Source organism: Cervus elaphus, chromosome 16 (genome assembly GCF_910594005.1).
Source record: "Cervus elaphus chromosome 16, mCerEla1.1, whole genome shotgun sequence".
Lineage (NCBI taxonomy): Eukaryota > Metazoa > Chordata > Mammalia > Artiodactyla > Cervidae > Cervus > Cervus elaphus.
The window spans coordinates 27,581,650-27,703,545 of record NC_057830.1 but is presented as its reverse complement, the minus strand read 5'-3'; the positions used below and the strand labels follow the sequence as shown (position 1 = coordinate 27,703,545).

At 39.0% G+C, this 121,896-nt stretch overlaps 2 protein-coding genes and 1 pseudogene across 8 annotated transcripts; 1 reads left to right on the top strand and 2 right to left on the bottom strand.

Annotated features, from left to right (window-relative positions):
* Positions 1–597: 597 nt before the first annotated feature.
* ZNF782 (zinc finger protein 782) lies at positions 598–74,195 on the bottom strand. 5 transcript variants are annotated; one of them, XM_043927446.1, is made up of 6 exons: positions 74,114–74,188; positions 72,557–72,654; positions 71,840–71,890; positions 50,031–50,157; positions 9,698–9,793; positions 598–3,658 (listed from the first exon to the last, which is right to left on the bottom strand). In XM_043927446.1, exons 2-6 carry the CDS (start codon positions 72,581–72,583, stop codon positions 1,788–1,790), a joined length of 2,172 nt encoding a protein of 723 aa, XP_043783381.1. In that variant the 5' UTR covers positions 72,584–72,654; positions 74,114–74,188; the 3' UTR covers positions 598–1,787. The 5 variants fall into 5 exon arrangements, with proteins under 5 accessions (XP_043783381.1, XP_043783380.1, XP_043783383.1 ...); XM_043927445.1 differs by having other exon boundaries at positions 74,101–74,182; XM_043927448.1 differs by lacking the exon at positions 72,557–72,654 and having other exon boundaries at positions 74,114–74,195.
* LOC122710005 lies at positions 13,727–14,065 on the top strand (annotated as a pseudogene).
* Positions 74,196–104,464: 30,269 nt separating the features above from the next.
* CTSV (cathepsin V) lies at positions 104,465–109,868 on the bottom strand. 3 transcript variants are annotated; one of them, XM_043927842.1, is made up of 8 exons: positions 109,721–109,868; positions 108,212–108,348; positions 107,798–107,920; positions 107,549–107,695; positions 107,220–107,444; positions 106,377–106,542; positions 105,592–105,709; positions 104,465–104,860 (listed from the first exon to the last, which is right to left on the bottom strand). In XM_043927842.1, exons 2-8 carry the CDS (start codon positions 108,335–108,337, stop codon positions 104,761–104,763), a joined length of 1,005 nt encoding a protein of 334 aa, XP_043783777.1. In that variant the 5' UTR covers positions 108,338–108,348; positions 109,721–109,868; the 3' UTR covers positions 104,465–104,760. The 3 variants fall into 3 exon arrangements, with proteins under 3 accessions (XP_043783777.1, XP_043783778.1, XP_043783779.1); XM_043927843.1 differs by lacking the exon at positions 109,721–109,868 and adding an exon at positions 109,554–109,712; XM_043927844.1 differs by lacking the exon at positions 105,592–105,709.
* Between the last annotated feature and the right edge of the window lie 12,028 nt (positions 109,869–121,896).

The window sequence follows — 121,896 nt, the reverse complement described above, 5'->3', positions numbered from 1 at the left end:
ATAATACAAAAGTACACAGAAAACAGGGTTTGCCTTTGTTGAAAAAAGGCAGCTTAGTAAAAATGGCAACAAGAGAAAAGAAATGTGGTATAGGATTCCAAATTTTCAGATACTTCCTGTGAAAGGTTTATTTGTTATTAATATACATGTAGATGATGTATTAATATACATAGCTGATCAGAATAGTTACTAAATAAGGGGTACATAATTCTATTACAATGCTGTAGAGTTCTAGGATACATACAAAACAAACACTGAAGTGGCATGCACATACAAACTGATGTAGACAACAGAAAACTCAGAAGATATTCACATATATTCAACACTGTGTAGCTTATACCATTTATTTCTTATTTTTAAAAATCTTCTTATTCTAGTAAATGTCCATGAACCAATACTGTTATAGTTCATTAAATGTCTCAATATTATGCAAGGAACAACAGTTTTGATTAACATAAAGGCTATTAACTTTCTCAAACTGATAAATTTTTCCCTCATAACAAACTCTGAGTGATATTAAACTTTGACAACTCATTAAAAGCTTTGACACATTCACAGCTCAATTATCAGATATTCAATGAGATTTCATTTTTTGGGTAATGGATTACCTATATATGCAGTAATATTAGGTATCTTCCCCTGATACTCACCTGATTGACGAGGAAGAGTTATGGACAAAAGCTACGGTCATTCAGGATTTGCCAGGTGTTTTTCCTGTGTGATATTTCTGATATACTACACTGAGTTCACATGTCCACAGAAATCATATTCATAGGTTTGATGAGTATATGTCAGTATTAAGTATACTCAAACCTGCAGAAGCTCAGCAAAGAACAAGTCTATTTCCTCATAGCAAAAAGTCTGTGTACACGCAGGAGAAAATTCCATTCAATATTTATTCTTTGGCCCTGTTTCTTTCTATTTTGTACTCTTTCATCTTCTGTGCATAAGCCCCTTAGTTTTTCTGGGGGTAATAATCACTGCATTCTGACAAGGGACAGGAGAAAACATTAAGAATTTGAGAGATGTATTTAGTAAGACCTGTCATTGACCCCTACATTTCACTATCCAGAGGTTAAAAATATGATTTCAAGTTGGATGACAGTAGTTGAGAAATTTAAGCTAGGTGTGGCATTAGAAAAAGAGGAAATGGTTATTGGTGAACAATGAATATGTCATTATGTCATATATCATATGACATATGTCATATAGTTATTACTCTTGTGTTAGTCAAATTGAGGTTTGACATAGCAGGATTCCCCACATCCATTACCTTGTTTTCTTGTCTGCTTTAATATACTGTAAGGTCTCTACCCTTTATGTTATTTTCTGCTTATTGAAAAAACTGGTGTTTGACTAACATTTACTATCACACACTTACTCCATTCCCAATTTTCTCACTGTTAGATTTCTCTGATGATGAATGAATTTTGATTTGCTGGGACAAAGTTTTGACATATTCATTACATTCCCAGAGTTCTTCTGCAGTGTGAGTTTTCTAAGGATTGAATGCCTAGAGTATTTCTTGTATTATTTTAGTTTCTTTACTGGATTGCATTCTCTGATCTACAATGAGGACTACACTCAAGATGAAACTGCCCATATAAAATATATTCTAAGAGATTTGCTCATGTTAAGTTCTCTGATGTTGAGTGAAGCTAGTATCTTGCATAAGAACTTCCAAGTTTTTATTATATTCATAGGAGTTCTCTCATATGTGTTTTATTTTGTATTATGAGACTTTATTTTCAGCTCAGAGTTTTTCCATCTTAATTATATTTATATTTTTATTTCCCTGTATGGGCTTTCTGATGTTCTCTAAGGCTTGATTTTTGACTGAAAGTTTTTCCACATTGATCACATTTGTAGGGTTTCTCTCCAGTGTGAGTTCTCTGATGTACTCTGAGGTTTGACTTCTGGCTGAAAGCTTCACCACAGTGATTACAATTATACGGTTTCTCTCCTGTATGAGTTCTCTGATGTTTCCTTAGGATTGACCTCTCACTGAAAGATTTGGCACATTCGTTACATTCATAGGGTTTCTCCCCAGTGTGAGTTCTCTGATGTCCTCTAAGATTTGATTTCTGCCTGAAAGTTTTTCCACACTCATCACATCTATAGGGTCTTTCCCCAGTGTGAGTTCTGTGATGTACTCTGAGGTTTGACTTCTGGCTAAATGCTTCCCCACAATGATTACATGTATAGGGTTTTTCCCCTGTGTGAATTCTATGATGTCCTCTGAGTTGTGATTTCTGACCAAATGCTTTCCCACATTGATTACATTTATAGGGCTTCTCCCCTGTATGAGTTCTATGATGTTTCTTTAGGCCTGACTTCAGTTTGAAAGCCTTCCCACATTCATCACATTTATATGGTCTTTCACCTGTGTGAGTTCTCCAATGATTTCTCAGCCCTGACATATGGCTGAAAGATTTTCCACATTCATTACATTCAAAGGGTCTCTCCCCTGTGTGAGTTCTTTGATGTACTATGAGGATTGATTTATAGTTGAAAGATTTCCCACATTCATTACATTCAAAAGGTTTCTCTCCTGTGTGAGTTCTCTGATGTATTCTTAGTCCTGACTTTGCACTGAAAGCTTTCTCACATCCATCGCATTTATAGGGTTTCTCTCCTGTGTGAGTTCTCTCATGTTTTCTTAGACGTGACTTCTCACTGAAAGCTTTCCCACATTGAGGACATTCAAAAGGTTTCTCCTCCACGTGACTTTTCTGAGGCTGAATCAGGCATGAAGTTTTAGCGCAGGATTTTCCACATTCATTACACTCACAGGGTTTCAACATTATTTGAGTTTTCTTATGCACATTGCAAGTTGACTGGTAACCCAATGTTTCTGTACATGTGCCATAGTCAGAGGATTGGTCTACTGTGTGAATTCTCTGATGCACTGGGAGGGTTGAATTATGGCTGAAATTCTTTTCATATTTAAAGGATTTCACCCCTATATAAAATTTTTCCTGTTCTTTAATGTGTAATTTTTGGCTGAAAGATTTCCCTTCTATGTCAGTTTTTTGAGTGATCCTACTAAAGTTATTTCCATTTTTAGTACATTCATATTTATTAAACTCATAGTGACTCTTCTCTGGATGACTGCTCTGAGAAACTATCAAGGTTGATTTCTCATGTTGGTTTTCCCCAAATTTATTGAATTTATAAGGTTTCATTTTTGGATGGGTACTCTTAGACATAACAAGGGCAGTCTTTTCAAGAAAATGTTTTCTACATTCATTATATTCAAAAGCTTGCTGCAAAGTCTGAATTGTCTGATGCTGGATAACTTTGTCTTTATGTCCAAAGGTTTTCACATTTTTACTATAAACCAAAGAATTCTCTCCAGTATTAGTTCTGCCATCCTTAATGCTGAAGAGCCAATTCTCACAAACATTAGGCACATAAGTCTTCTTTCTTGAATACTGACAGTGTGGGGCCAGTGAGCTAAGAAGCAAGTAAGTAGACCCTGTAGTGTCAAATTTACAGGGGATTGTTTCTGCAGGAAAAATGTTTATGTCCAGAGTACATGGTTTTCCTGATATTTCTTGCTCCACAGTCAATGATTTGTTGATGAATAAAACTTGCCTCAAACGTTTGCCTTGGTTTTCTAGGCTCTCCTCTAAGAGTTCATCAGGTTGGGATTCTTCTAAAAATGAGAAAATTAAAAATATTTTATGATATTTAACACACTTATGAAATGAGATTTATATACCTATGCCCCATTATGTGTTTACTCCTTGGTGTCTGGCTCAGTTTCCCCAAAGTAATGTAATTTCAAGTTTATAGTCTCTCTTCTTTTGTTGTTAAAAACTTTTTCTACTGGAAAAAGAGAGAGCAATCTAGAAATGAAATTACACATATCTTTGGTAACTTAAAGCATAATTTTCAAAACGGGGAAAAGAAGAGGATATAAAGGAAAGCAACAATTAAGAAAGGAGGATATGTTTAAGAGAACTGAATCCTAGGAACAGAGAAACAAAGACTGGAATGAATTCAGCAAGAATTTTGCTCTAAGTAGACAACAAAAAGTATCAATGGAGAATTGCTTTTAGTGGCTTTACTGAGATAGAGTTTGCATTAGGGAAGCACACCAGTGACTATATTCACAGTGAAACAGAGTACAATGGTAAGAAAACCACTAGTCTGTATGTTTCCAACTGGAGCCCCACCCTGGTCTGGGAACTAAGATTCTGCAAGCTACATGGTAGGGCAAACAAACAAACAAGAATCGTGACACCAACTTTCTTACATTGAAAAAGAGAATCAGAAACATAAACGTATAGGTGGAAGTGAGAAAACTGATGAGAGAGTAATTTTTCTGCCTCTGTTGGAGTTACCCCTCTTTCCTGGTTCTAGTGCCTTGGTATTATATCAGGGTTGTTCAGTAGTGAATCCCTCTTAATCATCAAATCTTTACTTTTCTTTTTTTCAATTTGTTCACTTATATCCCCCAAACCAGTCTTGCTCCTGTCCAGTCCTTAATTTCCATCTATTTTCCCACATATCTAGTTTTTATTCACTGCAAGATCTTAAGGATTGTGTTTCAAGTTGGCCCTAGAAACCTTATAAGTATCCTTTTTTTATATTTATTTACCACAAATTTCCTGTGCATATTTGACTGCTACTGTCCTCTTGCTACCCACACTCCATGTAAAAATGTCATGCCCATGCTAAAAATATTTGAAGGCTTTGGCTATACTACCTTAGGTAGCAACAGATGAAAGATTAAAGTGATATAATTCAGAAAAAGAAAGTTTTACACTAACTATATGCTCATTATGTGTTCTTGCTACCAATCCTCTTAGCATGAGCATGCATGCATACTCAGCTGTGTTTGATTTTTTGCAAGCCCATGGACTACAGCCCACCAGGATCCTCTGTCCATGGAATTTCCCAGTTAAGAATACTGGAGTGGGTTGCCATTTCCTCCTCCAGGGGATCTTCCTGACCCAGGGATTGAACCCACGTCTCCTGTCTAGTACACATTATTTTCTGCTCTAATTCTTGATAGAGTATCAGTCCTCATTAAGTGGTTCATTTCCAACAATAACTTCATACTCACATTCTTTCCCTAAATTATCCTCCATTCTAGCCTTAGGACTATTGAGAACCTAGGTACCCTTCAGGCAGGGCACACTATTTTCCCAAATCTTAACAACAAAAAACAAACTTTGTAACATCCTTCTCACAAATTTAAACAACATTTTAAAATCTTAAAGAAGCTACTACCTATATATCATTCACTTTATAAAGGGATAAAAGCATCCATATCTGTGACTTTATAGTAAATACCCATCACCAAAATCAAGAGGCATCTTAAAATTGAAGGAAAATCCATAGTTAAATGAGAAGTATTTTCTCTTTCTTGGTTGTACCGAAAATAATAGCTCACCTTTTAATCTATAGCACCATATATAAGCTTTATGAAGCTTTGCTCACTTTTTCAAAATAAAACCTTCACTGTGATATTCTTTGCATCCCTCTATAATATAAATTTAGAGGTACATAAAAAGCTTCATGTCTAAAATTTACCTAGAGTTCTTTCACATATAAGGGCTCAGATGCAATAACAACCCATACCTGATGATTCCAAAGTCACAGAAATTTACATTTGTGGACAGTGTTTTCTGAGTGAATCAATGTGAAATACCTCTCCCCACCTGACTTTGGAATCAGCCTACAATATTATTATATAATATTTATTATGTGACAAGTGCCCAGGCAGGAAAAGTGAAACAGAGACCATTCTTCTTGGGAGATTGTAATCCAGGTGAGGAAAGGAACTCTCAGTAACTTATACTATCTGGCACAGAATCTCATTTTCTTTAGACACATCCATCACATGGGTTAAGAGTTTACAAAAGTAAGAGATTACGTATAGACTAAAATATTCTGAGATTATATGATATAAGTAGGACTCTGAGCCAAAATTTAAAATGAGTAATAGTACTTTCTTCTCTTTTTCTAGCTGAGGTTAGCTATTTTATTTGCTTTTATTCCAAGAACCACCAGCTTTATAATTATAATGACTTATAACTATAATATTTTATCTTTATTGCATCTTTTGGTTTGCTTAGTTTTCTTCTAAAACTTTATTGCTTTTAAAAACAAGTACATGAGGTGAAAATAGTTTCCTCTAAGCATTGCTTCATGTACAGCTGAAAGGGTCTAATAATCATGCTTTTCATTAAAAAAAAAATTTCTGCATATCGTACAATTTTAATTTTGAAGAATAGGTTTTTTTTTTTTTTTATTTTTTTAAATTTTTTTATTAGTTGGAGGCTAATTACTTCACAACATTTCAGTGGGTTTTGTCATACATTGATATGAATCAGCCATAGATTTACACTTATTCCCCATCCCGATCCCCCCTCCCACCTCCCTCTTCACCCGACTCCTCTGGGTCTTCCCAGTGCACCAGGCCCGAGCACTTGTCTCATGCATCCCACCTGGGCTGGTGATCTGTTTCACCATAGATAGTATACATGCTGTTCTTTTGAAACATCCCACCCTCACATTCTCCCACAGAGTTCAAAAGTCTGTTCTGTATTTCTGTGTCTCTTTTTCTGTTTTGCATATAGGGTTATCATTACCATCTTTCTAAATTCCATATATATGTGTTAGTATGCTGTAATGTTCTTTATCTTTCTGGCTTACTTCACTCTGTATAATGGGCTCCAGTTTCATCCATCTCATTAGGACTGATTCAAATGAATTCTTTTTGACAGCTGAGTAATATTCCATGGTGTATATGTACCACAGCTTCCTTATCCATTCATCTGCTGATGGGCATCTAGGTTGCTTCCATGTCCTGGCTATTATAAACAGTGCTGCAATGAACATTGGGGTGCACGTGTCTCTTTCAGATCTGGTTTCCTCAGTGTGTATGCCCAAAAGTGGGATTTTTAAAGAGAGATATATATATATTCATTATTAGTTTTAAGATAGAAGAATTTAAAATTTTCTCTTATTGTGTGCAATTTTTAGTGTTATATAATAATATCTTTACTTTGTAGAATTTGCCTAAAATAACTTTGCTAAGTTACTTCAGTTGTGTCCAACTCTTTGCGACCCTAGGGACTGTAGCCCACCAAGCTCCTATGTCCCTGGTATTCTTCCAGCAAGAATACTGGAATGGGTTGTCATGCCCTCCTCCAAGGGATCTTACACACCCAGGGATGAAACTACGTCTCTTATGCGTCCCGCATTGGCAGGCTGGTTCTTTACTGTTAGCGCCACCTGGTGCCACCTTTACATTTTATCAATGTTCTAAGGTCATTTAAAAGGAAGTTTATTCTTTAAGAATAGTTATGTAGTGTGTTTGCATAGCTTTGTTTTCAGAACATATTAGATTCATCTTTATAAAATATGCTATTTATATTTCTAGATAAGATGTTGGTAAACTTTTTCTGTGAAAGGCCATAAAGTTAATGATTTAGGCTTTACTGGTTATTCAGTCTCTATTGTAGCTATTCAAGTCTGCCTTGTAGCTTGAATACGTAAACAAATGAATGTTGCTGTGTTCCGATAAATGTTTCTTTGCCAAAACAATCAGTAGGCAGGATTTGGCATGTGGGCCACAGTTTGCCAAGCACTATTCTAAAGTCCTGGAGAAGGAAATGGCAACCCACTCCAGTACTCTTGCCTGGAAAATTCCATGGATGGAGGAGCCTGGTAGGCTACAGTCCATGGGGTTGCAAAGAGTCAGACATGACTGAGCGACTTCACTTTCTTTCTTTCTATAGCTCCTTTTGGAGAAGGAAATGGCAACCCACTCCAGTACTCTTGCCTGGAAAATTCCATGGATGGAGGAGCCTGGTAGGCTACAGTCCATGGGGTTGCAAAGAGTCAGACATGACTGAGCGACTTCACTTTCTTTCTTTCTATAGCTCCTTTTGGAGAAGGAAATGGCAACCCTCTCCAGTGTTCTTGCCTGGAGAATCGCATGGATGGAGGGGCCTGGTGGGCTGCAGTCTATGGGGTTGCAGAGGGTCGGACACGACTGAGTAACTAACACACACACACACACACACACACACACATTCTAGAGTCCACAGGCTGTGAAACAAAATTAGAGAGGCATATTAAGGTTGACTATATCTAATGGGTTCTTGTTTCTCCTTATAACTCTTGCAGTTTTTTGTTTTATGAATCGTGATGACAATTTATTTGGTGTACTAATATTTTGAACTTTTTTGTATCCTTTAAAAATTATCTTCTTTAGCATTATCAAAATGTCCTTTTTCCACCTGTTTTTGACCTGAACTGAACTTTGAAATAAATAAACACTGAGTTGCTTTTATGTTTGCTGGCTTAATAATTCATGACTGCATTTTCAAACTTCCTATTTTGTAGATGTACTCTTTGATGGGCTTCCCTAGTGGCTCAGTGGTTAAGAATCTGCCTGCCAAGCAGGAGATGCAGATTCGATCCCTACAGTGGGAAGATCCCTTGGAGAAGGAAATGGCAACCCACTCCAGTATTCTTGCCTGGGAAATCCCATGGACAGAGGAGCCTGGAGGGCTACAGTCCATGGGGTCGTCAAAGAGTCACATATGACTTAGTGACTAAGCAAGAACAATATCTTTGATACAATATGATAGCCTTTTCTCTTAATAGGTGCATTTCCATTTACATTGAGAGTTGATATGTCAGATATGTGTGTCTTCCTCTGTTGTATGTTGTGTGTCTGCATAGCTTTTGTGGTGAAAACTTTTAACACAGCAGGCCTAACTTTACCCTTAGAAAGGCCTGCTTACAAGATGAGCCCTTAACTAGCATTTGGGAACTCAGATTTCAAGATGGTTACCAAGATTCCCAGAACTGCTAAGAGGGGCTCAATGTGCTTAAACTGTTTGTACAAACAATATATTTATGCTGAATAATTAGTTTCTATCTGAAAGCCTAGAATTTGATACACGGGTGCCTATAGTAAAAACTCTGGGTAACTCATTGCAAATGAACTTTCCAGGTAGGTATCTCACACAAGTTGTCGTAACTGGTTTTCTACTGACTTTGCCCCATACACCTGTTCTTTTTGCTGATTTTGCTCTGTATGATTTCACTGTATAAATCTTAGTTATGAGTATGCCTGTGCGCTGAGTCCTCCAGGTGAATTAATAAACCTGATGATGATCCTGAGGACCCTGATACAGTATTTATAAGAAAGTTCTCTAGTAACAGGTCTGTTTCCTTTGGTTTGTCAAATGTAAATAACTTTTAACAGTTAGGAAGGTTGCACTTTGCTCTAGTCTTTATCCTTTCTAACTATACAATTCCTTAATCATTTATTAATTTAGATGATTATTTAGATTAATTATCTAATAATTTATTATATAATGATAAAATTAATTTCTTTCTTTCTTCTGATCTGTTACGCCCAATTTCAGTTTTTTATTAACTTTTCTTAGTTTTTATCTTTTTACTGTTAAATAGGCATCCATTTCAAATGGCATACTTAGCTCCCATCTTTTAAAGATAAGAATATCAACATGCTTACATTCCATTCCTTTTTTTTAGTTGTCCCCTTCTCACATTTTATTAGATTTATTATTTCTAAAATTTCAAATGTAAAGACCTCTAATAGGAGAGTGCTAAAAAACATTTCAAACTGCTCACTTCTATCTAGGTGATCACTTCAGATCTAATTTTCTTGGCTGCCTTGTGCCAGTATTCAATAACTCACCTGGGGAACTTCTGTTTATAAATTCTTTCTCTAATAACCATGGATCTTCTCCTTGTTCCAACATGAAGATCAGTTCTGGCTTTGTAAAGCAGTACCCTGTAAATGGGAAATACTTTAGCACTTGAGTTAGCTGCATAGGTTTCATTGTTTCTGAATGTGAAGAAAGGTACAGCTTCAGAAATGGCACATTGAGGGTGCTTGCTAGAATTTTTTTTTTGGTGGAGGGAATGACAGCAAAAACCATTTTCTTATAAAGGATCACTCTTCTTAAACCTATAAATCACAAGCCTAAATAACATTAAGTTCTAAAATTGTCAATGTCTGTTCTTTAAACAAGATTTCATAAGGACCGACTCTATATCTGGCCGTAATGGAGTAAAAGAACCAATTTACCTCTCCATGAGGGCTTCTCAGGTGGTGCTAGTGGTAAAGAACCTGGCTGCTAATGTAGGCAACGCGGGTTACATCCCTAGGTGGGCATGGTAATCCACTCTACTATTCTTGCCGGGAGAATCCCACGGACTGAAGAGCCTGGTGGGCTACAGTCCATGGGATCACAGAGCTAGACACAACTGAAGTGACCACACACACACACACCCCTCCATACGACCACACACACACACACACACACACACACCCCTCCATACGACCACACACACACACACACACACACACACACACACACCCCTCCATACAACCACACACACACACACCCCCCTCCATACGAACACACACACACACACACACACACACACCCCTCCATACCAGACATCTGAACAAATCATACAAAGTATATGAAATGGGTTTTAGACTTTAGAAAACTGGCAGTACAGACAGTGATACTTGAGAACAGAGAAACAAATGAGGTGAGCCCTGTGATTACCACAGCTTATTGCTTAGAGAGTTTTCAACCCTAAACAAAAAGAGACCACCAAAACAGAGCCTCGCGGACTCACTAAGTTAAGGCAATAGAGTTAGACTTCAAGAGAGTCATGACAAATAGGATTTGTAAGATAAAATACAAGAGAAAAAGGATACAGAGCCTTTGTCTGATCTGCAGGAGGGTCTCCTGAGTACTAACTTTTGAAAATGTAAGGAAAACACTTGAGGTTGGGGGAAAACCAGAGAAAAAAAGTAGGCTGAAATATCCCCAAAGCACACAGAGAGGTATAAAACTTCCTAACCCACGGCCAATGGGATAGAATAACCAGAAGGGCATTTATTGCCTTGGTAGAGGAGCCAAATGAGTCTGAGAGTAAAATGAGTTCTGAATCCAATACAACAAAACTTAAAGCAAACCTTAAAAGGATTAAAGTAATTCCAAGTAATTTAAATTCATCCCAGGGAAGGGCCCAGAAGATTTCAGACAATACAACAAAACTACCACTTAACAACATAAAATCTGTAACATCTAGCCGTCAATAAAAAATTACTTGATATGAATAAAAGGGATGTATTATTGTAATCAAGAAGAAAAATCAATCAGTAAGCCACAGAGAAAGAAACGACACATAAAATTAATAATCAAGGCCATTAAAACCGTAAAAATACTCTATATGTTCAAGAATATGATAAGAGAAAGAGAATTTATTTTAAAAAGTTCCTAACTGGAATTCTCAATATGAAAAACATCTGAAATGAGTAAACAAATCAACCAAACAAGAAACAAAAAAAATGGATAAGATTAATATCCACCACATATGGAAGGTTAAACGACAAAAGGCACAATGGATAACTTTAAGGTTAAAAACTATGAAAGAAGAAACCCACAATGAATAAAGACTAGAAAATAATAAACAGAGTTATCTCTGACCTGTGGGATAAAGTTGTCTAATATGGGTAACTAGCATTTCAGAAGGAACAAAGAGAGACTGAAAAGAGCAATAATGGGCAAAAGTTAGATTTTTAAAAGTGAAGTGAAAGTGAAAGTCGCTCAGTTGTGTCTGACTCTTTGCAACCCCATGGACTATATAGTCCATGGAATTCTCTAGGCCCAGAATACTGAAGTGGGTAGCCTTTCCCTTCTCCAAACGATCTTGCCAACCCAGGGATTGAACCAAGGTCTTCTGCATTAGAGGCAGATTCTTTACCAGCTGAGCCACAAGGGAAACCCAAGAAGTGTATAAATCCATGGACCTAAGAAGCTAAATGAATGCCAAGGAAAAGAAACATGAAGAAAACCACACCAAGAAACATTATAATTAAATTGCTAAAGTCACAGATAAAAAGAAAATGTTGAATAGATAGAAAAAGACATAATATGCATGGAGGAAGAAAAAAGAATGGATGCCTACTTTTTGTCAGAAATTATACATTTGAAGACTATGAAGTAACAATTTTAAAGTACTGAAAGAAAAAAAGCCCACCTAGAATTTTACACTTGACTAATATAAGGCATTTTCAAACAAATAAAAATTGAAAGACTTTATAACCAACTGCCATGTATTACAGGCAAGTTAATTCTCTGAAAGAAATTCTTCAGCTAGAAGAAAAATGAGATCAGGTGGAAACTTGGATTAATACATAGGAAAAAAGAGCAACATAATCTGGACACAAGTGGATAAAAATAAAATAAACTTTTATCATTTTCAGGACTCTTAAAAATAGTAAATTGTGTTTTAAAACAACAGTAATGTACTGTAGGAGATGGGAAATAGTGAGAGTTAGGAATATTGGGGATTTTAAACTTATGTAGATCAGGCATGCAGAGCTGCTGATAAATTGACCAATATTTATTATGAGTTCAGTTCAGTCATTCACTCAGTTGTGTCCAACTCTGTGACCCCATGGACTGCAGCATGCCAGGCTTCCCTGTCCATCACCAACACCTGGAGCTTGCTCAAACTCATGTCCATTGAGTTGGTGATGCCATCCAACCATCTTACCCTCTGTCATCCCCTTCTCCTCCCGCCTTCAATCTTTCCCAGCACAAGGGTCTTTTCCAATGAGTCAGTTCTTAGCATCAGGTGGCCAAAGTATTGGAGTTTCAGCTTCAACATCAGTCCTTCCAATGAATATTCAGGACTGATTTCCTTTAGGGTTGATTGGTTTGATCTCCTTGCAGTCCAAGGGACTCTCAAGAGTTTTTTCCAACACCACAGTTCAAGAGCATCAGTTCTTCGGCACTCAGCTAGTCCAACTCTCACATCCATACATGACCACTGGAAAAACCATAGTTTTGATTAGATGGACCTTTGTTGGCAATAGTAATGTCTCTACTTTTTAATATGCTGTCTAGGTTGGCCATAGCTTTTCTTCCAAGGAGCAAGTGTCTTTTCATTTCAAGGCTGCAGTCACCATCTGCAGTGATTTTGGAGCCCCCCAAAATAAAGTCTCTCACTGTTTCCATTGTTTCCTCATCTATTTGCCATGAAGTGATGGGACCAGATGCCATGATCTTAGTTTTCTGAATGTTGAGCTTTAAGCCAACTTTTTCACTGTCCTCTTTCACTTTCATCAAGAGGCCCTTTAGTTCTTCACTTTCTGCCATAAGGGTGGTGTCATCTGCATATCTGAGGTTATTGATATCTCTCCTGGCAATCTTGATTCCAGTTTGTGCTTCATCCAGCTCGGCATTTCTCATGATGTACTTTGCATATAAATTAAATAAGCAGGGTGACAATATATAGCCTTGATGAAGTCCTTTTCTGATTTGGAACCAGTCTGTTGTTCCATGTCCAGTTCTAACTGTTGCTTCTGGATCTGCATACAGATTTCTCAGGAGTCAGGTAAGGTGGTCTGGTATTCCCATCTCTTGAAGAATTTTTCAGTTTGTTGTGATCTACACAATTAGAGGCTTAGTCAATAAAGCAGAAGCAGATGTTTTTCTGGTATTCCTTTGCTTTCTCAATGATCCAACAGATGTTGGCAATTTGATCCCTGGTTCCTCTGCCTTTTCTAAATCCAGCTTGAACATTTGGAAGTTCACGGTTCACATACTGTTGAAGCCTGGCTTGGAGAATTTTGAGCATTACTTTGCTAGTGTGTGAGATGACTGCAGTTGTGTGGTAGTTCATTTATTATAAAACAATGGACAAAAGAAGATGGGCACTAACCAGGCTGAATCTGGACAAGGCCATTTTGATATGGAATGGAATTTGTTACTATAGGGCTGGAAGCCCTAATTTTTTTTGAGATGTTGCCTTCTAGTGAGTCCCAGGCCAATCTGTTAAATTGCTGGCCAGTTTGTGAGCAAGCTACTCAGGCCTAGACTACAGTTCCTTCTGTGACCAGTGGAACTGTGAAGTTTGATGGAAACACCCCGACTTCAACCAGAACTTCCTGCTGACCGTTCAGTCTACTCCTAACAATGCCATGTGGAAGACTACAAGTGACTGCTTCTGTTTTCAAGACTGGACTAGTAGTTAAAGGGGGCAAAATTCATACTCTTTTGGTCCATTAGTTCCAGCAACAGAAATTTATGTGAATTAGTTCATTACATTGGGGAAGCACTAAAAACTAGTATGTGCTAAATCTATTTAATTTTTTTATTTCTAGAAGCACCTTTTCTAGCAGCTGCCAGTTTGAACCGCTGCCCTTAAGAGATTTAATGCTAGTTTTCTACATGTCTTATACATGTTTCACTAATGACATTCTTACCGTAACATTAAACCCAGGATGTCTGTACTAACATACTCATTGTGAGCCTGGCATATCACAATAATGAAATCCTTTTATAGTGTTATCTATGGATATCAGCACAATGTAGCTCTCTGGGAGGAAGTGGAGTATTTTTTGTTATTAGGTTAATTTTGCAGTATAACATGTACCTGTTTTTTGGTAAACACTGGTAATGCAGTTCTAATATGTCTTTTTCAAACTACTTCAATGAACACATTACTAATTTAGGTTTACATAACCACTCTGACATACTAGAATCACATGTAGGTATGTTCAGTAGTCTTTTTATGTTAAGAAATGTGTTTTTTTTTTTAAACTGTTGGCATGTTTTCTTCTGAATTAATATACTGGAGAGGTGTAAAATGTTCTGGAGTGGTACCTTTGAGTATTGGATACATTCAGTGGCTTAAAAGCAAAACTTCTTAAAAACATTTTTCTTGGTAGCTCCAGATCTAAAACTTTAGATAGTGAACCATAGTAGGATTAATACCTTTAAGGGGAGAATGAGGAATGAAAAATGTAGAGATCTGAGGTTGGTCAAAAGTAAGGAGGAGTGGTCAAACGGTACACTTTTGGTACTTGTTTTCTACCTCCTAAATATGTAACCTAATTTTATGATTTAGGTCATTAAAGTAATAAAGTATACTTACCAAATGATCATGAATGTCACTTTTGTTCCAAGAATTATCCTCAAAGGTTTTTCCAATTCACCTCAAACTTATCACAATTGAATGTATCAATTATATTCAACAACTTATGGGGGTAAAATGTCAGCAATAAGCCTGACCCTGCAGCAGGGTCTGAAAGGCAAGCTGGAAACAAAACCATCCCTCTCTATTTGGGAGTCTTAACTTCTAAGCCTTCCATGTGAACTTCAGACCAGAAGTCTCTTGAGAGTCACTCAGTCATGTGCGACCCCATGGACTGCAGCCCACCAGGCTCCTATGTCCATGGAGTTCTGCAGTCAAGAATATGGGAGTGGGTAGCCATTCCCTTCTTCAAAAGACTCTTCAGTTCAGTCGCTTGGTCATGTTCGACTCTTTGCCACCCCATGAACTGCAGCATCCCAGGCCTCCCTGTCCATTACCAACTCCTGGAGTCCACCCAAACCCATGTCCATTGAGCCGGTGATGCCATCCAACCATCTTATCCTCTGTCATCCTCTTCTCCTCCTGCCCTCAATCTTTCCCAGCATCAGGGTCTTTTCAAATGAGTCAGCTCTTCGCATCAGGTGGCCAAAGTATTGGAGTTTCAGCTTCAATATCAGTCCTTCCAATGAACACCCAGGACTGATCTCCTTTAGGATGGACTGGTTGGATCTCCTTGCAGTCCAAGGGACTCTCAAGAGTCTTCTCCAACATCACAGTTCAAAAGCATCATCTTTGACAATCAGCTTTCTTTATAGTCCAACTCTCACATCCATACATGACCACTGGAAAAACCATAGCCTTGACTAGATGGACCTCTGTTGACAAAATAATGTCTCTGCTTTTCAACATGCTGTCTAGGTTGGTCATAACTTTCCTTCCAAGGAGTAAGCGTCTTAATTTCAAAGCTGCAATCACCATCTGCAGTGATTTTGGAGCCCAGAAAAACAAAGTCAGCCATTGTTTCCACTGTTTCCCCATCTATTTGCCATGAAGTGATGGGACCAGATGCCATGATCTTAGTTTTCTGAATGTTGAGCTTTAAGCCAACTTTTTCACTCTCCTCTTTCACTTTCATCAAGAGGCTTTTTAGTTCTTCTTCATTTTCTGCCATTAAGGGTGGTGTCATCTGCATATCTGAGGTTATTGATATTTCTCCTGGCAATCTTGATTCCAGCTTGTGCTTCTTCCAGGCCAGTGTTTCTCATGATGTACTCTGCATATAAATTAAATAAGCAGGGTGACAATATATAGCCTTGACATATTCCTTTTCCTATTTGGAACGAGTCTGTTGTTCCATGTCCAGTTCTAAATGTTGCTTCCTGGCTTGCATACAGATTTCTCAAGAGGCAGGTCAGGTGGTCTGGTATTCTCATCTCTTTCAGAATTTTCCACAGTTTATTGTGATCCACAGAGCCAAAGGCTTTGGCATAGTCAATAAAGCAGAAATAGATGTTTTTCTGGATCTCTCTTGCTTTTTCGATGATCCAGCGGATGTTGGCAATTTGATCCCTGGTTCCTCTGCCTTTTTTAAAACCAGCTTGAACATCTGAAAGTTCACGGTTCACATATCACTGAAGCCTGGCTTGGAGAATTTTGAGCATTACTTTACTAGCGTGTGAGATGAGTGCAATTGTGTGGTAGTTTGAGCATTCTTTGGCTTACCCACCCACAAATGAGTGATTTGTTCCCTGTGTTTACACTGTCAACTGCATGATCTTTTTTTACTAAAGTTAAAATTATTTATATTTTGAAGATTGACCCTTTGTCAGTTGTTTTGTTTGCAAATATTTTTCCCCATTCTGAGGGTTGTCTTTATGTCTTGTTTGTGGTTTCCTTTGTTCTGCAAAAGCTTTTAACTAGGTCCCACTTGTTTATTTCATTACTCTGGGAAATGGGTCAAAAAAATCTTGTTCTGATTTATGTGAAGTAGGTAAGTAAGTGTTAGTCGCTCAGTTGTGCCCGACTCTTTGCGACCCCAAGGACTGAAGCCCACCAGGCTCCTCTGTCCATCATATTTTCCAGGCAAGGATACTGGAGTGGGTTGCCATTTCCTTCAAGGAGTGTTCTTATGTTTTCCTCTAAGAGTTTTATAGGGTCCAGTCTTACATTTAGGTCCTTAATCCATTCTGATTTTATTTTTGTAGATGGTGTTAGTGAATGTCCTAATTTCATTCTTTTACATGCAACTGTCCAGTCTTCCCAGTACCACTTATGGAAGAGACTGCCTTTTTGCCATTGTATATTCTTGCCTCACTGTCATAGATTAGGTGACCAGAGGTGCATGGGTTTATCTCTGGGCTTTCTGTCCTGTTCCATTGATCTATATTTGTTTTTGTGTCAGTACCAAATTGTCTTTTTTTTCTCTTAAAATGAAACAAAGATGAATATTTTATTAATAAGAGGTACAACTCACAAAGAAGATAGACATCATAAACTGTTAGACACCTAACAACCAAGAAACAAAGATACATAAAGCAAAAAGAAGAAATATAAGGGAAAACAAAAAATATATAATCATAGTGAGACATAATAACATTTCTTTGAGAATATTTTATCAAGTGCAGAAAAAAATAAGAATAGGAGCACCTTGATTGAGGTCATTAGTAATTTAAATATAGTAGATTTCTATTTATAGTACTCATATCCTATACAAATATATTTAAAATTTTGTATCTCATACATTGTTATTAGACATCCATAGGACATTTAGAAAAACTGGCAAAAAGATAAACATTACTAAATTTCAAAAAGTAGAATTCTTTTTTTGTGTGATTCAGTTATACATATACATATATATTATTTTTGAAATTATTATCCATTATAGGTTATTTTAAGATATTGACTATAGTTTCCTATGCTATACAGTAAACTTTTGTTGTTTGTTGCATATCTATTTATTTAAGTTAGAAATCTAACATTCTATTTATACTAAGTCAAACAAGTGCAATAAAAATGCCATAAATTTTTTAGTTAGGCAAAAATTCATAAGTTTTCTAAAACATATATATTATATGTATTATTTATATATGTGTATACAAGAGCATTTCTACTATGCTTGATAAAGACTTGAGAAAGAACATCAAAAAAAAAAAGAAGAGATGGAGAAATTGGAAATATAAATGAAATGGGAGCACTAAATATGAAATAGAAAAAGTGAAACAAACTAGATAAAAGTAAAAGATCTTCATATAGTCCAGTAGTCTTTAAACATGGCTACTCATTAGAAACATATCTGGAGCTCTGGTGGAAAAAAAAAAAAGCAAAACCTGGGCATTTGTATTTTTCAAAAAATTCCAAGATAATTCTTATATGCATCTGGATTTTAAAAAGTGGTTACAGGTTTTTCTATTAAATGGTAGTTTTCGTGATATAAAATTCTATCACTTTTCTGTTGACCAATGATGATACAATGGTATTAAGTTAGAGTTACATAATCACAATAGAGAAAGATGTTTATCAGTTTTCATAATCAACAGACAAAAATAAAAGATAATTACAATTGCAAGTCATAATGGGAACATGATTAACCTAACAATATAAAATAAGTATATACAATCTGGGGGGATTAAGTAGAGTGATATGGTAAGTGGAATTGGATACATGCACATGTTTTCATCTGTTCAGTCAGTCTATATGTCTTTTGGTTGGTGCACTTAATCCATTTACATTTAAGGTAATTATTGATATGTATGATCCTATTACTGTTTTCTTAATTGTTTTGGGTTTATATTCTGTAGGTAGGTCTTTTCCTTTTCTTGTTTCCTGCCTAGAGAAGTTCCTTTAGCATTTGTTGTAAAGCTGGTTTAGTGGTGCTGAATTCTCTTAACTTTTGCTTATCTGGAAAGCTTTTGATTTCTTCAACAAATCTGAAGAAGAGTCTTTCTGGGTAGAGTATCCTTAGTTGTAGGTTCTCCCATTTCATCACTTTAAATATATCATGTCATTCCCTTCTGGTATGTAGAGTTTCCGTTGAGAACTCAGCTGATAGCCTGATGGGAGTTCCCTTTTATGTTGCTGTTTTTCCCTTGTTGGTTTTAATATTTTATCTCTGCCTTTTATCTAGTTTTTGTCAGTTTGATTACTATGTGTCTCAGTGTGTTCCCCCTTGGGTTTATCCTGCCTGGGGCTCTCGATGCTTCCTGGACTTGGTTGACTATTTTCCTTTCCCATTAGGGATGTTTTCAGCTATTATCTCTTCAAATATTTTTTCAGGTCCTTTTCCTCTCCCTCTTCTTCTTCTGGGACCCCTATAATGCAAGTGTTGGTGCGTTTAATGTTGTCCCAGAGGTCTCTTGGGCTGTCTTCATTTCTTTTCATTCTTTTTTTTCCTATATTTTGTTCTGCGGCAGTGATTTCCACCATTCTGTCCTCCAGGCCACTTACCTGTTCTTTTGCCTCAGTTATTCTCCTATTGATTTCTTCTAGTGTATTATTCATCCCTGTTTGTTCTTTAGTCCTCCTAGGTCTTTGGTAAATATTTCTTGCATCTTCTCAATCTTTGCCTCCATTCTTTTTCCAAGCCCCTCAATCATCTTCAGTATCATTATTTGGAATTATTTTTCTGGAATGTTGCCTATCTCCACTTCATTTAGTTGTTTTTTTCTGGGGTTTTATCTTGTCCCTTCATCTAGGATATAACTTTCTGCTTTTCCAAGGTGACTAAGTTTCTGTAATGTGGCTTTCGTTTTAGTCACTGTTGGACTGTGGTTATTTTTGCTTCTTCTGTCTGCCCTCTGATGGAGGTTAAAAAGCCTGTGTAAGCTTCCTGATAGGAGGGGACTGACAGTGGGAAAAAACTGGGTCTTGCTCTCTTGGGCAGGGCCATGCTCAGTAAAGCTTTAATTCAATTATCTGCTGATGAGTGGGGTTGTGCTCCCTCCCTGGTAGTTTTTTGGCCTAAGGCAACCCAGGCCTTGGGTATACGGGCTCTTTAGTAGGGTTAATGGCAACTCCTAAGAGGGTTTACACCAAGGGGGACTTTCCCAGACTTCTGCTGTCCGTGCCCCCATCCCTGTGGTGAGCCCCTGCCAATCCATGCCCACACAGGAGACCTTCCAAAACTAGCAGGTCGTTTTGGTTCAGTCTCCTGTGGGGTCACAGATCCTTTCCTCTGAGTCTGGGTGTATGCAAGATTTTGCTTGTGCCCTCCAAGACTGGAGTCTGTTTCCCCCAGTTCTGTGGAAGTCTTATAATCAAATCCCACTGGCCTTCAAGGTCAGATTCCCTGGGGATTCCCAGTCCCTTTGTTGGATCCCCAGGCTGGGAAGCCTGACAGAAGATCTTCATAAGCCCAAACTTCAAAAGAACCAACAGATGCATTTTATGTCTCAATATCTAAAGAGAAAGAAATCTAGCTTTAGGTTTTGGTTAAACTTTAAATGTCTTTCCACTTTTGAATTTACTGTTTTCATGTTTTTACAACAGATATGCCAGCTTTGTTTCTTACACTGCAACTCAGTTAATGCTTCTTGTCACTTAATTTGGAAATCTTTATTTACCCTTGTACCAAACCCCAGATTACCTTTCTGATATATTAACAAAACAGAATTAAGTGATGGGGATGGAACTGAAATTAGACCACACTTTTTTATTATTGTTAATGTTCAGTTGTTAAGATTTGTCTGAATCTTTGTGACCCCATGAACTGCAGCACATCAGGCTTCCCTGTCCTTCACTATTTCCTGAAGTTTGCCCAAACTCATGTCCACTGAGTTGGTGATACCATCCAACCATCTCATCCTCTGTTGCCCCCTTCTCCTCCTGCTCTCAGTATTTCCCAGCATCATGGTCATTTCCAGTGAGTCAGCTCTTCATATCAGGTGGCCAAAGTCCTGGAGCTTCAGTTTCAGCATCAGTCCTTCCAACGAATATTTAGGGTCAATTTCCTTTAGATTGACTGGTTTTATCTTGCTGTCCAAGAGACTTTCAAGAGTTTTCTCCAGAATCAAAATTTGAAAGCATCAATTCTTCAGCACTCAGCCTTCTTTATGGTCTGACACTCTCATCCATACAAAACTGCTGGAAAAACCATAACTTATATGGACTTTTGCCGGCAAAGTGACGTCTCTGCTTTATTATACGATGTCCAGTTTTGTCCTAGTTTTTCTTCTAAGGAGCAATGGCTGCAGTCATTCTCCGCAGAGATTTTGGAGCCCAAGAAAATAAAATCTGTCACTAGTTTCCACTTTTTCTCTACCTATTTACCACGAAGTGATGGCACCAGATGCCATGATCTTAGTTTTTGAATGTGGAGTTTCAAGCCAGCTTTTTCATCACCCTCAGCTCTTTAGTTCTTCATTGCTCTCTGCCATTAGAATGGTATCATCTGCATACCTGAGGTTGTTTTCTTCCAACTACCTTGATTCCAGCTTGTGAGTCATCCAGCCCAGCATTTTGCATGATGTACTCTGTATGTAAATTAAAAACTTACATATTAAATTTGATTCAAAGTGAGCTTATTCTAATTTTGGTTTGACTTTTTAAAACCACAGTGTTAGCAGCAACAATCAGATTGCCCAAATAATGCACCTTCCCTTAGAGATGTTCTGCTTATCTGTATTCTACTTTTTCTCTTTGTGATGACTGAGCCATTTACATTGTTCTGTCATACAGTGATTCCCCTCTCCCTTTCCCCTCCATTCTGCTGTACTCATGCCTTGAGGAGGTTCCCCCCACCCCAAATAAATGTCTTATTTAAGAAAACTTCTAAATTCACAGAAAAATGGCAGAGAGAGAAAGGAGAATTCTTGTATAACTTGTATCCAACTTACCCTACTGTTAACATTGTTTATTACTAGCATGTTTGTCATACCTGTTAATATAATAATGATACACTATTATTAAGTAAAATCTATACTTTATTCAGATTTCCTTGTTTTTTTTAACCTAATCATTTTTCTTTTCCTGTTCCACAATTCCATCCAGGATACCACATTATATTTGGTTATCCTGTCTCTTTAGCCTCCTCTAGACTATAAGTAATCTTTTTTTTTTTTTTTAATATAATCTTGACAGTTTAGAGGACATTGTAAGAAGGTTCTCCAGTTTTGGTTTATCTGATGTTTTTCTCATAGTTAAAAACGGTGTTGTGTTTCTGGGAGAAGGACCCCAGAGGTAAAATGACTGGCATTCCTACCCCACCAAATCAAGGGTACATGCTATCAATATGATTAATCATTGATGACAACCTGGTTAAAAGTATACCAGGATTCTCCAATGTAGTTACTTCCCAACCTCACCCCCATACATATTGTATTCTTTATTATCATTATTATTATTAACTTTTAGCATGCAGAGTGGCATGCAGCATCTTTTTTCTGACCAGGGATTGAACCTGTGCCCTCTTCAGTGGAAGTGGGGAGTCTTAAACATTGGACTGTCAGCTAAGTCCCTATATTGTACTCTGAGAAGGAAGTCACTAGGCAAAGCCCGCTAAAGTGAAAGTCACTCAACCATGTCCGACTCTTTGCAGCCCCATGGACTTTACAGTCCATGGAATTCTCCAGGCCAGAATACTAGAGTGGGTAGCCGTTCCCTTCTCCAGGGGATCTTCCCAACCCAGGGATCGAACCCTGGTCTCCTACATTGCAAGCAGATTCTTTACCAACTGAACCACAAGGGAAGCAAGCGGTGGGAAATTTTGCTCCACCTCCTTGAAGGTACAGTAACTATGTTGTTAGTAATTCTGTTTGGAGATTTTTCGGTTCTCTCCCATTTACTTACTTAATCATACTTATCTGTATGATTAATTGTATTAATCAACCACACTTACTAGTATGGACTCATAAGTAATTTATACTTTGAGTTATAAACCAACACTATTTTATTATTTATCATTTTATTGTTCAAATTGTTGCAGCTTTAGCTATTGCGAGCTCTTTCAGTTAGACTCCTGTGGTCTTTGACATGCCCCCATCATTCTGTTTTTTGAGTATTTCCTTATGTTCTTACATACTCATCTTGCATGTTCCATGTTCCAGCTCTAGAACCAGCCATTTCTCCAAGGAACTTTGGTTCCTCTTAATTGGAGAATTATACTAGAAACTACATATAGATCTAGGCTATTTTCTATTTCTTTATAATTTTGTTTTGGAAGACAAAGGGTTTCTAGGAATTTGACCATTTCGTCTAGGTTGTCCAATCTGCTGTCCTACACTCATAGTATTTTCATAGATATTTTATTTCTGTGGAATTGGTAATATTGCCCCAATTTTATATCTGATTTTGGTAATTTGAGCCTTCTTCTTCTTTTTTTTTTTTCTTATTCATCTAGCTAAGGTTTGTGAATTTTGCTTCTTTGTCAAAGAACTTTTGGTTTCACTGATTTCTTGTTTATCCGTTTACTTATCTCTTTTCTAATCTGTATTATAATATCTTCTTCTTTCTGCTAACTTTAGGTTTAGTTTGTTCTTTGGTCTCTACTTCCTTAAGGTGTAAAGTTAGGTCATTGATTTGAGATCTTTTTTCTTGTTTGATATATGTGTTTACAGGTATAAATTCCCACCTTAGTGTTATGTTCACCACATCCCATGAGTTTTGGTATACTGTATTTATATTTTTACTGTCTCAAGGTATTTTCTAATTTCCTTCGTGATTTCTTCACTCACTGGTTGTTTAACAGCATGCTATTTTCTACATGCTTCCCTGGTGGCTCAGACAGTCAAGCGTCTGCCTGCAATGAGCGAAACCCAGGTTCAATCCCTGGATCGGGAAGATCCCCTGGAGAAGGAAATAGCAATCCACTCCAGTATTCTTGCCTGGAAAATCCCATGGACAGAGGAGCCTGGTAGGCTACAGTCCATGAGTTTGCAAAGAGTCGGACACAACTGAGTGACTTCACTTTCTATTTTCTATATATTTATGACATTCCATTTTCTGTTAATGATTTCTTACTTTTATTAATTGTGTTTGGAATAGATACTACATTTGATTTCAGTCTTTTAGAATGTGTTAAAACTTGTTTTGTGGTCTATCTTAGAGAATGATCCACGTGCACATCAGAAAAAAATGTGTAGTTTACTGAACTTGGATGGAGTCTTCTCTGTCAGGTTCAGTTGTTTTATGATGTTCAAGTCCTTTATTTAATCTTTCTCTGGTTGTTTAATCCATTATTGAAAGTGGAATACAGAAGTGTTCATTATTGTAGAATCATATGCTTCTCCCTTCAATTGTCAGTGTTTGCTTCATATATTTTGAGACTCTGATGTTTGATACATATATGCTTATGCATTTCTTTTTCTGGTGGATTGACCCTTTTGTCAATAAATGATGTCCTTTTTTTCCCTCTTGTAACAGTTTCTGACTCCAAGTCTATTTTGTCTATTAATAGAATAGCCTCCTCTACTGTCTTTTGGTTACTATTTGCATAGAATATCTTTTCCCATCTTTCATTTTCAACCTAAGTGTGTTTTTAGATCTAAGTTAAGTCTCTTATAAGACAGCATAAAGTTGGTTAATTTTTTAAATTCTGACAATCTCTACATTTTGATACAGTTTAATCCATTTAAAGTATTTACTGACAAGGAATGACTTACTTCAGTCACTTTGCTACCAGCTTTTGGTATATATTATAGTTTTTTTTGCCCTCATTTTCTCCATGACTAGCACCATTTGTGTTTAGCTGATTGTTTTGTTCTGATAAATTTTGATTCATCTCATTTGTTTATGTATATTCTGTAGAATTTTTTTTGTGGTTATCACGGGGGTTATATACATAGTTATAAGAATTTAATTTAAATTGATGTCAACTTGACATCAATCATATGAAAGCTCTACAGTTCTATCCTCTATGTTTATGCTACTGATCTCACAAATTACATCTGTATACAATGTGAGCCCAATAATATAGATTCATAATCATTTTTATTTATTTGTTAGTTTTGCAGAATATAAACAGTGAAGCAACACACCAAAGTTAAAACTAAAACTGGCTTTTTTATTTGTCCATGACTTTGCCTTTACTGGAGATTCTAGATGACAGTCACCATCTAACATCCTTTCATTTCAACCTGAAGGACTTCCTTTAACATTCCTTAAGGGCAACTCCAGTGGTAATGAACTCCCTCTAATTTTCTTACAATTTCTTAATTTCTCCCTCAATTTTAAAGGACTATCTTGCTGCTGCTGCTGCTAAGTCGCTTCAGTCATGTCTGACTCTGTGCAACCCCACAGACGGCAGCCCACCAGGCTCCGCTGTCCCTGGGATTCTCCATGCAAGAACACTAGAGTGGGTTGCCATTTCCTATGGATATAGAATTCTCACTTGACAGTTCATTTCTTTTACCACTTTATACATTATTCCACTGCCTTCTGGTCTCCAAAGTTTCTGGGGGGAATAGGGAGATAATTGTGTTCAGGGTCCCTTGCATGTGATGAGTCACTTTACTCATTGCTTTCTAGATTCTCTGTATATATTTGGACAGAGTATGTTTCTCAGTTTGGGTCTTTTGGGGCTTACACTTGGAGTTCATCAAACTTGTTGGATTTATAGATTCATGTATTTCATCAAGTTTGGAGTTTTTAGCCATTATTTTTTCAAATAACTTTTTGTTCCTTTTTCTTTCTTCTCTTTTGGGACTCACATTATGCAGTCATCGTTCCTCTTGATGGTACCCCGAAAGTCTTTTGGTCTGTTCACTTTTCCTCATTCTTGTTACTTTGTGATTCGCAGATTAGGTAATTTCAATTGTCCTATCTTCTAGCTCTTTTTCTGTCTTTCTGTTTCTTGTTGAAGTCCTATAGTGAATTTTTCATTTCAGAAAAATTTTCAACTGCAGAATTTGTTTTGTTCCTATTAATTTTCCCTTTTTTTTTTGCTGTTCCAATTGTATCCATATGTTGTTTTCCTAATGTCCTTTAGTTCTTTACTATGTTACCTTTTCGCTTTTTGGTCATATTTAAGACAGTTATCTTAAAATACTCATCCAGAAAATTTGATGTCTGGGTTCCTCAAGGGTGGTTCTTCCTGTCAAAGAATTTTGTTCCCTTCAATGAGGCATGTTTTCCCATTTCTCTGTATACTCTGTGATGTTTCATTGAAAATAGGGCATTTGATTATTAAAATATGTCAACTCTGGAAATCAGATTCTCCTCTTTTCCAGGGTTTGCTAATATTATTATTATTATTATTTTGACTGTTGGAGGCTGTAGTAGTCCAAGTGTCTTGAGACTTAACCAAACTACTTTTTTGTAAAGTCAATTGCTTGTAGTGTGTGGATCACCAACTCTCTGTTCCTCTGGTTCACATTTAGGTATTATTTTGATGGAATTCCTTGACAGAAGCTAAAAAAAAAACTGCCAAAAACAAAGAACACAAAAATGAGAACCACCTCTCCCTAACTTTGCAAACTGGATCTATTCTGTGGCACTCCTTCACACTTACCTAGGTTTGTCTTATGCCACAAGTCAGACTGTGGTGGAAGCTTAAGGTCTTCTCCAGTCTTAGATTCTGAGTATGTGTCTTGCCCAGGCAAGTCAATGGCTTTTTAAATTTACCTATCTTTTTGGCTACTTTTGAATGTCCTAATTATCAAGACTCTCTCCCCAGCTTACCCTCTTTGTCTCAGATGGCCTATGATGTGTGTCCACTTATAGTCTCTTGCCCCAGGCATCTGTGGACTTGTAGCCTGCTTTGTCTTTTATGAGCATGTCTTGTCACTTTTCCTGCCTGTACTCTGTATTATGTGAAACAGATGAACATCTTGAGTTAACCCTTTAGGTAATCCCCTGATAGGTCAGAACAGACATACAAAATAATTTGCAAATTTTGCAAATTAATTTGTAAATTTTCTGGTTATAGGAAGGACCTGGAAACTGGGAAGCCATCTGCTCAAGACCAAGACCATCACTGTACTCAGCAATCTGAGGGACAAGGATGAGTAAAAACACTAAAGAATTTTCTACCATTTTGTAGATGACCTTTTCTTGATCGTGTATTTGTTTAGTTGCTTAACTGTAAAACTTCACTCTTCGGAGTTCTGACAAACTTTTAAAAAACTGTTTCTATGGGGGAATGAGAGCTTCAAGTTTTCTAGCTCACTATTTTACTGACATCATTATCTCTTACTATTGAATTTTAAGAGCTCTTTGTATATTCTGTACAATTCCTGAGTACAAGTACAATTAACAAATTTTCTTCCAGTCTGTGGTTTTTGTTTTCATTCTCTTAACAGTGTCTCTTAGAGCACCATTTAAAAATTATAATGAAGTCCAATATATCAATTTTTTTCTTTCATAAATCTTCTTTTGGTGTTGTATGTAAAAACGTATTGACAACCCTAGTTCACAGATATTCTCCTATGTTTTTGGCTTCTAGATGGTTCTGTTTTGCAATTTACACTTATGCCTGTGATCCACACTAAGCTGATTTTTGGGTAAGATATGAGGCCTGAATTTGAGGTTGTTGTTTCTATAATATATGGACATTCAATTGTTCTGGCACTACTTGATGAAAGGTTATACATTCTCCATTGAATTGCCTTTGAACTTTGTCAAAATTCACTTTATTATGTTTGTGTGTATCTACCTAAGTTTCCATTCTGTTCCATTCAATAACAAGAGTATTCTTTCACCAATATCATAAACCTTGAAATCAGGAAATATCATTCTCTGTTCTTCATCAGATTTATTTTGGCTATTGTAGATCCCTTGATTTTTCCATATAAATCTTAGAATCAGTTTATTGATAAAAATTTCCTATAATCATGATTGACACTGCCTTGAATCTATAGATCAAGATAGCAGAGAGAACTGATATCTTAAATTGTCCAATCCATAAATAAAAAACATCTCTCCATCATTTGGATATTGTTCAATTTCTTTCATCTGCATCTTATTGTTTTCTGCAAACACATTTTGTAGATTTATCCTTAAGTACTTCCTCTTTTTAACACAATTATTATTATATTTTGTACTTAAGTTTCAATTGTTCATTTTTAATATACAGGACAGAAATAACTTTTACAAATAGACCATGGATCCTGTAAAGTTGTTATATTTGCTTATTATTTCCAGGAATGTTTTGGTATATTTTGGGGGGTTTTCTATATAGGAAATGTCATGTGTGAATAAAGGCAGTTTTTTTTGTTCCTTTTCAATCTATATACTTTCTTCCCCCTTTTCTTAACCTTACTTTACTAGTAAGGAGTTCCAGTAAAACACTAAATAATAGTGATGAGAAATTAATCCTTACCTTATTTTCTAACTTAGAGGGAAAGTGTTCTGTCTCCCACAACAAGTATGTTGTTAGCATTAGATCTTTCACATATATATCCTTTATTGGGTCATATTCTCATATTCCTAATTTTCTGAGAGTGATTATTTTTTTCTCAATGAATGGTGTCTTAGTATGTTCAGGCTGCTGTAACAACAATTCCATAGACTGTGTGGTCTATAAACAACAAACACTTATTTCTTATAGTTCTGGAGGCTGGGAAGTCCAAGATCCAGGTGTCAGTAGATTCGCTGTGTGATGAGGACCCATTTCCTGGTTCATAGATGGTTGATTTCTTGAGGTATCCTCATATGATAGAAAGGTGAGTAAGCTCTCTGGGGTTCCTATTCTAAGGACACTGATCCCATTTATGATAGTTTTGGCCTCATGACCAAATAACTGCCTAGTGGCTCCACCTTTAAATACTTTGAAGGCTGGGATTTCAACATGATATTGTGGGGGATGCAAATATACAAATGCCTTGGAAATTTAGTGAAATTTTAAAAATTTTCCATTGCTATGATCACACAGTATTTCTTACTGTCTGTTACTGTGACTTACATTTATTGGTTTATACATGTAGAACCAGTCTTGCCTTTCTGGAGTGAAACAAATTTGAATATAACACCCTTTAATAAATTGCTAGATTTGGTTTTTTTAATATTTATAAAAGATTTTAGATCTAAGGCCATGAGAAATATTAGTCTGTAGCTTTCTTCTAGTTTTCCCATTGTATATTAATACTGGACTAATGAAATGGTGGGGAATTCTTTCCTGCTGCTTACTTTTCTGGAAGAGTTTGTACAGAATTTGTATTATTCCTTAAAAGTTTAATAGAATTTACTGGTGAAATCATTTAGGTCTGGCGCTTTCTTTTTTAGATGGTTTTAAACTCTAAATAAAAATTCTTTCACAGGTATAGAACTATCCAAGTTAGGTATTTCATCACAAGTACATATGGACATTTGTGTTTCAAGAAACCAGTCTATTTCATTCAAATAATCCACTTTATGGGCACAGAACTGTTTGCAGTATTCCCTTATTATATATTTTTAGTGTCTAAGGGATCAGTAGTGCTGACTGTTCTTTTATAACTCATATTGGTAATTTGTCTTTCCTCTTTTCTCTATTAGCCTAGGGATTAATCAATTTAATGATCTTTTTAAAGAACTTATCTTATTCTTCTTCATTTTTTCCTATTTTCAATTTCACTGATTTCTGCCTTGTTATTATTTCCTTTTTCTGCTTGCTTCAGGTTTAACTTCCTTTTTCCAGTTTCCTAAGATGGAAACTTTGGTTACTGACCTTAGATCTTCTTTCCTACTATGTATAGCACTTAGTACTATAAACTAACCTCTGAGTGCTGCTTTAGCTGCATCTCACAAGTTTTGTTTTGTTTTTGTTTTTTTCATTTAAAAAAATTCTCAAGATTTCTTTTATGATTTCTTTTTCTGACTCATGCACAATTTAGAAATGTCTTGGCTAATTTGCAAATATTTTGGAGTATTCCAGCTATCTTTCTATATGTGATTTCTTGTTTACTTTTGGTGTAATCTGAGAATATATTTTTAATTTCTATACTTTTAAATTTGTTGAAGTGTGTTTTTGGCCTAGAATGTGTTCTATTTTGGTTAACACTTTATGTATCTGTTGTTTTCATTGTTTTTCAGTTGCTAAATCATGTGTGACTCTTTGCAACCCCATGGACTGCAGCATGTCATGCTTCCCTGTCCTTTGCTATATCCCAGAGTTGGCTCAAACTCATGTCCATTGGGTTGATGATGCTTTCCAACCATCTCATCCTGTTGCCCCCTTTTTCTCCTGTCCTCAATCTTTCCCAGCATCAGGATCTTTTCCAATGAGTTGGTTCTTTACAATAGGTGGCCAAAGTATTGGAATACATATTTCATGTATACTTGCAAATAAAGTGTATTCTCTTGTAGTTGGAATAGTCTGTGTGTGTGTGTGTACACACATATATGTACGTGTGTATGTATCAGTAGATCCAAATTAGTTGACAGCACTGTTCAGGTCATCTATATCCTTACTAAATTTATGCCTTCTTGATCTATTAATAGTGACAGAATAGAGTTTAAGGCTCCAACTCTAATAGTGGATTTAACTATTTCTCTTTCCAGTTCTATCAGTTTTTTCCTCCTGTATTTTGAATTTGAATTTCCTCCTGTATTTGAATTTATGTTAGGTGCATAAATATTTAGGACTGTAATGTCTTCTTAGAGAACTGACTTCAGTATATAATTTTCTCTATTCTTGCTATTTTTCCATGTTTTAAAGTATACTTTGTCTAAAATTAATATATTCAGTTCCTTTTCTTTTGGTTAGTGTTAGCATGGTGTATTACTCTTGTAGTCACTCTATTTATATGAATCCATTTCATTTCTTCTCTTAGTGTATCATTTACACTTCTTTTAAAATCTTTCTAGTGGTTGCCCAGTGTTTACAATATACGTTTTAAAGTAATCTGTGTCTGTATTACAGTAACACTCTAACAATTCACTTCAAATTTAGTGCAGGCACCTGTTAATAGCTTATTCCCTATGATCTTTGCCATCCCTTGTGCTACTGCAGTCATTAACGTATCCATACGCTTTAATTCACCTTATGCCTTATTACTGTTAATATTTTCAAATGCATCCTGATCACTCTAAGCATTATGTTATGTGACTGTGAATCTTCTTTATCTTCTATTATAGTAGGCTGCCTCTGACACCGTGGAAGCAAAAGAGATCCTGTTTTTTACTGCCAGATGAGGTTTGAAGTGCAGGTTCTCCACTTGGCCTTTCACCAGACACCCCGAGGGAGGGATTGGGGCTACGTTTTGCTGCTAATCAGTGCTGAAAGTCTTGGTCCTCATCAGGCTTTCTCGGTCAACACACTATTGGAAAGGTGGAGTGGTACTTGTTAGAGCAGAATGAGGGAAGTCAGTCTTTACTAATGGAGGTGGGCTTCAGTTTTTCCACAGTGTTTTAGCTGAGGTAGGGCAGCTATCTAAAATTTTCTATTTTTCTACACTGCCTCTATCCTTTTCCCTGTCTAGAGGAAGCAGGTTTTACTTGGGTTGTTTTTTTTTTTTTCCTGTCCCGTTGGTGTTTCTGGGTTGTTTTTTTAACCAACTGTTCAAAGTATTATGTTTGTTTTATATATAATGTCTAGGGTTTTAGCTGTACTAAAGAGAAGGAACAAGGTGAAGTATGTCTAATCAAAATTGTATGAAATAGTCTCCAAATTTTCACACTTACAAAAACTGCTTTAAAAATTTTCTGTAGTTTTTCAAATATGTAAAATATTTATGTAGTTAAAAAATTCAAATTGTATAAAAGGTATAATTAAAGTCACATCTATTCCTGTCCCCTCGAGTCATTCCCATCCCCTCCAGTCATTCCCCTCCCTCCCATTTTTATTATTTTCTGATTTTCTTCCAGTATTTTCATTTTTGCAGATATAAGCAATTGCATATATTCCTCTCTCCCTTTCTTTACTCAAAAGATAACTTTTAATACACACTGTTCTGCTTCTTTTTGATATAATATATACTGAATATTACTCCTTATCTGTGTATAAACTCTTCTTATATTATGGCTGCATAATATAAGACTGCATAACAGTCACTTGTGGGTAGATATAATCTAAGTTTAAGTCAATCAATCAATGATGAACATTTGGGTTGTTATTGTTTTATTCCTATTATCAACTATGTTGTGATGAATGACCTTGCATATGTATTATATTATATCTGTGCAGATATAGCTTTAGGATAGATTCCTGGAGATGAACTTGCAATGTAAAATCTAATACATCCGGAATGTTTTTTAGTGCCCAAAACATACATTTATTAAAGGAACAATCTGATTGAGTTACTATTTTATTTAAAACCCTTAATGACTACCTATTGCTTAAAAACTTCAGAATATTGCCTCAATATATTCTCTTGGTCCTTTTCCATATGTTATACCATATGCCTTCTTGCTTTCTTGTTGCCATTTCCTTCTCCAGGGGATCTTCCTGACCCAGGGATCAAACCCATGTCTTCTGTATTGCAGGCAAGTTCTTTACTGCTGAGTCACCATATACTTCTTGGAATATTTATATTTCCTTATTTCATTTCTTCCTATACTTTCTTTAGAGATGTGTTCAAGCAACACTTTACTTAATAATTCTTTTTCAATTTGAAAAACTTAATAAAATAGTACATAGTTCACTGAACACCTCTCTTGATGTATTCTTCATCCAGTATCAACAAATATCATACATTTTTCTTTTTATTAAAAAAATGTTTTCAGGTTGCACTATGAAGCACACAGAATCTTATTTCCTTAACCAGAGATAGAAACCATGTCCCATTGGGAGCATGAAGTCTTAACCACTGGAATGCCAAGGAAGTTTCATATCATCCTTTTTTTATAGAAAGATTTCATGGCACTCCCTAAAGTACGGTTACTAGAGAAACTGCATTATATATTTTTGCTTCCTGATGCCTATCAAATTTACTTACATTTGTTTATATAATTTATTTCCCTCTCAAAATGTCACACTCCCTGAAAGCAGAGAAATTATTAATACTTCTTTACTAGTTAGTTCAATGACTGGACTAAGTATTCAGACCATGCTACGAAAATTGAGGATATATCTTCAAGACTGTAAAGGGGTCTACCAAATAGTAGGTACTAAGTAAAGACCCAGATGCTGGGAAAAATTGAGGGCAGGAGGAGAAGGGGAAGGCAGAGGGTAAGTAAGATGGTTGGATGGCAACACCAACTCAATGGACATGAGTTTGAGCAAACTCTGGGAGACAGTGAAGGACAGGAAGCCTGGTGTGCTGCAGTCCATGGGGTCGCAAAGAGTCGGACATGACTTTGTGACCGAACAATAGCAAACAGTTATTACACTTTTATTTCATTTCTTCAAGATCATGTATCATGTGATGATTCTATCAGAGAAGGAGATATAAATTAAAAATTAGTGACTTTACATACAATTTGTATAATGCAGCTAGAACAGTGAAGAGAGAGAGATTTATATCATTAAGTTATTACATTAGAAAAGAAACATCTAAAACAGTCTAAAAGACCACAACCCAACTTAAGCAGAAGGAAAAAAATAAAGAGCAGAAATCAGTGAAATTAAAAACAGAAAAACTACAGAGAAGAGTCTGTAGTTGACAGACAGAAGCTGGTTGAAAAAAGCAATGAAACTGACAAGTTTTATTTGAGAGGGAACAAATTATCAACATGATGAATAAAACAAGGATATAAATACAGATCCTACAGACATTAAAATGAAAATAAGAGAATATGAGAAACTCTACACTTTAAATCTAATAGACTCAATTTAAATAGTACTCTAACTATTAAGGAAACTGAGTTTGTAAGTTAAAACATCCAAAAAGGAAATTTCCTGGCTCTGGTGCTTTTGCTAGGGAATTCCTCCAAATATTTAAAGAAGAATAAACAAAACTTCTATATGGTCTCTTCCAGAAAACAGAAGAGATGGAAAAAGTTTCCAACAAATTGAATGAGGCCAGCATTATATAAATAATATAAATTTATGTTATAAATTTATAAATCCTAGATAACACAGTATACATCCTTGGGAACCAGGTTCCTCTAGAGTGGGCCTTATTGCACTAAAGTTAGGCATGATGCCTTTATGGACCAAAGATGGTAAGAAGCATGTGGTCACATTACTTCAGGTACAAGACTGTCATGTCCTAAAATATACTCCAAAGGAAAATCATAATGGAAAAATGGCAGCCCTGACTGTAGGAGGAAAAACTGTGTCACATTTCCATAAATCTATATCTATATTGGAATTTTACCAAGAACTTGGACTGCCACCAAAGGAGAAAGTTAAAATGTTTAACGTAACAGATAATGCTGTTATTAAGCCAGGCACTCCTCTTTATGCTGCTCACTTTCGCCCAGGACAATATGTGGATGTCACAGCCAAAACTATTGGTAAAGGTTTTCAAAGTGTCATGAAAAGATGGGGATTTAAAGGCCAGCTGGCTACTCATGGTCAACCAAAAACCCACAGGAGGCCTGGAGCTATTTCAACTGGTGATGTTGCCAGAGTCTGGCCTGGAACTAAAAAGCCTTCTTTTTTAAAAAGAAAAACAAAATTGATAAACCTTCACTCAGACATATCAAGAAAAAAGAGAGGGCCAAAAATCAATAAAATTAGAATTGTAATAGTAGAAGTTACAACCCACACCACAGAAATAAAGGATCATAAATGACTACTACAGGCCAACAAAATCAACAATAAAATGGACACGCAAGAAGAAACAGTTAAATTCTTAAAAGGTAAAATCTCCCAAGATTGAACCAGGAAGATACAGAAAATATAAACAGACTAATTACAAGTATTGAAATTGAATCTGTGTTTAAAAAAACTCCCAACAAAGAGAAGTCCGGGACCAGATAGCTTCACAGGTGAATTCTAGCAAACATTTAGAGAAGAGCTAACACTTATCCTTCTGCAATTATTTCAAAAAATCGCAGAGGAAGGAATATTTCCAGACTCATTCTATGAGGCCACCACCATCCTGACACCCAAACTGTACAAGGACACCACAAAAAAGAAAGCCAGTATCAATAATGAACATAGATACAAACTTCCTAAACAAAGTACTATCAAATCAAGTCCAACAATACATTAAAAGGATCATACACCATAATCAAGTGGGATTTATCCCAGGGATGCAAGGATTTTTCAATAACCACAAATCAGTGTAATACATATCAACAAACTGAATAATAAAAACCATGTGATCCTAAACAGATGCAGAAAAAGCTTTTGATAAAATTCACCTTCCATTTACAATAAAAACTCTCTAGAAAGCAGGCACAGAGGGAACCTACCTCAATAAAGGCCACATATGACAAGTCCACAGCTAACATCATACACAATGCTGTAATCTGAAAGGATTTCCTCTAAGATCAGGAACAAGACAAGAGTGTGCACTCTTGATACTTCTATTCAACATAGTTTTGAAACTCTTAAACACAGCAATCAGATGAAGAAGAAAAAAAAAAAGATCCAAATTTAAAAAGAAAAAGTAAGACTATCACTGTTTGCAGATGATATGATACTATAAACAGAAAATCCTAAAAGTACTACCAGAATACTCCTTTATTGTTGTTGTTTAGTCACTAAGTCACGTCCAACTCTTTGTGATCCCATGGACTGCAGCACACCAGGCTTCCCTGTCCTTCACTATCTCCCAGAGTTTGCTCAAACTCATGTCCATTGAGTCGGTGATGCCATCCAACCATATCATCCTTTGTTGCCTCCCTTTCCTCCTGCCCTCAATCATTTCCAGCATCAGGGTCTTTTCCAATGAGTTGGCTCTTTGCATCAGGAAGCCAAAGTACTGAAGCTTCAGCTTCAGCATCAGTCCTTCCAATGAATATTCAGGGTTGATTTCCCTTAGGAGTGATTGGTTTGATCTCCTTGCTGTCCAAGGAACTCCCAAGAGTCTTCTCCAACACACAGTTCTAAAGCATCAATTCTTCAGTGTTCAGCCTTCTTTACAACCCAACTCTCATGTCTGTACATGATCAAAGGAAACACCATAGCTCTGCCTATATAGATCTTTGTTGGCGAAGTGATGTCTCTACTTTTTAATACACTGTCTAGGTTTGTCATAGTTTTTCTTCCAAGGAGCAAGCATCTTTTAATTTCATGGCTGTAGTCACCATCTGCAGTGATTTTAGAGCCCAAGAAAAGAAAATCTGCCATTGTTTCCATTTTTTTCTGCATCAATTTGCCATGAAGTGATGGTACTGGACACCATGACCTTAGTTTATTGAACGCTGAGTTTTAAGCCAGCTTTTTCATTCTCCTCTTTCACCTTCATCAAGAGGCTCTTTAGTTCCTCTTGGCTTTCTGCCACTTGGATGGTGTCATCTGCATAACTGAGGTTTTTGATATTTCTCCCAGCCATCTTGATTCCAGCTTGTAATTCATCAAGCCCAGAATTTCACATAAAGTATCCTGCATAGACGTTAACTAAGCAGGGTGAAAATACAGAACCTTGGCATACTCCTTTCCCAATTTTAAAGTAGTCCATTGTACCATGTTGCTTCTTGACTTGCATACAGGTTTCTCAGGAGAGAGGTAAGGTGGTCTGGTATTCCCATCTCTTTAAGAATTTTCCACAGTTTGTTGTGATCCACACAGTCAAAGGCTTTAGCATAGTCAATGAAGTAGAAGTAGATGGTTTTTTTGGAACTCTCTTGCTTTTTCTATGACCCAACAGATTTCGGCAATTTGATCTCTGGTTCCTCTGCTTTCAAAATCCAGCATGTACATCTGGAAGTTCTTGATTCATGTACTATTGAAGTCTAGCTTGAAGGATTTTGAGCATGACCTTGCTAGCATGTGAGATGAGTGCAACTGTACAGTAGTTTGAACATTCTTTGGTATTGCCCTTCTTTGGGATTGGAAAGAAATCTGACCTTTTCCAGTCCTGTGGCCACTGCTGACATCCAAATCTGCTGGCAGACTTGAGTGTAGCATTGTAACAACATCATCTTTTAGGATGTGAAATATCTAAGCTGGAATTCCATCATCTCCACTAGTTTTCTTCATAGTAAAGCTTCCTAAGGCCCACTTGACTTCAACTACAGTATGACTTAACTCTAGGTGAGTGACTACATAATCATGGCTATCTGGGTCATTATGACCTTTTTAATATAGTTCTTCTGTGTAGGAAATGGCAATCTACTTCAGTATTCTTGCCACGAGAACCCCATGAACAGCATGAAACAGCAAAAAGATATGACACCAGAAGATGAGCCCCCAGGTTGGTAGGTTCCAATACGCTACTGGGGAAGAGCAGAGAAATGGCTCCAGAAGGAATAAAGAGGCTGAACCAAAGCAGAAATGATGCTCATGTGTGGATGTGTCTGGTGGTGGAAGCAAAGTCCGATGCTGTAAAGAACAATAATGAGTAGCAACCTGGAATGTTAGGTTCATGAATCAAGGTAAAGTGGATGTGGTCAAACAGGAGATGGCAACAGTGAACATCAACATTTTAGGAATCACTGAACTAAAATGGACAGGAATGAGAGAATTTAATTCAGGTGACCATTATATCTACTAATGTAGGCAAGAATCCCTTAGAAGGATTGGAGTAGCCCTCATAGTGAACAAGAATTTGACAGAATGATCTCTGTTCATTTCCAACACAAACCATTCAACATCACAGTAATCCAAGTCTATGCTTCAACCACTAATGCCGAAGAAGCTGAAGTCAAATGTTCTATGAAGACCTACAAGACCTTCCAGAACTAACATCCAAAAAAGATATCCTTCTCATCGTAGGGGATTTGAATACAAAAGTAGGAAGTCAAGAGATACCTGGAGTAACAGGCAAGTTTGGCCTTAAGAGTACAAAATGAAGCAAGGCAAAGACAAACAAGAGTTTTGCCAAGAGAACACACTGATCATAGCAAACACCCTCTTCCAACAAACAAGAGATGACTCTACACATGGACATCACTGGATGGTCAATACTGAAATCAGATTGATTATACTCCTTGCAGCCAAAGATAGAGAAGCTCTACACAGTCAGCAAAAACAAGACCTGGAGCTGACTGTGGCTCAGGTCATGAGCTCCTTATTGCCAAATTCAGACTTAAAGAAAGTAGGGAAAACCATGAGACCATTCAGGTATGATCTAAATCAAGTCTGTTACGATTATGTCACACTGGAAGTGACAAATAGGTTAGACAATGGATTAGATCTGATAGACAAAGTCCCTGAGGAACTATGGGTGGAGATTTGTAATTAGATCTACTAGACAAAGTGCCTGAGGAACTATGAATGGAGGTTCTCAATAAGGCATAGAAGGCAATGACCAAAACCATCCCAAAGAAAAGAAATGCAAGAAGGCAAAATGGTTGTCTGAGGAGGCCTTACAAAAAGCTGAGAAAAGAAAAGAAGTAAAAGGCAAAGGAGAAAGGGAAAGATATACCCAAGTGAATGTAGATTCCAAAGAATAGGAAGGAGAGATACAAAAGAATAGAATGGGAAAGACGAGAGATCTCTTTAAGAAAATTAGATACCAAAGGAACATTTCATGCAAAGATGGGCATAATAAAGGACAGAAACAGCAAGGACCTAACAGAAGCAGAAGAGATTAAGAGGTGGCAAGAATACACAGAAGAAAACTACTAGAGCTTACATATAAACTCAATAAAGTTGCAGGATACAAGATTAATACACAGAAATCTATGAATCTCTATACACCAGCAAGGAAAGATCAGAAGAGGAAATTAAGGAAACAATCCTTTTAACACTGCGTCAAAAAGAATAAAGTACCTAGCAATAAAACTACCTCAGGAGGCAAAAGACCTGTATTCTGATAACTGTTGATACAAGATGCTGATGAAAGAAAGAGAAGATGACATAAACAAATGGAAAGATATATCATGTTCTTGGATTGAAAGAATCAGTATTTTCAAAATGATCATATTGCCAAAGGCAATCTACAGATTCAATGCAATTTGTATCAAATTACTAATGGCTTTTTTCACATAACTAGAACCCAGTCTTTTTTATTTGAATGGGAACACAAAAGATCCTGGAACTTGACAAAGCAATCTTGAGAAAGAAAATCAGAGCTGGGGGAATCAGGGCCCCTGACTTCAGACCTGACTACAAAGCTGCAGTCATTAAAGCAGCATGGTGCTGGCACAAAAACACACAGAGATCAATGGAAGAGGATAGAAACCCAGACATAAACTCACACACTTATGGTCACTTAATCTATGACAAAGGGGGCAAGACTATACAATGGAGAAAACAGTCTCTTCCCCAACAAATGGTACTGGGAAAACTGAACAACTACATGAAAACAATGAAATTATGGACATTCTCTAACTCAATAAACTCAATAAAAATAAACTCAAAATGGATTAAAGACCTAAGTGTAAGACTGGGTACTATAAAAATCCTAGAAGAAAATACAGGCAGAACACTCTTTGACATAAATTGCAGCAATATTTTTTTGGATCTGTCTCCTACAGTAATGGAAATAAAAACAAAAATAAACAAATGGGGCCTAACGACACTTTTGCTTTTGCACAGCAAAGGAAACCATAATAAAAATGAAAGACAACCTACAAACTGGGAGAAAATATCTGCAAATGATGCTACCAACAAGGAGTTAATTTCCAAAACACATAACAGTTCATGAAACTCAGTAACAAAAGAAACCAAGCAACTCAATCAAAAAACAGGCAGACCTAAATGGACATTTCTCCAAAGAAGATGTACAGATGGCTAACAAGCATATGAAAAGATGCTGAATATCACTGATTATCAGAGAAATGCAAATCAAAAGTACAATGAGGTTATTACCTCACACTAGTCAGGATGGCCATCATCAAAACATCTATCAGTACCAAATGCTAGAGAAGCTGCTGGAGAAAAAAATCCTCCCACACTGCTGGTGGGAATGTAAATTGGTGTAGCCACTATGGAGTACAATATGGAGGTTCCTTAAAAAACTAAAAATGATAGGGCTATCACATGACCCATGGAAGCACATTCTAGGCATGTGCTCAGTTGCTAAGTTGTAACCCCATGGACTGTAGCCTTGCCAGGCTCCTCTGTCCACAGGATTCTCTAGGCAAGAATACTGGAGTGGGCTGCCACTTCCTTCTCCAAATCCTAGGCATATATTTGGTGAAAACCATGCTTTGAAGATACATATACTCCAATGTTACCACACCTCTATTTAAGATAGCTAGGACATGGAAGCAACCTAATGTCCATACACAGATGAGTGGATAAATAAGTTGTGGTAAGATAGATACATATAATCTCATACACAGAATGAAATATTATTCAGCCATAAGAAGAATAAAATCATGCCTTTTGCAGATACATGGTTGACCTATAAATTATCATGCTAAGTGAAGTAAACCAGATAGAAAAAGAAAAATATCATGAAATATGCTTTTGTGCAGAATAAAAAGAAAAAGATACAAATGAACTTAATTCAAAATAGAAACAGACTCAAACACAGAAAATAAACTTATGGTTACCAGAGGGGAAAGGAGAAGAAAGGGATACATTAGGAGTTTGGGATTAACCTATAAACACCGCTATGTATTGGGGTGGCTAAGAAGTTCCTTTGATTTAAAAAAGAAGACACATTTTCCATTTTCACCAAGAATTTTTTTGTGCCATGAATTCACTGTTTTGTTCCATTACCTTCTGCCATTTTTCAGGCAACTTCATAATTCCATTTCCCCAAAACTTTTTATCTTTTTGAGCAAAGAATTGTTCCAGGTTCCTTTTACAGTCTTCCAGGGAGTTGAAATTTCTTCCATTACGAGAATTTTGTAAAGACGAAAATAAAAGGAAATCTGAAGGTACAATGGCTGGTGAATATGGTGGGTGAATCAGAACTTCCAGCCAAAGTGTAACCGTTTTTGCCTAGTCATCAAAGAAATATGTGGTCTTACATTATCTGATAGAGACTAGGCATTTTCTGTTGACTAATTCTGGACACTCTTCATCAAGTGCTGCTGTCAGTTGGTCTAACGAGGAGCAATACTTGTTGGAATTTAATTGTTTGGTTCACCAGAAGGAGCTCATAACAGAGGATTCCCTTACAGTACCACCATATACACAACACCATCTTCCTTAGAAGAAGATACCTTTGGTGTGATTGGTGGTGGTTCATTTCACTTGCCCCCACAGTCTCTTCCATTCCACATTATTGTACAGTATCTACTTTTCAACACCCATCACAATTTGTTTTAAAAATGGAACATTTTTATTACGTTTCAGTAGAGAAACACATGTGAAATATGGTCAAGAAGGTTTTTTCACTTAGCCTAGGTGGAACCTAAACATCAAGGTGATTAACATAACCAAGCTGGTGCAAATGACTTTCAAATCTTTATTTGAATATTTTGAGTATGCCAGCTATCTCCTGCATGGTATAACATTGATTCTTCTCAATTATGTCTCTATTCGATCATTATCAACTTCAACTGGTCTACCTGACCATGGAGAACCGTCCAGCAAGAAATCTCCAGCACGAAACTTCACAAACCACTTTTGTCATGTTTGATCAGTCACAATACCTTCTCCATACACTGCACAAATCTATTTTTGTGTTTTAGTTACATTTTTACCTTTGTTGAAATAATAAGGCATAATATGTCAAAACTGTTGCTTTTTTCTTCCATCTTCAATATTAAAATGGCTACACAAAAATTCACCAATTTTGGTAAGTTTTTTTTAAAATAGATGCTGGTATGACAGCTGTCACAATAAAATTTAACAAACTGGTTTAGAACGACATTAAAGACAACTAAAGCACTCCTAGAGCCATCTTATGGGAAAAAACCAAATGAACCTTTTGGCCAACCCAATATAAAACAGATAACGATTGGAGGAGCCAAGATGGCAGAGGAATAGGACGGGGAGACCACTTTCTCTCCTACAAATTCATCAAAAGAATAACTGAACGCAGAGCAAACTTCACAAAACAACTTCTGATCACTAGCTGAGGTCATCAGGCGCCCAGAAAAGCAACCCATTGTCTTTGAAAGGAGGTAGGACAAAATATAAAAGATAAAAAGAGAGACAAAAGAGCTAAGGACGGAGATCCATCCTGGGAAGGGAGTCTTAATAGAGGAAGTTTCCAAACACCAGGAAACCTTCACACTGGCGGGTCTGGGGGAAGTTTTTGAATCTCGGAGGGCAACCTGACTGGGAGGGGAACAATAAATAAAACCCACAGATTACGTGCCTAAAAGCAACTCCCAGCAGAAGAGTACCCCAGACACCCGCATCCGCCACCAGCAAGTGGGGGCAGAACGGAGAGGAGCGGGTGGCATTGCTTAGGGTAAGGACCGGGCCTGAGTGCCCTGAGGACAATCAGAGGGAGCTTTTGTGAGTTACCAACTTAAACTGTGGGATAGCAAAAGAGAGAGAGAAAATTAACCGGCCCGAACACACTGCCGGCCCTTCGCAGAACAAAGGGACCGAGCAAGTCCAGAGAAGAGCTCGCAGGCTGCGGACTGGCCCAGCCCCGCCGGAGGCTGGAGGCAGGGGGGAGGGGAAAGGGGCAGGTTCGGCCCCAAGGACCTACCACACTGCAAACAGGCCTCCAGTTTCCAATCAAAGACCTCCTGAGATTCTGGATGGTCGACATCCGCCGAGGGTCGTGGTGAGACACAGGGAGCAGGCATCCCACTGGCGCGGGCAGGGACTGGGGCTGGGGACGCGGAGGGCAGAAGGCGCGCCACACCTGGGGAGAGTGCGCCCGTCAAGCCCCTGGCTGCCTGAGCCGCTCTGACGGGGAAGGCACAAAAAGCAGGAGCAGCTTTTTGTTCCGTGCTTTTGTGGAACACCCGAGGGCTGGAACCTCGCGCAGCGCGGGGCGCGCTCCATATAGAACAGCCGGGAGCCTGAGCAGCGCAGACGGAGAAAGCAGCGTCAGCCCCTCCCGGCAGCGTCAGCCTGTCTCCGCGGCGCAAGCCCGTCTCCGCGGCGCCAGCCCCTCCCCGCCGCCAGCCCCTCCCCGCGGCGCCAGCCCCTCCCCGCGGCGCCAGCCCCTCCCCGCAGCGCCAGCCCCTCCCTGCAGCGCCAGCCCCTCCCCGCAGAGCGACGGAACTAGCTACCTGAATAAGAGTCCACCTCCGCCCGCCTGTGTCAGGGCAGAAATGAGGAACTGAAGAGACCGGCAAACAGAAGCCATATAAACAAAGGGAACCGCTTCAGAAGGGACCGATGCAACAGATTAAAATCCCTATAGATAACACCGACTACACCGGAAGGGGCCTGTAGATATCGAGAAGTGTAAGCTGGAACGAGGAGCTATCTGAAACTGAACCGAACCCATACTGACCGCAACAGCTCCAGAGAAATTCCTAGATATATTTTTACTTTTTTTTTTTCTTTTTTTTAAGTTAAAAAAAATTTTTTTTTCTTTCTTATTTTTTCTCTTTTATTTTCTTTTAAAATTCCCTATTACTCCCCCATTACTCCTTAACTTCCATTTTCATAGATTTTTACGATTTTTTTAATTAGGAAAATTTTTTTTCTTTTTTTTCTTTTCTTTCCTTTTTCTCTTCTATTTTCTATTTTTCTTTTTCTCTTATTTCCTTTTAAAGTCCTCTATTACTCCTCTACTACTCCTTAATTTTCATTTTCATTACACTATAACCTTACCAAAAAAAAAAGAGAGAGAAGCCCTATTTTTAAACCAAACTTCATATATATTTCTAAAATTTTTTTGTGTGTTTTTGTTTTTAATATAGTATTTTTAAGAGTCTAACCTCTACTCTAGATTTTTAATCTTTGTTTTTCAGTATATGATATAAATTGTGGACATTTAAGAATCCAATATTTAGTTCCCATTTTTATTCAGGAGTGTGTTGATTATTCTCTCCCAATCTTGACTCTCCGTTTTCTACCTCAGAACACCTCTATTTCCTCCTTTCCCCTTCTCTTCCAAATCCAATTCTGTGAATCTTTGTGGGTGTCTGGGCTACAGAGAACACTCTGGGAACAGACAACTGCGTAGATCTGTCTCTCTCCTCTTGAGTCCCCCTTTTTCTCCTCCTGCTCATCTCTATCTCCCTCCTCCCTCTCCTCTTCTTCATGTAACTCTGTGAACCTCTCTGGGTGTCCCTCACGGTGGAGAATCTTTTCGCCATTAACCTAGAAGTTTTATTATCAGTGCTGCATAGTTGAAGAAGTCGAGACTACTGGAAGAATAAAACTGAAATCCAGAGGCAGGAGACTTAAGCCCAAAACCTGAGAACACCAGAAAACTCCTGACGACATGGAACTTTAAGTAATAAGAGACCGTCCAAAAGCCTCCATACCTACACTGAAACCAGCCACCACCCAAGAGCCAATAAGTTTTAGAGCAAGACATACCACGCAAATTCTCCAGCAACGCAGGAACATAGCCCTGAACGTCAACATACAGGCTGCCCAAGGTCACACCTAACACATAGACCCATCTCAAAACTCATTACTTGCACTCCAGAGAGAAGAAATCAAGTTCCACGCACCAGAACACCGACGCAAGCTTCCCTAACCAGGAAACCTTGACAAGCCAATCATCCAATCCCAGTCACTGGGTAAAACCTCCACAATGAAAAGGAACCACAGACATCCAGAATACAGAAAGCCCACTCCAGACACAGCAATCTAAACAAGATGAAAAGGCAGAAAAATACCCAACAGGTAAAGGAACATGAAAAATGCCCACCAAGCCAAACAAAAGAGGAGGAGATAGGGAATCTACCTGAAAAAGAATTTAGAATAATGATAATAAAAATGATTCAAAATATTGAAAACAAAATGGAGTTACAGATGAATAGCCTGGAGACAAAGATTGAAAAGATGCAAGAAATGTTTAATAAAGACCTAGAAGAAATAAAAAAGAGTCAATTAAAAATGAATAATGCAATAAATGAGATAAAAAACACTCTGGAGGGAACCAAGAGTAGAATAACCGAGGCAGAAGATAGTATAAGTGAGGTAGAAGATAAAATGGTGGAAATAAATGAAGCAGAGAGGAAAAAAAGAAAAAAGAATCAAAAGAAATGAGGACAACCTCAGGGACCTCTGGGACAATGTGAAATGCCCCAACATTCCAATCATAGGAGTCCCAGAAGAAGAAGACAAAAAGAAAGGCCATGAGAAAATACTCAAGGAGATAATAGCTGAAAAGTTCCCTAAAATGGGGAAGGAAATAGCCACCCAAGTCCAAGAAACCCAGAGAGTCCCAAACAGGATAAACCCAAGGCGAAACACCCCAAGACACACATTAATCAAATTAACAAAGATCAAACACAAAGAACAAATATTAAAAGCAGCAAGGGAGAAACAACAAATAACACACAAAGGGATTCCCATAAGGATAACTGCTGATCTATCAATAGAAGCCCTCCAGGCCAGAAGGGAATGGCAGGACGTACTGAAAGTAATGAAAGAGAATAACCTACAACCTAGATTACTGTACCCAGCAGGATCTCATTCAGATGTGAAGGAGAATTCAAAAGCTTTACAGACAAGCAAAAGCTGAGAGAATTCAGCACCACCAAACCAGCTCTTCAACAAATGCTAAAGGATCTTCTCTAGATAGGAAATGCAGAAAGGTTGTATAAACGTGAACCCAAAACAACAAAGTAAATGGCAATGGGACCACACCTATCAATAATTACCTTAGATGTAAATGGGTTGAATGCTCCAACCAAAAGACAAAGATTGGCTGAATGGATACAAAAACAAGACCCCTATATATGTCTACAAGAGACCCACCTCAAAACAAGAGACACAAACAGACTAAAAGTGAAGGGCTGGAAAAAAATATTTCATGCAAACGGAGACCAAAAGAAAGCAGGAGTCGCAATACTCATATCAGATAAAATAGACTTTCGAATAAAGGATGTGAAAAGAGACAAAGAAGGACACTACAAAATGATCAAAGGATCAATCCAAGAAGATATAACAATTATAAATATATATGCACCCAACATAGGAGCACCGCAATATGTATGGCAAACGCTAACGAGTATGAAAGAGGAAATTAATAGTAACACAATAATAGTGGGAGACTTTAATACCCCACTCACAACTATGGATAGATCAACTAAACAGAAAATTAACAAGGAAACACAAACCTTAAATGACACAATGGACCAGCTTAGACCTAATTGATATCTGTAGGACATTTCCCCCCAAAACAATCAACTTCACCTTTTTCTCAAGTGCACACGGAACCTTCTCTAGAATAGATCACATCCTGGGCCATAAATCTGGTCTTGGAAGATTCAAAAAAATTGAAATCATTCCAGTCATCTTTTCTGACCACAGTGCAGTAAGATTAGATCTCAATTACAGGAAAAAAAACTGTTAAAAATTCAAACATGTGGAGGCTAAATAACACGCTTCTGAATAACCAACAAATCATAGAAGAAATCAAAAAAGAAATCAAAATATGCATAGAAATGAATGAAAATGAAAACACAACAACCCAAAACCTATGGGACACTGTAAAAGCAGTGCTAAGGGGAAGGTTCATAGCATTACAGGCTTACATCAAGAAACAAGAAAAAAGCCAAATAAATAACCTAACTCTACATCTAAAGCAATTAGAGAAGGAAGAAATGAAGAACCCCAGGGTTAGTAGAAGGAAAGAAATCTTAAAAATTAGGGCAGAAATAAATGCAAAAGAAACTAAAGAGACCATAGCAAAAATCAACAAAGCTAAAAGCTGGTTTTTTGAAAAAATAAACAAAATTGACAAACCATTAGCAAGACTCATTAAGAAACAAAGAGAGAAGAACCAAATTAACAAAATTAGAAATGAAAATGGAGAGATCACAACAGACAACACTGAAATACAAAGGATCATAAGAGACTACTACCAGCAGCTCTATGACAATAAAATGGACAACTTGGATGAAATGGACAAATTCTTAGATAAGTATAACTTTCCAAAACTGAACCAGGAAGAAATAGATCTTAACAGACTTAACAAGCAAGGAAATCGAAACTGTAATCAAAAATCTTCCAGCAAACAAAAGCCCAGGACCAGATGGCTTCACAGCTGAATTCTACCAAAAATTTAGAGAAGAGCTAACACCTATCTTACTCAAACTCTTCCAGAAAATTGCAGAAGAAGGTAAACTTCCAAACTCATTCTATGAGGCCACCATCACCCTAATTCCAAAACCAGACAAAGATGCCACAAAAAAAGAAAACTACAGGCCAATATCACTGATGAACATAGATGGAAAAATCCTTAACAAAATTCTAGCAAACAGAATCCAACAACATATTAAAAAAATCATATATCATGACCAAGTGGGCTTTATCCCAGGAATGCAAGGATTCTTTAATATACGCAAATCAATCAATGTAATACACCACATTAACAAATTGAAAGATAAAAACCATATGATTATCTCAATAGATGCAGAGAAAGCCTTTGACAAAATTCAACACTCATTTATGATTAAAACTCTCCAGAAAGCAGGAATAGAAGGAACATACCTCAACATAATAAAAGCTATATATGACAAACCCACAGCAAGCATCACCCTCAATGGAGAAAAATTGAAAGCATTTCCCCTGAAATCAGGAACAAGACAAGGGTGCCCACTCTCACCACTACTATTCAACATAGTGTTGGAAGTTTTGGCTACAGCAATCAGAGCAGAAAAAGAAGTAAAAGGAATCCAGATAGGAAAAGAAGAAGTGAAACTCTCGCTGTTTGCAGATGACATGATCCTCTACATAGAAAACCCTAAAGACTCTACCAGAAAATTACTAGAGCTAATCAATGAATACAGTAAAGTGGCAGGATATAAAATTAACACACAGAAATCCCTTGCATTCCTATACACTAACAATGAAAAAACAGAAAGAGAAATTAAGGAAACAATACCATTCACCATTGCAACAAAAAGAATAAAATACTTAGGAGTATTATCTACCTAAAGAAACAAAAGACCTATACATAGAAAACTATAAAACACTGATGAAAGAAATCAAAGAGGACACAAACAGATGGAGAAACATACCGTGTTCATGGATTGGAAGAATCAATATTGTCAAAATGGCTATACTACCCAAAGCAATCTATAGATTCAATGCAATCCCTATGAAGCTACCAACGGTATTTTTCACAGAACTAGAACAAATAATTTCACAATTTGTATGGAAATACAAAAAACCTCGAATAGCCAAAGTAATCTTGAGAAAGAAGAATGGAACTGGAGGAATCAACCTGCCTGACTTCAGACTCTACTACAAAGCTACAGTCATCAAGACAGTATGGTACTGGCACAAAGACAGAAATATAGATCAATGGAACAGAATAGAAAGCCCTGAGATAAATCCACGAACCTATGGACACCTTATCTTTGACAAAGGAGGCAAGGATATACAATGGAAAAAAGACAACCTCTTTAACAAGTGGTGCTGGGAAAACTGGTCAACCACTTGTAAAAGAAGAAACTAGAACACTTTCTAACACCATACACAAAAATAAACTCAAAATGGATTAAAGATCTAAATGTAAGACCAGAAACTACAAAACTCCTAGAGGAGAACATAGGCAAAACACTCTCCGACATAAATCACAGCAGGATCCTCTATGACCCACCTCCCAGAATATTGGAAATAAAAGCAAAAATAAAAGCAAAAAAAAAAAAAAAGGGTGAAACAGATCACCAGCTCAGGTGGGATGCATGAGACAAGTGCTCGGGCCTGGTGCACTGGGAAGACTCAGAGGAATCGGGTGGAGAGGGAGGTGGGAGGGGGGATCGGGATGGGGAATACAGGTAACTCCATGGCTGATTCATATCAATGTATGACAAAACCCACTGAAATGTTGTGAAGTAATTAGCCTCCAACTAATAAAAATAAATGAAAAAAAAAAAAAAAAACAGATAACAACAAGGATGTACTCTGTAGCACGGAGAACTACACTCAGTATTTTGTAATAACCTATCAGGGAAAAGAATCTGGAAAAGAATATATAACTGAATCACTCTGCTGTACACCTGAAACCAACATGATATTATAAATCAACCACGCTTCAATAAAAAATTATAAAGTAAAAAAATGATACAGAGCTATTCACATTCCTTATACCAATGCCTATTTCCTTGTGTTAAGACTATACTATAGTTATGTAAGATATAACTATTAGGGGAAACATGAAGAATGTAATTGTTCTAAATCCCTGAATCTTAATCATGTCATACAAAAATTTTTTAAGTATATATACAAACCAAAACCATCTGTAAACATTTTCTTCTAAAAATACAAGCCAGACCTGGAGAAGAAACATTTTCAAAACATGTATCTGGTAAGATCTGATCTCCTTCTACTCAACAATAAGACCCAAACTAAAAACCAAAATGAAAAAAATGGGCAAAAAATTTGATGAAACACTTCATTAAAGGAGATTATGAATGGTTAAAAAGCACATGAAAAGAAGTTCAACATTGTTAATTACCAGAGAAATGCAAATTAAAATCCAATAAGATGCAACTAGACATCAACTACAATGGTTGAAAATAGTAAGACTTAACAAACCAAATGCTGGTAACCAAACAGCAACGAGAACTCTTAGGCATTGCTTACAGGCATGAAAAACAGCAGACTCCATGGGGAAACATCTGGAACTTTCTGAATAAGTTACATACAAACTTACCAGAAGACTAGTAAGCCCACTCCTAGGTATTTACATAAGAAATGAAAACATATTGACACAAAGACTTATATGTGAATGTTAACAGAAGCTTTATTCATAACAGCTCCAAACTGGAAAAACACCCATGTATCCATGAGCTGAAAGAATAACAAACTGTGGTATATGCACACAAAAGAATTCTACTCAGGATAAAAAGAATAAATTGGGGACCCACACACAGGAGTCTCAAAAGCATCATGCTAAATGTGGAAGTCAGACACAAGATACTATATATAAATTCATTTATATAAGATTCAAAACAAGGAAAAAGCATTGAAATAGAAAATAGATCAGTGATTGCCTGGCATCTAAGAAGAGGTATGAGAGGAAGGGACTCACTGCAAAGGGGTACAAGGAATTTTGGGGGGATGATGAAAATATTCCAAACCATGACTCTGATGATGGTAATCTACTGCATAACTTTTTTTTTTGCATAACTTTTTAAACTTATTGATTTGTACAATGAAGTGCTGAATTTTATTTTTCATTTAATATTCCTCTATAAAAGTGGTTAATATTTTTAAAAAGAATAAACTGAATCTGCATTCTTGAGGAGGTTGCATGGGAAGGTCTGCTCACCCACTGAGACGAGGTGGCTGTAGATCTCCAGCATCACATCTCTGTACAGCGTCCTCTGAGCAGAGTCCATCTGATGCCACTCTTCCCGGGTGAATTCCACGGTCACATCCTTGAATGACACTGACGCCTGTAACGACATATTTCTACTCAATCTGAGGGTTCAGAATGTGGATGTGGAAAATATTTTTGAAAACTAACTCTTACTATGTTTTCTGTTTATGTTTTAATTATTATTTTATATTGGTCTCTAGGTGATTTACAATATTCTCTAAGTTTCAAGTGTACAGCAAAGAGATTTATATATATATATGTATATATATATTTCTTTTTCAAATTCCTTTCTCATTTAGGTTATGACAGAATACTGAGCAGAGTTCCTTGTGCTATACAGTAGGTCTTTGTTTATTATCATTTTAAATATAGCAGTGTGTATATGTCAATTCCAAACTCCCAATTTATCCCTCCCTCCCCACCTTTCCATCCATGATGCTGCAAATGGCATTATTTCATTTTTTAATGGCTGAGTAACATTCCATTGCATATATGCCCCACACCTATATAGATTCTTTGATTTATGCTGCTTCCAGGCTGTGGCTACTGTAAATAGCACTGCAGTGAACACTGGGGTGAGTGTATACTTTCAAACCATGGTTTTCTCCTAACATATGTTTAACTGTTGAGTTTAAAACAAAATGCTATAAAAGATGAGCAACTCTGCCTTTGCTCTAGAACAGGGTTTCTTCAATTTGTCACTACTGACACTCTGGACCAGATAAAGCTATTTCTGTAGAAGACTGTCCTGTGTATTCCAGGATGTTTACCAGTATCCCTACTTCTACTAATCAGGTATCAATAGCATCAATTAAAAATATCTTCCAATACTTGCAAATGTCTCCTAGGAAGAAAAATCTCTCCTCATTAGGAACTACCACTCTATATGAATAGTGGACAATATCTTCAGCAACAAAACAAACTACCCAGTTTTAGGGATGATCTATCCTAAGGCAAAGCAACAGAGATAAAGAATGGGAATTAATCCTTAGAGGAAAAAAATCTGGTCACTATGTTTTTTTGTATAGCTATACAAAGAAATACTCTGCAACCAACTGATAGATGCTGATGCCATACACAGAGACTGGAAAAATAAATAAGAATCAGAGGTTGGGTCACAGAGAGTAGATGTTCAATTGTACTCAAAAAACCTGCAGAATTTACAAATGGAATTATTTCATCATTGGCTGCATGATCCTGGAATGGAGAAGGGAGGTCTAAAATGAAAAAAAGGATTTAGGAGACATTAGTCCTTAAGATGGTAATTGAAGTCATTAGAGAAAAAGGGCTGGTTCAGAAAGGATATAGAAATTTTAGGAAAGAAAACAACCAAGGAATAAATTCAAGAGAATAGCAAAATTTAAAAGTAAGGTATAAAGATAAGCCAGGAAGGCTGAGAAATAAATTCTCAGTGGTGAAAAGAGAAAACAAAAATATTAAAGAGTACTGAAAACTAAAAGTAGAGAGAATTACAACCAAAAATTGTTTCTCTAGTCTTAAGGGAATAGACTAAACACATATACTTATATCTCCTGTCTCCAAAAACACATTCAGGTACAATACAAAGCTTTTAAAGTAATAAAAATATGACAAAAGAGGAATGCAGAAAAACATCGCAGCACAAGGCCTGAATTTTGAAAAAATTCTGGAAGATAGAGGGTAAGGTAATACTAGATAAAAAAAATTACAACACTATTGCCCACAGTCTAATGTAAATGTAGAAGTGGGCAAAAGGAGCAGTGCCCTAGTGAGAGCCCAGACAGATGTCTAAGCTTGAACTAGAGAAAGTGGATAGCAGGAGGAACGATAAACAGAATCACTTTCCTATTTGAATACAGATAACATCATTTAATGAGTGAGAAAAGGCTGGATACAAATGTCATTTGGATAAACAGATGGCCATCTGGAAAAGAGAGGTCTATATATCGCACCACAGAACAGGGAAAATTAAAATATATTCAAGATTTAAATGTAAAAAAATAAACCACATTCTAAAAGACTACACAGAACAATTCTTTTATATCATTATAGTGGGTAAGGCCCAACAATGACTAAAAATCAACAAAGCATAAAAGAAAAAAAATGCTAAATTCAACAATATAAAGATCAAATATCTTCAAAAGACCCTGAATAGACAAAGTAATTTTGAATAAGAAAATAGAACTAGGGGGATGGGGAGAGGGGATCAGGCTACCTGACTAGAGATCATACTACAAAGCTATAGTCATCAAAACAGTATGGTACTACCCCAAAAAAAGACAACTCAAAACTTATGGGATGCAATAAAAGAAGTGTTAAGATGAAAGTTTACAGAAATACAAGTCAACCTCAAGAAACAAGAAACATCAAATAAACAATCTAACCTTAGAATATAAAGAAACTAGAAAAAGAACAAAAAATCTGATGAAGTTAGTAGAAGGAAAGAAATCATAGAGATCAGAGCAGAAATAAATGAAAAAATAAGAAAGAAGAGCAAAGTTCAATAAAACTAAAAGCTGGTTCTTTGAGACAATAAACCAAATTGACAATTAGCCAGACCCATCAAAGAAGCACAGAGAAGACTCAAATCAATGCAATTAGAAATGAAAAAGAAGAAGCTACAACAGACAATGCAGAAATACAAAGGATCATAAGAGACTACTACTATGAGCAACTATATGCCAAAAAAAATGGACGACCTGGAACAAACGGACACATTCTTACAAAAGCATAACCTTCCAAGACTGAATCAGGAAGAAACAGAAAATATGAACAGACCAATCACAAGCACTGAAGTCAAAACCATGATCAAAAATCTTTCAACAAACAAAAGCCCAGTGCCACATGGCTTCACAGGCAAATTCTATCAAACATTTAGAGAATAGTTAACACCTATCCTACTCAAACTTTTCCAAAAAGTTGCAGAAGGAAGAATACTCCTAAACTTATTCTATGAGGCCACTATCACCCTGATACCAAAACGAGACAAAGATACCACAAAAAAAGAAAATCACAGGCCAATATCACTGATGAATATAGATGCAAAAATCCTCAAAAAAATTACAGCAAACAGAATCCAACAACACATTAAAAGGATCCTACACCATGATCAACTGGGGTTTATCCCAGGGCTGCAAGGATTCTTGAATACACATAAGTCAATAAATGTGATACACCATATTAACAAATTGAGAAATAAAACCATATGATCATCTCAATAGATGCAGAGAAAGCTTTTGACAAAATTCAACACCCATTTATGATAAAGATTCTCCAGAAAACTGGAATAGAAAGAACCTACCTGAATATAAAGAAGGCCACATACAACAAACCCACACCAAAAAACATTCTCAATGGGGAAAAATTAAAAGCATTTCCTCTAAGATCAGGAACATGACATGGGCGCCCACTCCTGCCACTGATAGCTTACAGTGAATGATGTCAGATTTGTGATCTCTGAAGAAGATTTAGCTTTGAGACCAAGGACCAGGCTTGATCACTCAAAAGAGTTTTTGTGTAGCAGTTTTATTAAAGTAGGAAAAGGGACAGAGAAAGCTTCTGACATAGACATCAGAAGGGGGATGCAGAATGCTCCCCTTGCTAGTGTTAGCAAGCGAGTTACATACTTTTTAAATTAGTTATTCAGTCAGTTCAGTTCAGTCTCTCAGTCGTGTCTGACTCTCTGCGACCCCATGAATTGCAGCACGCCAGGCCTCCCTGTCCATCACCAACTCCCGGAGTTTACTCAAACTCATGTCCATCGAGTCAGTGATGCCATCCAGCCATTTCATCCTCTGTCATCCCCTTCTCCTCCTGCCCCCAATCCCTCCCAGCATCAGGGTCTTTTCCAATGAGTCAGTTCTTCGCATGAGGTGGCCAAAGTATTGGAGTTTCAGCTTCAGCATCAGTCCTTCCAATGAACACCCAAGACTGATCTCCTTTAGGATGGACTGGTTGGATCTCCTTGCAGTCCAAGGGACTCTCAAGGGTCTTCTCCAACACTGTAGTTCAAAAGCATCAATTTTTCGGCGCTCAGCTTTCTTCACAGTCCAACTCTCACATCCATACATGACCACTAGAAAAACCATAGCCTGGACTAGATGGATCTTTGTTGGCAAAGTAATGTCTTTGCTTTTTAATATGCTATGTAGGTTGGTCATAACTTTCCTTCCAAGGAGCAAGTGTCTTTTAATTTCATGGCTGCAGTCACCATCTGCAGTGATTTTGGAGCCCAAAAAAATAAAGTCTGACACTGTTTCCACTGTACCCCCATCTATTTCCCATGAAGTAATGAGACCAGATGCCATGATCTTAGTTTTCTGAATGTTGAGCTTTAAACCAACTTTTTCACTCTCCTCTTTCATTTTCATCAGGAAGCTTTTTAGTTCATCTTCACTTTCTGCCATAAGGGTGGTGTCATCTGCATATAATTAGTTATTACAATACATCAAAAGAATGTCTCAAGGTTGTAAAGATCTTACTAGACCCACTCCCACAATTTACATTTTAAGATAACAGGATTAGCCAGAAGGTTTTCAGGAAGGAGAAACTGTCCTCAAGCGGGATACATTATTGTTATACAATCCTTCAGTTCAGTTCAGTTCAGTTACTCAGTCCTGTCCCATGAACCACAGCACGCCAGGCCTCTCTATCCATCACCAACTCCTGGAGTTTGCTCAAACTCATGTCCATTGAGTCGGTGATGCCATCCAACCATCTCATCCTCTGTCATCCCCTTCTCCTCCTGCCCTCAATCTTTCCCAGCATCAGGGCCTTTTCAAATGAGTCAGCTCTTCACATCAGGTGGTCAAAGTACTGGCGTTTCAGCTTCAACATCAGCCCTTAGTACAGAGTTTAAACTGAGTTGTTTGTTATGTAATCATCAGACTAAGGAATGTAGAGGAAAAAAAAGATGTCCTTTCCTCCTCCTTGAGAATTCCAGACCCCTATCTCTGCTTTGAGAGCCCAAGACCCCTTTCTCCTCCTCAGGGACCCCAGACTTCTTATCAACCTGCCTAGGAATTGACTCTCTCATCGCTATTATTCAATATAGATTTGGAAGTCCTAGCCATGGCAATCAGAAAGGAAAAAGAAATAAAAGGAATCCAGACTGAAAAACAAGAAGCAAAGCTTTCACTATCTGCAGATGACATGATACTAAACATAGAATACCCTAAAGATGCCACCAGAAAATTGCTAGAGCTAATCAATGCATTCAGTAATGTTGTAGGACCAGAACGATACAGAGAAATCCCCTGTATCCTATACTAACAATAAAAAATAAAAAACGGAAATCAGAAAGTAAACAATCCCCTTCATCCCTGAAACAACAAGAATAAAATATCTAGGAATAAACCTACCTAAAGAGATAAAAGACATGTATGCAAAAAACTATAAGATATTGATGAAAGAGATCAAACAGATGGAGAAATATACCACGTTCTTAGGTTAGGAGAATCAATATTGTGAAAATTTAAGAATACTACCCAAAGTCATCTACATATTCAATGCAATTCCTATCCAATTACCAATGGAATTTTCCCAGAACTAGAACAAAAAATTTTACACATTGTTTGTAAACCCAAAAGACCCCAAATAGGCAAAGCAATTGTGAGAAAGAAAAATGGAGATAGATAAATCAATCTTACCGACTTCAAACTATATTACAAAGCTACAAAGACAAAGACTATATTATACTAAGTCTATATATATACAAAGACTATATTACAAAGCTATTACAAAGACAATATGGTACTGGCACAAAAAACAAAAATACAGCTAAACAGAATAGACAGAAATCCCAGAAATAAACCCGTGTACCCATGAGTACCTTATTTTTTTAAAAGGAGGCAGGAATATACAATGGAGAAAAGATAGCCTGTTAGCTGGAAAAACTGGACAGCTACATGTAAGCGAATGAAATTAGAACACTTCCTAACAATGAACTCAAGTTGAATTAAAGACTTAAAGGTGAGGCCAGAAAATATATAGCTCTTAGAGGAAAACACAGACAGTACACTCCTTAACATAAATCACAACAAGATCCTCTTTGACCCCCTCCTAGAGGAAGGGAAATAAAAACAAAAATAAACAAATAGAACTTTATTAAACTTAAAAGTTTTTGCACAGCAAAGGAAACTGTAAAGATGCAAAGACAACCCTCAGAATGGGAGACAATAATTACAAACAAAGTAACTGACAATTAATCTACAAAATACATAAACAGCTCAATATAAGAAAAACAAAGCCCAATAAAAAAAAGTGAGAAGACCTAAACAGACATTTCTCCAAAGAAGACATACAGATGGACAATAAACACGTGAAAAGATGCTTAAAGTCACTCATTACCAGAGAAATGCAAATCAAAACTACAATGAGGTATCACCTCACACCAATTAGAATTGTCATCAAAAAATCTACCAACAATAAACAGTGGAGAGGATGTGGAGAAAGGGAACCCTCCTGTACTACTGATGAGAATGTAAATTGGTACAGCCACTGCGGAGAACATCATGAAGATTCCTTAACCAACTAGGAATAAACTCACTATATGACTTAGCAACCCCATTACTGAGCATATAGCATGAAAACATGACAATTCAAAAAGACACACACCCCAATGTTCATACAACAGTATTTACAATAGCCAGGGCATGGCCGAGTACAAGGATGTGCACCCTTCTCCTCCAGTGAGAACATCAAAATCACAACTAGCAGCTGAACAACCACCAACAGAAGGATGTTGGAACCCACCAAAAAAAAGATAACCCACGTCCAAGGACAAAGGAGAAGTCGCAACGAGATGGCAGGAGGGGCACGATCATGTTAAAACCAAACCCTATACCTGCCAGAGACTCATGGAGGGCATAAATAAAATCTTGTGCACACCAGGACCCAGGGGAAAGGAGCAATGACCTCCACAAGAGACTGAGCCAGACCTGCCTGTGAGTGTCTCAGGGTCTCCTGAAGAGGTGTGGGTCAGCAGCGGCCTGCTGTGGGGACAGGAGCACTAGCAGCAGCAGTCTTGGGAGGTGCAATTTGTTGACATTAGCCCTAGCATAGAGCCTGGAGCCCTACCATAGAGCCACCAGGTGGGTGATGCACAAACTGGAGAACAACTATAACAAAAAAGTTCTCAATGTGATTCGAAGGTTCTAGGCCCCTCATCAGACTTCCCAATCTGGGGATCTGACAAAGGGACCAGGAATCCCCAGATTTGAAGGTCAGTGCAATTTGACTACAGAACAATTTCCAGAGGACTAGGGAAACAGAGACTCTTGGAAGGCATCAGGACTCAGGGGAAAGGAGCAGTGACCCAACAAGAGACTGAGCCAGACTTGCCTGTGAGTGTGCGGGAGTCTCCTGCAGAGGTGGAGGTTGACAGTGGCCTGCCGCAGGGTCAAGGGCACTGGCAGCAGCAGTCCTGCTAGGTGCGGTGTGTCGGCATAAGTCCTCTTGGAGGAGGTCAACATTAGCACTACATAGAGAATGCAGACTCCAGGATGGGTCCATCTCAGGCCAAACTACAGGGAGGGCACTCAATCCCACCCATGAACAGAAAATTGGATTAAAGATTTACTGAGCAGGGTCCTGCCCACCAGAGCAAGACCCAGTTATCCTCACAGCCATTCCCTCCCATCAGGAAGCTTGCACAGGCCTCTTATCCTCATCCGTCAGAGGGTAGACACAAGAAGCAGGAACTGCAATCCCATGGCCTCCAGAATGAAAACCACAATCACAGAAAGCTAACCAAAATGATAACATCAATTACAGCCTTGCAATTCAATGTAACTCAATGAAACTATGAGCTGTGCCATTCAGGGCCACCCAAGACAGATGGGTCATGGTAGAGGGTTCTGACAAAATGAGGTCCACTGGAGAAAGGAATGTCAAACTACTTCATTTTTCTTGGTTTGAGAACACCATGAACACTATGAAATGGCAAAAAGACATGAAACTGGAAGATAAGCCCCCCAGGTTGGTAGATGTCCAATATACTCCTAGAGAAGAGTGAAGAAATAGCTCCAGAAAGAATGAAGAGGCTGAGCCAAAGTGGAAACAATGCTCAGTTGTGGATGTATCTGGTGGTGAAAGTAAAGTGCAATGCTATCAAGAACAGTATTGCATAGGAACCTGAATGTTAGGTCCATGAATCAAGGTAAAGTGGATGTGGTCAAACAGGAGATGGCAAGAGTGAACATCAACATTTTAGGAAGGGAATGGGCGAATTTAATTCAGATGACAATTAAATCTACTATTGTGGACAATAATCCCTTAGAAGGAATGGAGTAGCACTCATAGTCAACAAGAGTCTGAAATGCAGTACTTGGGTGCAATCCCAAAGATGACAGAATGATCTAGGTTCAATTCCAAGGCAAACCATTCAACATCACAGTAATACAAGTCTATGCCCCAGAAAATAATGCCAAAGAAGTTGAAGCCAAACAGTTCTATATGAAGACCTACAAGATATTTTAGAACTAACACCAAAAAAAGATGTCCTTTTCATCATAGGGGATTGGAATGCAGAAGTAGGAAGTCAAGAAACACCTGGAGTAACAGGCAAGTTTGGCCTTGGAGTACAGAATGAAGCAGGGCAAAGACTAACAAGAGTTTTGCCAAGATAACACACTGATAAAAGCAAACACCCTCTTCCAACAACACAAGAGACGGCTCTACATATGGACATCAATGGATGGTCAATACCTAAATCAGATTAATTATATTTCTTGCAGACAAAGATGGAGCTCTACACAGTCAAGAAAAACAAGACTGGAAGTTGACTATGCCTCAGATCATGAGCTCATTATTGCAAAATTCAGACTTAAATTTAGGGGAGTAGTGAAACCACTAGGCCATTCAGGTATGAACTAAATGAAATCCCTTGATTATACAGTGGAAGTGACAAATAGATTCAAGGGATTAGATCTGATGGACAAAGTGCCTGACAAACTACGGATGGAGGTTCATAACACTGCATAGGAAGTGGTGACCAAAACCATCCCAAAGAAAAGAAATGCAAGAAGGCAAATGGCTGTCTGAGGAGGCCTTACAAATAGCTGAGAAAAGAAGAAAAGCAAAAAGTAAAGGAGAAAGGGAAAGATAGACCCAAGTGAATGCAAAGTTTCAAAAAATAGCAAGGAGAGATAAGAAAGCCTTCTTAAGTGAACAATGCAAAGAAAGAGAGGGAAACAATAAAATGGGAAAGACTAGAGATCTCTTCAACAAAATTAGAGATACCAAGGGAACATTTCATGCAAAGATGGGCACAATAAGGGACAGAAAAAAGTATCGAACAGAAGCAGAAGAGATTAAGAAGAGATATCAAGAACAAAGAAGAACTATACAAAAAAGGTCTTAATGATCCAGATAACCATGAAGGTGTCGTCACAAACCTAAAGCCAGACTAGGTTTAGAGTTGAAGTCAAGTGGACCTTAGGAAGCATTACTACAAAAAAAACTAGTGGCGATGATATTATTCCAGCTGAGATATTTAAAATCCTAAAAGATGATGCAGTTAAAGTGCCACACTCAATATGCCATCAAATTTGGAAAAGTCAGCAGTGGCCACAGGACTAGAAAAGGTCAGTATTCATTCCAATCCCAAAGAAGAGCTATGCCAAAGAATGTTCAAACTACTTGAATGAGTCAAACAATTGCACTCATCTCACATGCTACCAAGGTCATGCTCAACATCCTTCAAGCTAGGCTTCAACAATATGTGAACTGAGAACTCCCAGATGTACAAGCTAGATTTAGAAAAGGCAGAGGAACCAGAGATCAAATTGTCAACATCCACTGGATCAGAGAAAAAGCAAGAGAATTCCAGGAAAACATCTACTTCTGCTTCATTGACTATGCTACAGCCTTTGACTGTGTGGATCACAACAAACTGTGGAAATTTCTTAAAGAGAGATGGGAATACCAGACCACCTTATCTGTCTCCTGAGAAACCTGTATGCAGGTCAAGAAGCAACAGGTAGAACTGGCCATGGAACAATGGACTGATTCAAAACTGGGAAAGGAGTATGTCAAGGCTGCATACTGTCACCCTGCTTATTTAAGTTTTACGCAGAGTACATCATGTAAAATGCCAGGCTGGATGAATCACAAGCTGGAATCAAGATGGCTGGGAGAAATATCAACAACCTCAGATATGAAGGTGATACCACTCTAATGACAGAAAGCAAAGATGTACTAAAGAGCCACTTGATGAAAGTGAAATAGGACATTGAAAAAACTGGCTTAAACTTAACATTAAAAAAACTAAGATCATGGCATCTGGTCCCATCACTTTATGGCAAATAGATGGGGGGAAAAATGGAAATAGTGATGGACTTTATTTTCTTGGACTCCAATATCACTGCAGACGGTTGACAGCAGCCATGAAATTAAAAGATGCTTACTTCTTGGAAAAAAAGCTATGACAAACTTAGTGTATTAAAAAGCAGAGACATCAATTTGCCAACAAATGTCTGTATAGCCAAAGCTATGGTTTTTTCCAGTAGTCAGGTTTGGATGTGAGAGTTGGACCATAAAGAACACTGAGCATCAAAGAACTGATGCTTTCAAACTGTGGTGCTGGAGAAGACTCTTAAGAGTCCCTTTGACAGTAAGGAGATCAAACCAGTCAACCCTAAAGGAAATCAACCCTGAATATTTACTGGAAGGACTGATGCTGAAGCTGAGGTTCCAATAATTTGGCCACCTGATGCAAAGAGCCAACACACTGGAAAAGACTGTGATGCTGGGAAAGACTGCAGAAAGGTGGAGAAGGGGGCAAAAGAGGATGAGATTGTTGGATGACATCACTGACTCAATGGACATGAGTTTGAGCAAAACTCCAGGAGATAGTAAAGCACAGAGGAGGCTGGCATGCTGCAGTCCATGGGCTCACAAACAGTCAGACACAACTTAGTGACTGAACAACGACACCAACAGGACATGGAAGCAACCTAGATATCCATCACCAGATGAATCAAGAAAGATGATGTGATATATATACAAAGGAACATTAGTCAGCATAAAGAGGAACAAATTTTATACAGTTGTAGTGAGGTGAATGAACCTAGAGCCTGTTATACAGAATGAAATACATCTGAAACATAAAAACAAAGAATGAATCTATATGGTTTCTAGAAAAATAGTACAGTTCTACTACACAGAAGTAGAGAAGAGACTTGTGGACACAGTGGGGGAAGGAGAGAGAAGGTCAAAATGAGGAAGTAATACTGACATCTGTACACTATGAGGTGTAAAATATGTAGCTAATGTGAAACTTCTATTTAACACAGGAAGCCCAGCCTGGCACCCTGTGACAAACTAGAGGTGTGAGATGGGAGTGAGGAGGGAGGCTCGAGAGGAAGAGGACATATATACACACACATATGTATATAATTATAGCTGATTCATGTTGTTGTACAGCAGAAATCAACACTACATTGTAAACCAAGTTGCTGTTGTGCTGTTCAGTTGCTGAGTTGTGTCCAACTCTTTGCAACCTCATGGACTGTAGAACGTCAGACTCCTCTGTCCTCCACCATCTCCCAGAGTTTGCTCAAATTCACGTCCATTGAGGCGGGGATGCTGTCTCATCTCCAACCATCTCATCCTCTGATGCCTCCTTCTCCTTTTCCCTTCAGTCGTTCCGAGCATCAGCGTCTCTTCCAACGAGTTGGCTCTTCACATCGGGTGGCCAAATTATTGGAGCTTCAGCAACAGTACTTCCAATGAATATTCTGAGTTGATTTCCTTTAACACTGACTAATTTGATCTCCTTGCACTCCAAGGGACTCTGAAGAGTCTTCTCCAGCACCACAATCCTAAAATCAATTCTTCAGTGCTCAGCCTTCTTATACAGCCCAACTCTCACATTCGTACATGACTGGTGGAAAAACCATAGCTTTGAGTATAAAGGCCTTTTTCAGCAAATTGATGTTTCTGTTTTTTAATACTCTGTCTAGGTTTGTCATAGGTTTCTTTCCAAGGAGCAAGCGTCTTTTAATTTCATGGCTGCAGTCACCATCTGCACTGATTTTGGAGCCCACGAAAAGAAAATCTGTCACTGCTTCCCCTGTTTCCCCTTCCATTTGCCATGAAGTGATGGGACTGGATGCTGTGATCTTAGTTTTTTGAATGTTGAGTTTCAAGCCAGCTTTTTCACCCTCCACTTTCACCCTCATCATGAGTGTCTTTAGTTCCTCTTCACATTCTGCCGTTAGAGTGGGATCATCTGCATATCTGAGGTTGTTGATATTTCTCCTGGCAATGTTGATTTCAGCGTGGGATTCATCCAGCCTGGAGTTCTTAATGGCTTGGATAACCACAATGGTGCGGTCACTAACCTAGAGCCGGACATCCTGGACTATGAAGTCAAGTGGGCCTTTGGAAGCATTACTACGAACAAAGCTAGTGGAGGTGACAGAATTCCAGCTGAGCTATTTCAAATCCTAAAAAATGATGCTGTTAAAGTACTGCACCTAGTATATCAGCAAATTTGGAAATCTCAGCAGTGGCCACAGGACTGGAAAAGGTGTTGTCACTCCAATCCCAAAGAAGACCAGTGCCAAAGAATGCTCAAACTAACATACAGCTGCACTCATTTCATATGGTAACAAGGTCATGTTCAAAATCCTTCAAGCTAGGCTTCAGCAAGATGTGATGCTAAATCCAGCCTGTACATCTGTATTTTCCCGGTTCACGTATTGCTGAAGCCTAGCTTGGAGAATAACTGCTTTACAATATTGTGTTGGCTTCTGCCATACAACAACATGAAAGCAGCTATATGTATACAAATGTCCTCGCCCTCTTGAACCTCCCCTCCACGCCCCCACCCCCTCCAACCTCTTTAGGTTATCACAGACTACCGCACTGAGCTCCCAGTGTTATATAGCAACTCCCATTAGCTTTCTATTTTACATATGGTGACGTATATGTTTCAAAGCTATTCTCTTTGATTAGTCCCTTCCTCCCGTTCCCTCACTGTGTCCAAAATCTGTTCTCTAAGTCTACATTTCAATTCCTGCCTCGCAAATAGGTTCATTAGTACCAGTTTTCTAGATTTCATATATATGTGTTAAGGTATATTTTTTACTTTCTCACTTATTTCACTCTGTATATCAGGCTCCAGGTCCATCCACCTCACAAGAACTCACTTAAATGTGTTCCTTTTTACGGTTGACTAATATCCCATTGTATACATGTATCACAATTTCTTTACGCATTCATTTGTCAATGGACATCTAGGCTGCTTCAGTGTCCTAGCTATTGTAAATAGTGCTGTAATGAACACCGGGATGGGCAGAAGACCTAAGCAGACATTTCTCCAAAGAAGACATACAGATGGCCAACAACACCATGAAAAGATGCTCAAGATGGCTCATTACTAGAGAAATGAAAATCAAAACTAAAATGAGTATCACTTCACACCAGTCAGAATGGCCATCATCGAAAAATCCCCAAACAATAAATGCAGGAGAGGGTGTGGAGAAAAAGTAACCCTCTTGCACTGCTGGTGGGAATGCAAACTGCTACAGCCACGATGGAGAACAGTATGGAGATTCCCTAAAAAAACTAGGAATAAAATTACCATATATCTAGCAATCCCACTACTGGGCACATATTCTGAGAAAATCATGACTGAAAAGACCTTTATTGTGTGGTTCTGAATAATCTTCTTTCTTAATCTCTTCTACTTCTCTTAGGTCCTTACCGTCCTTTATCATGCCCATTCTTGCATGAAATGTTCCTTTGATATCTCCAATTTTCTTTAGAGACCTCTAGTCCTCCCCATTTTATAGTTTTCCTCTATTTCTTTGCATTGTTCACTTAAGAAGACCTTCTTATCTCTCCTTGCTATTCTCTGGAACTCTAAATTCAACTGGGTATATCTTTCCCTTTTTCCCTTGCCTTTTGCTTCTCTTTCCTCGGCTATTTGTAAAGCCTCCTCAAATACCACCTTGTCTTCTTATATTTCTTTTTCTTTGGGATAGTTTTGGTCACTGTAACACTGTACAATTTTATGAACCTCTGTCCACAGTTCTTCAAGTAGTCTGTCTACCAAATCTAATCCCCTGAATCTATTCATCACCTCCATCATAAGGGATTTGATTTAGGTCATACCTGAATGGCCTAGTGGTTTTTCTCTAATTCCTTCAGTTTGAGCCTGAACTTTGAAATAAGCTGAAGATCTGAGCCACAGTCAGCTCCAGGTCTTATTTTAACTGCCTTCACAGAGCTTCTCCATCTTTTGCTGCAAAGGACATAATCAATCTGAAACTGGTACTGACCATCTGGTGATGCCCATGTATAGAGTTATCTCTTGCTCTTCCCCAGTAGCATACCCCAGTAGGACACCTTCTGACCTGGGAGGCTCATTTTTCTTTTTGCCCTTTCGTACTTTCCATGGCTTCTCCAGGCAAGAATACTGGTGTGTGTTGCCATTTCCTTCCCCAGTAGAACACATTTTGTCAGAATTTGTTAATATGACCCATCCGTCTTGGGTGGCCACCCATAGCTTCACTGAGGTATGCAAGTCCCTTCTCCATGATAAGGCTGTGATCTATGATGGGATTATTAAAACAGTTATCCTCTGATTTAAAAATATGTTAAAAAAATAAATAGGAAAAAATCCAATATGGTATTGACACAAAAACAGACATACAGATTAATGAAACAGAATAGAAAACCCAGAAGTAAAGCCAATCACTTATGGTCAATTAATCTACAACAAAGGAGGCAAGATTATACAAGGGGGAAAAGAGAGTCTCTTCTTCAACCAGTGGTACTGGGAAAACTGAACAGCTACATGTAAAATAATGAACTAATGCTATATAGAAAAATAAATGGATTAAAGTCCTAATGTAAGGCTGGTTAATATAAAAATCCTAGAGGAAAATACAGGCAGAACACTCTTTGACATAAGTCGCAGCAACATTTTTCTGGATCTATCTCCTGCAATAATTTAAATAAAAACAAAACTAAACAAATGGGACCTAAATTGAATGGAACAGCTTCTGCACAGCAAAGGAAACCATAAACAAAATGGAAGACAACCTACAGATGGGGAGAAAATATCTGCAAATGATGCTACCAACAAAGGATTACTCCCTAAAATATACAAACAGCTCATATAACTCAGTAACAAAAGAAATCAAGTAACCCAATCAAAAAATGGGCAGAAGACTTAAATGGATATTTCTCCAAAGAAGACAAAAGATGGCTAACAGGCATATGAAAAGATGCTCAGTACCACTAATTATTAGATAAATGCAAATCACAAGTACAATGAGGTATCACCTCACACCAGTCAGAATGGCCATCATCAAAACATTTACAGTAACAAATGCTGGAGAGTGTATGGAGAAAAGAAAACCCTCCTACACAGTTAGTGGGAATGTAAATTGGTGCAGTCACTATGGAGAACATTATGGAAGGTCCTTAAAATAACTAAGAATAGAGTTACCATATGATTCAGCAATCCAACTCCTAAGTATATATCTGGAGAAAACCATACTTTGAAAATACATGCACCCCAATACTTACCACAGCACTGTTTATAATAACCATTCAATATCACAGTAATCTGAGTTTATGCCCCGACCAGTAACGCTGAAGAAGATGAAGTTGAACAGTTTTATGAAGACCTACAAGACATTTTAGAACTAACACCCCAAAAAGATGTCCTTTTCATTATAGGGGACTGGAATGCAAAAGTAGGAAGTCAAGAAACACCTGGAGTAACAGGCATATTTGGCCTTGGAATACAGAATGAAGCAGGGCAAAGTTTAATAGAGTTTTGCCAAAAGAACACACTGGTTATAGCAAACACCCTCTTCCAACTTCACAACAGACAACTCTACACATGGACATCACCAGATGGCCAACACCAAAATCAGATTGATTATATTCTTTGCAGCCAAAGATGGAGAAGCTCTATACAGTCAGCAAAAACAAGACTGGGAGCTGACTGTGGCTCAGATCCTGAACTCCTTATTGCAAGATTTAGACTTAAATTGAAGAAAGTGGGGAAAACCACTAGACCATTCAGGTATGACCTAAATCAAATCCCTTATGATTATACAGTGGAAGTGAGAAATAGATTTAAGGGACTAGATCTGGTAGACAGAGTGCCTGATGAACTATGGACGGAGGTTCATGACATTGTACAGGAGACAGGAATCAAGACCATCCCCAAGAAAAAGAAATGCAAAAAAGCAAAATGGCTGTCTGAGGAGGCCTTACAAATAGTTGTGAAAAGAAGAGAAGAGAAAAGCAAAGGAGAAAAGGAAAGATATACCCATTTGAATGCAGAGTTCCAAAGAATAGCAAGGAGAGATAAGAAAGCCTTCCCCAGTGATCAATGCAAAGAAATAGAGGAAAACAATAGAATGGGAAAGACTAGACATCTCTTCACGAAAATTAGAGATACCAAGGGAACATTTCATGCAAAGATGGGCTCAATAAAGGACAGGAATGGTATGGACCTAACAGAAGCAGAAGATATTAAGAAGAGGTGGCAAGACAGAAGAACTGTACAAAAAAGATCTTCATGACCCAGATAATCACGATGGTGTAATCACTCACCTAGAGCCAGACATCCTGGAATGTGAAGTCAAGTGGGCCTAGGAAGCATCACTACAAACAAAGCTAGTGGAGGTGATAGAATTCCAGTTGAGCTCTTTCAAATCCTAAAAGATGATGTTGTGAAAGTGCTGCACTCAACATATCACCAAATTTGGAAAACTCAGCAGTGGTCACAGGACTGGAAAAGGTCAGTTTTCATTCCAATCCCAAAGAAAGGCAATGTCAAAGAATGCTCAAACTACCACACAATTGCACCCATCTCACACACTAGCAAAGTAATGTTCAAAATTCTCCAAGCCAGGCTTCAGTAATATGTGAATCATGAACTTCCAGATGTTCAAGCTGGTTTTAGAAAAGGCAGAGGAACCAGGGATCAAATTGCCAACATCCGCTGGATCATCGAAAAAGCAAGAGAGATCCAGAAAAACATCTATTTCTGCTTTATTGACTATGCCAAAGCCTTTCGACTGTGTGGATCACAATAAAGTGTGGAAAATTCTGAAAGAGATGGGAATACCAGACCACCTGACCTGCCTCTTGAGAAACCTGTATGCAGGTCAGGAAGCAACAGTTAGAACTGGACATGGAACAACAGACTGGTTCCAAATAGGAAAAGGAGTCTGTCAAGGCTGTATATTGTCACCCTGATTATTTAACTTATGTGCCGAGTACATCATGAGAAATACTGGGCTGGAGGAAGCCAAAGCTGGAATAAGATTGCCAGGAGAAATATCAATAACCTCAGATATGCAGATGACACCACCCTTATGGCAGAAAGTGAAGAAGAACTAAAGAGCCTCTTGATGAAAGTGAAAAAGGAGAGTGAAAAAGTTGGCTTAAAAGTCAACATTCCGAAAACTAAGATCATGGCATCCCGTCCTGTCATTCATGGCAAATAGATGGGGAAACAGTGGAAACAGTGGCTGTCTTTACTTTTTTCAGCTCCAAAATCACTGCAGATGGTGACTGCAGCCATGAAATTAAAAGACGCTTACCCCTTGGAAGGAAAGTTATGACTAATCTAGGCAGCATATTAAAAAGCAGAGACATTACTTTGTCAACAGAGGTCCATCTAGTCAAGGCTATGGTTTTTCTAGTAGTCATGTATGGATATGAGAGTTGGACTATAAAGAAAGTTGAGTGCAGAGGAATTGATGCTTTTGAACTGTGGTGTTGGAGAAGACTCTTGAGAGTCCCTTGGTTTGCGAGGAGATCCAACCAGTCCATCCTAAAGGAGATCAGCCCTGGGTGTTCATTGGAAGGACTGATGTTGAAGCTGAAACTCCAATACTTTGGACACCTGATGCGAAGGGCAGACTCATTTGAAAAGACCCTGATGCTGGGAAACATTGAGGGCAGGAGGAGAAGGGGACGACAGAGGATGAGATGGTTGGATGGCATCACTGACTCAACGGACATGAGTTTAGGTAGGCTCCGGGAGTTGGTGATGGACAGGGAGGCCTGGTGTACTGTGGTTCGTGGGATCACAAAGTGTCAGACATGACTGAGCGACTGAACTGAACCGATTTATAATAGCTAAGACATGGAAACAACCTAAATGTTCTTCCACAATAAAATGGATAAAGAAGATATACATATACACAAAAGCAGACATACATACATACATACAATGGAATACAGTTCAGCCACAAAAAAGGAAATTATGCCATTTGCAAAAACATGGATGAATCCAGAGATTATCATATTAAGTGAAGTAAGTCCTAAAGAGAAAAGGATAAATACAGGATATCATTTATATGTAAAATCTAAAAAGATACCAAAACTTATCTGCAAAAGAGAAATAAACTTAAAGACATAGAAAACAACTTATGGGTACCAAACAGAAAAAGCGTGGAGGGATAAAATAGGAGTTTGGGATTAACATATGGACATCACTATATATAAAATAGAGAACCAACAAGAACCGACTGTATAGCACAGGAAACTATACTCATTATCTTGTATTAACCTTTAATGGGAAAGAATCTCAAAAAGAATATATACACTGTATATATATACATGTATGTGTGTGTGTTTGTGTACAAATATGTGTGTGTGTATTTGTATAACTGAATCATTTTGCTATATACCTGAAACTAACACAACATTGTAAATCAACTATACTTCAATAAATATTTTTCAAATGCCAAAACAATTCACCACAGTTAAAAACAAAAATAAAAATAAAAAGCATGGGCAGAGAAAAAATACAAAAAACTAGGAAAATTGTGCAATTTATACTGCCAAAAAATGGCTATAAAGACATGCTAGATATGGTAATTAAAAATTAGCACATCAATGGGAAAATGGATAAGAAAAAAGTTGAATAAAAAAAGAAATATATATTAATTACAAACAAAAAAGATGTTCCACTTCACTGATGAGAAGAGGAAAGCTTGTAAAACTAAATTTTAGTTATCATTTTTTAATTACATTTGTAAAAATGCAAAAAGTTTGATGACATACTCTATTTGTAAAGTTGTGGAGAAGAAACACACACTCTTAAACTGTTGGCTCTTACCTAAGGTACCTCCAGAATCCGACTACTTCTTGTAAATAACTCTCTTACGATCATCATCCCTTGCTAGGATTTTACAGAAATAGCTTCCTATATTGTTCCTGCTTTCACTACTACACCACTAGAGTCTTATGTTCAAAACACAGACTTCTTTTAAACTGTAAAAACTGTAAGTCAGAACTATGATTTTGACTCAATAGAATAAAAATGAAAACCTTGGGACTTCCCTGGAGACTCAGTGGTTAAGATTTCACCTTTCAATGCAGGGGGTATGGGTTCCATCTCTGGTCAGGGAGCAAAGACCCCACATGCCTCACGGCCAAAAAGCCAAAACACAAAACAGAAGCAATACTATAAGAAATTTAATAAAGACTTGAAAAAAGTGGTCCACATCAACAACAACAAAAACTTAAAAAAAACAACGAAAACCCTCTGAAACCCCCAGTGAGAGAGATAATGTGCTCATGAATTGGAAGACTCATTTTAAGCAAGATGCCAATTCTCCTCAAATTGAGCTATATTACAGATTCTATAGAGTCAGTGCAGTCAAAATCAAAATCTCAGCAGGTTTTCCTGAGATCAACAAGCTGATTTTCAAAACTTTCTACAGAGAAGCAAAGAACTTTGAATCTCCAAAACACTCTTTAAAAAAGTTGGAAGACACATGTTATTTGATTTCAAGAGTTACTGTAAAGAGACACTCATCAAGAAAATGTGGTATTAGCAAAAGGATTTAAGATCATCAGAAATGAACAGAGTCCACAAAGATATAAAAAATAGACTTGTGGTTGCCAAGTGGGAGCGGAGGCACGGGAGGGAAGGACTGGGAGTTTGGGAGTAGCAGATGCAAACTACTATGCATATGATGGATAAACAACAAGGTCTTACTATGTAGGACAGGGAACTATATTCTATATCCTGTGATAAACTATAATGGAACAGAATATAAAAAAGAATGTACTGAATATATATACACACACACATATATATATTCAACTTATTCAATTTGTTATGCAACAGAAATTAACATTGTAAATCAACTATACTTCAATAAAAATATTTAGAAAATAAAAAAAGAAGTAAACAGAATCCAGAAACAGATCCATACATAGGATGCTAGTTGATTTCCCTCAGAAGTGCTAATGCAATTCAATGGAGAAAGCATATTCTTGTCAACGAATGGTGCTGACAGGTACGTACCCAAAGGTAAAAATCACAAACAAGGCAAGTGTATGCTCTTCTACTCACTATTTAGATTCCACTGCTAGCACAGAATACTAAGACCCTCAGACACAGAAATTCTTAGCTTTAGATTAGGCCTAATAGAACATACTGTGTCCTATCCTGAATGGCAACAATTATACTGAAATAAAATTTTAAAGCTGATCAAAAAGGAAATTACTGATATGAGAAACAAATACTTTGAAATCCTAAGAGAATACTATAAACAAGCTCATAAAAATACATTTAAATAAAAATGAACAATTTTCCATGAAAATGTAATGATGAAAGAAAAAAATACAAATCCAGCATAGACTTATGACCAATAAATACTAAAAATCTTCATGCAAAAAGTCTTCATAAGGCCATAATTCATAGGTGAGCTTCACAAAACCTACACGTAACACAGTTTTCTCATCTAAAACATTATTGAAGGGGCAGGAAAATGTCCCATTTCCTTTCATGAGACTATGACCATGCCATGATACCATAATTGGACACAGAAACAAAAGGGTATGTGTAATACAAAAATAAAAATCCTAAATACAGTACTAGCAAAAAGTCCTAGGAAAACATGTAAGAAGTAACTTACTAAACTTATTAGCAATTAAGGTCTACACAGGGATTTTAGCATGCTGCTGCTGCTGCTGCTGCTAAGTCGCTTCAGTCGTGTCCGACTCTGTGCGACCCCATAGACGGCAGCCCACCAGGCTTCCCCATCCCTGGGATTCTCCAGGCAAGAACACTGGAGTGGGTTGCCATTTCCTTCTCCAATGCATGAATGGGAAAAGTGAAAGTGAAGTCGATCAGTCATGTCCGACTCTTAGTGACCCCATGGACTGCAGCCCACCAGGCTCCTCCACCCATGGGGTTGTCCAGGCAAGAGTACTGGAGTGGGTTGCCATTGCCTTCTGCATTTAGTACACTAGAAAATCTATTATACTGTTTACAGTATTTATAAAGGAAATAAGCTATAGTTTTGCTCCAATAGATAAACAAAATGTGTGTGTGTGTGTATGTGTGCGTTAGTTATTCAGTCATGTCCAACTCTTTGCAATCCCATGGACTATAGCCTGCCAGGATACTCTGTCCGTGGAATTCTCCAGGGAACAATACTGGAGTGGGTAGCCATTCCCTTCTCCAGGGGATCTTCTCAACCCAGGGATCAAACCTGGGTCTCCTGCATTTCAGGCAGGTTCTTTAATCCACATAATTTAATACACATTCATGACTAATGTAAAATCTTAACAAACTGGTTCCTGGAAGTAACCTACTTACCCTGACAAAGGTTACCTATCAAAGGCTGACAGCAAACATCACAGTGAATAGTAAGACAGTGTATATATTATCCCTCAAGATTGACTTGATCTATTTTTCCTTTTCCATTAATACATGGATGCTTCTTAGACGTATAAATCCAGTACAATGCAGAATGGGGAAAGAATAAAGAGCTCACCTGAATTATGTTCATTTTCTGCTTTCGGGAGAGTAGAGAATTGTGGTTCAGCTGAGAGGACAGAAAGAAGATGGATGTCATGAGATTTAACCTATCATGTAGCTCCCAGATTCACCCCCCCAAATCTCAGCACCCCAATTGGGGATCATCTTCCTTATTTTCCTCATCTTCCTCTGGGCCTTGAAAAGGCATGAGAGGGATCATGTCCAGGTGGCATCACCTCTCTTTGTGTGACTCTGAGATGAACGTGAGGATTACATCTGTGGTTTTTTACTAAGTGAATGTAAACTTTTCTCAACTGTTTAAAAATACTGCATTTGTCCTTATAACATAAATAAATAAAAACAACAGATTAGTTGAATTAAATACACCAAAGAATAAGACACTATTCTTTCATGAAAACTAACTTAGCAGAAAAATACTCAGTATATATCATTTATCTATTTTTCTTACTAGTAATATTATTATTTACCCACTGGTATAAAGAATCCACAAAAAGCCTAGATAGGATGCTATAAGGCAAGAAATTTTAGTTGTTTTAGCTGTGATGTATTTGTTAAAAGGCCTTTTTGATAAGATGCTTTTGGTGACAAACCTATGACAGCATCAAGTGCACTCTTCTCCTCCTAATTCTGTCACAAACTGAGTTTCCCTGGACAAATTACTGAACCTTTCAGGTTCGTCTTTAAAGTTTTCAAGACAGTTAAAATAGCTGACCTTGGAAAGCCCTTCACATATCATCATTCTGGGATGCTGTGAGGTCAGGATGTCACAAGTGTCACATGTGATGGACACGTATGACAGCAGCACAGCACCTGTAATAAGTGGGGGCCGTTTAAGGGGAGCAGAGACAGCATTTCCTCCCTCTGCTGGTTATTACCCCCAGCCCTTGCCCTCACAAGCTCTCCAACAAAATGTCTCTTCCTGAGTAGCCTGCCCCTGGACCACCTTAGCTCACTTTGCTCTTCTCAGCAATGGCCCAAACTCCCCACTGTCAAGAGTCTGGTGGCTTCTGGAGGTGGCATCATCACGAAGACTGGCTCATTCTGAGCAGGGGGATTAAGAACAGCTTCTGATCTTGCAAATTTAGGATCTACTCCTTTCTAGGCCCGGTCTGTCTCTGCGGTGAGATTCTGGAGTGAGGTCTACAGTCTTATGCATGCTCTCTTCCAGGTAAGACTCCCTTTTATAGAGACTCCCTGCTTCCAACCTCACAAGGATCGCTTTATTTCAAGGTAAGTGGGATGTGGATCTAAGAAACAAATTCATTTTAGGAGCAAACGCCTAATTCTTGGAATTCATTATTATATTACATGTAAAAGAGAGACATCCTGACAATGCAGAAGGGGCCAGGGAACTCTGTCTGCCCCAAGTGACATGAAAAGACACTAGAATTCCCAGAACACATCTGACACATGGTAGGATTCCATCTACATTCACGTTCCTTATATTCTGGAAACTGGGGGCAGGCCACTTTGCTAAGGGCTGTGAAGGCTACAATGGCGGTTTTAGGCTGGTGTGATATTTAGATAAAGCCTGAGGCTGTAAGTAAAGCACACCTGCCATTGAATCTGAATTCCCTTACCCCTAACTTATGACCTGAGCACATCGTTCCACCATCCTGAGCCTCCCATTTTTGTTAAACTGGTTGTGAGCTTACATAAAGCCGTCCAATGAAAAAGAATAAAGTGTCTTCCAACTATAATAGCACTGTAACTTACTCAGTGCTCATTATCTGGCACTTGTCTAAATACTTTGCAAGGGATGACTTAGGTCTAAGTTTCAAAGCAACACCATGAAACAGTCATCATTAGTCATTTTCATATGAGAAACTGGATTCTTATCCAGGTTCCTTCTGTAACCCTGCTTACAGGTGACAGACCTGGCATTTACCCAGGCCCTTCTGGCTCCAGAGCTAGGGTTCTCATTGCAGACCCATGGCCATCATCAGCGGTATAAATTCACTTTCTCTCCTGTCGCCGACATGGGTTTTTTCCCCTGTCAGGCTGCAGGCGGGGCCAAGTCCAAGGTCCCACACAACCAGGCCTAGATTGAACACGTGCTGTTAACCGGACCAACCCGACCTGCACCCTGGGATCCCGAGGGCCCGGGTCACCCCTTACTGGCCTTCCCCAGGCTGAGGGCCCGCTCCGGCATGTACACCAGCGTTGGTGGGAGTGCGTTTCAAAGATTTTCCGCTCTCATCCCTAGGCACAAAGGCACCCCCTCCCAGCTGACCCCCCGCCCCCTCGCACTCTCACCCCAGGTGCGCACCCTTCACTTTCCGAGCAGAACCCACGTTACGACACCGCTCCCCTAGAGTTCAGAGAAGACGAGTGAGGAGGCGGGGCTACGGCTGCACACGCGCGGAAGAAGCCCAGAATGCTCTTCCCAGAGTGCCGCGCGGTGAAACAGACGGAATCAAGACTACATTTCCCATAGACCTCCGCGACCACAGTTGTGGTCTCTCTGGAGGCTTTTATGCATTTCAGAAAGCACTAGAGCAGTGTCTTTAAAGTAACCTGTCCAGAATCTCAAGGATCTTGAAGAGAACAGGTTAAATTTTAACTTAACTGCCAAATGCAACGGGTGGTCCTCTATTGGCTCCCGACTGAAATAGCAGTTTTTTCATAAATCATTTGGAGACTGTTTGGGAAACTTGAATATGTGTTCAGTTCAGTCGCTCAGTTGTGTCCTGACTCTTTGCGACCCCCATGGACTGCAGCACTCCAGGCTTCCCTGCCCATCACCAACTCCAGGAGCTTGCTCAAACTCATGTCCCTTGAGTCAGTGATACATCCAACCATCTCATCCTCTGTCTTCCCTTTCTCCTCCTGCCTTCAATCTTTCCCAGCATCAGGGTCTTTTCAAATGAGTCAGTTCTCTGCATCAGGTGGCCCAAGTATTGGAGTTTCAGCTTCAACATCATTCCTTCCAATTGAATACTCAGGACTGATTTCCTTTATGATTGACTGGTTTTATCTCCTTGCAGTCCAAGGGACTCTCAAGAGTCTTCTTCAAAATCTCAGTTCAAAATCATCAGTTCTTTGGTGCTCAGCTTTTTTATAGTCCAACTCACATCCATACATGACTACTGGAAAAACCATAGCTTTGAATATACTGACTTTTTTCGGTAAAGTAATGTCTCTGCTTTTTAATATGCTCTCTAGGTTGGTCATAGCTTTTCTTCCAAGGAGCAAGCATCTTTTAATATCATGGCTACAGTTACCATCTGCAGTGATTTTAGAGCCCAAGAAAATAAAGTCTCTCACTGTTTCCATTGTTTCCCCATCCATTTGTCATGGAGTGATGGGACCAGATGCCAAGATCTTTGTTTTTTGAGTGTTGACTTTTAAGCCAGCTTTTTCACTCTCCTTTTTCACTTACATCAAGAGGCTCTTTCGTTCCTCTTCACTTTCTGCCAATAAGGGTGGTGCCATCTACATATCTGAGTTTATTGATATTTTCTTCCAGCAATCTTGATTCCAGCTTGTGATTCATCCAGCCTGGCATTTCACATGATGTACTCTACATATAAGTTTAATAAGCAGGGTGACAATGTACAGCCTTGACATACTCCTTTCCCAATTTGGAACCAGTCTGTTGTCCAATGTCTGGTTCTAACTGTTGCTTGGAGTCCTGCTTTAATACCTAACATTTATTCCATCACTATGTTTTTCACATTTTTTTAAATACAAAGAAAAGAATAGGTGTTCTTCTTCCATCAGTGCTTCTATTAAAACTCAAGGTTGCCAAAAGAAGTCAAGACTCTTTTTGGGAATAAGGCAAATAAGACGTTTGAACATTGAGCACAGCAATGCTATAAAAGAAAGTATTTGAGACGAACAGAATTTATCTCAGGAAAGGGAAAAGAGGAATTTAAAAAAATGATTAATATATGAAAATGCACACAATCCAAAATAAGAAAATGATTATCAAGAAAAGCACTGGCAGTCCCATGGTTAAGACTCTGAGCTTCCTTGGGTTGGCTCCCTGCTCAGGTAACTAAGCTCCCACAACAGTGTGAAAAAAACAAAAAACACGTATTTCTCAGAGATGACTCTGCTGCCACCTTAAGTAAACATCCTGGTTTGTTTTTAACCAAATTAGGTACATGTGAGAATAATATTATAGGGACATCTTTTAACTAAATTACATATATTGTGCTTGTTAACATGTGCAGTATGTTACTATATTAACTAAATAAGAACTAATATATTAATATATATATTAATATTAACTAGATCTTAGTTAATATTAATATAAATTACTAGTAAATATTTATATACTTAAAGTTAATATACTAACTAAATATACGCACTCTGGTTAATATTAATAAGGTCAATATTAATTCACATCAAACATCATTTTTTCTATAACAATGATTTTTAAAGTTTGGTCCTATTCATAAGGTGAAAAGAGGAATACAGTCATCAAGAAGTTAGTGCAACCTACTTAAGCAGAGACATAAAGCTTCAGCAGCTTTCCTAGGAAATTCTCACCCCCACCCGTGCCTGGAACACCCTGCCCCTGGTGCTCAGCCTCCTCAGAGCTCCCTGCTGCCAGGGTGGACAGGGCTCTGGGCCAGCAGAGAGGGCAGTGGGCACAGTGCAGCGGACACAGTTCAGCAGCGCTAACGGGCTCTGCCCTTGCGCCCCAGCCGCCACCGCCGCGGCTCACTCTTGGCGTCCTCTGGCCGCGCTATGCCTCCTTCAGGGAATCCATCGCGGTCATGCGTCTGGGCGTCTCCCGCCTGGCTTGGCTGGATCCGGAGGCGTCTTCCCGGCAGAGAGGATGTGCTACTGCTGGACTGGGCGCGTCCTCAGCTGCCCTGCAGGAATTTGTGGGAGTGCTCCCACGCCTGGGTCTTGGTGTTGCAGAAACCAAGAACCACACTGGGGAGAGTTGGCCAACTCAGGTTTATTACGCCAGCGGGCCCAAAGGAGTTAACACTCTAATCTCTGAGCCCAGAATAAAGGGGTTACAGAGTTTTTATAGAGAGACTATAGTGGGCAACACCAGCTACTAATAAGCTGGTTTAAACTAAGGGGTTTTGCACGCTTGGGAACAGCAGTCAAGATGGGGAGGGAGATGCCTGATCTTTACATGGACAGGCATGATTAAGCATGTTTGCAGGGGCTGGGCAGTTGCAAAGAGCAGGACAAGGGTGAGTGCGATAAGCTCCAGTTCCTAGTATTGTTAAGTCCCCCCTTTCTGAGACTACATGACCCACGTGATCCAGACTTTGCAAGGGGCAAGCTGAGTTACAGAGGCAGAAGGAGCAGGAGGTTATGTAAAAATTTAACTTTTCCTCTTCATTGGAAGACAGGGTGGGTTTCCCCAAAGTCGGGGATCTAGGCATGTCTCCTGCGGAGATGAGCTCCTGCTACATCCCACACCCCACCCTCGACCCTCTTCCCTGGCTAGTCCCCAGGCCAGCGTGAAAGGAATTCAGGTTTACCTCAGCTGCCTAAGGAGTCTTCTACATTGGTCAACTCCTGATGATCATGGCTATATCTCGTTAATCAGATTGAATTTTTCCATCTTTGCAAAAATGGACCCTACTCGGTGTCATGTGGACTCTTTGGGAAGGACAAAAAATGTATTTTTCATAAGCAATGCAGTTGGTTTGTTAACAATCAAATAACCTTCTTTTTCTTTAAATGCAGCTTTTAAGGTAAATACCATTGACCTTATACTAGGAGAGCAAAATGTGACAGTTCAGTAGATGGTCATCCCTACTACATTTATTAGTGTTGTAATAAGCTTCGCAACTTGATATTTTATCGCCCTTCCATTCTGTGCTGGGCAGAGCTATTAAATAAGCCTGATTTCTTTTAAACACTTCAGTTGTCCCTGTTTATTTTTTTTCATTTATTTTTATTAGTTGGAGGCTAATTACTTTACAATATTGTAGTGGTTTTTGCCATACATTGACATGAATCAGCCATGGATTTGCATGTATTCCCCATCCTGATCCCCCCTCCCACCTCCCTCTCCACCAGATCCCCTGTTTATTTTTTAATGTAAGTACATTTTAATGTTTCTCTTTAAATTATAAGTCCTTGCTTGATAATGGAATTTCCTTCTACTCTCCATCCCATCTTCCATATAAAACCAGTATTAACTGATGTTGACTTCTAGACTTTATGTTAGAGCTAACTGTGTTTTTCAAAAAGCATGATCACTACTTATTTACTACTTGTTTTTGTACAAGGTGTCTCCTAATCCAGTTAGCTGGTCAGGTTGAAAGTGAAGTGAAAGTCAATCAATTGTGTCCAACTTTTTGCGACCCCAATGGACTGTAGCCCACTAGATTTCTTTGTCCACGGAATTCTCCAGGCAAGAATACTGGAGTGGGTAGCCATTTCCTTCTCCAGGGTATCTTCCTGAGGCAGGGGTTGAATCTTGATCTCCTGCATTGCAGACAGATTCTTTACAGTCTAAGCCACCAGGGAAGCCCATCTAGTCAGGCTATGTAGAACTAAAGAATTATTTTCCTTGGCTGCATTGTAGGGGTATATCATGTTTATTTAATCAATCTCTTTGTGACTGATGTTCAGTTTGTTTCCAGTTTTCACTTTTGTAAATAATATATAGCACACATCATTGCTGATACATTTTTTGTATGTCTGTAATTATTTCTTTAACAGAAATCCCAAAATGATAGCAGAAATGCCAAAATGATAGACTTGCCCAGTTACAATGTATACACATGGGAATTCCCTGTGATCCAGTAGTTAGGATTCTGTGCTTTCACTGTCAAGCGCCTGATTCAGTCCTTGGGCAGGGGAATCAAGATCCTGAGAGCCAGGTGGCATAAAAAAAAAGGGGGGGGGTATGTTTATAAGGCGAGTGTGGAGAAAAGAGAGTGAGCTGGACAGTCAGGCAAGAAAAGGAAACTTATTAAAGGGAAGAGAGTGACTGGCCCTTGAGAAGAACCAGTGTCCTGTCTTCCTGATGGGGTCCTTCTTATACCTCACCAATGGAAAATTCTCTGAGTGGGTGGTTAATTTTTAGCCTGCAGCTAGGGTCTTCTGGTCACATAACCTGAGGTCTGGAATCTGGTGGTTGCATAGCCTTGAGAAAGTCGGCACTAGTGGGAAAACAGAATGTCTGCTTGAGCAATGTGATCAATCTCAAGGGTCGGTGCGACTTCATTCTTTGTTTGTGAGGTCATGGTCATAATGAGCCATTTTAACCATGAGCCTCCATATAGGCCCTGTCAATGTTAAATATTTAATAGATGCTAACAAATTGTCCTCAGAAAAACTGTACCAGTTTATGTTGTTTTCTCATATCCATTCCAACACCAGATAGCAGATAACATGCATTTTTGAAAACTAATTATTAATGATGCCAAATGAATTGCTATTCATGTTGTGAAATGGAGTGTCTCCTGCCATATCAGTAAACAATGATGTCACAGTCATGAGCATTGCAGCTCTTCTGTGTGAGCCGGTGAGTCCTAAGGGAATTCAGGAAGAAGAATGCCTGCTCTCTAATAGCCATCAGGCTGCAGCCACTCCCTGTAGGGAGTGTGAAAACCCAAGATGGAGATGTAAAAACCCAAGATGCTGGCCACAGACAGCCGAAATGCATCTGAAAGGAATGATTTTAGTAAGCCCAGACCCTTGCATCTTTCCTTGCACAGAATAGTGCTAAATTCCTTAATTTATTGAATTATTGAAACAATAATCTTTGATGTTCAGACTACCTGCTCCCTTTGTTGCAAATTTGAATATGGCCGGACTTCTTCCCCTTTCCTCCTCTGAACAATTCTCTGAGGGTCATTTGAGATGCTGTCTCCAAGGCTCGAAGTCCTAAACATTCCAACAACAACAACAAAAAAACCAAAAATGTAACTCTCAGTTTCTAGGTTGTGACTATTTTTAAGTCTATAGTGTTCTAATGGAGAGAAAGTGGGCCGTACATATATTTGTTCAACAAACATTTATTGAAAACCTGCTGTGTGGTAGACCTGATTCTAGATGCTGGGATTTTAACAAACAATATTAAGAGATAAAAAGCCCTACTCTTGTGGAGTTTATGAACAGGGTTGCTGTGGTCAGTTGTTAGGAAACAATGGGATACTTAAGGAGAGCTAATAAAAAACAGGCAGGGTTGGTGAGACACCCTGTGACTAGTGACTGTATGGAGCCATTATCACCACGAGGCCTATGGTGGGGGGCTGGGTATACAACTACAGCTTGGCAAGAAAGATCGCCCCAAGAGGAGCTATGGTCTTCAGAAGAGGAACATTAAAATGGCCAACTCAAGGCTTAGTAAAAAAGGCCAAAGTAATAAATACCCAAATTTTACTTGTTTTTCACCCTCTCTTGTCCTGTCCACTAGTGACTATTTGTATCCTCCCTCTCTGTTTGGTTCCTAGAAGTGCATCCACATAGTCTCTTCCAAGTCTCCTCGATAATTTTCCAGTCCCAGACTACCAGTGAACTCATTGAATCATTAATCTTGAATTAGTATGATTTTAAACATCAGCTCAGTTCACTCAGTCTTGTCCGACTCTTTGCGACCCCGTGGACTGCAGCACGCCAGGCCTCCTTGTCCATTACCAACTCCCGGACTTTACTCAAACTCATGTCCATTGAGTCGGTGATGCCATCCAACCATCTTATCCTCTGTCGTCCCCTTCTCCTCCTGCCTTCAATCTTTCCCAGCTTCAGGGTCTTTTCCAATGAGTCAATTCTTCGCATCAGGTGGCCAAAGTATTGGAGTTTCAGCCTCAACATCAGTCCTTCCAATGAATATTGAGGACTGATTTCCTTTAGGATGGATTGGTTGTATCTCCTTGCAGTCCAAGGGAATTAGTATGATTTTAAACATACCTTCCTCCAAACAAAGTGGACAATTAAATATACCTCCCCAAACTCTGCCCACTAAGGAGGATTTATCTTCACTACAGCTTTTTAGGGTCACCATTCTGCCACCATCCCTTGCAGACGTATCTGTAACCTAAGAAGAGTACTCTTTCCTCCTCTGTTAAATGTTTATAGAGGACTCCCCATGGGGCTTTAAGGTGCATTCAGGGTCATGTGTTGAGTCAGTAAGAGTAAGTGTTGCAGGAAGGGGACCCTTTCCAAGGCCTCTGAGAGTGGGCTTTTGTCTAACACTTGGAAATGAATTGTCCAAGGAGACACCCATACTGACAAGGCAAAAAATTTTATTGGGAAGCGGTATTCGGGCAGAGAGCAGCAGAGTAAGGGAAGCCAGGAGAACTGCTCTAACATGTGGCTTACAATCTCGGGTTTTATGGTAATGGGATTACTTCCTGGGTTTTCTCTGGCCAATCACCTTGCTTGACCTGTATTCGGTATGACTCAGGGTCCTTCCTGGTGGTGTGTGCGTCTCTCAGCCAAGATGAATTTCAGTGAGAAGGATTATGGGAGTTTGGTAGAATATGGACTGACATCTCCCTCTTTTAGGCCCCTCCTGAGTTCTCCCAGTTAGTTTTTGGCTACAGCACCATATTCCTTATCTGGACCTCTTGTTGCAAAACATCTCTTGCAAGTTATTATCATTATGGCTGCCCAAGTATGCAGGTGGTTTTGGTCAACAGTTTCCTAAAATAAGTATTGATACCATGATACTGTGAACTACTTTATTATACAGTTTGCTTATACTTTCTGATTCTGTTTTGGTCTGGTCTCTTTTTAAAATATAATTTATTTATTTTCGGCTGCACTGAATCTTCGTTGCTGTGTGTGGGCTTTCTCCAGTTGCAGTGAGCAGGCTTCTCATTATGGTGGCTTCTCTTGTTGCAGAGTATGAACTACACAGTGCATGGGCTTCAGTAGTTACTGTTGGCAGGTTCCAGAGCATGGGTTCAGAAGTTGTGGCACACAGACTCAGGTGCCCCTTGGCATGTGGGATCTTCTAGGACCAGGGGTCAAAACTGTGTCCCTTGCATTAGCAGATGGATTCTTAACCACTGGAGCACAGGGGAGCCCTGGTCTGGTCTTATATTTTGCTACCCATTTAACAAAGAAATAGCTTTATGTATCCGTTATTTTGATTCAGTGAAGCAGATTACACAAGTAAATGATGGATATTTTGGGTCACATAGTGACTTGCTTTCCCATGTTCAGGAGTTTAGGATCCAATGGTGAATCAGAAGCTGCTTTTCAGATGGAGGATGGTTATCATGAGGTAAACGCAAACTTTACTCCAAAACCTCAGGAATCTGAGCCATACTGAGTCTTTTAATCTATGAACATGGCATGTATCTCCATTTGTTTTCTTTATTTTTTTAGTCAACATTTTGTATTTTTTGCCATACAGATCCTGCTCATGTTTTATCAAATTTGTTTTATTCTTTTTTGGAGAATTGTAAATAAAAATAATATGTTTATAAAAATTTCAATTTCTGATGTTATGTCACCCCCAGTTTCACTAAGGTATAATTGACAAATAAAAATCATTTACATTCAAGGTGTATAACTTGATACTTTGATTTACATATATAGTGTGATAACCACAAAGAATCTAATTTACATATTCATCACCTCACACAGTTACCATTTTCTTTTTCTTTTTTTCTGTGGTGAAAACAGTTAAGATTTAATCTCATAGCAAATTTCAAGTACTGTTGATTGTAGTCACATTGCCCGCTGTTCTTTACATTTCCAGAATTTATTTATCTTGCATAACTGAAATGTTATACCTTGTGACCAGCATCTCCCCATTTCCTCCTCCTCCCAACCCTGGGCAATTATAATTCTACTCTCAGCTTCTGTAAGGTTGACTAGATTCCACACATTATTATATCTTTAAATGTTTGGTAGATTCACCAGTGAAGACAATTGATCTGGAGATTTCCTTTTTTGCCGGTTTTTTTGTTTGTTTTCTTTTTACTGTACATTCAATTTATTTAACATAAGACTACTTAAACAATCAGCTTCATCCTGGATGAGTTCTATGTTTGTGGTTTTCAGGGAATTAGGCCATTTTGTCTAATCTGTTGAATTTCTATGTATAGACTTGTTCATGTTATTGTCTTATTATCCTTTCTAATATCTGTGGATTCTGTAGGAATTCTCTTTCATCCCTGATGTTGGTATTTGTATCTTCCTTTTATCATTGTCAGTCTTGCTAGAAGTTTATCAATTTCATTTGTATTTTAAAAAAGCCCAAAGCTTTGACTTTGATTTTTCTCTTTTGCTTTCACGTTTTCAATTTTACTGATTCTTGTTTTTATCTTTATCATTCCCTTTCTTCTAGCTTTCTGTTTAGTTTCTCTTCTTTTACTGTTCTCTTGAGGTGGAAGCTTAGATTATTGGTTTTATTTCCTACTATATAACTGTAGTCCTCTAAATTTCCTGATAAGCACTGCTTTAACCACATCCAACAGATGTTATGCTATAGTTTTACTTTCACACACACATTTTTTTCATGAAGTTTCATTTTGACCATTAGAATGTTGAGTTTGTCATAATTGAGAAAAGTGTTATTTAATTTCCAAGGTTAGGAGGCTTTCTGATCACTGTTATTGCTTTCAAATTTGATTCCCCCGTGGTCAGAGAATATATTTTGTATGACTTAATTCTTTTAATGTTTCTCATATTTGTTTTATACCCTAGTACATCAGCTCAGTTCAGTTCAGTTGCTCAGTTGTGTCTGACTCTTTGCGATCCCATGAATCGCAGCACGCCAGGCCTCCCTGTCTATCACCAACTCCCGGAGTCCACCTAAACCCATGTCCATTGAGTCAGTAATGCCATCCAACCATCTCATCCTCTGTCATCCCCTTCTCCTCCTGCCCTCAATCTTTCCCAGAATCAAGGTCTTTTCAAATGAATCAGCTCTTCGCATCAGGTGTCCAAAGTATTGAAGTTTCAGCTTCAACATCAGTCCTTCCAATGAACACCCAGGACATAGACTGTCTTTATCTTCTAGGTATACTTGAAATGATGTATTCTGCTGTTGTTCAGTACATTTCAATTAGATCCTGGCTTTTTGCTTGTGTATGCATGTGTGTGTGTGTGTGTGTGTGTGTGTGTGTGGCCATGCTACACGGCTTTTGGGATCTTATTTCTCTGACCAGGCATCAAACCCAGCCCACAGCAGTGAAAGCACCAAGTCCTAACCACTGGGCAACCAAGGAGTTCCCTAGATTATGTTGATTGATTGGGTCCTTCAGTTCTTTTCTATCTCTTCTGAATTTCTGTTCATTACTTCTGTCAGTTACTGAGGGAGGGGTGTTAAAATCCCAAACTATGTGAGTGTGCTAACTCGCTTCAGTCACATCTGACTCTTTGTGACTCTATGCATTGTTGCCCTCCAGACTCCTCTGTTCAAAGGATTCTCCAGATAAGAACTTTGGAGGGGGTTGCCATGTCTGCCTTCAGGGGATCTTACTGACCCAGAGATAGAACCTGAATCTGTTTGCATCTCCTGCATTGGCAAGAGGGTTCTTTACCACTAGCACCACCTGGATAGCCCAACATCCAAACTATAATGTATTGTCCGTTTCTCCTCTCAATTCTGTCAGATTTTACTTCATCTACTGTGTTTTGAATCTCTGTTGTTTGATGAAGATATATTTAGAGCTGTTAATTTTCTTCATGAATAGACTATTTTATTTTATAGTTATATAATGTTGCTTTTGTCTCTGGCAAATTTTTTGCTCTGAAATTTACTTTGTCTGATATTAATATAGTCATTCCAAGTTTCTTGGCTTAGTGTTTGCATGTTATATCTTTTTGGTATTTTTAGGTTTAGCATACCTAAATCATTACATTTCATGTGAGATTTTGTACATAGCATATAGTTTGGTTTTTTAAAATTTTGCCTTTATCTTTTGTAATCTATTCTCCCAAGGTCTGTAACATATCATTGGCTACTAGTATCAATATTTTACTGCTTCAAAGATTATATAGAAACTTTATGAGCCCTTAACCTCCCTCTTTATAATATAATTGTCTTAAATATTACTACTACTTACACTGAGAATCACATTAGACAATGTTATCATTTTTGCTTTCACCCACTAAAAAGGAAAACCTCAAAAGATAGAAAAAATACTATATTGTATTAGCTATATATTTACTCTTCCTGTACTTTTCTCCATTTTGAGTGTTCTAAGTTTTCTTTTGCTCTCGTTTCTTTTCTGTCTGAAGAACTTACTTTAATCATTCTTTTAGAGAAGATCTGCTGGTGACAGATTCTCTTAGTTTTGTTTCATTTGAAAATATATATTTCATCTTTGTTCTTAGAGAATATTTTTTTTCTGGATGTAAAACTTTGGTTGACAGTTCATTCTTTTAGCACTTTAGAAAGGTTGTGCCTTTTCTGGCTTCCATCATTTCTAATGATAAATCAGCTGTTACTCAAATCATTATTTGCCTGTAGGTTAATCCTCATTTATCTCTGGCTGCTTTCAAGGATGTTTCTTTGTGTTTATTTTTCAAAAATTTTCTTCTGATATGTCTTGGTACAGATTATTTGGATTTTTCTTTTAGTGTTTGCTCAGCTTCCTCAGACATTAGATTTTTTTGTGTGTCTTATTTCTAAGTGTTGGAACTTCACAGTTACTGTTTCTTCACATATTTATTCAGTAAATATTTATTCACACTCTTTCTTCTCTCTTTCTTGTGCTTTGATGATTTAAATGTCACACCTTTGGTTTCTGTCCCATAGGTCCCTCAGGTTGTTTTCTCTCTGTGATTTATTGGGTTGGCCAAAAGTTTCTTTAATTTTTGTTCCTCTTATGAAGGCTCTAGTAGCACTTATTTGTCTTTAACTTCATTTGAAACAATTAGATTTTGTCGTAACAGCTGTCACAATGCATGCATTAAAAAAAACCTTATCAAAATTGGTGAATTTTTTGTAGCCATTTTAATATTGATGATGAAAAAAAAGTAACGTTTTGGCATATTATGCTTTATTGTTTCAGGAAAGGTGAAAACACAACTGAAACACAAAAATTGATTTGTGCAGTGTATGGAGAAAGTGCTGTGACTGATCAAACATGTCAAAAGTGGTTTGCGAAGTTTTGTGCTGGAGATTTCTTGCTGGACAGTGCTTCATGGTTGGGTAGACCAGTTGAAGTTGATAGCAATCAAACTGAGACATTAAGAACAATCAATATTATACCTGGAAGGAAAGTTATGACCAACCTAGATAGCATATTAAAAAGCAGAGACATTACTTTGTCAACAAAGGTCCGTCTAGTCAAGGCTATGGTTTTTCCAGGAGTCATGTATGGATGTGAGAGTTGGACTGTAAAGAAAGCTGAGCACAGAAGAATTGATGCTTTTAAACTGTGGTGTTGGAGAAGACTCTTGAGAGTCCCTTGGACTGCAAGGAGATCCAACCAGTCCATCCTAAAGGAGATCAGTCCTGGATGTTCATTGGAAGGACTGATGTTGAAGTTGAAACTCCAATACTTTGACCACCTGATGTGAAGAACTGACTCATTTGAAAAGACCCTGATGCTGGGAGGGATTGGGGGCAGGAGGAGAAGGGGACAACAGAGAATGAGATGGTTGGATGGCATCACTGACTTGATGGACATGGGTTTGGGTAGACTCCGGGAGTTGGTGATGGACAGGGAGGCCTGGCGTGCTGCGGTTCATGGGGTCGCAAAGAGTTGGACGTGACTGAGCAACTGAACTGAACTGAACTGAATGTTATACCATGCAGGAGATAGCTGACATACTCAAAATATACAAATTAGGCATTGAAGATCATTTGCACAAGTTTGATTATGTTAATCACTTTAATGTTTGGGTTCCACATAACTTATGTGAAAAAAACCTTCTTGACTATATTTCTGCATGCAATTCTCTACTGAAACATAAGGAAAATGTTCCCTTTATAAAACAAATTGTGATGGGTGATGGAAAGTGGATACCATACAATAATGTGAAAGGGGAGAGATCACAAGGCAAGTGAAATAAACCACTACCAACCACACCAAAGGCCGATCTTCATCCAAAGAGGGTGATGTGTATTTGTTGGGATTGTAAGGCATTCCTCTATTATGAACCCTTTCTGGAAAACTAAACAATTAATTCCAACAAGCACTGCTCCCAGTTAGACCAACTGAAAGCAGCACTCACAGAAAAGCTTCCAGAATTGGCAACAGAAAATGCATAATCTTCCATCGGGATAAAACAAGGCCTCATGTTTCTTTGATGATCATGCAAAAACTGTTACAGCTTGTCTGGGAAGTTCTGATTCATCTGCCGTATTTACCAGACATTACACCTTCAGATTTCCATTTATTTTTTGTCTTTACAAAATTTGCTTATTGGAAAAAATTTCAATTCCCTGGAAGACTATAAAAGGCACCTGGAAGTGTTCTTTGCTCGAAAAGATAAACATTTTGGAAAGATGGAAGTGAGAAGTCACCTGAAAAATGTCAGAAAGCAGTGGAACAAACCCCTTCATATATCACAGGGGCTTGTGTGATGAAGAGGCTTGCATAACTCAGTGAAGCTATGAGCCATGCAGGGCAGGGCCACTGAAGACAGATAGGTCATAGTGAAGAATTCTGACAAAACATGGTCTACTGGAGGAGAAAATAGCAAACAACTCCAGTATTCTTGCCATAAGAACCCCATAGACAGTATGAAAAGGCAAAAATATATGAAACTAGAAGATGAGCTCCCCCCACAAGACACCCAGGAAGATGTCCAACATGCTACTGAGGAAGTGTGTGTGCATGTTAAGTCACTTCAGTTGTGTCCGACTCTTAGTGACCCTATGGACTGTTGCCCACCAGGCTCCTCTATCCATGAGATTCTCCAGGCAAGAATACTGGAGTGGGTTGCCATGCCCTCTTCCTGGGGATCTTTCTGACCCAGGGATTGAACCCACGTCTCTTGAGTCTCCTGCATTGGCAGACAGGTTCTTTACCACTAACACCTCCTGGGAAGCCCCAGTGTAACTAATCCCTTGTGGGAGGCAATTACTAATAGCTCCGGAAAGAATGAAGTAGCTGGGCAAAAGCAGAAACATTCCTCAGTTGTGGATGTGTCTGGTGGTGAAAGTAAAGTCTGATGCTGTAAAATACAATATTGCATAAGAACCTGGAATGTTGGGTCCACAAGGTAAATTGGATGTGGTCAAGCAGGAGATGGCAAGAGTGAACATTGACATATTAGGAATCCATGAACTCAAGTGGATGAGAATGGGTGAATTTAATTCAGATGACCATCTTATCTACTACTGTGGACAGTAATCCCTTGGAAGAAATTGAGTAGCCCTCATAGTCAACCAAAGAGTCTGAAATTCAGTAGTTGGGTGCAATCTTAAAAATGAAAGAATGATCTCAGTTCATTTCAAGGCAAACCATTCAACATCACAGTAATCCCAAGTCTATGCTCCAAGCACTAATGCTGAAGAAGCTGAACTTGACTGGTTCTATGAAGACTTACAACACCTTCTAGAACTAGCACTCAAAAAATTAAAAATGTCCTTTACATCATAGCAGACTAGAATGCAAAAATAGGAAGTCAAGAGATACCTAGAATAACAGGCAAGTTTCACCTTGGAGTATAAAATGAACAGGGCAAAGAGTAACAAAGTTTTATCAAGAGAACACTGTTCATGGCAAACTTTTTCAACAACCCAAGGGATGATGATGGAGAAGCTCTATGCAGTCAGCTAAAGCAAGACCTGGAGCTGACTGTGGCTCATATAATGAGCTCCTTATTGCAAAATTCAGGGTTTTTTTTAAACTTTTAATTTTTTAAAATTATTACAGCATTTGAAACCTGGGCAGAATTCCACACCAGTTTTCAGTTCTTAAACCTTTTCTTATTTTTTTGGTTTATGCATGGGCTGTTCAGAGTTCTGCCCAGGACTTCATGCAAAGATTAAGAAAATTCCTTTCTCTAGTTCAACCCTCTCTATAGTCTTCTGTACTCCCACCCCCTATTAATTAGTCAAAAGGTGTATCCCCTTTTCTGAAGGGTGGTAAGCATAGACAGAACTTTGCTGATATTCTCTGCAACTGCAGTGTCCCATGTGGAGGGAAAGGGACACCACCTTGCTATTGCAGATCAGTGATGAAAGGCAAGTGTGTTCCCACAGTCTGTGGTCATTTGGCGAGGGCTGAGTTCCACCTAGTTACTGAAGAGAAGAGACCAAAAATCAGTCTTTGCCCAGAGTCTCCATGGCTGTAAATGTAAAGCGCTACTCCATTATTACTTGTCAGGAATGAGTGTCAAGACTTCATGTCAGCTCCGTGGCTGACAAAAAGGTGTCTCCCTGTTATTGCAGGGTGGGGTAAAAGACAAGACTGTCTACAATCCTTGTAGCTGCAATGGCCAATGACAATTAAGGGGTGAGTGTGTCTGTCTTTGTGTGTGCTCTTTTCTGTTTTCCTAAATTGGGAAGGAATGGTCAAAGTTTTTTGTCTTTTTCCTGGTTCTTATGCTGGAGAAAGTGGGCTTTTTCTGGAAGTTTTTCTCTTTTTGCCCATTGTTCTTTCCAGGTCACAAGACTCTTAAGTGCCCAGGCTATGATATGTGAGGCAAAAAACAAAGACAGACAGACAAACAAACAAAACCTACAGGCAATCACCACTGGCTTTTCTCTAGTCTCTAGGTCTCTATACAATCTATCTTCTTCCCTCTTCTTACTTCTTACTTCTGGGATCTTTTCTTGCTTGCTTTGTAAATTTCGTCTAAAATTATTTTGGTTCTCTGTTTGTTTTGAAGGCAGTGTGAGGAACATAGATAGGGGCATGTGCTTACATCTAGCCTGGAACCAGAAAAGTGTCAGTCATTTAATTTTAGCCACTCAGTTGGATGGAGATTTCACTTGCATCTCTGGGATAGACAATTACGTTGAACATATTTTCCTGTCATTATTTGTATGCAACTTTTTCAGTGAGTGGTCTGTTCAATTTTTTTACCTTTATTAAGTTTCATCATCTTACATTTTTAGCTCTAAAATCTTGAAATATATTTTGTATATAGGCTGTTTGTTAGATATATATTTTGCAAATGTTTTCTCTCAGTTTGCCATGTGCTCTTTTTAGATTAAGTCTTTAATTTGAGATAATTATAAAGAGTCGGACACGACTGAGTGACTGAACTGAACTGAACTGATAGATTAATATGCAGTTGCTAGAAATGTAAAGAGATATACCCATTTTATTCCAATGGTAATATCTTGCAAAACTATAGTGCAGTATCATAACCAGGATTTGACATCGATGATCATGGTATATAAAACCTTTCATCACATGGTTAATCTTTGTTTTCTTAAGAGATTCTCTCAAATTGCAGAAGGTTTAATTATGATGAATTCTATTTATTGATTTTTTCTTTTTGCTTAACGTTATTTGTAAAGAAATCCTTGTTACAAAAATTTTTCACCCTTTAGAAACTATATTTTTCACCTTTAAAGTAAGGTCTATGATCTACTTTGTGTTAATTTTTATGCATAATAAGGAGTATGGGGTAAGGATTAAGCTTTCTCCCTATACAAATATTCAGTTATTCCATCACTATTTATGGAAAAGACTATCATTGTTCATTGAAGTACTTTGGCTCCTGTATAGAAAATTAATTGAACAGACATAAATGTTTGTGTCTATTTCTGGATTTGCCATTCTGCTCTGTTGTTCTATAGGCCCATCCTTATGCCAATATCACACTATCCTGATTATTATAGTTTTTTTGACATTTTTAAAAAGTTTACTTTTAACTGGAAGATAATTGCTTTGCAAAATATTGTGTTGATTTCTGCCATATATCAACATGAATTGACCATAGGTCAGTCCATAGGTATGTCCCCTTCCTCCCGCCTCCCACCCCATTCCAATTACTATAGTTTTTTTTTTTCAATTACTATAGTTTTATAGTAATTTTTCAAATCAAATAATATAAGTTTTCCAACTTTATTTTTATATTATAAAATTGTTTTAGTTATTTAGATCTTTTGCATTTCCACCTGAGTATTAAACTTTTCTTGTTAATTTAACAAAAAGCACCTGGAATGCATAAAATGAAATATTTTGGAAATGTGTGTGTGTGTGCTTATTCTAACAACATATTATCAGAGATCTAATAAAATGTGGAAAATCATATTTATATTAAAAGTGTTCAGAATTTAGTCAATTACTTCACATTTATGTAGATTGATGTGACCAAAAAATAGGCTAAGCCCAAAGGACCTAGATTCATGAAAAGTCAATTCTATTTTAAGATTCTACAGTTTTCTGTGAACAGCGGGATTTTAAAGGCTGTGAGAAAAGTGACTATCAGTTCAGTTCAGTTGCTCATTCGTGTCAGACCCTTTGCGACCCCGTGGACTGCACAACATCATGATACCCTGTCTATCACCAACTCTCAAAGCATACTCAAACTCACGTCCATTGAGTCAGTGATGCCACCCAATCATCTCATCCTCTGTTGTCCCCTTCTCCTCTCACCTTCAATCTTTCCCAGCATCAGGGTCTTTTCAAATGAGTCAGTTCTTCACATCAGGTGGCCAAAGTATTGGAGTTTCAGCTTCAGCATCAATCCTTCCAGTGAATATTCAGGACTGATTTCCTTTAGGATGGACTGGTTGGATCTCCTTGAAGTCCAAGGGACTCTCAAAAGTTTTCTCCAACACCACAGTTCAAAAGCATCAGTTCTTTGGAGCTCAGTATAAAGATATACAGATATTGTCCAACAACATAAAGATATTTTTCAACTCTCACATCCAACATGACTACTGGAAAAACCATAGATTTGAATATACTGACTTTTGTTGGCAAAGCAATGTCTCTGCTTTTCATGCTGCCTAGGTTGGTCTTAGATTTTCTTCCAAAGAGGAAGCGTCTTTTAATTTCATGGCTGCAGCCACCATCTTTGGTGATTTTGAAGCTCAAGAAAACAAAGTCTCTCGCTGTTTCCATTATTTTCCCCATCTATTTGCCATGAACTGATGGTACCGGATGCCAGGACCTTAGTTTTCTGAATGTTGAGTTTTAAGCCAGCTTTGTCACTCTCCTCTTTCACTTTCATCCAGAGTTTCTTTAGTTCTTCACTTTCTGCCATAAGGGTGATATCATCTGCATATCTGATATTTCTCCCGGCAATCTTGATTTCAGCTTGTGCTTCATCCAGCCCAGCGTTTCTCATGATATACTCTGCATATAAGTTAAATAAGCAGGGTGACAATATACAGCCTTGACATACTCCTTTCCCAATTTGGAACCAGTCTGTTGTTCCATGTCCAGTTCTAACTATTGCTTCTTGACCTGCATACAGATTTCTCAAGAGGCAGATCAGGTGGTCTGGTATTCTCATCTCTTTAAGAATTTTCCACAGTTTGTTGTGATCCACACAGTCAAAGGCTTTGGAGTAGTCAATAAAACAGAAATAGATGTTTTTCTGGAACTCACATTTTTTTATGATCCAGCGGATGTTGGCAATTTGATCTCTGGTTCCTCTGCCTTTTCTAAAACCAGCTTGAACATCTGGAACTTCACTGTTCATGTACTGTTGAAGCCTGGCTTGGAGAATTTTGAGCATTACTTTGCTAGTGTGTGAGATGAGCACAGTTGTGTGATAGTTTGAACATTCTTTGGCATTGCCCTTCTTTGGGATTGGAATGAAAACTGAACTTTTCCAGTCCTGTGGCCACTGCTGAGTTTTCCTAATTTGCTGACCTATTGACTGCAGTACTTTCACAGCATCATCTTTTAGGATTCAAAATAGCTCAACTGGAATTCCATCACCTCCAGTAGTTTGTTTGTCGTGATGCTTCCTAAGGCCCACTTGACTTCACATTCCAGGATGTCTGGCTCTAGGTGAGTGATCATACCGTCATGGTTATCTGGGTCATGAAGATCTTTTCATTTTAAAAAATACAAACTACTTGCTGAGTTATTGGAGGGAAGCAGCCTTAGTTATTTAGAATTAGAGCATATTTATCTATTAGTAACCATAAGGAAGACATATTAGTAGCCTTTTACCAGTAAGTTTTTCATTATTTCCTTATGCAAATTTCACATGAATGAATTATTTTTAAACATGAGTACCAGTGGAAAATTGGCCATTTCTAAAAGAAGGATAGGCTTCCTTTAATAAGGGATTTTGAGTTATCTTTTGATTCTCAACTAGAAAAATTAATTTCTTGATAAAATTATTTTCTATTTCATTTTAAAAGATGACTTTTTAGACTCGTTTTAATCTCTATTGCTTGGCAACTGTGGAACCAAGCCTCTGACTTAAAAAATTGCTAAAACATTAGTAGGGAAGAATCAGTCTCTTGGTCTTAGTCATGTGGAAAGTGTTTTATGTATTAATTTTAACTGGTTTATATCTAATTATAAAATGTTAATGTCAATACAGAAATTTTAAACTTGAAAAACACGTCCTATCTTTCCACATTGTTGGATGTAAAAGACTAGCTGAAGTTTCCTTTACTTCAATTATCACCATTGATAACTGAATTGATAATAATTGATAATTGAAAATGATAACTTTTTCTTCTTCTTCTTTTTTTTAAAGGAAACCATTGTATGTTTAATTTACCTTTTTTGTCTATTGGTCTCCTCTTCGTCATGACCCCCTCTTCCTCCTCCCCCCTTTTCCCAATGAAAGCCATGTTAAATTAATCACTGGATTGACTGCTTCATCTTTTTATTTTTAATGGAAGGTGTGCCACAGTCGTAAAGTCATGAGATTTGAGGTAAACATAAGAAATTTTGCTTTTTTCTAAATGGTAGCAAGTTGAACAGTAATCAAAAAATGTAGAAGGTTTTAGTTAAAAGTTATTGCTTCTTTCTCTACCTGAATTTTTTAAAAAATCAGTTATCATCTAATACGAGTTTATATTCTATATACAAAAATAGGGATGTCCAAAAAAATCATGACTTTGAACTTCCATTGATGGGACAGGTAGGAGATGAAGATGAATTCTGAACTGCTACCTAAGTATTCATGTTTTTTACCATGGGGCAGGGCAGGGAATTGAGGTTGCCTGTGAAGAGGAACTAAAAATCCTCTTGATGAAAGTGAAAGAGGAGAGTGAAAAAGTTGGGTTAAAGCTGAACATTCAGAAAACTAAGCTCATGGCATCTGGTCCCATCACTTCATGGGAAATAGATGGGGAAACAGTGGAAACAGTGTCAGACTTTATTTTTTTGGGTTCCAAAATCACTGCAGATGGTGATTGCAGCCAAGAAATTAAAAGACACCTGCTCCTTGGAAGGAAAGTTATGACCAACCTACATAGCATATTAAAAAGCAGAGACATTACTTTGCCAACAAAGGTCCATCTAGTCAAGGCTATGGTTTTTCCAGTGGTCATGTATGGATGTGAGAGTTGGACTGTGAAGAAAGCTGAGCGCCAAAGAACTGATGCTTTTGAACTGTGGAGAGTCCCTTGGACTGCAAGGAGATCCAACCTGTCCATCCTGAAGGAGATCAGTCCTGGGTGTTCATTGGAAGGACTGATGCTGAAGCTGAAACTCCAATACTTTGGCCACCTGATGGAAGAACTGACTCATTGGAAAAGACCCTGATGCTGGGAGTGATTGGGGGCAGGAGGAGAAGGGGGTGACAGAGGATGAGATGGCTGGCATCACTGACTTGATGGACATGAGTTTGAGTAAGCTCTGGGAGTTGGTGATAGACAGGGAGGCCTGGCGTGCTGAGATTCATGGGGTTGCAAAGAGTCGGACATGACTGAGCGACTGAACTGAACTGAATTGAAACTTGTTTGGGGATGTAGGTTGGTTGGTTTGTTTTAGTTTCATCACTTGTTGTCTCTAGGAGACTCGGAGCCAGTGGTCCTTTTATTCTGCTACAGTCTTTAAAGAACTTTAAAAAAAAAAAGAGCAAGGGCCACCAAAACTTAAATCTTTCTTGATTCCCTATTTCATTCTCTAATGGTTCATGTATCTGTTCTGTTTCTTGGATAAAAATTTTTTATCAAGGATCAAAAGAAGAAACCATAGAATTTAGATGGAGAGATCTATGTATCTAAGTGGATTACTTCTCAAACTGACAATGCTTAGGTTTTAAGCAAATAAAGTGCCAGTTAATGTGAAACTCAATTACAAGACTTGAGATTTTTGGTTTATGAAAACAAAGATTTGAAATTCTTTTATGCCATAATTGTGCATTCAGAGGCCATGAACTGCACTCTGTTTTTATTTAGGGATAGAAAGTTTCCCTGTCAGACCTGCTTCTTCTGATTTCTTGGTAGAAACATGGTGTGAAGTGCATCTCTTGGCTACCTACTAGTGCACAAGACACTCCTACACAGCCTACTTGCAGTGTCCACCAGCCCTGCTCTAGGACACGACTTCTCCTGGTTCTGTTCTTCACTTACTTCATATCCTGTGCTTGATGGGAGTATGTGAAAAGCTGTTCTGACACTATTCAATTAGCATTTGTCTTTATACTGGTGCACTTGTTTACTGCATATGTCCCTTACAACAGCAGTTTAAGAAGCTCTGTAGGACTAGAGAAACTATGCATTCAGGAGGCCTGTGTGCAGTTGATAGCAGACCAGTTACATGCCTTAGGAAAGCAGTCAGCAGACAGACCTGTAGGTTTACTTCTCCTCATTCTGATACCATGAGCTAATGGGAACAAGGTTTAGGGGGTCTTAATGCGCTAATGGGCTTCCCCGGTGGTTCAGTTGGCTAAAGAAACTGCCTACAATGCAGGAGATGCCACAGACATGGATTCAGTTCCTGGATTGGGAAGATCCCCTAGAGGATGGCATGGCAACCCACTCTAGTATTCTTGCCTGGAGAATCCCCATGGATAGAGGAGCCTGGCTGACTACAGTTCATAGGTTGCAAAGAGTCAAACATGACTGAAACCACTGAGCACATCATCATTGAACTTGTGGGAGGGATGGCTTAAATCAGTCATTGACTCAAAACGAGAATTCTCTCTTCTGTTTGGATAACCTGTGAATACCTGTGATGCCACTGTATCCATGAAGAAACAATGCAAAGAGAATACCATACAGACTGTTCTGAGAAGAATGAACGATAGAAAATGAAGAATAAAAAGAGAGGGGATTCTTGGAAGACAATGAAAGTGTCAGAAAAGTTGTTTAGTCATAAAAAAAACCAAACAGAACAACTAGATATCAAAACAAAACTAAACATCAAGCATCAGGGACAAATTTACCAAAAAAAAAGGAAAAAAGATGACAAGATATCCCCATAAATCCCAAAATATGGGTGTAGAGACACACCATCTGCACACTAGTAGCATCTGTGCAAGAGAATGCAAGGGAAACAATGAGATAGGCTAGTTTGAGAACAGCAGCTCTAAAAGGAAGTTCATTGTCTCCTGTGCCACTTTGGTGCAAGCGGCCTATGTTAAGAAAGAATAAAAAGAGAGAGAGCAATATAACTGCTATGAATTCTGAGTTGACCTGCTGGGGTTCCCTTTTTGTGAGACAAGGTCCCACAATGAAAAGAAATTGCTTGCCATTGAATCAAAATCAAGCATGATAAGGAAAACAGAGATGATGAAAAGAGGAGATTTAAATTGAAATGAGAGAGGAGAATACAAACAGGAGCTCTCACAAAGCAAAGCCATCACATTTTAAAACCCAGACACAAATAAGCAGAGAAAGAATAGTATTGAAAGGGCTGAAATTCCATACTTTGCTAGATGCAGGCAGTGGCCTGAGTCCCCCTGCTTCTTCAGGAGAACATCAGTGGGGTCAAGCCTTGAACTGATCCTCCGCTCCCACATGGCCACAGTGAAACTTCACAAGGTTGTACAAGGCAGACCTAGTTACAGCGAGGCTTCACCTCTCTTACCCCGTCATCAAGGCCTATTGGGGAGCTAACTCTCTACCTTATCTGGCATGAGTGAGGCAGAATGGAATGGTGCAATGACAAGCAGTTCATGCTTTGCTTCTCCCCTCGCCTTATGTCAGTGTGGCCCCATAGGGAGCTGACCCTTTAACCCTACCCGCAGTAACAAAATGGTGTAAGTCAGCCTTCTGCTCACTCTTCTTCCCCACCTGGGAGGCAGCAGAGCCAAGCAGTGAGTTGATCATACAACATCACTCAGAGACAACGATGCGATGTGAGTCAGTGCCCCACCTTTGCCAGACAGATGACAATGAGGTGATGAGGGTTCTGAACTTTTACCCTACCCATTCACAATAAAGGAACGTAAGTCAGTGCCCCATTTTGGCCAGGATGTTTTGGAAGATCCTGACAGGAAGCTGAACAAACACACCCACCTGGCCCTTGAACTATGACTGCTAAAAGAGGATTAAATAAGATCCATAATCTCATAATATAATATATAAAATATCTCAGATATAACAACAACAGCAAAAACACACATGTTTTACCAAAACCAGGAAAATCACAAAAGAAATGAGAAAAGACAATGAACAGACACCAACCCCAAAATATATCTGATATAATTATCTGACAAGGGTTTTAAAGTAGTCATCTTAAAAATGTTTCAACAAGCAGTTACATATTTTTGGAAACATAAAAAATAGAAAATCTAACCAAAGAAATAAAAATTCAAAAAATACGCAAATGAAGAGAACTGAAAAATACAATAATCAAAATGAAAAACTTGCTGTATAAACTCAGTAGTAAGGTGGACACAACAGAGGGTAGATTCAGAGATCTGAAGACAAATCAATAGAAATCACCATATGTGAGAAACCACCACAACAAAATAGAATTTAAAAAAAGACAGCATCTCAAGGACTTGTAGGATAATACCAAAAGAGTTAATACACATGCCATCAGAAACACAGAAAGAGAGGAGAGAGAGTAGCACTGAAAAAGTACTTGAAAAAATAGTGTCTGAAGCTTCTCAAATTTGGGAAAAGATATAAATCCTGGAGTGCAAAGTCAAGTGGGCCTTAGGAAGCATCACTGGAACAAAGCTAGTGGAGATGATGGAATTCCATCTGACCAGGCTCCTTTGTTCATGGGAATTCTCCAGGCAATAATACTGGAGTGGGTTGCCATTTGCTCTTCCTGGGGATCTTCCCAACCCAGGGATCAAACCCAGGTCTCCTGCATTGCAGGCAGATTCTTTACCAAGTAAGCCACAAGGGAAGACCAAAAATACTGGAGTGAATAGCCTATCCCTTTCCCAGGGGATCTTCCTGACCCAAGAATCAAACTGGTGTCTCCTGCATTGCAGGTAGATTCTTTACCAACTGAGCTATGAGGGAAGCTGCAAGAACTATGGCCCAATTAGAGTATTTTCCTAGCCTCTGGCAGTTAGCATTCCAAGGGCCTCTTTGGCTGGTTCTTCTCTGTTGCTCCACACATTAGGCACTTAAAGGGCCACCCTCCATGGAGTCTTTCTCTATTGCTCTGTTGCTGGTGCTGGTGTGTGGGAAGAGAGAGGCTGCAGTGATGGTTCCACCCGCTGTGTGTGACTCAGGAGTATCGCCCCCACAGCTGCCCAGCTCTCCTCCACAGGCATTTCAAACTGGATCTCCTGACTCACATGCCCTTGGGCCATTTACCCATAATCATTAGCAGACTTCACCCTGGGACTGCTCTCCAATCCCTGCACTTGAGCTTCCAGCTACCATGGTTTCTAGGAACTGTCTCCCTGTCCAGTCCAGGGTATGTAGGGCTACAGCAAGAATTGCTGACCGCTGTGTCAGTTCCCCCACCCAGTGGGTGCAGATCCAGTCCTGCTCACTCTCCTTTTTCCCCCCTCTTTCCTACATCTTACCAAGTTTTATATGGATCTATATATTCCTTTCTGGTGGTCAGGGACTCCTGGCCACTCTGAGCTGGTGTTCTGCAAGATATTCTTTGTCTAAGGTATATTCCTGATGCATCCAAGGAGAGAGATGTCCTCCACGTTCACCTACTCTTCTGCCATCTTGTCTGTCACCCTCATCAAGAGGCTCTTTAGTTCCTCTTCACTTTCTGCCATTAGAGTGGTATCATCTGCATATCTGAGGTTGTTGATATTTCTCCTGGCAATCTTGATTCCAGCTTGTTATTCATCAAGGCTGGCATTTCACATGATGTACTCTGTGTATAAGTTAAATAAGCAGGGTGACAGTATACAGTCCTGATATACTTCTTTCCCAATTTCGAACCAGTCCATGGTTCCATGTCCAGTTCTAACTGTTGCTTCTTGACCTGCATACAGATTTCTCAGGAGATAGGTAAGCTGGTCTGGTATTCCCCTCTCTTTAAGAATTTTCCACAGTTTGTTGTGATCCACATAGTCAAAGACTTTCATGTAGTCAATGAAGCAAAAGTGGATGTTTTTCTGAAATTCCCTTGCTTTCTCTATGATCCAATGTATGTTGGCAATTTGATCTCTGGTTCCTCTGCCTCTTCTAAACCCAGTTTGTACATCAAGAAGTTTTTGGTTCACATACTGCTGAAGCCTAGTTTCAAGGATTTTGAGCATAACCTTGCTAGCATGTGAAATGAGTGCAATTATATGGTAGTTTGAACAAGCTGGCAAGGTTATGCTCAAAATCCTTGCACCCAAGTCTAGCATTTCAGACTCTTTGGTTGACTTTGAGGGCTACTCCATTTCTTCTAAGGGATTCTTTTCCATAGTCATGGATATAATGGTTATATTAACTATATTCACCCATTCTTGTCCATTTTAGTTCATTGATTCCTAAGATGTTGGTGTTCACTCTTGTCATCTCCTGCTTGACCACATCAAATTTACCTTGGTTCATAGAACTAACATTTCAGGTTCCTATGCAATATTGTTAATAGCATCAGACTTTACTTTCACCACCAGATACATCCACAACTGAGCATTTTTCCACTTTTTCCCAGCCTCTTCCTTCTCTCTGGAGCTATTATTAATTGTCCTGCTTTCTTCCCCAGTAGCAAACTTCCAACCTGTGGGGCTCATCTTCTGGTGTCATATACTTTTGCCTTTTCATACTGGTCATGGGGTTCTTCAGAAACAATACTGAAGTGGTTTGTCATTCCCTCTTCCAGTAGAGCACATTTTGTCAGAACTTTTCACTATGACCCGTCTTTCTTGGGTGGCCCTGCATGGCATGGCTTCATTAAGTTATGCAAGTCCCTTCACCACGACAAAGTTGTGATTCATGAAGGGGTTACATGTGGACTGAGGGCTATTATGGTAGGAAAAGCCTATTGGAAGCCACTAGAACTGCCTCTATCAAGCACAATATTAATAATAAGCCAAAAGGAATGACTCATGCCCTCAAGATTACAATGATTAGTACCACCATCAAGAACTTGATGGATGCAAGGGTTGTAATTTTCACCCCATTCTCTTTCTACTTGCCTATTTGACTTGTGAAGAAAACAGATGTATTTGGGGGACATACAGTGAATTATCATTAATATAACCTGGTGGTAACTCCAATTGTAGATGCTATTCCAGATGTTCCATTAAATAGCTTAAGCAAATTAATAATCCCCTAGTTTCTGGTATACAGTATATTGATTTGGCAAATGCTTTTCTCTCCATACATATTAGGATAGATCACTAGAAACAGTTTGTCTTCAACTGGTAAGGTCAATAATACATTATAATTGTCTTGCCTTGGGTATATATCAACTCTCTAGCTCTATGTCATAATTTAGATTGCATGGGTCTTGATTGTCTTCTCCTTCATCAAGACATCATATTGACCCATTACACTGGTGACATTATGTTAAATGAAACTAGTCAGCAAGAAGTAGCAACTACTGTGGACTTATTTGTCCCATTAGTAAGACACTTTCATGTCAGAGGGTGGGTAATAAATTCTACAAAAATTCAGTGGTTCCTCATCTCAGTTAAATTTCTAGTTGTTCAGTTGAACCTGTCAAGATATCCCTTCTAAGAAGAAGGATGAGTTGTTTTATCCGGCCCCTCTTATAACCAAAAAAGAGGCACAATGCTTAGTGTGCTTCTTGAGGCAACATAGTTCTCATTTGGGCAAGCTACTTTGGTCCATTGATTGAGCAACCCAAATAGCTTAGTTTTGAGTGGGACTCAGACAAACACAATTGCACTCATCTCCCATGCTAGTAAAGTGAAAGTGAAAGTTGCTCAGTCGTGTCCAACTCTGCGACTTCATGACTATACAATCCATGGAATTTTCCAGGCCAGAATTCTCCAGGCTATCACTGGAGTGGGTAGCCTTTCCCTTGTCCAGGAGCTCCTCCCAACCCAGGGATTGAACTCAGGTCTCGTGCAATGCAGGCAGATTCTTTACCAGCTGAGCCCCACCATGCTAGTAAGGTCATGCTTAAAATCTTGCATGCTAAGCTTCAGCTTTATGCGAACCAAGAACTTCCAGTGTCCAAGCTGAGTTTAGGAAAGGAAGAGGAGCCAGAGATCAAATTGTCAATATTTGCTGGATCATAGAGAAAGCTAGGGAATTCCAGAAACGCATCTACTTCTGTTTCATTGACTATACCAAAGCCTTTGACTGTGTGGATCATAATAAACTGTGGAAAGCTCTTAAAGAGATGGGAATACCAGACCATCTTACCTGTCTCCTGAGAAACCTGTATGCAGGTCAAGAAACAACAGTTAGAACCCTGTATGGAACAATTCATTGGTTCAAGATTGAGAAAGAAGTACGACAGAACTGTCTGCTGTCACCCTGCTTGTTTAATCTGTATGCTGAGCACATCATGAGAAATGCTGGGCTGGATGAGTCACAAGTTGGAATCAAGGTAGGGGGAAAAACATAAACAACCTTAGATATGCAGGAAGGGAAAAGGAACTAAAGAGACTCTTGATGAGGGTGAAGGAGGAGAGTGAAAGAGTCAGCTTAAAACTGAATACTAGAAAAACTAAGATCATGGCATCCCGCCCCATGAGTTCACGGCAAATGGAGGGAGAAAAGGTGGTAATGACAGCTTTCCTCTTCTTGGGCTCTAAAATCACTGCAGATGATGACTGTGGCCATGAAATCAGAAGACATTTGCTTCTTAGCAGGAAAGCTAGACAGTGTTGAAAAGCAGAGACATTACTCTGCCAATAAAAGTCCATATAATCAAGGCTATGGTCTTCCCAGTGGTCATGTATGGTTGTTGAGAGCTGGACCATAAAGAAGGCAGAGTGACAAAGAATTGATGCCTTCAAATTGCGGTGCTGGGGAAGATTCCTCAGAGTCCCTTGGACAGCAAGGAGATCAAAGTAGTCCATCTTAAGGGACATCAACCCTGAATACTCAGAGGACTGACGCTGAAGCTGAAACTCCAGTGTTTTGGTCATTTGATGTGTGTGAAAAGCTGACTCATTGGAAAAGTCCCTGATGCTGGGAAAGATTGATGGCAGAAGAGGGCGTCAGAGGATGAGATGGCTGGATGGCATCACTGATGCAAGGGACATGAACTTGGGCAAACTTCTGGAGATGGTGAGGGACAGAGAGGCCTGGTGCTCTGCAGTCCATGGGCCGCAGAGAGTCAGACATGACTGGGCAACTGAACAACAACAAGAGAACAAGATTCCCTAGTAAGTCCAGGATGCCAGTGTTGCCATGTAAGTTGCTCTGCCACTTGGGCTAGGTGATCCGGTAGGTCTAATCGTGTTTAAAGTATCAGTAGCAAAGAAAAGATGCTATTTGGAACCATTGAGACTGACAGGCAAATCATAATGCAGACCCTTGGCTTTTGGAGCAAAGTCATGGTATCCTCTGTGGATAACTACTTTCTTTTGAGAAACAGCTTTTATATTGCTACTGGGTCTTAGTAGAGAATGAATGTTTAAATATGAGCTACAGATGGTTTTGCATGATATGCAGGCGCCAAGTGAAATGGACAGCTGCAGCACTAAAGTCCGTTTCTGGGACACTCTTAGGGCAGGGATAAAGGATAATTCTCCCTGTGAGCAGAATGTTGAGCATCTTGTTCATTTTGCTTAGAAGGAAAAATGGCCAGATGTCTAAGTATACACTGATCCATGGACTGTGGCCATGGTTTGGCTCGAAGATCGGAGATCTGGAACATAACTGGAAAATTGCCAACAAAGAGGTCTGGAGAAGAGGTATGTGGATAGAGCTCTCTGAATGGGCAAAAAGCATTGGTATATCTGAGTCCTAGGTGAATGCTCACCTAAGGGTGACCTCGGTAAATCAAGTGAATAGGATGAAGTGTGCTGTGGATACCAGATTCTTTAACCCAGCCACTCCTATCATTACCAATGGGCTTGTGAACAAAGTGGCCATTGCGGCAGGGATGGAGGTTATGCATGGGCTCAGCAACATGAGAATGTGTGCTCCATGATGGAGGGACTGTGACTGTTTGCTATGCTCCCATGCCCCCAGAGCCCATACAGTGTTGTCACATAAAAGTGGGAATTTAATACTTGAATATATATAAACCACAAAAGTTTCAAAATATAGTACTAAGGAACAAGACCATGGGGCAACTCTTAGCAATAGTTTATTATTTAGAAATAGAGAAGATCATGGACATTTGTGAAATTCTGTGCTTAAAGTGAGTCAGTGAGTGAGTGATAGTCGCTGAGTCATCTCCGACTCAGCTTTCTTTACTTCCTTTGAAATTTAACTATTATAAGGAACTATTCAAATATCTGGACTATAGGAAATACTTGTAGTAAGTTTGTACTTCAGATTTTTGTGACGATCAAATTTGTTTCCAGCTCTACTTCAAGTCTATTGTCTCCTCTGAAAAAAAAATCCTGTTAGATGATAGATGTGGTTTAGAAACATCAAATATACTAAAATACAATTTAGACATCTACAGGAGGTATTCTGCTTTTGCAGACTTGAAACTTTATTAAATAAAAAGCCATCATACTTTCACTCAATTTAGCATCTACATGTTTCCTTAGTCTTTAGTTGCTTCAGGAGTTTGTAGACAGCACCGAGTTAGCCTGCTGTTGTAAAGTAAGATGAAGTAAAGCCTGGCTGAATGTGGTAAACTGTATTTTCCAGAAATGGCTGTGGACAAAGACTATTAAAGGTTTTGTGGGATATAAGGTTCCAGTTGTCCTCCATCTCTCATTTCCTTCACAATAGATCTTACAGCTAAATTAAATATTTCTGCAGCTTATTCTTTGTATTTCTTTGACTGGGAACATGAGACTTTTTAAACATATATGCATGCTTCTTTAGCATGCAGGAAATGTACATGTATTTTTACAATTTTTTTTCCTAATAAAAATACATAGTTTCTTCACAACAGCTTAAAGAAAATAATCATCCCTAATTCATCCAGAAGTTGGCATATTTCCTTCCCCTCTTTTTTATTTCCTTCCCATCTTTTAAGTATACAAAAATACTGTTTTATTTGTAGTCACTGTGTAGCCATATGATTAGCCTCTTTTGTTCCTTTCTGAGGTTCTTTAATTCAGAGATTAGGTAGCTTAAGCCCAAGTGTGCCCTAGTGATTTCTCATTAGTCTTCTGAGGCCAGAGGACTATTCTTGTAGCTCAGCCTCATTTCTTATGAATCTTGAACACATTTCTCCAGTTATTAACAAGCACCTGAAAACCTGTTAATCACAACTATTAAATTTACTTTTGGAAACATTAGGTAACACAGTTGACGTAAAATACGCATGTTTAAAACTAGAATATTTAGAAAGTCACCCAGCGTCTAGTCCTAATGCAACATTGGCACATTCACTTATGTCTTTATAGGCCAATTATATACCCCAACTACTACAAGTTAATGCATTAAAAAGAGAAAGTTCCACCTTTATGTATTGAATTAAAATTTATTGTAAAAGGCAGAGTTTTATATATCCTTTTAAAAAATGAAAATTCAAAAATCTTAGAGTTAAGCAATGAGGCTTCAACATTATAAAGCTATTTATAATAGTAATTAAAGTAGTGGTAACATTTTACCCTTATAAAAATGTCACAGCATTCAAATCACAACTTGGATCCTCAATGATTCAAGCGTATGATCTTATACAGTAAGGGTTTGGTCAGTTTTAAGATAAAATTCCTCCTGATATGCTGTCCTCGAGTCCTCTACCATCACCATCCATCAGCTCACACAGTGGGATAGCTGGCTGCTGTGGCAATTCCACAATGGTTGTTCTGGTCTTTGGCCATTTTTACGTAGCCATTCCAGCCCCATTCTGGACCCCAACTGAAAGAAGAACATGTTTTCCGTTTTATACAAAGAATCAAGTACACGTTAGTTTCATTAATAGTAGCTAATAATTAAAATAGTACTTATCATGTATTAGGTACAATTGTAAGTTTTGTTACATATATTTATATTACTCCTGTGGGTCCTTATCTTTACTTTTTAAGGTAGGAAATTGAGGCAGAACTGAGATTCCAATGTAGCAGCCTCTCTCCACAGGCTATCTTACACCTCACTTTAAAGCGCTTTAGCTGTGAAAATTGATTCTTACAACCCTCAAAGACCTCTAAGTGCTGGGAGTAAAATGCAATGGCAGGACATCAAATGATAATAGAAAGAAAGGATGCACAGAGGCCACTGGACTCTTGGACAATCTTTCAGATTGAAAGAATCAGTAGAGGCAGATGTTTTTTGCCCACTATTCCTTGTTCAAAAATTAGAGACAGAAAAAGGAAGGCAGCTCTCAACTCTACAGGTGAAAAATTCTTTTATCTAAAACCCTTGGGCTGGATGTGTTTCTGAATTAAGAAAATTTTCAGAATTCAAAAATGCAATGTTACAAATACATACTAATAACCCCAACAAACTCGCTACAGAATCTTATAATCACATATTAGTACTTCTCCGTTTACTCCAACAAGGAGAAAGACTTTCCGGGATTTCAAAATTTTTGTACCTGTAATTAAATACTTCTCTTTTCAAGTTAAAATATAACATTTGGGGTTTTATACCTGTTCTTGACAATCCAAAATTTATTGTTATTTGAATCTGTTCCTTCAAAGCCATAGCCAACCACCAAAACACCATGATCCAGGTCTTTGCTGCTGCAGTCTGGATCATAATAAATACCTGGGAGAGTAAAATTCAGTGTTGGGATAAGGAGCTCCAAGTGACACATGAAAGTAACCCATCTTATCAACTAATTAAGAGAAGCATCTCAAAATTCAATGAAACATCATAAACAAATTCCAAATAAGACTTAAATAGTCAACCAAAAATAATGACTGATGAAAAATAAAAATAAAAATGACTTACTAGAAATCAAAAAAATTCAACAAAATAGATAAATTTTCCACCTAAAAAAGGTTTCCAATAATACCTACTAATAATAATTAGCATAATCCTCTTGACTCCTTGAATGTCAACTAAGAAAATAGCACAAAACAAAAAAATACTTGAACTATTGGATTCTTTACAGTTCTAACTATAATAGTAAAACACTTTGAAGAAGGGCCCAACAATTGAAGAATAGTTACATACAGATTATATATAAAGAATTAATTACATAGCCATTTAAAAATATTTATGAAGAGTTTGTCATCATGAGAAAATGCTTAAAGCATAATGTCAAATGGAAACACCGTTATTAAATGAATACACTCAAAAAAATAATAAATAAATGAATAGACTCAAAATTCTTTAGTCCTAGAAAACAGGACTCCATCCCAAAGTCAATCATGGTGGTGTTTTCCAATTTTGACTGCCTGAATTTCTATAATAAAAGACAAACACCTACCAGATTTATAGAACTGGAAGGATGCATGGCCTGCATCAATAGCAACAGCGATGGGGCCCACAGTTGCCACTGCCTTCATAAGGGCCTTCTCCCGCTGAGGGATGTCAACGAAGCCGGTGTCATTGGCAGCAGAACACTCAGGCTTATAGTTACAGCTATTTGTGTCCTTTTAAAGGTAAAGGGGAAAAAACTTGATTACTACCATTCACCTCCTGGGTAACATGAATTCTAGGACCATTAAGACTCAGCAGTTTGCAACTTAATGATTTCTAAGTCAATTTTGTTATAAAGCAGCCCAGAAAAATGCTACTGATTGGTTTGAAGTTGAAAAAGTAGTAGATATTTCTTCAATGAGGCCGGCCATTAAGATCTACCTGGCCATAATAAATTATTCACTATGGAGAAATATGCATTATATACAGAATGGTGTTTCCTACCTGGCGCTAGGGGTAAAGAATCCACCTGCCAATTCAGGAGACATAATAAGACATGGGTTAGGAAGATCCCCTGGAGGAGGGCATGGCAACCCACCCCAGCATTCTTGCCTGGAGAATCCCATGGACAGAGGAGCCTGGCAGGCTACAGTCCATGATGTCACGAAGATGACATGATTGGTGCAACTTAGCACGCATGCACACATAGAATGGTGCGCATATTCTCCATGTGGCATAGAAGACAAACTATGTTAACCATCTAAAATCAGAGACCTCTGCAATAGCTGATAATTTATAGTGGCAGTTCTAACAGTTTGCATATAAAATGTGAATGCAGAATAAGGTGTCTCTTATCTCTGAAAATGTTAGAAAGAAGAGCTGTAATGACAAGATAAGGAGCTCCTTTTACCGTTGCAAGATATGGATAAGATTCCTCTGAGTCCAGGCCTCCGTTGTCCTTAATATACTGGAAGGCATTATCCATGAGGCCACCATTGCAACCCTGATTGCCTTGAGGCCGAGAGCAGTCCACCAGGTTCTGCTCACTCAGCGAAACAAGTTTGCCAGTTTTCCGGAACATCTGTCCTTCAAGAGCACCGGTGGCACTAAATGCCCAACAAGAACCACACTGACCCTGAAAATAAAAGAGACATCAGTTTACAAGACATATACAAAGACCAACAACAATCCATATACCTAAACACTCTTAAGAAGATCTGAATTTGAATACTGTCATACCTGATTCTTCACAGGAGTTACATAGCCTTTCTTAGTCCAATCCACAGATTTGGGGACATCAATAAGGAGAGGTTCACGGAACACTTTCCCCTTCTTATGCTTCTGATTTTGAAAACCATTCATCACCTGCCTAAATTCTTCATTGGTCTTTAAGGAAAAGTAAATAAAATGTAGAAAAATAAGAAGTTATTTTGCTAAAGCACTGAGGAGAGGAGGCACAAGAAATTGAGCAACTCATGCTACACTCACCATGTCACCAAAGGCATTCATTGCCATGGTGAAGCCATGTTTCCCTTGGCTGTATTCCTGATTATGCAGGTCAATTATTTTCTTATTCTTTTCCCACACTGCTCTCCTCCATCCTTCTTCATTCTAGATATAAACATGTAACTGATCATTTTAATTTCTACTTAAAACCCAACCCACGTTCACCAAATGGATTTTCAGACAGAGAAAAATTATTGTTAGGAATGGCTTTATACTTCTGGGAGCTGTTCTCCAAACTCCCACACAGGAATATATGCCCATGCTGTGCTCAGAAATATATGCTATTAAGTTACTACCTTGGTCAAAGTTGACAAAACTACTCCAGAAATTATTCAGACCAACAGCACAGACCATTCTCTGTGGGGGTCCCTCTGGACATTTTCAGATGTTACCAACCATGCCATATAACCTCTTGTGCGTTGCCTTCCACTGGTGCCAATGTGCATCTAAATTTGGATCAAGTTTTGGAGCAGCTGAGGCTACTCCCAAGCAAAGGACAGTCAGGAAGAATGAAGGATTCATGTTTCAAAAGCCTAAGAAAGAAAAAGAAATTAGTAAGTATTTGATGAGGCCAATCCTTAAATAAAAAAAGCTTTCTTCTGAGATGTTACAGTCACTATAGTGGACTGAGAACACTTAAATGATCTTCTCAAATATTTATGAAAGGTCTATAGAAAAAGATTAAAGATACAGATGGAGAAAAACATAAAATATTACACAAAATTATTACATTTTGATTCAGCCATCAAATTGAAAAAACAGGCTGACAAGTGCTATAGGAACTGAAACCGACTTCACTATGCCTGCACTGAAAATTCACCATGGTAAGGATCGCTCAGCTGGTAAAGAACCCGCCTGCCAATGAAGGAGACGAAACAGACTCCAGTTCAACCCCTCAGTCGGGAAGATCCTCTGGAGAAGGAAATGGCAACCCACTTAGATATTCCTGCCTGGAAAATTCCAGGGCCAGAGGAGCTTGGCGGCTACAGTCCATGGGTCGCAGAGCCGGACAAGACTGAATGCACATGTATACAGGCACGCAAGGGTCTCTGCCATCTTATGGGTCGGAGTCTTAAGATAATAATAGCTAGGAAACCGTTGGTTCAGGTTACTTACTGAAGGTATGGAGGTGACGAAAAATTTTTATTTATCAGGACGTCTAATCCAAAGTAGGGACAGACATGAATCCCGAAGAATTAGGTGCTACCTCATACCTTTCTTCTTGACTAATATACGGCAGAGGGAGTTGCACCTTCGAATCTTCGCTACCTGAAAACTTTCTGAAAAGCCTCCCCAAGACAAGGTGGGCCAAAGTGCACCCAGCCCTCCACCCGTCCCTCCCCTTGTCCTGTGTAGCCCACACTCCTTCCCTCTCCCTCAAACTGGCACGCGATCACGACGGCGACCTGAGCCCCAGTTCTCGAGCCGGACAGGGCCCGACTCTGACTCCTAGGGCTGGGAGAACCCGGCCGGGCTGAGCTCGCACCAGCGCTGCAGGTGGGGCCAGCCCAGGAACGTGCCGCCCCACTCTCAGGCCTCCGCACGCCGGTCGCTTCCAGAGGATGTTTATGGTGGCGCAGCGACCGACTGGTCCCGTAACCCGGCGTTCGGAGGTCAGACTACCGCGATCCACCGGGACTCTGTGCCCGCTGTCGCCCAGAGACTGACCGGCCTAGTCCCCCCTGTGGTCTCAGCTTCGCCCTGGGTTTCCCAAAAATGGCCCTTCCCCCTTCACCACCTCAAGGAGGCCAAAGCTCCAGGCAGTGCCGACCCAACTTCGTTAACTCCCGGCGGGTAGACGCTGTTGTTTCCTGGAGGTCGCGCCTATTCCCTCCCCCGAGTCCCTGGATATCGCCTCCTCCAGTCTCTGGCCCGGACCCGCCTCAGCCCGACTGGGTCCCTGACCTGCGGCTTCCAAAGCTGCGCAGGCGCACTCCACGGTCGCACGTATCTCTCCTAAGGTCGCCGAGGTCCGAGGTGCTGGCCAGGTCGCGCTTGACTCAGCCTTTAAGGCCTGGGTTTGCGGCCCGCCCGGCCCCGCCCCTCCCGCCTGCCCGCGCGGCGATTGGCTGAGCTGTCAGCGGGCAGGGCCTCCGGGCGTGGGTAGGGTACTCCGGGCGCGTGATGCGACTCTGTTCCAACTTGTCCCCGGGAAGGCCGTCCCAGCCTCCATGGAACCGAATACGAAGAGCTGGGGGTCCGTGGGCAGTTATGAGGAGGGGTCCGGCGCCTTCCTGGGGACCAACATCAACTAATTACCTCCAATCCCTATGCTCGGCTGGTTCACCAAAAGTAGCTTACAGGGAGCCCCAACTGGATTTTCAGTGTAACTCTGTACCTCCTTTAGTCCTAGAGTTTTTAGTGAAAATCCGCGGGAGGACTGAGAACTGTCTTGTCTAGGGGTTCCCGCTTTTTCAACAGCAAAGGTGAAGCAGGCTGGAGGAACCCTGGGCCCGCAGGCGGATGTGGTCCCTCCCGGGTTGAGGGTGGTACCAGCTGGATTTGAGAAGAATCAGAGCGGAATGGCAGTTCCTCAAAGCTTGTGACTGGTCACTGCCCAAATCTCAGGAGGCAAAGGGGTGGGCTGGGTGGGTATGCAGAGAGGCGTGCATTTCTTTATGCCCCTTTCCTGTTTTTCCCGGTCAGGGGGTCTTCTCGCCTTTCAAGCCTGTCTTAAAACCAACAGAAACGAGCTATTTACAGAAAATTTGTCTTAATATAAAGGAGAAGAGTCGAGGAAAAAGGGTGGAAACCACTTTTGCTTCCCCACTCTCTGGATTATGGATTATTGTCTTCCTTCAAGAGAAGGATAGACTGTCTTACTTCAGGAGAAGTATCCAAAGTACTTCTCTTGAGATGTGAGAAATCCACTTCTAAAATGTGGTTTAATTATGTTTAATGTGAGGATTTAGGTTTACATGGTTAGAAGAAATGTTTTGGATAGAGGGAAAAATGGAGAGCTAGAAATTTGAGGAAATTAATTCAGAAACTTTTTAAAAAGTTACTTAAAAAAATTATATAAGAAACATATTCGTTATAGAAAGTATATTTTAGAAAATAAACACCCTCAACTGCTCACCCATAACTCTTTCATATTGTATAACAAAAATAGAGTCATGGTGCATATTGATTTGAAAACTCTTAGTTAAAATTAAATTAGTAACCTTCGTAGAAGCACAAATATTTTTTTAAAATCAATTTATTTAAAATGTCTATTTTATGCTCTTTGAAGTAGAATCTCTTTCCTTTCAAACACAGCTAGCAGCCAGGAATTCTCGGGTGCTTACAGAAATATATATTGTATGGCAAATGACTAGAAATTTATGTTTTGTTCTTTTTCTTTTCTTTATTTAGAAGTAGTTGGGGTGATCAATGGGGCTTCCTAAGTGGTTCGGTGGTAAAGAATCCACCTGCCAATGCAGGAGACGCAGGAGATGCGTCTTTCTGGATTAGGAGGATCCCATGGAGGAGGGCATGGCAATCCACTCCAGTATTCTTGAGTGGAGAATCCCTTGGACAGAGGATCCTTACGGGTTACAGTCCATAGGGTGGCAAAGAATTGGACACTTGAGCAACTTAGTATGTACACACACATGGCCGTTCACGCAAGTACCATTCACACGTGGAAATAAGTGAAGAGCACCTGCATGGGAACAACTTGTTCCCTACATGGAAACAACAAGATATAAGGAAGGACACAAATCTTGTCTGGGTGATGGAAAGCTTTATCATGAGAAAAGTGAAAAGTTTCCATAATCCCTGATTGGAGGCTGTTATTATAAGCAAGCTGGAAGAAGAGTACCTAAAAATGATACATTTTACGTTTTGGGAGAATATTTTGATTTCTCTGGTTTGTCCTGGAATTGGAAGCAAAAAAGAAGTTGTTAGCCACTCACTAAGTCCTGACAGTTCTGAAGTGGTTGCTGCAAAGTTTTCTTTTGTGGGTCAGAGTTCTATTGTCAGCTGAAGTCGAACCATTGTCCATTTGTTTACTCAGTCTATCACAAGAAATCTAAGTTATTCTAACACGTGGGTTTTACAGTTGCCCTTGGGTCACAGCTCCTTGAGATTGCAGAAGGTAGAAAAACCTGCCACTTTGTGACTGTCTGCCTTGAGCAATACAGACTGGAGGCTGCTCCAAAGAATGGCATCTCCTTTGTTTCTTGGAACGTGAGAGAAACACAATGGAGGGGAAATGGACTCTTTTTTTCCGTTTAAGCAAATATGCTCAAACCCTAAAATTAAGAAATACCTAAATTCAGGAAAAGGCCATTTAAACAAGACCATGAATTATTGCTCAAACTCATGAAATCTGCTAACAACATTATCTCTTAAATGATGCATTACAGAGTTGTGTTATTACTAATCATTATGTTCCTTTTCTTCTTCTATTCCCACTTCTTTGCAAAGTAACTTAGGTGAGTGTCAATTATTGAAACAGTCACATTTTAGCCAAGTAACCAAGCCTTAGCTCTGCTTTTGATAAAATGCAGTTGGTATAACAATTATCTGTGAAGGGATATTTTTGTGTGAATCTGTCTAGATTTCTTTTGCTTACTTGTGACAGGATATAAATTCTTTATACCATCTCTGGAAGTTTAAACCAGTAGTGGAATGAACGAATCTTATGTGGTGGTATTCAAGACCCTGAGGTCACTTAACATCTCTCCCCAATATAACAGCCCCCTCTAATTTGTTTAACTTCAATGAGCCATTAATTACTCCTAAAAATCATTATTCAATCCATTTGTAAAGTGTTTTACTAGTTATAATTTAATAGAAAAGTGTTTATAATTTTATAGAAAAGTGTTTGTTTATGATTAGATGTTCAAATGAAGCCACTTAAGAAATAACCTATTTTTCTAACCTCTGTAACCTGCTTTTCCTATAGGGTTAAACAACCAATTTGTAAAGTGAGTAAGTAAATCAATCTACAAGAATTAATCAAATTCTTACTTTGTGCTTGTTGACCACTCCTGGTGTAGTTTGTTCATTTACTTAGACATGTCTACATGTAAAGACTTCCCCAGTGGCTCAATAGTAAAGAATCTGCTTGCGGTGTAGGAGACACGGGAGACATGGGTTCAATCATCGAGTCAGGAAGATCTCCTGGAGGAGGAAATGGCAATCTAACTCCAGTATCCTTGCCAGGAAAATCCTGTGGATACCGAAGCCTGGTGGGCGGCAGTCCCTAGGGTTGTAAAGAGTCGGACACAACTGAGTGGCAGAGCACACAGCACACACATTGTACATATAACTTTCCTGACAGCTTTTCTGGAGCTCAGCCTTTCCATTTAAAAAAAACTAAGATTAACTCAGTAGTCTTGATTTTACAGCATATGTGCACATCCATGATCAATATATTTAAATGAGATTATGGCAAAGCATATTGGTGCAGTAGGGAACATAGGAGCTGACCTTGGGGGATTTTCCCCTACTCTTAAGATTATAAGGAGCTTCCCTTGTGGCTCAGCTGGTAAAGAATCCACCTGCAAGGCGGGAGACCTGGGGTCGATCCCTGGATTGGGAAGATCCCCTGGAGAAGGGAAAGGCTACTCACTCCAGTATTCTGGCCTAGAGAATTCCATGGACTGTATAGTCCATGGGGTCTCAAAGAGTCGGACACGACTGAACAACTTTTTTTATTTTTTATTTAAAATTATAAGAGGATCTCTTCCTAAAATCTGAAAGTCTCTTAATGAAACAAGGTATGTTAGTTTCTTATGGTTGCTATAGCAAATTCCCACAAGCTTGGTAGCTTAAAACAACAAAAATTTATTCTCTCACAGTTGTGGAGATCAGAAGTCCAAAATCGGCATCACTTTGGGTTGAAAACCAGGGGCTGATAGGAAAGAACCTGCTCCTCCCTTCTTCCAGCTTCTGAGACCGCCAGGCATGCCTTGGTTTGCGGCTCCATCACTCTCATCTCGGCCTCTGTGGTCACATTGCCTTCTCCCCTTCAGTCTGTGTCAAATATCCCCCCACCTCCCTCTTATAAGAATATTTAGGCCCACCCAGATAATTCAGGGTAATCTTTCCATCTCAAATACTTAATCACATTTGCAAATTATTTATAATATAAGGTAACACAGGTTCCAAGAATTAAGACCTTATTAAAGAACGGTATAAGTGAGAATCAATTTTTTTTATTGTGTTTCAAACTTGTGTTTAACATATCTTTAGGCTGGCTTCACTAGTTCAGCTAGGCCCTGTATGGCACCTTCCCACTCTGTAACTTCTTTGCTCATGTACCCTATTGCAGACAACAGTTTTTGCCTTGACTCTCCTGTTAGTACAAAGTTTGACACAGTTTTTTAGGTTTCAAGACTCCCACACAAAAGTTTTTATTACCTCCCTTTCCCTCCTCTTTTCACAACCACCTATTCCATGGTCTCTGCATATAAAAGCATTGCTCACCCACTCCTACCCTGAGATACTTCTGGTTTAGGCTTTGAGCATCTTTCTATTGCAATCATCCCTATTAATAAAGTCTTTCCCTGGGCATACTGCATCATTATGTGAAGAGGTCAAGACAGAGAAGACCTTTGTGCTGTTAATAGAGCTTGCATATATTCATGGGGTGGGGGTGTGGGGGAGCAGTGTTCCATAGGAAAGATAACTCCATCTCTGAATACCTGGTACTTTTGGAAATTAAAACATGATCGGAAAAAATTCCCCTGATGATAATGATGATTCTAATAGCTAAATAACACAGGTGCCAGGCACTGTTCTAAGAATGTTATTTGGGGGCCTTCATTTAAGTTCCCAACAACACTATGACAGTAATTCTCAAACTTGAAGTGCATCAGAATCACCCAGGGGGCAGGGCAGTGGCTTGTAACAACTCAGACTGCTGACCTCTAACCCCCAGTGTCTGAGTCAGTGGATCTAGCATAGGGTTCCTAAATTTGCTTTTCTAATAAGTTCCCGAGTGATGTAGATGTTTCAGATAAGGGGACCCACATGGAGAACGACTGCCCCAGGAGACAGGTGCCCCATTTTACAGATGGAGATGGTCATGGCAGTGGGCTATACAAAATCAAGGGTGGTTCCAGATTCCTCTCTAAAGTGAAGAAACAAACGCACTTTAGGCAGGCAGAGCTTAGATAAGGAAGCTGAGCTTTGGAGACTTGGCCTTTGTCCCTCACCCCCAGCCCCCATCCCTCACTCTGCAAATTGGATTCTGGTTGCCAGAGGGCACAAGGGAAATGAAGCACTGAGGAAACGTGAGATAAGGAACCACAGTTTCTCAGGACAGGCTCTGGAGTTCAATGCTGATGCTGGCTTGCCTGGTGTCATGTGAAAGGAGGAAAGGACAGATGAGTCACGCAGAAGGCATGTGACTGCCCTCAGGAGTCATGCCTGCCCGGGGCTGGGCCTCTTCCCACCCGATTAGCTCCCAGCAGGGTGTTCTGCCTTGTGCCTCCTGAGTGTTTTCCTGCTTGATCATTTCTCGGAGACAAAAGCCCTACATCTTACCTATAATCAAGGCATTGTTAGATTTTTAAGCCTACCTTTGATGACAGTGCTTGAACAACCCATGATTTTGAGAAGCTCAGGTATTAAAAAAGTGAGGTTCATTCATTCACCAATTCTAAAAACATACACATGAAATACTCCTTTTTAAAAAATTGAAGCCTCAGAAAGAAAATATAACCATATAATTAGGTATATCCAATTCACTGACTCGATGGACATGGGTTTGAGTAGAATCCGGGAGTTGGTGATGGACAGGGAGGCCTGGCGTGCTGCGATTCATGGGGTCGCAAAGAGTTGGACACGACTGAGCGACTGAACTGACTGAACTGAACAATTCCTATATAATCATCTCAAAAACCAAAACCAGGGAAATTTTTTCAATAGAAGCTCTGGTAATTTTACTGAGTTACCGAAACCACTCTGGTCATTTATGTATGCTTTTTCTTGTGTCCTGTGTGGTCAACCCTCCACTCCCTGCCCCCCACCAAAAAAACCTGTGATTACTACCACTCTATCTTAGTTTCATTGTCCTCAAAGCAGTCCTATAGCTATGGTCTCAATCACATCTAAACTTCATCCTTATGTCCATAATATCCACGGAGGAACTCCGCTTCTCCTTTGAGAAGTAACCTACCCTTATAAATATGGAATCTGATCTTTATTGGGAATCACTGCTAACATGGCCAGATAAAATAGCATGTAAGAGTTCTGTATAGAACACACAACTCTGGTTGAAGATGATATTCTCCAACTCTAGGAAGAGAAAACAGGCAGATGGTAGAATGCATAGGTTCTCACCAGTCTTGTAGCCCCACCACACCATTGAATTAGTAAGCTTGCAGTCTGATTATTCTGCCTTAGTGTTTCCTTCCCATCATGCTATGCTTCTTGTCTAAAGTACAAAGATCACACAAGGTGGCCATTCTAAGGCTAATGAGTATCTACACTTTGGATATGACATGTATGTCTTCTAAATGAACCCACCCCTCTGCATAGCACTTTACCCCTAACACACACTTTCCCAGTTTTGAAGCTTCCCTGTCAGTCCAGTGGTTAGGACTCTGTGCTTTCACTGCCAAGGGCCCAGATTCAGTTCCTGGTTGAGGAACTAGGATCCCGCATACTGTGTGTCAAGGCCAATAAATAAATAAATAAAATAAAAGTAAAAATAAGGAAAATTTCCATAGCTCATTGTAAAAATTATTGTCATGCAATGCCCAGTAACAGTGTCCAGTGATGGTTGTGTGACTCTGTGGAAAGCGAATGAAATTTGTGAACATTTGGATAGTAGTAAAAGAAGAATTTTTTTTCTCCAAGCTCAAAAAGGGAAATGGAACTAAAGGATAATTTGATGTAAAAATATGTGTTTTAGTTGTACAAGGAGGACTGACAAAGCTAAGTTTCGTATTTGATCTCCCCAACAAAATCATTTTGAGGAAAAAGACTTTGTTTTACAGTCTTGGGGTCTCCAGTGTGTGACAGATATGCAATAAACATCACTGCAGAATGACAATCGTTGGGCTAAGAGAGGGATTGTTGCCAATTTGACTACAATTTCCTGGGGACTGTGGTACTTGGTCCAGAAATCAGTGGATCTCATATGGACTTGGGGAGCTTCTCTTGCTCCCAGAACACAGAAATCCTAGACCCTCTTTACTATCTTTAGATGCTTAGAAATATCACAGGGAGCTTAGAACTATTTCTTTCCTTAGAGAATCTCCAAGATCAGGAGCTAATCTGCAAAGGTGCCCTGAGTCCTCACCACAGCATCCTCAGAGTACTGATGAATTCAAGAACTCTGCTGGAATCCACCAAGGCAGTCCAGGAGGTCACAGTAAGTGGTCTCTTTAGATGGTAAGCCAAGAAGCTCTCATGCCTGCCTGATCCCAAGGAGATGTGCTACTCTTCTCCTGCCCTTCTCTTAGGAGAACCCTAAAGGGACATTAAGGAAAAAGAAATAGAGATGCATGAGAGAAATGGTAAAAATGAGCATGGAGGTAAGACTCATCTAATCAAGTGTTTAATCTAGTGATTTCCAAGAACACACTGTACTAACATAATAAATTCATTTGGTATCGTGTGGCATTTCCCCCTGTTGAATATTCTGAAAATCTAGGCACTGAATCCAATAGACAATGAAATCTTTCTGTAAGAACAATGGGGAGTTGCCACTGAAAGCTGAAAGCTGATAGTTTGATCATTTTGCCCAGTTAATGAAAGAGCGGGAAACACTGGGGACTTGTGTAAACTTTCATTTCTGTTTTACCTTTACAGTTTTTCTTTTGGATTGAGAAGCTGTGAAAAACATTTATACTTTCTCTTCTTCCTATTTATTATTTTGATTGAAATGGAGGAGAGAACTGAAAAATAAAAATGCTTTGCTGAAAACATTAAACTTTGATATCCAATTAAATAATATTCCAAAGCTTCTACTTTAAAACTTTTCTATGTTACGACCGTGTCTTCATAAAAAAGTCAATGGAAAAAATGACAAATCAATAAAAGCAACAACTTTCAGTACCCTTTGACCCAATTTACTACCCAATCGCACTATCTTCAAAATATAGATAGTTCCAATCTCAGCTTTGGTAGTCATAAACTTTGTACAAATAACATATCCTCTCCAAGCTTCATCCACTATAAGATGTGGTTTCATCCACTATCAGATGTGGATAATGCTAATCACTTCATAAGATTGTATTAAAAATTAAATGAGATAACATGAATACTGATACAAGCAGCCACATTCAGAATTTCTCTAAAATGGACATATCCTTTAATGACATTCATTCCAAAGGCACACTAACATTGCTATGACCTCTGTTGCAACTGAGATAAGATCTGTTGGTCATGTTAGTGCTTTTACCATTCATCTAGAATCCTACTGTAAGGCAGTAGAGAAGGTTGTAACTTGATCCAGGGAAACAGCCCTCAATTACCACAGAACCATGGGAACTGGCATCCTTCCCATTCAGGATGATCCTCTGCCAAATTTCTTCCATTTTTTTTCATGTTATTGTCCTAGGAAGGTCTCCCCTCCAGGAACTCAATATGAACCTATGAGAGGATTTGAAATCCTCTAAAAGAGTAATAGAATTGTAAAATATGTTTCCAATTTCATTTAAGGAATTTGAGCGGTAGGCATGAGACAAAGGGTCTTGAGGAGTTTCGGCATCATGTACCAAGCCTGCATCCAGGATGACTGAGCCTCGCCCTTACTGCTAGCCCTTTAGCCAGATCTATAGGACTGTGTGTTACATCCATCTCTTCCCCACTCTCTGCCTCCTAGGGATAGTGTATAAGAGGTTGGAATGGAAGGGTGGAGCCTTGGGATAATAACAGCACAGTGGCTGGATTCAGGAAGTGATGTTTTGCTGTTCATCCTAGGAATCCTTACTGAGTCCCTTTTATGTCAGGCCCTGTGCTGAGGAAGCAGTGATGAACAGTGATACTTACCTGTGCCGGAGGAGCTTACATCCGTGCAGTAGAGAAGAATCAAGTATTCCCGTTGGATAATATATAGACTTGTGCTTGCTTTCTTCCCCTGTTCACCTAACAATCTTGGCACCTTCTTATTTTGTGGGTCCCCAGGTAATGAAATTTCCATACAGCCATTCCATGCCCCTGGTAGAGGGAGGCTCAGAATGCGTGGCCACTTGTATCTTCTCTGGATTTCATCAGGAAAAAGAGGAGTCCTGAACGACATCAGATGAAAGACCTTCTGACCTTCATTACAGCTCAGACTTGCCTGGTTGATTCAGATGTTTCTGCTATAACCACAGGGCCTCCTGGCTCTGCTCCAACTCACCCGACTGTGACCTGATGTCTGATCTCTGTCTTCAAGAAGTTGTCTGACTGCACCACTGGCCCTCAGGCTGTCCTCATTGTGTCCTTGTGGTGACCTCACCATTACCTTCTGCAGGTCCCCCTGTGTTAACAGAGAAAACAGGGGCCAATATTCCAATCAGAGAGGACAGGTAGTGGAGGAATGGTGCAGCCTTTGAGGTTTTAACCAAAACACTTTTATCACCACCTTCAAGTTATTTCTCCAGGGGAAAATGTTTGTTTTAACAGAATGGGTACAGGACCGTCCCCTGTCTACCACCAAAGGTATTACCTGAAACATCTAGGATCATGTTGTTCAGTCACCAAGTTGTATCTGACTCCTTGCAACCCTGAGAATTGTAGCACCCGTGAACTGTAGCACGCCAGGTCTCCCTGTCCTTCACTATCTCCTGGATGATAAATGGCATCAATAATACAAACTCGGGTCTTCCCTGGCGACTCAGTGGTAAAGAATCTGTCTGCTAATGCAAGACACATGGGTTCAACCCCTGGTCTGGGGAGATCCTACATGCCATGGAGCAACTAAGCCCGTGTAACAGAGCTATTGAGCCTGTGGTCTAGAGCCTGGGAGCCATAACTACTGAGTCCACCTGCCACGACTACTGAAGCCTGCATGCCCTAGAGCCTGTGTTCCACAACAAGAGAAGCCACCACAATGAGAAGCCCACACATCGCAACTAGAGAGTAGCCCCTGCTCTCCACAACTAGGGAAAAGCTCATGCAGCCGTGAAGACCCAGCAGAGCCAAAAACAAACTAATAAATAAAAATAAAATTTAAAAAATGCAGACTCTTCTATTTTAGATCTGATACTATACCATGGATATAATTTCTTTTCAATACATATAGTATTCCCTTGTTTGACTATATCGTAATACCTTTAATACTCTCCATGAGGGTGTGTTAAAAATTAAAAGTACTATATATCTGCAAAGTATTTTAGGATGTCTGTGAATTGTGTGATATGATACATTTACATTTTAAATATCCTGGGGAGGATGGCAGAATAGAAAGAAGACTGAAAAGGCTGGGTCCTGGGGTGTTTTTTAACCACCAACAGGCTGTATAAATCTGAATGAATGACATTATTTCTGAGCCTCCATTTCCTCACTTAAAAATATAAAAATAGAGAGTTCCACTAGATGATCTCTAAGGACTTTTCAGGGCTAAAATTTTGAATTTGAATTTGCTTTATATCCACAATCAGGCTTTAAAATCTTTTTTATTGTCAGCTTTGTGGTATCATTCACAAACAAAGAAATTCATTAGTTTTAAGTGCACAGGTTGATGAGTTTGACAAATACATCCAGTCAAGTAACCACTACCACCATGATTATGAGCACAGAGCATTTCCATCACTCCACTAATTTCACTCCTGCCCATTTGTAGTCCTTCCCCTCCCCCAAGCCCAGGCCCTGGAAATCAGCTTTCTGATTTCCGTCACTGTAGCTTTGCCTTTATTAAAAGTTCATATAAATGGACTCACACAGTATGCTTTCTCTCGTGTCTCACTTCTTTCACTTAGCACTGTGCTTTTGAGATTCATATCTTTGATTACTAGTGCATTTTGCTATAATTTCACACTGGTTCTTTGCATTTGTTCTAAAATCAAGTGTTTCTGTAGTTTTCCCATTTTCTATTGGTTTATTGCTTTTCTCCTGTAAATTTATGGAAGCAAAATATTTAAAAAGTCAGTGAATAACCTAGAAGTTGATTTTATTTTTCTAAAGCTTCCTGAGTTTCTTTTTCCACCCAAGGGCCTCCTTGAGCAGCGATAGGCATAGATGTCACCTTCATCCTCTCTTATGTCACCTCTCGAGGTGCTTCTTCCCTCCCACTTCCCAGCTCGCCGCAGAGGAGCACACGCTGGCCTGCTGCTCACACCGCCCGGGTGGACCTGAGGGGTCCTGGAAGGGGACAGCAGAGGACAGAGCCCCTGCTTCCGCCCCTGCTCCTCGGCGCCCATCTAGGGTGATGTCCCTGCTGCACACTTCTGTCTCCAGACCCTGCTCACTGTTCATGAGCCTGTGCATTTGGTCCTGGGACCAGAGATCCTGCTTGGCCAAAGCCCGGATTTGCTCTGACCTGCAGCAAGCCTCCTTTTCGTCCTGTGCGATGGGATGAACCAAGGGGTGGAGGAGGGACTGTCGCCCTCATTCTGCCTTGTTTCCCCCATAAAGACTCAGAAAACCTCCACAGAGAGGGTAGTCTTTGCAGCGGCCACTTCCTTTTAGCGAAAAGGGAAGTCTGGGCAGGTGTACGGGGCTGGGGAACAAAGGGTGGTGGGAAACCTCCTGGGACAGACAGGGTCCCATCCGTTCCCACAGCCTGAGGCTGCCTGGGTGCCACCCCCATGCCTCCTCTCTCCCAGGCTGCACTATAACGTCGTGATGCTGGAAGAGCCCGCCATCTCTCAGGCCCCATAGGCCTGGATCTGCTGCGCTAGGACAGGTGTGTGCCTGGCTTCCCGGGAGAGCTTACTGCCCACTGTGAGGTTCTATTGGGTGCCATCAGCAGGGTCAGACCTCACGGGCACCCTGGGTTAACGGGCTATCCAGTACCAGCCTCAGTGCCTAACCACCGAACAGTTGGCGCTTGAAGGAAAATATGTCTTGCTTTCCAATCATCCCACTGGGCACACACTAAGGACACACACCTTGCTTGCTTATAAACTGGGGTTACTCTGTTTAAATCTCATAGAAAGCTTAGGAGTGCTTCTAAGTCAGGCTCAGGTGGATTTTGCTCAGTTTTCCTTTTT

What these genes read in the sequence shown, in the direction of transcription:
- ZNF782 (XM_043927444.1), bottom strand. Translation starts at nt 73,996, where the DNA reads ATGCCGGAGCGGGCCCTCAGCCTGGGGAAG. An exon ending in GGGCCCTCAGCCTGGGGAAG is followed by an intron (nt 71,891 to 73,966) that starts GCCAGTAAGGGG and finishes CTGTCCTCTCAG; the next exon opens with CTGAACCACAATTCTCTACT. An exon ending in TATAAACAGAAGTTCCCCAG is followed by an intron (nt 3,659 to 9,697) that starts GTGAGTTATTGA and finishes TCTCATTTTTAG; the next exon opens with AAGAATCCCAACCTGATGAA.
- CTSV (XM_043927842.1), bottom strand. Translation starts at nt 108,337, where the DNA reads ATGAATCCTTCATTCTTCCTGACTGTCCTTTGCTTGGGAGTAGCCTCA. An exon ending in TGAATGCCTTTGGTGACATG is followed by an intron (nt 107,696 to 107,797) that starts GTGAGTGTAGCA and finishes TTTTCCTTAAAG; the next exon opens with ACCAATGAAGAATTTAGGCA. An exon ending in TTTTGGATTGTCAAGAACAG is followed by an intron (nt 104,861 to 105,591) that starts GTATAAAACCCC and finishes TTCTTCTTTCAG; the next exon opens with TTGGGGTCCAGAATGGGGCT.